The following is a 144,179-nucleotide window of genomic DNA, read 5'->3' as shown; positions in this document are numbered from 1 at the left end:
CATCCGTCAGCCAATCAAATCGCTTCGCCGGGTTCTTCCCGCTTCTTCCTGCTTGTTGCGAGGCAAGATGACCCGCTTTCCCGCTTTCCAGTATCGTCAGAGCCCGAGTCGCGTCACAGTGCTTAAATTTGCATACGCGATCTGATTGGATGACGGAACCGTCGCTGCCGAAAAAGTTGAACATTTTTCAACTTTCTGACGCTCCGTGCCCACTACCTCCGTCAGTTGACCGTTGCCCATTGACTTTGAATGGGGACGGACGCGCAATGCATTGTGGATCAGTCCGTTCAGTTGGAGCGTTCGCCACCGTCAGAAAGTTTAAAAATTTTCAACTTTTTCGGCAGCGACGGTTCCGTCATCCAATCAGATCGCGTATGCAAATTTAAGCACTGTGACGCGACTCAGGCTCTGACGATACTGGAAAGCGGGAAAGCGGGTCATCTTGCCTCGCAACAAGCAGGAAGAAGCGGGAAGAACCCGGCGAAGCGATTTGATTGGCTGACGGATGCCTCTGCAAAGACTACTCCCCCATCCGTCAGCCACGCCTTCCCACGTCCGTTGACTGACGGTGCAGTGGGCACGAGGCGTGACGGTGGCGAACGCTCCAACTGAACGGACGGATCCACAATGCATTGCGCGTCCGTCCCCATTCAAAGTCAATGGGCAACGGTCAACTGACGGAGGTAGTGGGCACGGGGCGTTAGAGGCGTCCCCGTGTAGACCGTATAAAGTGTTCTCTTTCATCTCGAGCCTGCATTCTGAACACAGATGCAGGTAATTAAGGAGCAGCCAGGGGTGAGAAATCTTGGTCAAGGATGTTTACAGGATGCTTATTCCATCTTTTGAATGGCTATGAAAAGATCTCCTACGCACTACGCACCACACAGTGGTGTAGGAATATGGGCTATTTTAATGGCAATGAAAATATTTTCTGCAAGTTGTGAACTATTAAGACAATTATGTATTTGCACCGTATATTTTGTACTGGTAAAGTAATGGAGTTGTTATTATTTATTTATTCATCACATGACCGTATGTTAATTTCCATGTTATCTTAAGGTCAGGATGTTCCCTTGTAACTTCATTTTGGATCTTGCTAGCCTTTCAGTGGGGCGAGACTTCTCACACCTTTCAATGGGAATGAATTCTTTGTTCAGGTTTATTCATGTCTTATGTATGCTCACCGTTGGAGCATGTTTAACAGTGTACTCTTTCTGCTCTACTATGCTAGGAGTCTATTTGCTACAGTGGATAATATTAATAACATAGTTTTTTAACAACTGCATATCTTTCATGGAACATTGCCATTACTTTGCAATGACATATCGATCTCACTCTCCAGAAGGCTTTTGATTGACTGATAACCCTGCTGAAGATATCATTAATTTCCCTTAGGAGACTGAGCTGATTGATAATGACATATGGATAATCCAGCTAAAGATATCGATCATATTCATCTACTAGGGGAGATAATGCCGCAGTATGTTGCATATTTAATATTCAACATTGGCTTGATAAGTAAGGGATAATGTATACAGGGATTATCAGTCTACGTCACTCTTCGTCACTCCCCGCTCTACCCGCATGTCGCTAGCAGAAAGAGACGAGAGCGACAAAAGCAGCAATCATGTCTTGTTTTGCGGTTGGTTGCACAAACCCTTTTAATAAGACTGATTATCCCATTTATTCTACTTCTTGCTTGCCAACATAATAAAACAATTCAAATACCTTAATAATTATGCTTTTTCTTATTCGTATTGCATGCTTATTAAATGTATGCTCTGTTTGATTTCATCTCCCTCAAAAAGTAGTCCCCTTTAATTACGATTGATCAAACATGCTTTTGACACCTCGAAGGGCATTAACCCGCTTATACCATGATCACTTGCCAAGGAAAATATGCGTTTTACAATCCAAATATAACGTTTTTCACATTAATAGGACGGACCGTAGCTACGACTTGGCAACGGGAGGTATTCTAGCAACATGATCTCACAGGAATCCGTGAAATGACTACGGTCGGACGCTTAACTCGAAATCCGTGGCCACATCACGGAAACACGCCGATATCCGTGTGTGAGCCACGGAATAACAGTGTCATTTACTTGCATTGGAGCAAATTCCGTGGCCACATCATGGACAATTGAAGTGATTCCGTCAGACCACCACGGATTTTGAGTTAAAGTGTAATTCCGGCGCAAATTGAACCCAGGATCTTTGTTTTGGCATTAAAACCCATCAAATAAGCCTCCCAGATACCTTTTTCATTGAAAATCGAGTATTATAGTTTGCCGGGCGCAATGTTTGGCGTCCATGTTGTTGACTTGGGGCATAGTGTTTCGCTTCTAAATCCGCATTTTTGAACCACTAAATAGCACCAAACCTCTGCAGTAGCATGACTAGGGTCCCTACACATAAAACGAAGCACAAACAACTTAGTTTGCAAACCCGGAGTTTATTTAAAAAGACAGTTTAACAAGCATTACCGGGAGGTCCGTGTTTACAGGAAGTCCACACAAGTCGATTGCGGAATGCGCCGGAGTTCAGTTCAAGGAGGAACGTTTTGGAATTTATAATTTATATAATATATATTTATAAATAATATATAGCAAGTGTTGACACGTAAATTAAAGGAATTGCATATGTAAGTTACAGTTACAAAATAATTGTTCGCTACAATCAAGCATGGCACGTTGTTGACGGAAGACGCACTGCACACGTGATTGACGCATAGAGTGAAGAGGACAGCTCAAGCACCGGAGAAGACGACCCATCCACAGCTTGAAGTCAAGAGAGAGATATGGTTCGTGTTTGCGTCAAGAAACAAAGTTATAAGCCCTAACTTCATTCGAGGAAGTGAAAGATGATCTTGTGAGTTGTCCAGGTAGGTTAACCTCGATTTATTGTGTATAAGGATTTGTGGTGGGAATTTACGAACCACGTCAATCGTTTTCTGCGTCAACCGGGTAGAACGTTTAACAATTGCGGTCATATTTGTGTAAAAAAGGTACAAGACCATACAACAAACAATTAAACAAACGTTGCAAGGAGAACTCCATTGCATTGGCTAAAGCCAGGAATGCACATTGCCAAGACAGCATTGCCCCCCAATACTACCTTACCATTTGGTTAATAAAATGGTAATCTATCAGTGGAAGCTGATAATGGACTTCTCCTTGCAACGTTTGTTTTATTGTTTGTTGTATGGTCTTGTACCGTTTTTACACAAATATGACCGCAATTGTTAAACGTTCTGATGACTTTATTCTACCCGGTTGACGCAGAAAACAATTGACGTGGTCCGTAAATTCCCACCACAAATCCTTACACACAATAAATCGAGGTTAACCTACCTGGACAACTCACAAGATCATCTTTCACTTCCTCGAATGAAGTAAGGGCTTATAACTTTGTTTCTTGACGCAAACACGAACCATCTCTCTCTTGAATTTTAGACACACACACACACACAAGTGTTGGAGCCTCATCCTGGGGCAAGACACACACACACACACAAGTGTTGGAGCCTCATCCTGGGGCATATCCTGGGGCAACACACACACACACACACTCACACCCAAGATGGAGCCTTATCCTGGGGCAACACACACACCCAAGTGTTGGAGCCTTTACCGTGTGGAGCCTCATCCTGGGGCACACCCAAGGGGGAGCCTCGTCCTGGGGCTCTGTGTGTTTCCAGACCCACACACACCCACCCAACCCACACACACACCCACCCAAGGGGGAGCCTCAACTCGGGGATGTGTCCATGGCCATCCTGGTTGATCCTGCCAGTAGCATATGCTTGTCTTGTAGGAGATCGCAATGAAATGGAGACGGAGACTTGATTGCCGGTGAAAAACACGAGAAGGATTTATTTCCCAAAACACAGAACCCGCACAGCCAGAGGTGCGTTCCTTAAGACCTGCGTTGTAACACCAGGTGGGTGCCACGCCCCCTTCCCTTAAAGGGGGCACGCACCATACAACATACACAGTGAATACGATACCGCTACAGACGCCCCCCAAGAATTCACACTCCCGAACAGTCAAGGCCAACGGGAAGGAGCCCTGAGCACCCGCCCGAAACGACTCAGCGGAACCGGTGCGGGGGCCGAGGGGGCCACAGCAGGCAGTGCAGGAGTCATGAGGCGGTGTGGCTTGGAAACCGGAGGACGACCCCGCCGCGGGGGCAGAGCCAACCCCACGGGCTGGTCCAGATCCAGGTGGGCTGGCTTGAGGCGATCGACCGAAATGTAGTCAGGCCTGCCCCCGATGTCTACCAAGAAGGCCTTGTCACCGGCCTCCAGGACGCGAAACGGACCGTCGTAGGGAGGACGGAAAGGGCCCCGATGGGCATCATGGCGGATGAACACATACCCCGCCGTCCGCAGGCTGGGCGGCACGCAAGCCTTCGGGAGGCCGTGCTGCGAGGTGGGCACCGGCGTGAAACCCCGGACCCTGTCCTGGAGCGAGGTCCGCTCCTGGGCTGCCGACCAGGGAGCTGTGGCGGTGGGGATGAAATCCCCAGGAACCCGTAGTGGCTGTCCGTAAACCAGCTCGGCCGACGAAGCCCGCAGGTCCTCCTTAGGGGCAGTCCGGAGGCCCAACATGACCCAGGGGAGCCTATCGACCCAACCGTCATCCGTAAGGCTGGCCCGGAGTGCAGCTTTCAAGGAGCGATGAAACCGCTCACACAACCCATTAGCCTGTGGGTGATAAGCGGTTGTTCGATGGAGCCGCACACCCAGGCCCCCGGCGACCGCATTCCACAGCTCGGAAGTGAACTGAGGTCCCCTGTCAGAGGAGACATCAGAAGGGGGGCCAAACCGGGCGACCCTGGTGCCTATGAACGCCCGGGCCACGTCAGAGGTCGTAGTGGATGCCAGCGGGACAGCCTCCGGCCAGCGGGTGGTCCTGTCCACCATCGTTAGGAGGTAGCTGAACCCTTGAGAGGGCGGCAGGGGCCCCACCAGGTCCACATGCACGTGGTCGAACCGCCGCTCCGGCACTGAAAAATGCGCCAGCGGAGCAGTCACATGCCGATGCACCTTGGCTCGCTGGCAAACCACGCAGGCCCGAGCCCAGTCCCGAATGTCCTTCTTAAGGCCATGCCAGACAAACTTCCCGGCCACCAGCTGCTGTGATGTCCTCCGCCCAGGATGGGCAAGGCCGTGCACGGCATCGAAAACCTGACGCCTCCAACTGCCGGGCACAACCGGCCTTGGCTGTCCAGTGGAGACGTCACACAGGAGCGTCGCACCGACGTTGTCGTACTTGATGTCCTCCAACCTGAGTCCCGTGACAGCTGTCCTCAGAGCCTGGACCTCCGGGTCGGAGGCCTGATCACCTGCCATGCCGGTGTAGTCGATTCCCAGGTGGACAGCTCCTGCGATGGCCCGGGAGAGGCAATCAGCCACGTGATTGTCCTTACCCGCCACATGGCGGATGTCCGTGGTAAACTCGGAGATGTAGGCCAGCTGGCGCTGCTGACGGGCAGACCACGGCTCCGAAACCTTCGCCATCGCGAACGTCAATGGCTTGTGGTCCACGAAAACTGAGAATGGCCGAGCCTCCAACAGGAAACGGAAATGCCTAATGGCGAGGTAAAGGCCGAGGAGCTCTCTATCGAAGGTGCTATATTTCCGTTCGCAGGGGCGGAGCTGCCGGCTGAAGAATGCCAGCGGCTGCCAGACGCCGTTCACCAACTGCTCATGCACGGCACCAACAGCATAGTCCGAAGCGTCGGTGGTCAGGGCAATCAGCGCCGCAGGCAAAGGATGCGCCAGCATAGTCGCCTCGGCCAATGCCCGTTTAGTGTCCCCAAAGGCCGCCTCTCTCTCAGCGGTCCAGTCAATAATATGCTTCGTGGTCTTACCCTTGAGTGCCTCATACAGGGGCCGCATGAGCCGGGCCGCACGGGGAACAAAACGGTGATAAAAGTTCACCATCCCCAAAAACTCCTGCAGGGCCCGAACTGTAAGAGGGCGCTGGAAGTCCGCCACTGCAGCCACCTTCGAGGGCAGGGGAACAGCTCCCTCCTTGGTGATGCGGTGGCCCAGGAAGTCAATGGCGATCCGGCCGAATTGGCACTTGGCTGGATTGACAATCAGGCCATGCTGGCTGAGCCGCTCGAAGAGTGTTCGCAGATGCTTCATGTGCTCGGCCGTGGAGGCGCTGGCGATCAGAATGTCATCCAGGTAAACGAACAGGAATGGCAGGTCCCGCAGCACGGTGTCCATCAGGCGCTGAAAGGCCTGGGCTGCGTTCTTCAGGCCGAACGGCATCCGTAAAAACTCAAATAGTCCAAACGGAGTGATCACCGCCGTCTTCGGGACGTCCTGCGGCTGGACGGGCACCTGGTGATAGCCCCGAACGAGGTCCACCTTGGAGAACACTACCGCACCGGCCAGGCGGGCAGAAAAGTCCTGGATGTGGGGAATCGGATAGCGGTCGGGCACCGTAATGTCATTGAGCCGGCGGTAATCCCCACATGGACGCCACCCACCGCCAGGCTTCGAGACGATGTGGAGCGGGGAAGCCCAGGGGCTGTCCGATCGCCGGACAATTCCAAGACGCTCCAGGGTGTCAAACTCAGACCTAGCAACGGCGAGCTTAGCAGAGTCGAGGCGCCGGGCCCTGGCGTAGACCGGCGGGCCAGTGGTCGCGATGTGATGCTCCACTCCGTGCTTGGTGGCGGCAGCTGAGAACGTGGGCTCCGTAAGCTCCGGGAATTCCGCGAGGAGGGGGGAAAACACATCGGAGGGTGAGAGTGCGCCCGACAGCTTTGTCGTGCCTGAGCCACTGAGCTCACATGCCAGGGAGCTAAAAGTCTCAGCACTTATCAAGCGCCGGTTCATCACATCCACCAAAAGGCCATTGGCGCAGAGGAAATCGGCACCTAGGAGGGGTGTGGACACCTCCGCGGTGACAAAATCCCAGCCGAAACGCTGACCCCCGAAACATAAATTAACAGTCCTAGTCCCAAAGGTGCGGATGGGGCTGCCGTTGGCGGCCTCCAGGGCGGGGCCGTGGCCGCCCCCTATTCTGTCAATGCGTGACGCGGGCAGAACGCTCACCTGGGCCCCCGTGTCACACAGGAACCGTCGCCCAGAGCCTGTATCTGTGATGAATAACAGACCCCCAGAACGGCCGACACACACGGCAGCTAGCGAGTGCCGGCCCGTGCATTTCCCGATGCCACGAAACTGCACGGGGGGCGGCACCTCCTAGCTTTGGGTCCATACAGGGCGTGGAAATAGCACAGGCCTGCAGACTGCTGTGGCTGTCGTCGTGTCGCCGCGGCCACAGCGATGGTGTCCGTCATCTCCAGGTCGCCAGTGGTGTGAGCCAATACGGCCGTGCAGCGCTCGCGCTCGGCGGCGAAAAAACGATCCGCCTCCCTAGCCAGAGCCCGAAAGTCCGTGGTGTCACTGTTGGCTAGAGCTGCCCTAACACGCACTGGCAGCTGCTGCACAAATAAAGCCCGAAACAAAAAACAAGGCCTATTACTCCCCAGGAGATTGAGCATGTGATCCATGAGCTCCGATGGTTTGGAGTCCCCGAGGCCATTCAATGCCAGAAGCTGCTCGCCCCGTTCAGCCTCCGACAAACAGAACGTCTCCATCAGGAACCCCTTTAGCAATGCATACTTCCCACGGGCCGGGGGGTCCTCGAGAATATACATCGCTCTGGCCGCCGTCGAGCCACCAAGCGCGGAGACTACATAATAAAACTTGGTTTCATCCGCAGTAATCCCCTTCAGCGCGAATTGCGCCTCCGCTTGCGCGAACCAGACCCGCGGCTGCCGTTCCCAAAACTCCGGGAGCTTCAGGGAGACTGCCATCACCGGAGCAGCAGCCACGGAACCTTCCGCCGAATCGAACTCCATAGCCCAATATCCGATCTGCGCGTCCTCGCTCTTCCAGCGCATAGAACAGTAATCCGGTAAAACGTCCGGAAACTGTCAGGGTCACCAATGTAGGAGATCGCAATGAAATGGAGACGGAGACTTGATTGCCGGTGAAAAACACGAGAAGGATTTATTTCCCAAAACACAGAACCCGCACAGCCAGAGGTGCGTTCCTTAAGACCTGCGTTGTAACACCAGGTGGGTGCCACGCCCCCTTCCCTTAAAGGGGGCACGCACCATACAACATACACAGTGAATACGATACCGCTACAGTCTCAAAGTTTAAGCCATGCATGTTTGAGCACTAATTTTCCGCCTTGCTGATCCACTCGCAAATGCCTTCAGATCCACGCGCAACTTTCAGATTTCCGTACTTGTAGACATTTATTTTTTACTTGAAGGATTTTTTTTTGTACTTGAAAGAGTTTAGTTTGTACTTTAAAGATTTTAGTTTGTACTTGGAGGATATTGTTTTGTAATTTAAGAAATATGTTGCTTTGTTGTTTCTGAAGCAAAATGCATTAGTTTGTGAATGATGTTTTGTATTTGCAAACCACACTGAGTGTGTGTGTGTGTGAATCGTTGTGCGTGAGTAAAACACGTTTTGTGTGTGGGTGAATCGTTGTGCGTGAGTAAAACACATTTTGTGTGGGTGTGGGGTTTTGGCCTGATTCTAACTCCATAAAAAGGTCCTTTGTTTTCCTTGACAGCGGTCAATTATACTTATACTATTATCAAATATAATTCACCGCCGGTATTCCGCCACGGAATATCAGTGTCATTTGCTTGCATTGGAGCAACTTCCGTGGACACATCAAGGACAATTTAAGTGTTTCAGTGAGATCACCACAGGTTTTGAGTTAAGCCCCCGTGGTCGACTCGCTCGTTGAAACGGGGATCCGTGCGTGAGCCACGGAACATCAATGTCATTAACTTGCATTGGAGCGAATTCCGTGGCCACATCACGGAAATCGGCGTGTTTCTGTGATGTGGCCACGGATTTCGAGTTAAGCGTCTGTAGTCATTTCACGGATTCCTGTGAGACCAGGTTGTGTGGAACGCTGTCGCACAGAGCCTCGGAGTGAAACACCACCAAACGACGGCTTATCACCCACAGGCTAACGGCCTCTGTAAGCGATTTCATAGGTCGATGAAGGCTGCTCTTCGTGCCAGCCTCAAAGCAGCAACTGGGTCGACAAGCATCCGTGGGTACTGCTTGGCATCAGGACTGCACCAAAGGCCTCCGCAGAGCTTGATCTTTGGCCAGCCACTGCGGGTTCCAGGGGATTTCGTCCCTGGCGCCACCGGTCCTTGGTCGGCCACTCTCCAGCGGTTCACGCTCCTGGACAATGCGAGGCTTTTTGCATCTGTCCCCACTTCCCGTCACGGCCTCCCTCCGTCGCACATCCCAGCTGGGCTACGGGCGGCCGACTACATTTTCATTTGCCACAACGCCCACAGGGGACCGCTACTCCCGCCCTACGAGAGCCCGTTCCGGGTTTTGGAGACGGGGGACAAACATTTTGTTGTGGACATGGGCGGCAAAACGGAGCGACTCTCCATTGACTGCCTCAAGCCAGCTCACTTGGACGTGGCCCGGCCTATTGATTTGGCCCAGCTCCCACAAAGCGGCCGACCTCCAGCTCTGCCCCTGCTCCCCTCCCTCCCGGAACTCCCATGCTCCACGCCCCTCATCCGTGTCATGGCGGGACACCTGCCGCAGTTGTGGTTCCTCGACCTCTTGTACGACACAGCCGTCGTGGCCGGTTAATACGCCCGCCTCCGCGGTGACTGTTTTGTTTTTGTTTTCTTCTGTTGGTGAATTATTGGGGGACCTGTGTAGTGAGTGTAACCTATCATAATTCAACTATGTTGCTAAGTGTTCTATACACTGTTGTAGGCATATCGTTTACTGTCTTGGTTGTTCAGGGATCGCTGTCCCTTTAAATGTTAGAAATGTCTCATGACGTAGAGCCCCATGCCGGATTTATTTTACTAACAGCGCGTTTTGACTTCCTGTTTTTGGCCTAACGAAATAAACAAGTATGGAGTATGGAGCACCGGGTCTAGTGGGGTGACAGGGTCGGATTGCGGACAGGTGTCTGCAATCTGACCCAATCAGGAAGTGTGTATTTATGTGCATGCTTGTCTTTCAGTGAGGGTTGGAGAGAGAGAGAAGGAAGACGCTCTCTGCGAGCCAGAGAGAGCGTCGTAAGAGCACGGGACGGACGGAATGAACATTTTGTTCGTGTGACATTGTGTTTGTTGGCTCATTTTCACTGGAGAACTGTGTCCTGACACTTCTGAGCCCGTTACAGTGGAGCCTAATGTGGGGCGGAGTCAAGTATGGAACAATCGCCATTGGCCAGTGTCCTCGGACACCTGGCACAAACAGCGGAGCGTCAGACCCAGCTACAGCAGGCCCAGAACGAGGTCCTGGTGGAGCCGGTCCGCTCCTTGGCCGCCGACCGGGAGGCCATGTGGGAGCTACTCGGCTCCGGAGAACGCGGCGGGGAAGCCCGACCGGGGCGACAAATATATGTCCCCAAAATGGGGGAGGCTGACGACCCAGAGGCCTTCCTGGAGACCTTCCGGGGGGTGGCCGAGGTCTCCGAGTGGCCGCCACAGGAGTGGGCCCACCGTCTTCTGTCTCTGCTGACGGGAGAGGCCCAGCTCGCGGCCGACAGCCTACCAGCGGCGGCCCAGAAGGACTTCGACATCGTCGCCAGGGCTATCCGGGACCGGTTGGGCCTAAACCCGGAGGAACATCGCCGCCGGTACCGGGCCCTGGCCTTCACCGATGTCGACCGGCCCTTCACCTACACCCAGCAGCTGCGGGACAAGGCGAGGAGGTGGCTGGGCCCGGAAAGAAACACACCGGAGGAGATAGTGGAGCAGGTGGCCCTGGAGAGGTTCAGAACATCAACCTGGGTCCGGTACCACCAGCCCGGGGGCCTCTCGGCGGCCGTCAACATCACGGAGGGCCACCTGGCTCCCACTCTGTCGGACCGACGACCGCCGGTCCCGAGCCCGCGGACCGGTGCAGCAGCCCTGCAGCGGGACAGGCCCACCCCGGGGCCGAGGGCGAGATGGAGGGGGGGTCCCCCCCGCTGTTGGATTCGGGGTGTATGCAGACCATGATCCATCCGCGCCTGGTGCGATCCGAGGCATTGATAGAGGCATCGAGCGTTTCGGTGAGATGTATACACGGGGATGTTCACACGTATCCCTTGGTCCCTATCGAAATTCGTTATTGGGGGAGTCAAGGCGGCGGTTAGTTCGAGCCTCAAGCACCTCCTGATTCTAGGGTTAGATTAGGCTGGGTTTCCAGGGGCGGTTCTCGAGACTACGGGGGTGCGGACACGACAGATAGGGACATGTAGGTCATGCGCTGTGTTCTGCGCCGATGCAAGGGTGTCCGACGCTGATCAGGGATCGGGGGAGGAGGTGGGAGGTTCTCAACGCGAGCGCCGAGATTCCCACCGGTGGACGATTTCCCCCTCGAGCCGACGTCTCGTGACGTTACTTTACGCTCAGGCTTTGACCAAGTGATTGCTATTGATGGTTCGAGGGTACAGCCAGACGCAGTGCTGACTTACCCACACTTTGTGGTCGTTAGGGATAGGCTTTATCGGGTGGGTCGTGACACCGAGAGTGAGGAGATTGTTACCCAGTTGCTGGTACCCAGGAGCCGCCGGGAAATGATTTTCCAGGCGGCGCATTACAACCCAATGGCGGGCCATTTGGGGTACGAGAAGACACCAAACCGGATAATGGCTCGATTCTATTGGCCGGGGATTCGGGCGGAAGTGCGTAGGTGGTGCGCCTCCTGCCCCGGGTGCCAGCTGGTGGAGGCCCCATTCGATCGCGTGGGCATGGACATTATCGGGCAATTAGAACGTTCCGCACCGGGGTATCGATTTGTGTTGGTCCTGATCGACTACGCAACCCGATACCCGGAAGCAATTCTGTTGCGCAGTATTTCTTCGAAAAGTGTTGCGCAGGCGTTGTTTCATGTCATATCACAGGTGGGAATCCCGAAAGAGATTCTCACTGACCAGGGCACCAATTTCATGTCACGCATGATGAAGGAACTTTACGGGTTGTTGAAGGTCAAGGCCATCCGCACGAGTGTCTATCACCCAGCCACTGACGGCTTAAGTGAGAGGTTTAACCTGCTCGGTCTGCTGGGGTGATGGGGTCTGATTGCGGACTGGTGTCTGCAATCTGACCAAATCAGGAAGTGTGTATTTATGTGCCTGCTTGTCTTTCAGTGAGGGTTGGAGAGAGAGAGAGAAGGAAGACGCTCTCTGTGAGCCAGAGAGAGCGTCATAAGAGCACGAGACGGACGGAATGAACAATTTGTTCGTGTGACATTGTGTTTGTTTGCTCAGAAGGGGAAATAAACAGGAGTTCATTCCATTTTCACTGGAGAACTGTGTCCTGACACTTCTGAACCTGTTACAGTGAGAAAATTGTCTCTTTCCATTTAATTCAATTGCCACAGTATGTCCTCATCTCCCGGGTTCCAACATGATTCAGAGTCAAACAGCAAGCGCTCAATGCATAGATTCATGGCCAACAGAAGGCAATCGAGTCACATTCACATTTAGTTGCATCTAGATTGTGTTCACTTCTTCTCTAAAGAAAAAAGAAACTACAAACTCTCCAAGCTAATGTTACAAAATGTCAAATCAGAACACCAATGCGAATGTAACAGTAGTAAAGTAAGGGTGAAGTTTTAAATATTTGAAATTAGGCCAAGCAAAGATAACAGTAATGGTTCGTTGTGTGGCTTGGCTGTTTCAAAGTCCGGCCCGCTTTCAGCCCCATTCTGATCCTGATGCCGTATTAAAAGCATTGTGATATAAGGGCATTAAACATGGCAATAACCTTTATTTTTTAATTCTTAAGTACATTTAACACCAAGTACTTACATATGATTGCTTCAACACAAAAGTCAATGCGGTACTCGAGTATTTGTGTGTGTCAGGGTGCTTGTACTTTCACCTTAGTGAAAGCTCAGACTACTGCTTCAACCTGCTTCAACCAATCATCCATGTGCGTACATGCAGACACACTAAACCGTTCACGCGTACACAAGAGACGCGGCTGCGCGACCACGGCCTCTTCCATCACCCACAGTGGAATCTGTGTCTCGTCTAGACAGTGCTGGAATTTCGTTGTACTAGAAAGTGGGTCACGCCTGTGTGCGAGCTATTAAGGAGCGAAAGGTGGTGGAAGGTGCACACGGAGCCGCCTAACATCCTACCACTCATTTGGAACAGTAGACACAATGATGAGCACATGGACGTCCAAGGGATGTGCAAATGTTAGTGATTAGCGGATGGGGAGTAGGAGAAGGGAGCCAAAGGGAAAGAGAGAGAGAGAGAGAGAGAGAGAGAGAGAGAGAGAGAGAGAGAGAGAGAGAGAGAGAGAAATAAATCTGCTTGGAAATAGTTGGGAGTTACTTGTTCTAACATACTTTCTATTTACTAACCTTTATTTTACCATTGCTGGAAAAAGAGCTCAAAATACCTATTTTTAGAGCACGGTTTCTATAACTTTATGATTATAATGTTTTAAAATCTGTCTAATTTGAGAAACTGGTAATGTGGTTATACGTTCATATTTTTGTGCTCACATTTAATCAATGATCGATGGTGATCGATAGTGAGTCACTGACAAAAGACTACTCTGTCTTTCTCTCTCACACACACACACACACACACACACACATACATTCAAAGACCTGCAGTACAACCCTCATTAGCTCTCTCTCTCAAACACACACCATCATTCTTTCTTTCTCTCAAACACACACACACACACACACACACACAGCTCTATCTCTCTCTCTCTTACACACACAGACACGCATCTCAGGGCTTTCTCAGCTCCACACCAGGCGCCCGGGCTGGAGGGAGGGGTTGCCGCTCTTCCTCCATGCGATGGAGCGACTGAGCAGATGGTGTGTGTTTTTGCGAGCGGCTCGCTAGGAGTGAGCCAATGCTAGCACTGACATCTAGCTCTGTCGACGGGGGCACCGATCGCTAATGCTGATGCTAACTAATGCTATGCTGGAGCTAGCAAGCGCTTTAGCAGTGTGTGTGATGTGCATTTATTAATCCATCCATATGTGTGTGTGTGTGTGTGTGTGTGTGTGTGTGTGTGTGTGTGTGTGTGTGTGTGTGTGTGTGTGTGTGCACAACATTTGTGTGTGTGTGTGTGTGTGTGTGTGTGTGTGTGTGCACAACATTTGTGTGTGTGTGTGTGTGTGTGTGTGTGTGTGTGTGTGTGTGTGTGTGTGTGTGTGTGTGTGTGTGAGATTGATTGAATGTGTACTTAGGAGTGTGTATGTGTCCGGCTAGTTCATCACTGTGTGTGTACGTGTAAAGGTCATTACAGTGCTGTCTGTTGGGAGAAGAAAATATAGACAGACATACCGACAAATTGACAGGCAGGCAAAAGACTATAAAAAAGCACTAGGGTGATATTTACAACAAAAATAATCAAGGTTTTGAATTAACATTTAGAACTAAAGTGTTATATACAAACTATTTAAAATGAAAGCATACAAACCTAAAATAAACAATCACACATATACAAATGGACACACACAAGGTTGAGTGATTGTCAATGGCGTGTTCTGGTTATTCAACTCATGTTCTGATTTAAATAAAAAAGAACACAAGGATTTTAAACAAGAAAAAAAGACATTTGAAAACGTCCATTAAATAATGTCTCTGTTCCCCGCGCGCTCCGGCCGTCTGATGCTGAGCTCCATGAGTGCTGTGGCTGTTCCAGGAAATGCCGGGGCAGCTGGGAAATGAGAGATCCTGCAGAGATAGCTGGCGCCACAGAACCCCAGAGGAACTCTCTCTGTCTCTGTGCACCAGCGCGCCGACTCCACACTATAGCAAATAGACTGCTAGCGTAGTGGAGTAGAACTAGTGCGGTGTTGAACGTGCTCCAACAGTGAGCTTAGATAAGACATGAATAAACCTAGCCAAGAATTCATTCCCATTAAAAGGTGTGAGAAGTCTCGCCCCTTAGAAAGGCTAGCAAGATACAGCATGAAGATACAGGGGAACAACCTGGCCTTAGGCAACATGGAAGTTAGCATACGGTAATGTGATAAAATAAATACTAATTATTGCTTGTTGCTCAGTGTGCAATAATTTAGCAACAATTATTGCTCACCTTGGAAGCCCCTTTTATGTTACTCAAGGACACTACAGGGAAGGTTGAAGCAGACACTGACACAATAAAGGGACAACGGCAATGCCACCCACTGCATTAGCACTCTGAAGCCCCTATACACTATTAAGTTACTAAGGTCTTGCAGTTGCTTTTATCAAAAACGGCTTACAGTGAATTCAGATTTGTATGATGAGGAATTGGTGAGGGGTAAGGTAATGTCCTTTTGCCTGGGAGGAACACATTGGCCAATAAAATCCTCATCCAAGCCTAATAAATGTATACAAAACAAAAACAATGCAGAACTTACCTGTGAAGAAGTTTGCTAAATGATAGACTGACAACACTAAAGAGAGGCCACGTACCACCAGTAACCAAAAAGCTGATCACTTAGACTGTGAAGTGTCTCAGCAGACAGATGATGATTACAAACTCTCTCTATCCATCAAAGACATCTCATTCATATATAATGGAACAAGGTCTAATGAGACAGCATCAGTCGGGTAGCTCCCCTGCAGTTGAAGACATAAAGGTGACGCCTGCCTGACAACCTCCCCTCAAAGAAGAGGAAGAACAATGGTACTTATCTACCTCCAGCGTATAACACCCTAAGTAACCTGGTAATATTGGCATGGTGTTCGACTCCAGTGCCATAAGCAATGGAGTGTCACTCAACAACGTTCTGTTACCTAGACTAGACCTAAATAAGAATATGATTCCGCAAAGAAGCATTGGTAATAACAGCAGACATCCAACTGATGTTCAACTGTTTCCTGGTAAGGGATGAGGACGGCAGCTTCACAAGATTCCTGCGGTTTTCAGGACAATGACCAATCCAAACACAGCATTGAGTACCATATAAAGGTCCATGTATTTGGTAAAAGTCACTCCCAGGCAATGGCCATCTAATGCCTTAGGCATTCAGTAAAGGGTTGAGTATTTTGATAACCACAACTTCTATGCTGACAATGGTTTAAAGTCCAGCCGAATAGTCAAGGCTGCAGTAGCTCAGCTCCTGAGGAACACACAACATCCTCTCAGACTGAAACTTGGCTACATAAATCGACACAAACAAGAGATGTCATGGAGACTTTGAAGATATAAATCTTGAGCCTGACACGCTGCCAATTCAGCATAGCCTGTGTCTCAACTAGGACCTCAAGTCTGACACTTTCACTCCCAAGGTAACCTATGAAGGGAACCCCTTTCACAAATTGAGGTGTCGTTGCTGGAGTAAACAGCATTTATGACGTTTTTGGCTTCATCACTCCAGTCACTTTGTAGTAGTACCATAGCTCAGTAACAGAAGATGGATGATCTTCTGGCAGATAGCCTCTCAGCTGAACACCTTTTGACAAACCTTGGGTTGGATGCCTGATCAAGTGTCCTTACGCTGGACACAACTGGTGGCCTTGTTCACAGTACACTATGGACTGTGTTAGTACTTGTATGAGTGTGAGAGCTGTTCACATTAGCTTGAGATACAGATCAAGTTATATTAATGCTGTCAGGCATTTCCTCGCCATCAGGGGCCAAATTAAACTAATTTGTTTTGTTTGGGGAACCCATTTCACCTGTGACTGCCAGGATCTCAGGATTCCTTCCAACATTGACAACACTTCTGTAGTGAAGCCCCTCTTAGACCAGGGCACCAATAGGGTCCATGATCCCCTTGCTTCTCACATGGGTGTCTCATTGGAGAGGAAGATTGGTTAAGCAAGAATGATTCTGGACTCTGTTCCTTCAGCGTTGGTCTTCAAAGCTGACACGAGGCACCTACCACACTAATGGCAGAGGTGGCTGCAATTATCAATGCCATACCTCTTGCTCCAGTGCTTATGGATCCAGACCATCTCCTCATACTGACATCTGCTACACAGCCTTTCTTCTGTCTCAGTTGGTGACTGAGCCAAGGACTGCAATAACTGCCAGTAGCGCCAGTTCAACCACCAAGCCCTGACCTTCTGGGACTGATACCTCCAGGAAACAGTACCGCTCTCTACTCCAGCCACGGAGGATGCGGTAATCCTGGCCCCCAGACCCAGAGCCTGGAAAATGCTCATCAAGAATGACTATCGTAGAATATTTGAATGGTCTTTGTGGCTTGTAATTTAAATTACCCAATTCCCCAGCAAAGATAGTGAAGGATGCAAGGTGGAGATTATGTTCTCCATTGGAGAAGGGACTAAAGTATTGTTACTGAACGTCACTGAAAAGGCCCCTCTCATGCTCCTAAAATGAAGACATTGTGACTATTCAACTGACCGTTTGGTTAATGGTGTTTAAACACGCCAGACCAGGATACATCTGTTATAGTTGTTGAATCTGTTATTACTATATTCTTGCTTCAGTTTCAGCATCACCTACTGGTGATGAATTAAAGTCACCGTGCATAACCTATGCCCTCAGTAATTGTCATGACTTAAGACTAAAAGGAAGTACTCTAATGAAAGAAAATGGAGATTATTCAGTTCATCCAAATCATTATGCCCTTGGTGATATCATATGAATGTAGTGATTGAATTTAATCTAAATGTCCAAATATTTATATTCGTGAAACTTTCATCTGTGAATTTACGATAATTGCGTCGTTCATGTTGGCTACATTGTGAATTAATTAGTGCTGTCAGTTGAACACGTTATTAACAGCGTCAACGCAAACCAATTTTAACAGCGTTAATTTTTTTATCGCACGATTAACGCTCCTTTGGCTTGGCAAACGTTGTAGTTCTTTCACCTGCTGTATAGCAGTGATTAGTCACGTTAGAAAAACTACCACCCCATACCGGATCTAGCTACACCGGAAACAAAACAACAAGCACGCCGCACAAACTTGTTGGGACAAGCAAGGATACGGAGCGGGTGAAAAACTCCTTAAAAGTGTGTGTGTGTTTGCGTGTCACTCTGTTATTAGCTGTTACGTCTTTCTGACCAATCACAGTTCAAGACTTCGGGAGGGGCCGCTCATTTACTCCCCTCTAGACATAATCGACTTGGTTGCGACGTTGACAGTTTGTTGCGGCTGTTGAGTGAGTGAGAGGTTGCGGGCGAACAGCTCAGGCTGCCGGACGGCGCTGCAAGGAACTTTTATAAACACAATATTGTTATCCTGCATTAATCAGCCCGATAGCCCCGAAACGTTGACGGCCCACCGGGAACCACTCCGCCACCATGTGTGTGTGTGTGTGTGTGTGTGTGTGTGTGTGTGTGTGTAGGTGATATTTGATAGCCTGGTAATGTGTATAGGCCTACGTACGGTAGGAATATTCATGGAGTTAACTATGACATTAATGCGATTAATCACGATAAAATATTTTAATCGCTAAAGCACAAAAATTAACGATTCTTCATCTGGAGATTTGATTACAATAAAATATCAGAGCAGTTCATTTAATGTAGAACTACATCTTTGTTTTTCAGCCTGTGTCGAGGACATAACAACAGAGCCCGTCCACGAAGAGCCTGTGCACTTCCTATACGCTCCATTGTACCGATCTTGGTTGTAGTTTCATTAGTCATCCACTGGGGGTGATCGCGGGCGAGTCCAGATTGATTGGAGATTCCGCAAGTTCAATATAGATTATAGTTCAAAAGTCAAATGAATGAGTACTTATGTCCTTTCGATTTCTTACAGTTTGGGCCGTTGTTGGCCGTACACGCTAGCATTCTGCTAATGAATGCTGATTGGTCAGGGACGGACTTGCGACTAGGGTTGGGTATCGTTTGGGTTCTATCCGATACCGGTGCCTACTCTGTACTTTTCAAACGGTTCCGGTGCTAAAACGGTTCTCGAACCGGTACTTAAAAAAAAGAAACCGCACTTGCATACATGCACGACTTGTTATGAGTTTCACATTAAGCAGAAAGTCAGCGGACACTGAGTTGAATGGCAACGGTGTTTGCTAGCCTACTTGATATGCAAGATTTACGGTTGGTATTAAATGACTCGACTTACACGAAGAGGCTGCTGTGAGTGCTGTGACTGATAAATATCTTTTTAAAAAATAATTACAAATAATATTAATTACTCGCTGAAAGCAGGCAGGCACGCATCATGGCGCAACATTACTGCCAAAGTCATATTAAGTAGTATAACTCATGTGCGCAAGGCAGCCACAGGAGACGCCAACATTGTTTTCAACCGCTCGGTACCGCGCTGTATTAATTCCCAAGTTTTGAAAAGAAAAAGTATTTGAAGCGAATAACGACTCTGTTTTTGATTTGTTTATTTGGTTTTGAACAGAACATTTTGGATGCATGCATAGGCTTTGAGTTTGTTTGTTTGTTACTTTAAAATTACATTCGCTCGCAACACACACACACACACGTTCATTCACGTTCACCCACTACAACCTACCGATCTTCAATCAAAACAACATCAAGTAAGCGATGCCGCAGCGCGTTGACAAGTCCGTCCCGAGTCTCGAGGCGCCCATAGGCTTTATGGTTTTTATGTTTGAAAGCCGTGACACTCCAATTGGCCTGAAATACCACGCCTTGCAGTCATGGTCCTGGACCTATAAAGAAAGTCGTAGTCGTACCATGCGTGTTTAGCGCAACATTGAAAAGGGTCCCGTCTGAAACAGTGTCGCGCAGCGCTGCGTTCCGAACGTTGTGTAATCAAATACACCGGTTTGGCGGTCTATAAAAAAATCATATCCTAACGAAAATACACACCATTATTCAGTGTGAACCGGTATAGCGCCCAGCACTAACGCAAGTTGACGCCGCAACACCATGGGGGCGGGGCAGACGGCGTTAAAAAACGCCAGGCACCGTTATGAGGAACCGAAATGTGCGTTCTTATTCGATCTCGTTAGAACCGTTTACGTTGGAACCGGTTCCCTACTGGAACCGAGGCTGCATCCGAATACTCATACTTGCATACTATATAGTATGCATTTTGTAGTACGCAAAAAATATAGCGCGTCCGAATACTCAGTATGCATTCTGTAGTACGGAAGACGTTTCCGAATGCATACTACCGCCAAAGTAAACCACAGACTTCACTACGCTATCCCACAATGCAACAGGAGTCTAGTAACGAACGAAGAAGAGATGGCTGACTCGTCACCATAGACATCAATAGTTGATATTATGTGCCCTTTGGGTCCATTCCTATCAGAACTCACTTCCGGTTGGGGAGGGGGTGGGGGTGGAGGGGGGGGGATCCCTATTCACAGAGGCACTTCCTGTTGGGGAGGGGGGGTGTAGTGGGGGATCCCTATTCACAGAGGCACTTCCTGTTGGGGAGGGGGGGTGTAGTGGGGTATCCCTATTCACAGAGGCACTTCCTGTTGGGGAGGGGGGGTGTAATGGGGTATCCCTATTCACAGAGGCACTTCCTGTTTATGTTTTATGACGGGTCATAAACATAGTTTAAAAAGGGGGCGACGGTTGCTGTAGGGTCCCCGCATTCATCAAGTTGTCTGCAGTGTTCTTTTCATTCAACATGGACTGCTCATCAGAAGAAACCCACCGATCAGATAGTGCTATTTGGTTGTATAGGGACCCTCGTACCCAGTCACCACTGTCTTCTCCCGCCATGGACGACTCAGTGTCGAGCAATGAGGACATTGAAAACCAGATGCCTGATGGTATGTCCGACTTTAGTACGCCTGTGTCTAACTATGTCAATAGTTGTGGAGATGCGGTACTGCTTAATGCTCCACTCAATAGAACGAGGCCTGTATTAGGCTTGAGAGACCGGAGTGTCGGGGATTCATTCACCCACGTTGGCGAATACGGCTTGGAGTATGTAATATCATGGGTCGATGGCTATGTTATCTTGAATGTTAAAGATTGTGCTACAGAGTGGCGGTTGAACGTTCACGAGTGGAATTTTTTCTTGGAGAATTTATGCCCCATGCTAGACGGTGACGAGGGTACATGGCATGGGGGAGCCCATGTATTCCATTGGACCTTTCAGTATGAAACGAGGATTCATCGCATGGAATGGACCTTTCAGTATGAATCGAGGATTCATCGCATGGATGCAAACTATCATTCGAAGAAGAGACCACAGGATTTCATTTTTTTCAGACGCGGTGTTGATACAGACGAGCTACCACCGTGCTATGATATGCATTGCATCGGTAGCTCTCCTCTACGCACCAGTGTTTTAGAAGCTGCTGATTATTTTGATAATGTCTTTTTCATGCAGTGGGCTGATCTGTCTGCACTACGTGGAATTTTTGCAGAGATTGATTCTCTGGCTAAGACGAATGAAGCACCATGGAGCACAACTGATGATGAATGCCGAATGTGCCTGTTTGAGTCGTCTGTGTTTGATGAGGGGGTACATGGTGTGTTTGAGTATGTTTAGGGTTATGCTAGCATTAGAAAATGTCAGCAATGTATAAGAAGGTGGGGGTACATGCTAGTAGTATTAAGTGTGTTTTATTTTCCTTTTTAAATATGTTTTTGATAGGCTATACCTTATATTAATATGTGTGTGTGGTGTGTGTTTTTATTTTCATATTCTAATGGTATATTTTTGATACGCTATGCAGCACAGGTCAATGGTGAACATGTGCAAAGTGGGGGTGTGGCTATGGAGACTGCTGATTTAAAGGCTGTACAACCCGGACCCCACTGGCTTCAAGAGTATGCCATATACCTGACCGGATTGAATCTGACCTTCCTACACATCGGAGAGGACAGTGAGCTGGAGGTGGACACTTCTATGGGAGATGACGGATGGCCTGTATCAATACAGAACCGTTTAAACCCTGCATCGTTGGCTGTTCTGCGATTTACCACGGGGCTCTGTGTGGTCGCCATCATCAGCCATCAGAAGCAAGCGGCCTGCTGGGGATGCCAATGTGATTGCCCAAGTCAACGACGCCATTCATGCATGCAGGGAGCGACACATCATCACTACGAATCCCACTACCATGACATTTGTGTTATCCTGGACAGACGCCCCTTCCTGTTACTTTTAGAAACTGTTTTAAAGAAGACTACAGGGTTGACCGTGTCCCCAGGAAAAATCTATGGTGTGGTCGAATCTTTTCTGTGTGATTTAATATGCAATACCTATGATACCGAAAAACTGGATTTAATGACCACCGAAGGTGTGTCGGATGAACATCTGCTTCTGATATATGAGGCCATACAAATGTGGCGTCCTACATTGTCACTAGGCAAACCAAAACCTGCTGACGGGTGGCGTTTATAATGGGGATTTTGTTTTCTTATGCGTATGATGCGGATAGCAAGTCTGTATCAGATAGACTAGCTGTTTTGATGCATGCTGCCATAGAAAATGATACGTATGTCCAACATAATGCTTATATCAAATGCACGTATAAGGGTTGGAATGATCTGGTCATGAAATTCTTGTGTGATAAACCTACTGATCAAATGTTAGCTGAAATATTTCCCCATTTCCCCGATGGTGACTGTTTTAACGTCGGACATGTCATGTGTATATGTGCATTTGTATCGGATGTCTTGAAGTTGAATAATGTCTCAAACGCCGAGGGTATTAGAACTGCTAGAATGATGGCTTGTAAAATGGTGCAGAAAAATAAAACTGTCTGTAAGCTTTATTTGAGAATTGTTTTGAGCGGACAGACATTTTAAATAAAAGGATGGATAACTCTGAGCATTGTTTCAGTATTCGTTTTTGTCACAGGCATACGACATGGATAAACAGCTGCATAAGACTTATTATGATCCCTCCGGACCAGGGGGTTACGGCGGCATCAATAAACTAAGAACGGCCCTCGAGCATAGTGAGGGTGCAGCGCCTCCACTAAAATATATCAAGAAATGGCTGCTGAAGCAGGATCCCTACACCCTGCATGTACCTGCACCGATACATTTCCGCAGAAATAGAGTATTGGTTAGTGGGATAGATAGACAGTTCCAGGCTGATTTAGTGGATATGTCAGAGTATGCATCCGAAAATGATGGTGTGCATTTTCTGTTGACATGCATCGATGTATTCTCAAAACATGCATGGGTTCGTCCGTTACCAACCAAGAGGGCTATCGACGTCGCTAAAGCTTTTGATGATATTCTTGGTGAAGGGCGTACCCCCGATAAACTGCAGACTGACGCTGGCAAAGAATTTTATAACAAGATCTTTCAGCGTTTGATGGAGCGGTACAATGTCAAACATTTCTCTACATCTAATGAGACCAAGGCCAGTATAGTGGAACGCTTCAACAGGACTCTGAAAACCCGCATGTGGAGATATTTAACAGCTGCCAACTCCAAACGATATGTGGATAATCTACAGGATATGGTCCATGCTTATAACCATTCATACCATAGATCGATAAAAATGACCCCGGTCAGCGTTGATAAAGATAATGAGAAAACAGTGTTTAACACGCTATACAAAACCACTCACGAGCCGATGGTGGTGTTTAGATACGATGTTGGTGACACGGTTAGAATTTCAAAAGTCAGAGCTACATTTCGAAAGGGGTATGAGCAGACATTTACAGATGAATATTTTGTAATATCGCAGCGCATAGCAAGGTGTCCTCCAGTCTATAAGCTGCAAGACTATGCAGGTGTCCCTGTCCATGGAACATTTTATGAGAAAGAGCTACAAAAAGTTATAGTGTCTAAAAACAAGGTGTATAAAATAGAAAAGATTATAGATAGAAAAAGGGAGGGGTCTAAGAATCTGATATATGTCAAATGGCTGGGGTGGCCGGAGGCATTCAATTCATGGAAAGACACTAGTCGATGCATAAAGAGACATACAATCCATTATAACCAGAGTGTACGATGGATAAGGAGGTGTCTGGGGGTTTCTATGTGACTCTGGCGAGTAATGCATCGGCAGGGATCTACCCACAAAATAAGATATGGAATTTTAGAACTAAATTAGCAAAAGCTATACACACCAAGCAGCCCTATGAAGTAGGCCTAATTGAAGCTCAGTACCCATGCAGCTGGCATAGTTTTCCTACCGAGGACGCTACGATGACCGTTCACGATAGTAAAACGGGTCATAGGACATCATGTCTATTAGTTGGTGGGCTTTATGAGAGTATCGGATCGTTGTTACTACAAATCAACAAGACTTGGGCCAAACATGATCCTGGCGGTAGAGCCATACTACATCATGAAGGTATTAGAAACCGTGTTTATGTAGAAGGAGACGACCACATATCTATCGTCTTTAGAGGAAAACTGGCTGCTATGCTGGGTTTCGATGCTGGGGTCAAGCATGCAGCTCATAAAACGTATGCAGCATACGCCCCCCATCCCACCGATATTCATGGTGGGTGTTACAACATGTATATATATAGCGACATTGTCGACCATCAGCTGGTCGGAGATAGTTATGTCCCCCTGCTAAGGAGTATTAATATAACCGACACCCGCAGGAGACACTGCATTCACATGTTCGACAAGTCGCATTACGTACACGTAGCCCGAGACCCTCTTGGAGATATTGAAATCGATCTAAAGTCTGACCAGAATACAAATATAAAATTCACATATGGTAAAGTGATACTCAAGCTGCATTTTAGACCTGTAAAACAGTAGAATTCATAGCACCATCTATAGGGATGAGGGGGTATAGACCGCCTTACGACGAGAACAAATATGTTCAGTATTATTTAAACCAAGCAGGGAGTGGGCTACCTGGCTATGAGGGCAGCAGCACACAATATGGACCTGGTATCGGAGGGATGTTCCGTAGTCTCTTTAGAATGGCTATACCGCTATTTAGGCGTGGGGTTAGCATAGCAAAGCCTCATCTGAAGACTGCTGCTAAACATATTATAGGCGACGTTATGACCAACATAGCCCATGCTGCATCTACGCCCAAACAGCAGGGGTCAGGCATGAGGGTATATGCCAGAAGAGCAACAAAGTATCCTCCTATAGGTTGTGGGCGTACCCGTGCACCGGCACGACGCCGTAAACAGAATAAAAGATTGGCATCTATCAAAAAGAGACCCAAACCTAAAAGGGTCAGGAAGGCGGCAACCCGTCGTTTTAGAGGGGCAGCTAACGATATATTCATCTAGTATAACAATGGCGCTGCTACATAACATGTCAGACGAATGCATTAAGAGTGAACTGGACCTCTTCTCCCTGCCGATGACGCAGACTTCGATAGAAAAAAGTACATATATTGAAATACCCCCACTATCGGCGCTAACAGATGGTGGACCCATAGAGTTCTTTGTATCGGCCAGTAGCGAAGACTATATTGATCTAAACAATACGTATTTACACCTGAGGATCAAGATTACTAATGCTGATGGAACAGACTTGGCTCTGGCAGCACCCGTGGGACTGATTAACTATCCAGGATGCACATTATTCTCCCAAGTAGATATTACACTGGGTGATAGGCTTATCACCCAGTCGTCAAACACCTATCCGTACAGAGGCATAATAGAATGTCTGCTAAACTATGGAAACGGAACATTAGACACCCAATTTGGCTGTGGTCTATTCCAGAAAGACACACACATATGGACGAGATTCTTCCCGGAGGCCTCAATCTAGGCTTAACGACAAGGAGTGAATATACGGGGCAAAGTCGTATAGTGGAGCTGATATCCCCTATACACGTCGATATGTTTTTTCAGGAGAAATATGGTATCCATTTAAAATGGTATCCACTCGGCCATATGCATTCCAGGGGAAGTAATAGATGACAATGGCTGCTTGCGCTTCCTCCTTTTAACAGACGAGACAGGCATAGATGCCGTCGCATTGTCGTCCGTAGTGACGGGGCTATGCTTATACATGTCTACAGTTTGTCTGAGCTGTTTATTAGGGATAGCCGATAGTGGTATATTATTACTGGCTAAAGATTTCAGAAATACATTCCATCCCTGAATGCATATGGCCGAGTGGATACCATTTTAAATTATGTATCTAAATGTATGTGTTATCCGTAAAAATAAAAGAAAACAGTACGACTAAACTGTGATCAAATTATTGTATTTTTATTATCAATACCGAAAACAACCATAACAACAACAACAACACATGCTACATGTTACATCCGCATACACATGACTGCACACACATCATATCATGTTCATTACAGACATTAGGTTGTACACGGTTAACAAAGTCATAAACCTTTTCATCATTACGGAGTAAATTATCTCCATACATTTTCAAAAACTTTTGATAGGATACCCCTTTTTGCATATTAAACAAGAAAAAAACACAATGTTGCCCGCATGCTGTACTTGACGGATCCTGGACCTGTTGTGTAGAATGAACAACGTCTATACAGTGCTGATCGAGAAAACGCTGTATGGTCTCAGGAAACTCAGAGTATGAGGGAGGGTTGCCGTAGGAGTCGAAAAAGAAGCCCTGGCTCTCAGCCGTAATATATACAGCCAGCCAATGTGCCCCGGACATGTGTGAAGGTTCGGTGTTGACCACCACCATTGCAGGCCTCTGATGAATTTCCCGGGGTAGGTGATTACACGGTAACGCACCAAGAAAATATGCCTGGTGTGCCATTTTCTGACACACAGCTGTTAGCTCTATAGTATTCATATCGCACCACCTTTTTCAGTAATAGTCCAATAGCACCTGCCGTCTATTTGATATTTCTATAACAGAATCATAAACTGCATAGCATATCAAATTGACCGTTGTAGCCAATGCTGCTCTGAATCGTGCCTCTAGCCTCACATTCCCTGTTCTGACTAGCGATACATGTTGTCCACAGCCCTCATCTGCCTCAAGGTTGAAACAAAATAATGCATACCCGTCCCCGAATTCCTTATGATTAATGGCTATTTCTCTATCTTTGAGCTGTCGACCTGTAGCCTGAATGAGCTGGAAATATTCTCGTGTATAGAGGCCATTTCTAAAGTCAGGCTGAAAGGGTTTAGAGGGGTATGCTTGACCGTCGCAATATAGGGATAAGAACTCCATGCCGAAATGCTGGAAGCTGAAAGGATTCCTGGCATAGCTCCCTGTGAATGCTTCGTTATTCACAAAACCTATAATAACCATCTTGGGTATTTGTCCTAGAAATAGATTATCCTGTGTGCATATACGGCTGCCCGCAACGATGGATACATTCTTTAGACATACCCTATCAACAGGGTATTTAACGTTGGCTTGGTTTAACGCACGGGCATGTGCCAGCTTGACGCCTGGTGCTACCGATACCTTTTTAATGAAAACATTTGCAGACACTATAGAGACACGGTATTCCACAGCACCATCGGACATAAGACAGAAATTATTTTTTGCTCTAATGAATCTCATGCGGAGATCAACTCCGTTAATCAACAGTTTCTCCTGAAAAAACATATCGACGTGTATAGGGGATATCAGCTCCACTATACGACTTTGCCCCGTATATTCACTCCTTGTCGTTAAGCCTAGATTGAGGCCTCCGGGAAGAATCTCGTCCATATGTGTGTGTCTTTCTGGAATAGACCACAGCCAAATTGGGTGTCTAATGTTCCGTTTCCATAGTTTAGCAGACATTCTATTATGCCTCTGTACGGATAGGTGTTTGACGACTGGGTGATAAGCCTATCACCCAGTGTAATATCTACTTGGGAGAATAATGTGCATCCTGGATAGTTAATCAGTCCCACGGGTGCTGCCAGAGCCAAGTCTGTTCCATCAGCATTAGTAATCTTGATCCTCAGGTGTAAATACGTATTGTTTAGATCAATATAGTCTTCGCTACTGGCCGATACAAAGAACTCTATGGGTCCACCATCTGTTAGCGCCGATAGTGGGGGTATTTCAATATATGTACTTTTTTCTATCGAAGTCTGCGTCATCGGCAGGGAGAAGAGGTCCAGTTCACTCTTAATGCATTCGTCTGACATGTTATGTAGCAGCGCCATTGTTATACTAGATGAATATATCGTTAGCTGCCCCTCTAAAACGACGGGTTGCCGCCTTCCTGACCCTTTTAGGTTTGGGTCTCTTTTTGATAGATGCCAATCTTTTATTCTGTTTACGGCGTCGTGCCGGTGCACGGGTACGCCCACAACCTATAGGAGGATACTTTGTTGCTCTTCTGGCATATACCCTCATGCCTGACCCCTGCTGTTTGGGCGTAGATGCAGCATGGGCTATGTTGGTCATAACGTCGCCTATAATATGTTTAGCAGCAGTCTTCAGATGAGGCTTTGCTATGCTAACCCCACGCCTAAATAGCGGTATAGCCATTCTAAAGAGACTACGGAACATCCCTCCGATACCAGGTCCATATTGTGTGCTGCTGCCCTCATAGCCAGGTAGCCCACTCCCTGCTTGGTTTAAATAATACTGAACATATTTGTTCTCGTCGTAAGGCGGTCTATACCCCCTCATCCCTATAGATGGTGCTATGAATTCTACTGTTTTACAGGTCTAAAATGCAGCTTGAGTATCACTTTACCATATGTGAATTTTATATTTGTATTCTGGTCAGACTTTAGATCGATTTCAATATCTCCAAGAGGGTCTCGGGCTACGTGTACGTAATGCGACTTGTCGAACATGTGAATGCAGTGTCTCCTGCGGGTGTCGGTTATATTAATACTCCTTAGCAGGGGGACATAACTATCTCCGACCAGCTGATGGTCGACAATGTCGCTATATATATACATGTTGTAACACCCACCATGAATATCGGTGGGATGGGGGGCGTATGCTGCATACGTTTTATGAGCTGCATGCTTGACCCCAGCATCGAAACCCAGCATAGCAGCCAGTTTTCCTCTAAAGACGATAGATATGTGGTCGTCTCCTTCTACATAAACACGGTTTCTAATACCTTCATGATGTAGTATGGCTCTACCGCCAGGATCATGTTTGGCCCAAGTCTTGTTGATTTGTAGTAACAACGATCCGATACTCTCATAAAGCCCACCAACTAATAGACATGATGTCCTATGACCCGTTTTACTATCGTGAACGGTCATCGTAGCGTCCTCGGTAGGAAAACTATGCCAGCTGCATGGGTACTGAGCTTCAATTAGGCCTACTTCATAGGGCTGCTTGGTGTGTATAGCTTTTGCTAATTTAGTTCTAAAATTCCATATCTTATTTTGTGGGTAGATCCCTGCCGATGCATTACTCGCCAGAGTCACATAGAAACCCCCAGACACCTCCTTATCCATCGTACACTCTGGTTATAATGGATTGTATGTCTCTTTATGCATCGACTAGTGTCTTTCCATGAATTGAATGCCTCCGGCCACCCCAGCCATTTGACATATATCAGATTCTTAGACCCCTCCCTTTTTCTATCTATAATCTTTTCTATTTTATACACCTTGTTTTTAGACACTATAACTTTTTGTAGCTCTTTCTCATAAAATGTTCCATGGACAGGGACACCTGCATAGTCTTGCAGCTTATAGACTGGAGGACACCTTGCTATGCGCTGCGATATTACAAAATATTCATCTGTAAATGTCTGCTCATACCCCTTTCGAAATGTAGCTCTGACTTTTGAAATTCTAACCGTGTCACCAACATCGTATCTAAACACCACCATCGGCTCGTGAGTGGTTTTGTATAGCGTGTTAAACACTGTTTTCTCATTATCTTTATCAACGCTGACCGGGGTCATTTTTATCGATCTATGGTATGAATGGTTATAAGCATGGACCATATCCTGTAGATTATCCACATATCGTTTGGAGTTGGCAGCTGTTAAATATCTCCACATGCGGGTTTTCAGAGTCCTGTTGAAGCGTTCCACTATACTGGCCTTGGTCTCATTAGATGTAGAGAAATGTTTGACATTGTACCGCTCCATCAAACGCTGAAAGATCTTGTTATAAAATTCTTTGCCAGCGTCAGTCTGCAGTTTATCGGGGGTACGCCCTTCACCAAGAATATCATCAAAAGCTTTAGCGACGTCGATAGCCCTCTTGGTTGGTAACGGACGAACCCATGCATGTTTTGAGAATACATCGATGCATGTCAACAGAAAATGCACACCATCATTTTCGGATGCATACTCTGACATATCCACTAAATCAGCCTGGAACTGTCTATCTATCCCACTAACCAATACTCTATTTCTGCGGAAATGTATCGGTGCAGGTACATGCAGGGTGTAGGGATCCTGCTTCAGCAGCCATTTCTTGATATATTTTAGTGGAGGCGCTGCACCCTCACTATGCTCGAGGGCCGTTCTTAGTTTATTGATGCCGCCGTAACCCCCTGGTCCGGAGGGATCATAATAAGTCTTATGCAGCTGTTTATCCATGTCGTATGCCTGTGACAAAAACGAATACTGAAACAATGCTCAGAGTTATCCATCCTTTTATTTAAAATGTCTGTCCGCTCAAAACAATTCTCAAATAAAGCTTACAGACAGTTTTATTTTTCTGCACCATTTTACAAGCCATCATTCTAGCAGTTCTAATACCCTCGGCGTTTGAGACATTATTCAACTTCAAGACATCCGATACAAATGCACATATACACATGACATGTCCGACGTTAAAACAGTCACCATCGGGGAAATGGGGAAATATTTCAGCTAACATTTGATCAGTAGGTTTATCACACAAGAATTTCATGACCAGATCATTCCAACCCTTATACGTGCATTTGATATAAGCATTATGTTGGACATACGTATCATTTTCTATGGCAGCATGCATCAAAACAGCTAGTCTATCTGATACAGACTTGCTATCCGCATCATACGCATAAGAAAACAAAATCCCCATTATAAACGCCACCCGTCAGCAGGTTTTGGTTTGCCTAGTGACAATGTAGGACGCCACATTTGTATGGCCTCATATATCAGAAGCAGATGTTCATCCGACACACCTTCGGTGGTCATTAAATCCAGTTTTTCGGTATCATAGGTATTGCATATTAAATCACACAGAAAAGATTCGACCACACCATAGATTTTTCCTGGGGACACGGTCAACCCTGTAGTCTTCTTTAAAACAGTTTCTAAAAGTAACAGGAAGGGGCGTCTGTCCAGGATAACACAAATGTCATGGTAGTGGGATTCGTAGTGATGATGTGTCGCTCCCTGCATGCATGAATGGCGTCGTTGACTTGGGCAATCACATTGGCATCCCCAGCAGGCCGCTTGCTTCTGATGGCTGATGATGGCGACCACACAGAGCCCCGTGGTAAATCGCAGAACAGCCAACGATGCAGGGTTTAAACGGTTCTGTATTGATACAGGCCATCCGTCATCTCCCATAGAAGTGTCCACCTCCAGCTCACTGTCCTCTCCGATGTGTAGGAAGGTCAGATTCAATCCGGTCAGGTATATGGCATACTCTTGAAGCCAGTGGGGTCCGGGTTGTACAGCCTTTAAATCAGCAGTCTCCATAGCCACACCCCCACTTTGCACATGTTCACCATTGACCTGTGCTGCATAGCGTATCAAAAATATACCATTAGAATATGAAAATAAAAACACACACCACACACACATATTAATATAAGGTATAGCCTATCAAAAACACATTTAAAAAGGAAAATAAAACACACTTAATACTACTAGCATGTACCCCCACCTTCTTATACATTGCTGACATTTTCTAATGCTAGCATAACCCTAAACATACTCAAACACACCATGTACCCCCTCATCAAACACAGACGACTCAAACAGGCACATTCGGCATTCATCATCAGTTGTGCTCCATAGTGCTTCATTAGCCAGAGAATTAATCTCTGCAAAAATTCCACGTAGTGCAGACAGATCAGCCCACTGCATGAAAAAGACATTATCAAAATAATCAGCAGCTTCTAAAACACTGGTGCGTAGAGGAGAGCTACCGATGCAATGCATATCATAGCACGGTGGTAGCTCGTCTGTATCAACACCGCGTCTGAAAAAAATGAAATCCTGTGGTCTCTTCTTCGAATGATAGTTTGCATCCATGCGATGAATCCTCGATTCATACTGAAAGGTCCAATGGAATACATGGGCTCCCCCATGCCATGTACCCTCGTCACCGTCTAGCATGGGGCATAAATTCTCCAAGAAAAAATTCCACTCGTGAACGTTCAACCGCCACTCTGTAGCACAATCTTTAACATTCAAGATAACATAGCCATCGACCCATGATATTACATACTCCAAGCCGTATTCGCCAACGTGGGTGAATGAATCCCCGACACTCCGGTCTCTCAAGCCTAAAACAGGCCTCGTTCTTTTGAGTGGAGCATTAAGCAGTACCGCATCTCCACAACTATTGACATAGTTAGACACAGGCGTACTAAAGTCGGACATACCATCAGGCATCTGGTTTTCAATGTCCTCATTGCTCGACACAGAGTCGTCCATGGCGGGAGAAGACAGTGGTGACTGGGTACGAGGGTCCCTATACAACCAAATAGCACTATCTGATCGGTGGGTTTCTTCTGATGAGCAGACCATGTTGAATGAAAAGAACACTGCAGACAACTTGATGAATGCGGGGACCCTACAGCAACCGTCGCCCCCTTTTTAAACTATGTTTATGACCCGTCATAAAACATAAACAGGAAGTGCCTCTGTGAATAGGGATACCCCACTACACCCCCCCTCCCCAACAGGAAGTGCCTCTGTGAATAGGGATCCCCCACTACACCCCCCCTCCCCAACAGGAAGTGCCTCTGTGAATAGGGATCCCCCCCCTCCACCCCCACCCCCTCCCCAACCGGAAGTGAGTTCTGATAGGAATGGACCCAAAGGGCACATAATATCAACTACTGACATCTTATAGATAGACGGAGCATCGAATGCTACCGCCTACTGGCGCTGACGAGACGCGGGGCCGCCATCTTGGAGTGGTCATCCGCTCCACTCAGTGTAATCCGTTTGGCTGGAGCAATGAACTGTCAGCGCATTTAATTAATCATACCTCACTGAATACCACTGATTTTCATGCGGTTTTTTGTCATACGTGTAGCTATGATAAAGGCCACATGGTTTGGCGTGTTTTATTATTCGATACTAATTATACCAATAGTACGGTAATGTTAAATCTTGCTTGTGAAAAGTAATCCCCCGATTCCTATTATGGATTGTCCGCCGATTTGAGCAGGAATACGCTGAACAACACCCGGCATCCTGTTTCTGCTGCTGTTTCTGCTCCCGGTTGACCACTCGAAGATGGCGGCCGTATTTCTCGCGTCCCAGCAGCCAATGCTCCGTCTATCTATAAGATGTCTATGCTCGTCACCACCAGAAAGACGTCGTAGAAAGCGGCGAAAAAAAGAGACATTAAAAAGAGTAAAATAGTAAAGTAAGTAATTAAGTAAAAAGAGACATTTTTAATTTAATAGCAACGATGACAAGACGGAAAACAGGTAACTTATCAAGGTAATTTTGCCGGCATCTGAGGGGAGATACGTCATCTCCAAACTTCCGGTGGAGTTTCGGCGATGTTCGGAAGCGTTCAGAGGCGTTCTACGCATAGCTGTAGACCGTACTACACAGTCAAGTGTAGTATGGTCAAGTAGTAGACACTGGACAGAAATAGTATGTACTAAGTATTCGGATGCAGCCCGAGTTTCGGTGCTCAACCCTACTTGCGACTGATTACGACCAGAGACCCCTCTTGATGGCATCTGAAGCTGAAGCACAATCGGAGGACTTTCCGTCGAAGTTAATTTTGCGTAGGCCTACTGTATTTATATTTTCATGCAAGCACTTTTATTTTTTATAGTTATGTATGGTGAAAGTACATGGGTATAAATGGAATTTCTTCAATTTCTTGTGTTCAATGTTCAATGTGTTACGGTACGATATGACAACCTTAAATAATACAGTCAATGTCCCACTCAATATCATTTCATCTGTCATTGTCTATTTTTCGAAAATAAATTTCTCTGCCCTGCAACACATAGGCTAGTTTACACATGTTTGTTAAATGAGAAATATGGTCTAGGTCACATTGAAACAGTAATTATACAAACATTATACCAACATAGCAACAGGCAAGTTTATTCAAACATCACACTAACAAGAACACAATAAGAACAGTAACTAATAGTAAATAAACAAAAAAATGAGAAGTGATTTAACAACACTGAACATACTGAACAGAGGCAGGGAAAAAAACAGGAAGAAGACTTGTCCGTTGTCACAGCATCAAGGTCCAACTAGAGATCAAGAAAGGAAGAGGCATGAGGAGGAGTACAACAGAACACTGTGCTCTCTAGGAGATTGTTTATGCCCCGTTTACACCATCCCGCTAATGGCAGCTAATGGCCGATGGACCACCGATGTGGAAGTCAGGGTGATTCGGGTGACATCGGGCAAAAAATGTATGATCGGGTCAATTTATCGGGGTAGCATTTACACATACCCGATGTTATAACGATAACATAACAATTTATGCCAGGGAAGACACCCGAAGTGCGTTTGGCGTCATTTGACGTCATTTCGAATGACGCCAAACACGTCAAATGACACGTTTGGCGTCATTTGACGCGTCATTTGTGGCGTCATTTGGCGTCATTTCGGGAGAAGGCCAAGGGGAGACTGGTTTAGACTGATATTTATTTATATATTTATTTATATTACAATAGCGATTTTATAATAATAGAACGCCGGTTCTAAATGTACCCCTTTAATTATAAAAGTAGGACATCCATCCATCACCCCCGATTTATACCCCCTATTTATACCCTATATATATATATATATATATATATATATATATTTATACCCTATATATATATTTATACCCAAGTGACAGATTGAGGGTCTACAATTCACAATCTGGTCACAATCGTTATTTGTCGTTGGACTATCGGTATAATTCGGCCTGTAATCTGTATGTTTCGGGTTACATTGGCTTACATCGGGTCTAATTCGGGTAAAAAATAAATAGCATGACTCTATCGGGTGTAATTCGTGTGCATTCGTGTAATAAACGTGCTATTCCGTATGTCTTCCCTAGAGACGTCGGGTGTCCCTCGGGGTCTTTCGTGTGTTGAGGTTGCCAATATAAAGACGATAAAACACGATAAAGCGCGGAAGATTAACGAATGTAGCCGAAAATTCCCGAACGACTTGCGATGTCTTACGTTATACTCCTGTTCTATTCCCGATTATAGCCGATTAGCCCATAGCAACACCTGGTAACCGATTCTACCCCGATAGACCCAAAATTAACAAACATGTTCGTTCTTTGCCGATGTTGCCCGATCATTGAGCTTTTCTTCCCGTTGTCTAACGATGTTCCCGGGAAGAGTAACGGTGTTTCCCGATGCAACCACGCTATTTGCCGATGTTATAACGATAGCTGCTGATTTAGCCATCGGGGCCCACTATCGGATAGGTGTAAACAGGGCATTACTGATGTAAACTAAGCTTATGCAGTCTTACAATTATGATTCAAATCCAGGTTTCTATTTCAGGAGAAAGATAGATAATCAGCCGACAGCCAGCCAGCTGATAGCAGCTAGCAGTAGATAGAAATCAATAGTGATGTCGTTACAAAAAAAAAAAGCTTTATCATCGGCACTAGTGAAGATTAAAAAAAAACACTCTGTAAGTAACATACATGTAAAACATTCGCGCATTTCTTTTTTTTACATCAGCTCACTAAAACTCTCTGTAACTCGTGTATTAAGCCAAAAAAAAGCCTTACCTCCAACAGCTGTGCCGTGTTCCAATACCCGTACTTCCATGAGTATACTTAAAGGAAGTTTACTATACTACTCACTGAGTACGTTAATTTTTCAGATGTGAGTGCTGTTCCAAATCGAGTACTCCGTGGTGCAACAACCGGAAATTACGATCACGACTGCCGCCGCGGCTCCTCCCCCCGCAATAAACATCCCGCTTTGAACGGTGAACTCTTTACTTCTAGCAGCTATAAAAAGCTACAAAATGACTCTATTAATCCAGGCTATGTGGAAAATGTGCAGACTTTGGCTCAGCCTGGCTCCACCTCTTCCGCTACGTAGCTAAGATGGCTGCCGTTGAGTACGGAAAGTGTCCTTCGATCCAGACTTCACGATTAGCCCGTTTTGAGTACGACATCCGGGTCCTTGAAGTATACTTCTTTTCGCCGGATCTGAATTGGAACGTACTACGTACTCAAAATTTGGCTAGTAAGTACGGATAGTACGAGTATTGGAACACGGCACTGGTGTTATCGTGAGAAAAGGGAATGATGTGCAAGTGCCGAAGTGCTTCAGAAACTGCCGTAAAGCAGTACCTCTGACAGTATGACAATGTGTGACGTCATCGCATTTTTTAACGCCTTTTTAGAACAGATACGTGACCTTAAAAAATGCGATATTCAGCTGAGTTTATTATCTTAGCCCCACCTTTTGAACGCAACTTTCAAATTACTTGACAAAAAATTACATTGTGAGAAAAGTGGATTCTGAGGGTAAAACCCCATAGGCTCTCATTCATTCTGGACTCGCCTGCGAGCACCCCGCGTGGACCGAGATTATTACTGCAACCAGTCCAGAGTACCGGAACTAACTAGCGAGTGCCCATTCTCCTCATATTAGACATTCTCTATGGCGACACATTAGTGCCATAATTCACTAATGTGATAAAAGATGCATTTGGGCGTATTATATTATTCCACACGAGTAGATATTAACTGCGAGCGCGCAAATGATCTCTGCGCGCGCGCAAATTACCTCTGCACGTGCAAAACAGCCTCTCGCACGCGCAAATTACCTCTGCGTGCGCAAAACAGCCTCTCGCGCGTAACAGCCTCTCGCGAATGATGTTCTGCTCTCGCGCGCGAATTTAGTTTTGACACTATGGGGGAGAGAACCAAGGCAGGGCGGGCTTTCCTATGATTGGCCGTTTCTGAAGCGCGATATTTGATTGACAGCCCTCCTCAGCCCTCCTCTCATTCAATTCTGAATTGTACAGTAAATTGCTAAAACGATAGTTACGTATTGTAACTCCAGATTCTATGAGTATAGGTGCAGCCTTTTAAGTGTCGGCCTCATTGTCCTTTAAATAGCTGAAGAAAAGCTGTTTATTGGGAGCAGAACGTCCGCCGGCGCTCGACTATATCTGCGAAATGCGAACGTCGTTGAGGCACGCCGCACGCGGACATAATTGAGGCCCACGCTGTTGGTGGTCGGGGATTACAAATCTTTCAGTGCTACGGCTCACGCCTAGGGATAACCCAATAGCGATAGCCTTAAAAGGCTGCGCCTATACTCATAGAATCTAGAGTTACAATACGTAACTATCGTTTCAGCCATTTACAGGAAAGCCCGCCCGCAATTTTTTTTTTTGCAGGGTGGTAGCGGGAATCTCGTGAATATTCATGAGGGAACTGATCCCTGATTGGCTGGGACTTGTTGGCTGGGACTTGGCTCGCTGGGACTTTGTCAGAGGGCTTGTGTGAAAATCACGAACGCAAATGAATTAAACGTTGTTATAAATCAACACGAATAATGTGACACATGATACCCACCTACTACACGGCAACTCTATAGCTACCTTTCTGTAAGTACAAACGTTAGCTCACTCGTCTAAAAGCCCCTGTGAAACTGTTAGGCCTATGTGTCACAGCCTGGGCTACTGTAGTAAATAAAGTTATAACGTTATGTATAGCGCATCGCAGTGCTTTCGGCAGCTGGTGATTGTTTCCAAGTTGTTTTTTTCTAATTGTTGTCCATCCATGTCTTGATATTTCCATTAAGATTCCATTCTGTTCTGTTTCTAGAAGTAGTGAGCATAATGGCAGGATTTATTAAAGCTTGCAACATTTGCCAGACCCATGTCAACTTTGAGGAGATGGAGCTGCTGGAGGTTAGGTGTAGATGGATAAGAATAAACCGTATGATTTCTGATATTTGTTTATAGTGGTTCTGCCACACCCCACAACCAATACATTATAGAAAGAAGGGCCATAAAATCGGTAGGCCTATCCATAGAATATTTTCGCGTAGGGCTAAATGAATTTTAATATTGATTTTCACCTATCAATCCACCTCCTACACGGCAACTCTATAGCTACCTTTCTGTAAGTGCCAAAACAAACGTTAGCTCGTAATGCTAACTCGTCTAAAAACAACTACTGTATAACATGTGTCACACTATTGATACAATGATTTGTGTTGATTTATAACAACGTTTCATTTATTTGCGTTCGTGATTTTCACAAGCCCTCTGACAAAGTCCCAGCGAGCCAAGTCCCAGCCAATGAGGGATGAGTTCCCTCATGAATATTCACGAGCTTCCCGCTACCACCCTGCAAAAAATAAACTCGCAGCCCGCCCTGCCTTGGTTCCCTCCCCCATAGTGCCAAAACTAAATTCGCGCGCAGTAGAAGACGGACAAATTTGTTGGCCAGTTAGTCAGTAAATTACACTAATATATCCTCATTAAGTATGGTAAAATCACACGCAGTCCTACTCATTATCCAGCTCATGTTGGAAAAGACAAACATACCAGAAACGAAGTGGGCGCTGCACAGACTCTCGCCGCCTTTAGGACCTTCGGGACCCCAATCCGCCCTTTTAATGGCCTGGAGCCACAATCTTCTTCTTCTCTTGGCAAAAGGATGAGATCCTCTCGGGATATTAAACAGTTTCCATCCATCCTTTTGCCGATTCGTGCAGTTTACAGCACAACAGCTCCTTGTCATTTTCGTTCTCCGCTGACTCCGCTGGTAAACAAATGACAAATGTCCCGCTTTCTGCCCCCCTGGCTGCGCGCGCACATCTGCGATGACGTTGCACAGAAACCCGTCTTCTACTGAGTTTGTAAAGTTTAACGTTGGCTCGCGGTCGTAACCTATAAGTTTAGCTTTTGTTGTTACTGTAAGTACCAACATTAGCTGCATGGCTGGTGTAGGTTTCTTGGTTCAGGCTGAAAGTCATACAAGAAAGTGTCTTCACAGTTCACACAGCTAATGTTACAGTGTACGATTTTCTTTAACTCTGAACCCGTAACTTAAATGCTTGTGCTATTGGTGCTCATTATGACTGAGCTCGTAAATTAGCAAATAGGTTAAAAAAAGTGAAAATAAACAATAAACATAGCTAATCTCATTCTTTTTCTCAGGGTCACCGTCCATGGATTGTGATAGTCCAGATTTTGTTCCATCCGTTTTTTCACACAGCAGCAACAGAGACATCTCGGGAAAGGTGGCAAGGTCAGTGTCATGTATTTGAAATTTTCTAATTTCTTGGTAGCTTGTTAATTATCTGAGCAAATAAGATATTCTTGTGTGTCTTTCTTTATTATGTTATTGTATTATCTCTTAATGTGTTGATTATTTTGGGTTTTTAACTTAACTCTACTCTGTTTGTCCTAGATATGAAAGAAAGAGAATAAGAGATAAGGCCCCTGCTACCTGCCCCACAAGCCAGCCTGAAGCAGATACTGCAGATTCTTCTGAAGGTATGCACAAGTCATACTATTAAGTGTGTGTTTGTGTTGGTTGGTTGGTTGGTTGGTTGGTGGTCAGGTGAGTAGAGTGACAGAGAACCAGACAGATAGTCTGTGTGTTGTGTGTGTGTGTGTCTGTGTATGAAAGCTGATGTGTTGCACATGAGTTAATTTATCTCCTTTTTGTGTTGTAGATGAATGTAAGTTTGTGTCCAGAAAAGAGATGCACCAACTCAACCTGCAGTACAACCAGCTCCGTGATGATTATGAAGCTCTGAAAAGAGAACTGTATGCCACACAGGAAGAAAATAAACATCTGAAGGAGCAACTGAAGCAGTCCAAGTTTGGGTTTGATTCCATAAAAGACACAAATGCTAAAATATTTTTTTTTACTGGTTTACAATCATTACAAATGGTTATGTGGTTGCTGGATATTGTAAAAAGAAGCACACTTGTGCTTAAGGGTGGGTTAAGTTGGGAGAACCACCTCCTTTTGGTTCTAATGAAAGTAAGACTTGGACTCACCAACAGAGACCTTGCCTACAGATTTGGGCTTCCATTCTCAACTGTATCAAAAATACTAAGAGACTGGATACCCATGTTGTCCTCAATAGTGAAACCTTTGATAATGTGGCCTAGTAAGGATGCAGTGAGAGCAAACATGCCAAAGTGTTTTCAACCCAAATTTAGGAATTGTCGATGTATTATAGACTGTACTGAAATCTTTATAGAAAGAACACACAATCTTAAAGCAAGGGCTGAAACCTGGTCAAATTATAAGCACCAAAACACAATGAAATATCTAATAGGAATCACACCAGCAGGAGCTATATCTTTTTTGTCTAGTGGGTGGGGAGGTCGTGCCTCTGACAAGGTAATAACTTTAGATTCTGCCTTTTTGGGTAAACTTGAGCATGGTGACGAGATCCTTGCAGATAGAGGTTTCCTTGTTAGAGAGGATTTGGCCAGTGTAGGAGCAACATTAAGAATACCAAGTTTCACGAAGGGGAAATCTCAGTTGCCAGGTTCTTGTGTTGACACTTCACGCCAGTTGTCAAGAGTCTGCATACATGTGGAACGAGTTATTGGTCAGCTTAAAACCTTTAAGATACTGAACACTGTCATACCCATCAGCCAAGTCGATATGCTAGATGACATTTTGACCATATGTGCTGGTCTTACGAACCTTAGGGGGGCTGTGGTGGCCCGGCGATAACTGTGTTCAGAGTCAAGGAGGTGTACATTATTTTCCATGATTGTGTCAGGCTTTTAAGGGCTAATGAGGGCAATGGTGGTCACTTACTACTTGCTCTCACTGTCTCTCTCACTTACTCATCACTCTCTTTCTCTCTGACTATAAAATTAATAACAGTTATGAATAACTAAATTTGATCAGACAGGATCATTCAGAGTTCAAAAAGGTTGAGAACCACGCACGCAGAACTATTTCATTTATTTATGATAATGGAGAAACTGCGTTTAAAGCTGACATGGCAAATATTGAACATGAACTGAATGTTGTAAATGCAATATATTGAAGGCAATGCAATTAAAGTTAAATGTACATCTCAACAATGAATGAGTGTACATAATTAATACTATATGAACTCATTTAACATTTATACCTGGACATTTTTTTTTTTTCTAGCTTTCAACTAATTTTTGAGTATTATCATTGTCTGCCGAACTCAAACTGCACTTCTTTCTGGCAATGAACAATATATATCAGTGCTGTTTGTGATTTTACGTAAATGTACATTCCTAAAAAAATAAATGAACACTTAGTCAGATGTGTTGTTTGTTTGTTGTTGTGTTGACAGTAATGAAGTCAGTTAGATTTTGTCAGGTGACCTATCCATCTTTGCTCATTACATCAGTTTTTTCTTAAATGCTGTTGTCCAGCATCCAGTATTTACCATTGTTGGATGTATCTATTTGCATCCACATTTCCATTTTTTGGAGTATCTGGTAATGTTCACACATGGATAGTGAAAGTGTTGGCAGCAGTCTGTGCACTTGATCATTTTGCCAAAGCTTGGCTTTTTGCAGTAAAGACATTTGATCTCTTCTGCCAGGTCAGGGTCTTTGCAGCGGCAGACAAGTTCTGGGAGGAGGTGGTCCATGAAGAAAGATTCAGCCTTGGGAAGAGTTTCTTGTAGAAAGGGCTCATCTCTCCGTAGCCGGCAAATGATGCTGCTTGTCTTCGTCCACACCATGAAGTCACACATGTCCATTTGAGAAACATATATTTGTAACTGGATCTGTGAGTAATATGGGTGGGTGGGTCGCAAGTCATAGTTTCCATCAAGGCAAAAGGATGCATCAGTCTCTGACCCCTCTAGTCCCTCCCTGTACTTGTATGGACACTTTATCTCTAGCAGGCCTGTTCCACAGCAGTCACAGGAGAATACCCCATCAGGAGAAGCAGCCAGGTACGGCTCATCTGCTCTCACTGTTAGACCCACTGCTTTTACATCAAAGTTCATGTGTATTTTCTTCATTTCTGTTTCATAATTTTTACGTGCTGTGTCCTCCATTTGCTTTCCCCACATGACAGCGGGTACAGTAAGATCTGTGGCATCGTATTGCATGTAAAGTAGCCTCGCCGTAAAATTTTTTACTTTAACTTTGTTAGCGTTAACTAACATTACGATCGTGCTCCTGATATTGGAAACATCTAAAACAACCGTCAAAACCTGGTAAGTTGAGTGAAATTCACGGACATTTCAGTAAGTGTTTTTATGATTTGTGATGCAATGAAAAACAAAGCGATTTTTCAGTAAAATGACATTTTATTGCAACTGTGTCAGGGAGAACTTACAAGCAATACGGCATCTACATTGATATCAGTTCACTCCGAAGCAGGCTTTTGCCCCCTGGCTGCGCGCACACCTAGTATTGTTTGTACACAAGAAACCCGTCTATTGCCAGCACGGAAAGAATCAAGAATCAATTATTCATAGGACCATTTCTCAGTGTTTTTGTTCTTTTAAATAATGTTTTTTTCAGGAAAATTGCAATAATGGCACATCAGGAAAATCAAAACTTTTATTGCAACTTTCATCGCAAGTCTTTGGAAAAAGCTCAAGTTTCATCAAGCATTTTAGGCCACAACAATCTCAAAAAAGGCCCGCGAAATTATTGATTATTATTGATTCTTGATCAATTTAAAATAGACTGCTTGCCAGATAAAAGCTGTTTAAATTGAAATCATCAATTTGGACCTTTGATTGGGATTTTATATTAATTATAACCTTTTATAGACTATAGATCATTCATAGATTATCATTCAATTATATCAGACATATAATAATTTCATTAAACGACTTATCGGTGCAGAACTACTCTAGGCCTACTTTGTTTCCTTTCCTATATATTTAAAACCCTTTTTTTAACCATCCTTAATACAACAATGCATAGTACGCCATTCATTTAAGCATTTGCAAGCCTTTCTTCCCCAATCCATACCAACGATTTCCCATTGTTGTACTCTAGGCTGCCATAAACAGAGCACCTGAATGCAGGCTGCCAGTACAGCCGCCTCGCCTGACATGCATTCCTGAGCCTCGTCGGTCCCGATGCGTGATTACATAACCATCACGTCATCATTCGGGCGCAGGACGCCTACTCGTCTGCAGGCAGCTCGGTGTTATTTTCAAATTACCCCCGTCTGTCACGGCATCTCTTGGAGGCTGGATTTCAAGCTGTCAGCGGCATACAATGATGTCACATAAGTGATGCAATTCGACACTGGCTATACATTTGTTCAGCAAATAAATGGCAATTTAATTGGTTCTAATTAAATGCTCAAGCGGGTCGTTGCGTCATGTGTCCGCAAAACCACGTGCTCCACTTGTTGGCTGACCTCATCTCACAGCTATGACTGATTAGTGCACCTTGAAAAAAGGCATGATTCAAAGCGTTTATGTTGAGATTAATTGTTGTTGCATTAAGTATAATACACTTTTTATAAAATATAAACGATTAGAAGAAGTAAATAAGGAAGCAAAAAATATGTGAATGCTAGAGACAGTTCTTTTTAGAACTTAAGCTGCTTTCACACCGCCGCGCGGCAACTCGCCGCCTCCATTAATTTCAATGAGGGAAGGGCGGCAGAGGGGATGCGGTTAGAAAAGCGTCTGTAAACCAGAAAGCGGTTGCTGCCCACGTGAACGCGCACAGATTTTGCCCTACCGCTCAGCTTTCCCTGTGTTTACTTTCGGCGGTAGCCGCCCGGCGGCAGCAGCACGCGCTTTTGAAAACGCCTGGCCCTTCACACCGCTGCGCTGAAGGCCCAATCCCATTTCTACCCCTTACCCCTTCCCCTTACCCCTCCCCCTTGTTTTGAAGGGGTAAGGGGTAGAAATGGGATTGGGCCTTCATCCCATTTCTACCCCTTACGCCTTCCCCTTACCTCAGGGCTATTCAACCTCCTTAACAAGTGGGCCGAAAAGGAAAACCACTGGGGGTTCATTGGTCACACAGAGTAAAACTACGTGAAGGAATCGCTGCAAATAAATCGTACTTAAAGAAGTGTTAATTTAATATAGATAGTACTGCTACATGGAATAAACTTGTCAGACGCATTCCTTCCTTCTTCACTTTTAATCGTATCATTATAAAAGATTTTGTTCTCACATATTTTGGACACGTATTTAGAATTCAACAATGTTGTTTGAATCATCACAAAACAGAACTTCTGTACATATGAGACATTTTGAGCCAGTGAGTCAGTGAGAAAGATTGCACTGCCTTGTTTGCCTAGTTTGGCTCATCCTGAGACACTCATGCATCTTCTCATAGGTCATGGAGCAACGTGCCTTTGTTCTGATAGCATTCATATGAGAAAAGCTAGACTCACACGTATCGGTTGAGCCAAACATTGTCAGAATAAGTGATGCCAGTTCCTGATTGTGGGGTACTGATACTGGCTAGTATCACCGGCTACACACAGAAACCTGATTTGCATGCAACTATGTTTCTCCTTTATTTTATTTATTTTTTGCATGCAACCTCTTGCGGGCCAGAAAAAAATTAAGAGGGGCCGCATTTGGCCCACTAGGCCACTAGTTGAATAGGCCTGCCTTACCCCATCCCCTTACCCCTTCAAAACAAGGGGGAGGGGTAAGGGGAAGGGGTAAGGGATATAAATGGGATTGGGCCGAACCCTCCGGCAGCGAGGCGATTATAGGGGCGGTTGCCGCGTGGCGGTGTGCAAGCACCTTTAATGGTCAATAACTGACGATGTCAATGAGTGCTTGGTTTTCATGTTGTTTTGATTGTTGTTTTTTCCAGCTAAATCCAATTGAGGGATTTATTTCACACCTTAAAGGACAATACCGATCTGTGGAGATACCATCGTAAATGTCTCTCCTGGTTCTCCTTCAGCATCCGCTACCAATTAAATTAGTCAAAGTCACTTTTTTGTGCCGTTACTGATCCTAAGAGCATTTTGCATGAACGGGCCTTCCATGAAGGCAAACTATAGCAGCAGCACTTTAGTCTTTTCAGCAATTCAGTTTATTTTTACAGACACAACATACCATTATTTGTATGGGGATAACATTTCTTGGTTCGAAAAGATAACGATGCTATATTGCCATTTTTATAAATGCCCTGCAGTAGAATCGGAAGAACAAAGCAATTTTGACAAATGATATTGATAACGGATGTTTTAGTGAAGCCAGGAGAGATTATGACGACCACAGACTGGTATTGTCCTGTAAGCAAGGGATGTTAACCAATCCCATAGCTCACATGGTTCATCATGTTTAAATTTCTCTGTGAAAATCAAACCTACATTCTATATCGTTGGCACTGATTTATTGAAAGCAGTTTTGGTTCGATCAAAAACTGGATAAAGGTAAATATATATCAATACATATTTAAACATGTTTTTTCCTTTGTCCAGTTTCTGCGGCCCACGTTCATTAGCAGCAAGTGTGGCCGGTTCACGTTCAATGGTCCTTTGTGAGCATGCATAAGCCGGCACATTGCTTTAAAGAGAACACCCCCCCCCCCACCACAATGCACTTCTTGGCAGAAAATAGTCTCGCTTTCTATGGCTGATTTCCTGCATGTCTCAAAACGAGAACATTAGGAGTCTCAGATTACACTGGGCACGGTACGGGGATTAAAAAAGAAAAAAAAGCGAGCTCTGAGCCCAGGGGTATGACTCCCCCCACTGACTTGGGTTTCATGATGCAATTGCCCTTGAAATCAGTTTATTCCCCCACCGCTCTCCCCCCACAAACACACACACACACACACACACACACCTTCCCCCGGCCACTTGTATATACCCCCATGCCTTCCCATGTTGGAGAAAAAAATAAAAAGATGACACCAATAATAACATAGGCTCGTCTTCATGGCTTCCTCATCACTTCCTGCCTAAGAACATATCTGGAGAGATGGCCGACGCCACCGACTTGTATAGAACAACCCGAGGGGGCAGCTGCTTCTTTAACGTCAGTGGAGGTGATTATGGTCTTATCTTTGTGTTTGTATGTATTTATTTTATAAAACAGATCCAACTAATACCCCCCCCCTCACCTCACCTCATAGTCCTACAGGTTTGCAGTGAAGAAAACACATATAGTTTGAGTGCACACACATAGAGATGGTCCAAACATAGAGAAAATGAAACATTGATAAACTGAGATAAATTCACATGAATGTGTTGGCCCATTTTACTTACCAGTGACCGCAAAAAGCAGTTTGCGATGAATTAACCATGTCATGCCAGAGACGAGATCACGACACTTGAGTCTATTAAATGAGCATTGAGGATTCTGCGCACACCTGGGATAATACATTTGTACTTTAATACACAATAAGCAACCTTAATATTTATTCTGCCTCCTCATGTGATGATGAGCTAATGCTAAGGCTAGCACTTTTAATGCCATTAGAGCAGGAAATAAGTGCCATCTTAGAATCGGTTGATGGGATTATCATGGGTGGAGGGGGGTTTGCTGGTGGGGGGGATGGTGTCATCCACAGGACAGTTTATGTGCGCCGACCGCCCCTTCCATCAAACGCCCCCACTCTTGGTTCAGATACACCCAACTACTCTCATCCGACAGCAAGCTTATTCTTTAACATGGAATACACTGAATGAACACATTGTTAAATTGGTTTTCCCTGTGAGAGAAATCATTACCACTGGCTCAAACCAATCCGTTAGCCGCAGCGTAAGTAGCATATGCATTCTGTGACCTCAGCTGCTTACATAAAACAGTACAGTCACATTTCTCCTACACGCTAATTCCATTTGCAGGGGAAGGTGACTCATAGGCTGGCTGGCTGCTGGTGATAATGAGAATGCAATTATTGGCTACTGCTGCGGTGTGCTTTGATTTTCTGCACTTAAAATCAAGAGAGAGCGATGGCACGAGAGACTTAAGGATCTGTTACATTTTCAGGCTTTGGATTTGGTTGATTCATTTTCTCCCCCTCCCTCCTCTCTCTCTCTCTCCCCCTCATTCACTCTCTCTCAATCTCTCTCAGGTTCTCTAAGGTGAGGCCCTGCACAAGCGAGAGAACAATAACTATTAATCTTATCATATGGGCCCTGAAACGCTCTAACCATTCCTCATCCAGTGTCCATCAGCGGCAAAGAGGCCCCCTGATTGCGGTGCTAATGGAGAGAGTGCATTTACTTAGATGATCATGGAATTGGGCCACGTTTCAATCTCTGTTAAACTATTATGGGTTTGATACGTTTCATCATTGACAAGAGCAACACAATCTGAAGATTGGATTCAGTCAAAAATGAAGATGTGGGTAATTTGGAACATTTTAGGACAACTAAAAGAGTTTGTGTAAGAGCGCTGGATGGATGTATTGTAGAAGTACCTTGGATAAGGGGGGGGGGGGGTTACCCTTTTTGCAACAGCTTCAGATTCATCAGACCTATATAATACCTTAAAGTGAAAGCATTACACAAATATTACAACTGACACTTAGAATGTTTCTTTATTACTTGAGGCAACCATTTCCCCATAGCCTTTAAATGCTATGGATATGGCTATTTCAAAGGCATGCTCTTCTAGCCAGAGGTCATGAAACCCCCCCATAAAAACAGGTGGGTCTGTCTCCCCTCCAACACAGTGAAGGGGTTATGGGGAAAGTTAAACTAAATGCAATATAGACGATCAGAAGCCTATCCAAATAACTTATGTAAAGTCTCATCACATATTACATGAGTGATTAGGCTAGGTAATCAAATGCAGATACAATAAAACAATATCATATGCACTTAATACCAAATAGATCATTTGCATTTTACTATTTTACTAACTATTATTGCTGAGTAGAACTACTATAGTAACATAGTAGGCCTATCAACTTATGATTATTGGTGACCAATGTTAAATGCACTAGCACATATGTTAAGATTACATGATCATAACATAATAACCATAACGTCTCCCTGTATCCTGCTCAATTGCTTGGTGTTTACTTGCGGAACGCACCGCAACCCGAACCGAAGCGCCCTTTAAAAACAATCCCTCTGCCAGTAACGCCATCTTGAAATATCCCGACCTGCTCCCAGCTCCCACTCCCAGAGTCAGAGTCGAGCTGCTTTGCGCCAGGCATGGCGGGGAGCGAGTCACAACAACTCGACACAAATACAGGCGACCGCTCGGCTGTTTTCGCGACGCGAACTTCGCGGGCGTCCAGCTCCTCGTGCTCCAGGACATTCCAACCCCAAAGCACGAGCCGTAGGACCGTCGACGCCGTGACCACGTGAAAGCCGTCCACCTGGCTAGAGCCATCGGACCGTCGACGCCGTGACCACGTGAAAGCCGCCCTCCTCCGCCGCGCGCTCAGCTGCTTCCCTGCTCTGTGGCTCGTAGTGGTGGGTATACACACCACTCCGACCGTAAACAACCGCGCGAGTGGGGCGAGCTCAATCCCCCTGGAAGAATACAGAGTCCTCGCGGGACAGAACATGCGTTGGGCGGATTTCTTTTTACATTTAGGTGCTTTTTGCTGACGCTTTTATCAAAAGCGACTTACAACCATTCATTCAGACTTAACACACAGACGGCGGAGTCAACCACGCAGGGCGACAGCCAGCTCTTCGGGAGCAGTCAGGGTGAGGTGCCTTGCTCAGGGACTCCTCGGGACTCAGCTAGGACAAGCAGGGGATCGAACCAGCAACCTTCCGCTTACAAGTCTACCCGCTCTACCTTCTGGGCTGAAGTCTTCTTGCTTTATATCCACGTCGATCTTCCGGTCCGAAATCTTGAGCTGACCCATAAGTTATTGACTTGATTGATTGACAGGCGGGTTGGATGCTCTCTGGTCCACATAACGGAGCCTCTGGCAGTACACAGGTGTATAACAACGGCGTTACGGGACAGTGTGGGTCGGTGCAGACCCTGGCAGAGGCCGGCGGTGGGTTTGACATTGCATTGTAATTATGCATTGTACTAGAGTGTACAGGCTTGTTTGTTATCCGGTTAAAGACTCCCACTGGAATAATTGATTATGGACAACGGGACTACTGACGGGATACTTTGAGAAAAAGGCCACCCTCCATCACTGATTGGGCAAGAAAATGCCAAGACAATCACAATGCTTATTGTGCCAGACGGGTTTATGATCCAATAGGTCTTGTGCCACACCGCTCCTGTTTCTTTATTAGATGGTACACCTCGAATAGAAGATGGGAGAAGCAGCCAAGCTGGCGTTTGCCGTTTTCCTCATCTCGTGCTCCTCAGGTTGGTGTGGTTTGTTATTGGTTAAGCTTGCTTTGCAGTGGGATATATGTGTGTACAACTTCACTGTTTACGAGTTGGTATCTCTGAATAATCACGACACATGCCCTGTATCTGTAGTGGGTACCACATCGCCCCCGTGTGTGTGTGTGTGTGTGTGTGTGTGTGTGTGTGTGTGTGTGTGTGTGTGTGTGTGTGTGTGTGTGTGTGTGTGTGTGTGTGTGTGTGTGTGTGTGTGTGTGTGTGTGTGTGCAGGGCCGTTGCACCAAATCCTGGGCCCCTATACAAGAGGTATTGATGCCCCCCCCCCCCGAACGAATTCCCCCTACCAGCCCCCTAACACTATGGGCTGGTGGATAATTCAATATATCTATATATATATATATATATTTTTTTTTTATTGCCATGGGCCCCCCCTCTGCCTTGGCCCCCCCCACAACTGTCTCACTTTCCCCCGCTGTGTGTGTGTGTGTGTGTGTGTGTGTGTGTGTGTGTGTGTGTGTGTGTGTGTGTGTGTGTGTGTGTGTGTGTGTGTGTGTGTGTGTGTGTGTGTGTGTGTGTGTGTGTGTGTGTGAGAGTATTGGGAAGCGGCAACACAAGAAATGGGAGGGAGGCTGGCTGGGTCCGTCCAGGTACTTTACGAAGTGTATACATTTGTTTGCATCACGCACACTCCAACGTGAGGCATTTGCCAGCAGTGATAACGCTTCAATTCCCAGTGTATTGCACAATGAGTTGTTTGAGTCTATGATTCGTGCTCTGTCTGGATGACAGTTGTTAAGATGTCAACGGACGGCCCCGCCTGTGCAGCATCGGCGAGGGGCGTCACGTGGAGGTGGCTCAGTCTGTGTATCTGAAAGTGCTGCTCCTGTTTGGAGGATAGTCTGTATTTGCTGGCTGATACTTGTTGATATTAGTGGTCAATGAGCAGGTTCTGCCATATGAATGCATTGTTGATAGGGGGTTCTCATATGACCAGCGGATCTTAAAGAAAGGCCTTGTATCCATTATGGAAATCATTAATTAGCCCTCTGAAGGTTTGTTTAAGTGAATCTTCCAAATAAAAGGTGATGTAAAGGGATTAAAGTACGGGTGCTTTGTACATCAGAGGTGGCCTTAGTTGGATCCCAGGTTTCACACTGTTCCTCATCGCCATTAACGATGGAACGCACAGTTAACCAAATGTAAAGCAAGGATAACCACGACATGGAAAGACATTGTATTCTGGTGGAAACATCATAGTTCCATAAATCCCTAAAGCCTACATGCATCTGCTGTGCGTCTTCTCAGCTGGGACTTTGCCTCATGCATTGGAAGTTGCGTGTTCTTTGCCCCCAATACACACCACACACACTGTGTTACTGCGAGCTAGCCGAAATAGATGCCTTCTTCTACTGTCAGCTAATGGGAGTTCACCATAACCATGACCATTATCTCTTCTTGTTTGATGGGACTTTGTTGCCGTTACAACTTAATTTGGTGGTAATTCTTGGTTTGACAATTGAGCAGTCACAGTAGCAGTGAATGAGGCACACGCCTTGATCCAGGGCACAAAGCTGCTGTTTGTGGACGTATTTGCCACAAAAAAAACTTTAAACTTTCTGTAAAGTAAAATCTGTTAATCTCCGGCCTTACCGCCTCAATGCAAACACTGTTACGGCTAATGGTCAATTGGTTGGTCCCGGTTAACACTTTGCTGTGGAATAGCTTCGTCAAGTAATGTGCTACTCAATTATATGTAGCTATTATGAAACAAAGCACTCAACTGGTTCATTAACTGTCATTATTTTGAGGCTGGTAAGGGCTGATGAGTGTAATCATCACTTTGCTCTATGTGTTTTATGTAGGAGAGCTGCTAAAACGCTGGTTTGAGAACTGGCCTCAGGTCGACATTAACTGTAGCTCTTCAAACACAAGAAGATGTTAAGAATTCTTTCTATATACTGTATATGAATGAGCCAATTTGCCAATCAAAATAGAAATATGTACCCTTGCATCAATGTAGCACTTAATTGTCCCAATACAGTACAATTTTCATCAGCCTACTTAATTTTTAAAGAACAGGAAGTATATCATAGCTTGGTGTAGCATGAGGCCTAGTTCAGTCCTAGTAGGCCTAGTTTACTAAACCCTCCTCTCTGGGTCACAAAAATGGAGATGGAGCAACTTCTGTCCATACAATTTCCTTAAGTCATATTCTCCTGATACAACTGTAAAATGAATGGCATTTTATGTAGTTTATTTGAGTGTAAAGGAAGACTTGGCTTGTTCGAAAGCTTGCAACAATTCAACTTGTTTTGACAGTAGACTCAATAAAGTTTATATACAACGCTTTCTGAACAGAGCACACTTGTGAGAGTATAAGGCTAAGTGTTAGAACAAGAACAGGCTCAAAGTCACCCGAATGCTGCTGCCTGCCCAACTGAAAATGAAACCATTCTAGACGATGAGTGATGATGTAATGCAAAATCTAGTAAAATGGTACACTAGTGCAATGTAATGAATATTAAAGGTCCCATGGCATGAAAATCTCACTTTATGAGGTTTTCTTACGTAAATATGAGTTCCCCTAGCCTGCCTATGGTCCCCCAGTGGCTAAAACTTGCGTACGGTGTAAAACGAGCACTAGGTGTTCTGCTCGCCTTTGGAAAAAATGGAGGCTCAAGCACACTGATTTGGAATGTGGTCCCTTATGTCGTCATAAAGGATCTAAGCTCCTCCCCTTTCTCTGCCTTGCCCGCCCAGAGAATTTGGCCTGCCAATGAGACACGACCGTGCGAGTGCCACGTGTGTGTGTGTGTGTGTGTGATTACTGTAACGCAAGTGTTTGCTGTTGGTGTTATGGCACATAACACGTTGGTTCTTTGACGTCTCTTGAATTTCCACAACGAGACTGGAGTTGGGGTCTCAGCCATGGGTGAGAAGGAATTGGGGAGAAAAGAACTTTGGCTTTGACTCCCTGAGGTACATGAACTGCAACGTGCTTTCTGACGCCGGTTTCCGCGAGGCACCACCGCCGCGAAGCACCAGCACCGGGCAGCTGGCAGTGGGCAGCGGGCAGCCAGCAGCAGGCAGCGTACGGTTCCGTCTACTTCAGATTGATGTGGAAGTTGAAGAACCAGAGACGTTGGAGATCCCGACGAAATCGTTTCTGATTCATAATATCGTCTGGAGGCGCACACAGCTTTTGGCCGTGATCATATGTATTATGTGATATAGATATCTCTATGTATTATATGATATGATTTAGATATAGAGCTCCAGGACTGTAACGCAAGTGTTGTACGCTTCTTTGTTATTTGGATAACTGTTCTGTTGTTGGTGTTATGGCGCATAACACGTCGGACTCGCGTCTCTGGCATTTCCACAACGAGACTCGTAGTGGGGGTTATCTCAGTCATGGTTGAGAATGAATTGGGGGAAAGGAACTTTGGCTTTGACTCCCTGAAGTACATGAACCACGACCTGGAGGAGAAAGGGATGGTAAGCCCCGAATGTCTCCCGCTTGAGCCCCGCTTCTCGCTGCCGAGGGACCACCGCCTCGGCGATGCAGTAGGTGGTGGTGCCTAAGCGCTGACCGCTGCCGAGGCTCCGGCGGGGGACAACCGCGGTCAACATCGCGGGCAACAATCCCTTTCTCCTCCCATGTCGTGGTTCAGTCTACTTGAGATTGATGTGGACGTGGAAGAACCAGAGACGAGATTGAGATTCATAATATCATCTGGTGGCTCACACAGCTTTTGGCCGGGATAATATATATTATATGATATAGATATCTATGTATAATATGATATTATTTAGATATAGAGCTCCAGGACTCCCGTGTGTTATAGAATATTTACAGAACACAGCTAATGGCTGTGTGCGACTCGCCATTGCGATACATCCACTGTAAACAAAGCGAATGGTACCGTGGCTGCAAGCTGCCCAGGGCCACACCCCCACCCTCCTCCTTGACCCGCCTCTCTCCTCCTCATTTGCATTAAAGCTACAGACACCGAAACGGCGCATTTGGGGAAAGCTCAATGTGCAACAGGCTCGTAGTGGCTGTAATTCTGCACCACGGCTCTATTTTGGGAACGTCTTCAAATACTGTGTTTGGGGCCTACTAATATCTATATTAAAGCATCCATAAATGAGCATGCCATGGGACCTTTAACAAACGTAGAAATAACCTAACCTACAGTGATATTAACATACCTCAGAAGTGTAACTGGCTAATAACCCCTAAATATATATATTTGAGGCACTGTAGCTTCAGTTCAAACATACACTATTATATGCTTTTTAATTCATCCTTGTTTAAAAAATTCTGCATCAATTAAATCCGGATTTGTCCTCTTGTACCTGAAGCACTTTTCAAACAGCTACTGATGGTGTTACAATGGTCTATTCAACACACCTTGAGCGCCTATAAAGTCCCATTTCAAGGTCAAGATGCTTTTACACACACCAAATCAACCACTTCACCTATTTCTTTCGAAGTAGCTCAATTGTGGATCATCGATTATTTTTAAGGGCCAAGACGGAAGAAATTAATATCCGCTAAGTCCGCCGGCCAGCGATGGGCCAGTGATTTGCAGAAGTCCCCAAGGAGTGGATGGCTCTCTGCGCTATCCCGGTTCTTAACTTCCAATGTGTTTCCTCTGCATTATGCATCAGGCTTCAAAAGCAAAGGTGCATATGTTAATTCCAGATGTAGCCCAGCGGTGCCGTTGGAAATACCCAACATGTCAATGCTGATGGCTCCTTCTCATGACCGAGACGGCAGGCACAGTGATACCCCTTCAAAAAGTGTGGATGCAACCCTCAAAGCAGATAGAGATTCCTCCACAGGTCATCTGGCATCTTATCCTAGCTAGCTTTGTTGTATACAGGGAGTGGGTTAACCTAGCGGTTATTGGTGCTTGGCACTTAGTTCTACGAACATCCTTACTGTACAAACAGTGATACATTGTTTCTCCTTTTTCTAACAGATGTTCTTATTGTAAGTCGCTCTGGATAAAAGCGTCTGCTAAATGCCCATAATGTAAATGTCACTGGCCTTGTTTTCCAAAGGCAGCTAATGGTGGTCAGGTTGGCCTGAGGCTGATGAGTTGACAACCTGTGTTGGGGAATAGTTGCTCAGCATTTTGCTCGACACCAAAGGGTGTTTCTATGAAGGATCGGGGTCACACTGGTCGGGGTGAACAGGGGGGCATCACAGCCCTTCTCATTTCTTACGACACACTCAGCTCGACGGTAGCCGTCAGCGTCGTGTCCAATTTGGTCTCTTGTCAACTTTATAATTTGGCTTGAAAAATGTGCCACAGTAACCATTGGGAGGTGCTTCACCGGAGATGTGCACCTGATGGATCTATCCAAATAAAAATTATACGCCTACATTTTCAATGTTATGTAAAGTTACGTCTCCACTCAAATCTTTTCTCACACATAAATGATGATGCCATTCTTTATAGATGCGTTTTTTTCAAATTAAATATTACGGTTAGTTGATGTGACGCTGATGGTAATACAACTCAGTATTTTCATGGGAGGCTCTGTGTTACCAGGATTGTAATCATGACTCCCTTCTATGCCTTTTAATGTTACCCCAATGTCCTGAGTCTATGTCATGTAGCTGGTTCATTTTTGTGTATTTCTTTAGAGAGGCACTGATAGATCGGATAGAAAAAAACAATGTAAATAACAAGTATGGAGAGGAAGCTTTGACAGCAACTTGCAACGAGGGTGTTGTTTTCAACCTATTATTATGGGCTGCCTATGCCAGAACTTTGAATTTAGAACGACTCTTTGTGAAATCCATGCCCATGAAAGGTGCACTGTCCACAGCTTCCCTCACTGCTTCAGCCCAGGGGTCCAGCTAGAGTGGACAGCGCTGTCTAGGTTTTACGTAACCCTTCAGTGATGCCGTTTATGCCGCTTATTTTGGAAATTGCTCTAGCTCGTCTTCATGTTAGTGTCTTATGAAGCAGAAGTAAATATACTTGTTTAACTAATAGCAAATGAACATGAACAATAAACTAAAATGACCATGTCAAAATTCCTGGTTTTATTGAGATGTTTGAGTCCTGTAAGAAAGAAGTTGCAAAAATATTTCTCTATGCTGGAAGTGGTTACATAACATATCAATATACTGAATAGTTCGTAGAAAGAAAGACAATTTTTATTGGTCAAAACAAGTAATTGACTGCTCAACTTTCAAAGGGATGCAAATCGTAATTGGACAGGAATATTGTAAGCCTTCCGCATTTGCCCTGGAGCCTTATTACAAGCGTAATACAAAAGGAAGAGATATTTTCCCAAAAATAAAGGGATCCCTGTTTCTGAAATGCCTAATTTTAGGGGAGAGGCAACATTTGATATCGTCTTGTCTCTGAATGAACAGAATTGTATGAATGTCTATTCATAGAAAATTTGAGCCTTCCCATTCCCCCATGGGTGTCCTGACTGACTGCTTGAGAGCCAGATTTCTTAGTGTAGGACTCCACAGAGCTGACCAGAAGAGGCCTTTTACTGCAATTAATGCCTTCTGCAGATGTTGCATTATGTGCATGGGACAGTTGCAGTCTAGACTGCCTGGCTGCTTAGAGAGGGAGCATACCCCTTTGCTTTGATCTCTTGATTAAAATCCATTTGCTGTGTATCCATCATGCTCTCGTTTCACATTATCTCGATTGTCCTCCAAGCCCCCTCTCCCCCCTTCTCTCACAACTATCCCCACACTCACCTGTTGCCTATCAACAAGTCTATTAAGGTTTGCACCTGTACAGACTTTACTGTACTTTTTATGGCAATTTAAAAAGTCAGAAAAAGTCTGCCACCGGTCCGAAGATCATCAGCACACAACTTCTACAATACAGCCCATGCTTAAATCCTTTTAGGTATGGTCTGTATTGCAGAAGTTTTGTGCTTTTGAGCTTTGTGATTCAATGTTGCCTACATAAATGGTCATTGGAGCAAAGCTGTAAAGGAGGAGGAAGAAAACTCCTGTCCATCACTTTGCTGATTTCACTGGGCTAGAAAATCTCCACACAGTAGTACTTTTGACGTCAATTCAATCCACTGGTTTCCCCCCTTGCCCTGCAGCTTAATACCGTAGTGTAATAAACAAGGCCTTCCATCTAACTCGCCTTAATCCATCCCCAGCACTTCAGGCCTGAGGGGATGGATGGGGAGGGGGGGCAAGGAGGGGGGTGTAGGACAACAAACCAGTGGATTGAATTTATGTCGGTATTTAAATTCCCCCTTCCCCTCCTCGCTGGAGAATGCAACGGTGTGTGCCCGACGGACCGCAGGCCTGTAGCTGTGAGAGCTCTCAGGCCCCGGTATGCGGCCTGTGTAAACTTTTCAGGGGTCGGTATAAGCAGAGACCAAACAACTTATAATGTCCACAGCACTGCCAGCAACTGCTCACGCCAGCTCTAATTGAGGTGGAGAGAAACAGCCATTTGTTGCGGCGCATACCAGCGAGGATTCACAGGGATTTGGATTCTGTGGTTTGAGTTTAGGGGTATATGCACAGTAAGGAAAAAAAATCATACATTTCTTACAGTTCATTACAGGCTTGTTGCATCAGGGCGTATGGTAATTTAAGGGTGATGAGCTGAGGTATGGTAGGTATGAGAGGGATTCAGGCTACAACATCCCAACCCAAGTATCACTGAAGTGTTCATGACTATCCAATTCTGTAGTGTATATACTTCACTGAGGGATTCTGGGGAATATATTGTACTATATTGTGGGTACAGTATACCACAGTGAACCCACAGTATTTACTTCAACGTGTTTTAAGGCTGAAAATGTAGAGTATATGTACAAAGTTGAGTTAAAGATGGAACATTTTTGAATGAGCAATACATTTCAGGGCATATTGTGGCCAGCTCTAGCTGCATGAATCAGTCTATGAAACCTGCACGTCATCGCTCTCTTTATCAGTAGGCTTATCCATCTCCAGCTCAATTTGCTCTCGTCACAGAGAAAAAGAAAGCCGCATGTTAGGGGTTTAGAATCAAAATGAGGTGTCTGCACTTTCAACGTAAGCGATACCCACACGTATTTCTGGTGTCAAAGCTGAACTGATGATGCAGCAGAATTTGAGTTGGTGGCTAATATTTTCTAAATAACAACAACGTGACAAATGTTGTTTGACATATAAATAATTGGCTCATACTCCTCAACCTAATCTACCTGCCTAACTACTACTACCTACCTACTCTAACCTTCTTCAATTCTTCACGGAAAAGTAATTGCATCAACTCCCTACCGACATCGATATGATTTCAGAGAGCTTCGTTTTAATTTTTTTGGTTTTCAGCTTGCATTCTCCCGTGCAAAGTTCTGATTGTGATTGCTTTTGAAGCCCAAACTGCTCTAACGAGCCAAAGCATACGGAGGGCGAATATAGCATGGCTGTATTTTTCCAAAAAAATAAAATACAAATATATTTTTGAATACTATATTTTGAATACTATATTATTCTTATTGACCTTGATTCCTGCATGACGTCTATTTCATTGTACCTGCCCTCTTGTTATCTATCTACTCGTGGTGCATATTAATTCCATAACGCTGTCTATCCTGTTCTGTGTCTATCTCCCCGGTTCCACAACTAATGTTGCCAGAAATACGAGTGTGAATGGACCAGGGGATAATCTGGTGGGTCTTTTTTGGTCCATGACCGATCCCACTTAGCCGAAAGGCCAATAGGTAAAAGTAAGCGGCACAGGCTCCAAGAGAACATTGCTCAACCCGGCACACGTCAAGTTAATTATATTTCCAGTTAAAAAAAACGGTTGCAGTCTATTGGTCATTTACCAGTAATGTTTCCATCCTTTTGGGAAATATAGATTATTCGCCAAGATAAACGTTGTTTTCATGCTATCCATGAGCTTAACGTTAGCCTGGGCACACGCCATCCATGCTACCGTCTCGTTGAATGCTAACCTTGTCTCCGGGCAATGCCTTTAGCAATGGCTTCCCAGCAGACTGCTAACTGGCAAGCGGGCTAAAGGTGCTTCTTGAAAGGTAATTGGCCCCACGATAGCCCGCAAGGCAGACACTGGGTTGCACTTCTAAATAGATATGTCCACATGTGTTTGTGTGTTTCGAGGTGAGATGTTTGGAATTGGGATATGCCGTTATCAAATTAGGCAAATTGTTGATAAAAATGCACATGGAACATATTAGCTGCCCTTGAAGCACATAGTTTAGTTTCTTCATGCTAAGGTGCCGGACAATTCAAGAGCACAAACATAATACATACATCCAACACGCATTAACAACAACATAGATGGCAGCATGAAAAGGCGATCCCTAAGAAGCAAGAAATGCTTGTAGCGGGGACCCGTGACCCCCCCCCCAACACACACACACACACACACACACACACACACACAAACTCACATCCATAGCTTCATCCCAGGCACAAACTTCCACAGAGAACACGACACATACATCTCGCAGACACACTGACAACACTAGGTTGTAACAATACATTCCACCACCGTCATATGTAGGTGGATAACAGCTTCTGTATTCGATTTTTTTTATAAAGCCAAGAAGGACTGGGACATTTTTATGAAGCCTTCAAGCTTATTCCATATCTGTCGTCCCCTGGAAACAATACTCAGGCTAGTGCTCTTCAGTTTTCTTACTTTGCCAGTTATCAAATGTTTTTTCCTGGTATAGTGTGTGTGCAGTGGACGAGAGATAGGTACAAGCTCACATAGGCGGGTGTTCATATTATTTACCACCTGGTACATTGTGCATGCGTTGTGATAGGTGTTGATTTCAGGAAGCTTGAGGAGACCATATGAGTGGAACAGTGAGGCAGTTGGAGCATTGAATTTTGACCAGGATATTGCACGTATAATCTTTTTCTGAAGGGACTGTAACTTTAAAAGATGACTAGGATATGTATTGCACCAGATGATATTGCAGTAGGTGATGTGGGGTTCAAACAGAGACTTATACAGTGTAAGGAGCGTTGAAAGTGGGAGGAAATGTCTTATTTGGAAAAAAAGTCCAACATATTTGGAAAGTTTATTTAATAATTGATGAATGTGTCTTTTAAAATTGATAAATTCATCGAGTTCTACACCCAAAAACCTAGTTGATATTACTCTTTCAATGACATGGCCATTGATAGAGAGACAGGTATTTTCCACCTTACTTGTATTTTTTGTGGAACGGAATATATTGTAGTTTGTTTTATTGATATTTGATAACATCCATTACCGTTAATGATGCCTTATACTTGAATTCAAAAGTTTACAAAGAGGAAGTTGGAGGTGGAATAGATGCAGAATAGATTGCATGTTCATCAATGAATATGAACAACTGATATATGGATGATATTCTAAAACTGGAAATAATCTAGTATACTCCCATTTATGGCCAATACGTGTCGTGACTTCAAATATAATGTATGATTTATGTTTAACTCAAAAAGTTGACACTGTACAAAGATCTTGTTGCTGTGGTACTACAGACAGGGTCCAAAATAAACACCTGCCCCCCCGGGGCAACGGAGGATATATTTGACCAGTTGGCAGGTATAAGAGCATTCTCAAAGTTACTTTGGGCCCCATGAGTACAGACGAGGCGAGGCATATTTGACAGCTCACAGCTTGATGATGTGGTTTAGAGGTTTCCTAGTATGAAGTTGCATTACTAATCAAAACAGAGGATTTCATCAGCTCGTCTGGGTCAGTGTACTCTTGGCACTGACGGCTGCTAACGCCACTCTCAGTGGGCCACAACAAAAGGGGTTTGCCCTCTTTGTTCTTTGAAAAATTTGCTCCTCTCATGCTTCTGCTGCCTTCTTATGAGGGCACTTTGTTGAAATAAATGGCTGTTGCGTTGTTCTGTTTTGTGTAAACCACATTTGGCTGGAAATTACTGCATCACTTGAGGCTTGACCTGTTTGTGCTGTGCTGTTCAAATATCATCAGTTTAAAAGAGTTTCTCCGCGATATTTGTGGATATTCCCACACAAAAAATGTAAACAGGGGGCGGCCAAAGAAAATTACACTTTGCCACCAACCCTTTTGATCTCTGGTTTCGGATATTGGAGATGATAATTCAATCCTTAAAACAAGCTGTCACACGCCAATCTGTGCTTCTGGCGGAAACACAATGATCACAGCGCTGTGACAAACGAGCTGTTTACTCTCTCCGTGTGTTCCGAGCCCTGGAAAAGGCCACTTCATTAGGAGCTACAGGTCGGCCCTTGTTGCACGGTTCCGTCTGCGCTGGGAAAGGCAGCGCATTGTTTCCAGTCTTTAGCCGGTGGATCACGGTGAATCATGTCCAGTGCGAGTAATCGTGACTTGATGTTCGTGTGGCAAAATTGTGTCGATAGAGTATTAATCACTATCTGATAAGAATTCACTCGTGATTCATATGGAGATCACTGAATGCTTGCGAATAGACTAATCGTTTATTTGTTTGTGTTTTCAGGCCTTGTCTATGCCTTGTCTATAAATTGGTCATTTCAAATATAAAGAATATAATTGAATCTCAAAACTCAATGTAGAAGGGCTCATTTTTTTAATGTTATGTTCTTCTTGTTTAATCCAGAGTGACACCTATTTTTCTTTTGTTATGTACCGCTTTGGCTTGTGTCTCGTCGTTCTTCCATATACGTTTAAAGGTACGTTTAAAGGTACAGCCCCCCTTTCCGTTTCCGGTCAACAAGCAGCGAGTCTTCCAACAGAAATCCATGGGATTTACAAAATGCCAAATAAAACATGACACACACTTTATTTCGCTACAGTACTTGATTTGGAACATCAACGAACACCACTAACCACTCGGTGAGTTGCACATTTCTGAAAATTAAAGTTTAGGGTGGTTTTAAGGACAGGTTTGTGAATGCGTGTAGCCAGCCATTCTGAAGCAGGAAGGGGCAATTATAAATGAGCCAAATACCCGAGACAGGACCAATAGTCTAAATTTGCTCTACTTCATACTAGACAACCCAGAAAAAGGGGGCTCAATGTCCAACATACCAGAATTCTCCTTTAATGACCTATGTGAATTCCCTTGAAGTTAATTTTGTGTAAACTGTGGATAAAAGCATCTGATTTAATAAGTAAGTAGTGGAATGTGTCTGGCTTAACTCTCAATCGATAACACAACTCGCCTTTATGTTGAAATCTAAAAGCCGGTCTGATATTTGTCACCTCTCCTTGAAACATCTGTGGTCCTGCTTATGCAAGGCTCTTTCTAAAGCTGAGGTCCATCCCTGGGCATACAGAAATGCAGCAGCAGAGTGCGGGCTGCAGCCTGCACTTGCTGGGGGCCAGTGATTGATTTGTGTCTTTGGCAGCTCTGCTTGCAGTGGCTGGTCTCTATTTGCACACCTGCAAAGGCACACAGTTACTCTCTTACCCACAATAGTACACCTAAAGTGTGAGTGTGTCGGAGGGAGGGGGAGGTTGTTTGCCGGGCTGTGATTCTATGCAGAAACTTGTGGGATTATATTCATATTTGGTGATCTATAGCCACCATCCCGATCCATCTCTTACACCTGATAACAGTATGGCCGCATGACATCATTGTGCGCTGTTCACAATCATTGCAATCTTTGTTAAGACTGTTTGGGCACTGGTGCTCACTTAACCTTGCACGTAGAACGTACACGTCATGTACATATTGCAGATGATAATGGGGATCTTAACGAGGATAATCGTCTGCTGTTCAGGGTTGAAGGGAAATATCATATCTTTGCCCGGGGTGTGAATTACACTGCAAAAAGTCGGCTTTAAAAAATAAGAAAAAAAAGTAATAAAATGAGGAATATATTACTTAAAATAAGCAAAATTATCTGCCAACAGAACAGGAAGATTTGACTTAACAAGATTTTTAAAAACAAGTGAATATATCTAGCCTTAAAAACCCCAGGGATATCTTAAAACTAGTGTGTTTAGACTAATAACAAGTAGATTTGTATTGGTTCAAGGAAAATATTTAAGAATTATTTTCTCAATATGTAGGACAATGTGCTTAAAATCAGCATATGCTAGTGCCATCATCTTCAAATAAGGTTTCATGCAAGTAAATATATCTTAAAGTCAGTACAGCCAAACTTCAAACAAGTACATTTGTCTAGATAAGCAAACCAAATTTAAGAATAGTTTTCTTGATATATAGGAAAATATACCTTTTATTCAACATATGCTAGTATTATCAGCTCCAAACAAGAACTTATGTTAGGCAAGATACACTGCAATCAAGTATATTCGTCTAGATAATGAGAACAATTTAAGAATTATTTATTCTAGTATGTAGAACAAAATCACTTAAATTTAGTATCCAATGCTACTGTAAAATTCTTTAAATAAGAGTAAATTCCCTAACACTTAAGGGAGAAAAAACATTTATCAGGCTTGGTACTTAGTTAAACAAATACATGAATCTAAATTTTTTTTCAAAGTCTTTATTGCCTTTCAAGTACAACTTTTCCTTTACAGTAGAAACAGTAAAAGCCTGAACTTACTATTACAGGAAAAATCAGACGATTTTTCATATAGTTCACCGTTTTGAGGTCAAGGAGTACTGTCGGTACGAAAGCCCCCCAAAAACAATCGGTTTTACCTAGCAAGAGTTGCATCAGCCAGCAGCTAACACAGACAGGCAGCTACAGCTCTTCACTCTGGGGGCATGGCAGCCTCCATGTACATGCAACTCTTGCTAGGTAAAACCGATTGTTTTTGGGGGGCTTTCGTACCGACAGTACTCCTTGACCTCAAAACGGAGAACTATATGAAAACTCGTCTGATTTTTCCTGTAATAATACGTTTGAAGATCATGTGCCGAGCTGGAGTGTTTTATTGGAGAAATCCGACGAGTTTTTACATAGATCTCCATTTCAAGTCACAGAGTACTGTCAATACAAAAAAAACAAAAAACTGTTTGGTCTTACCTAGCTCGAGTTGCATCAGCCAGCAGCTAACACAGACAGGCAGCTACAGCTCCTCACTCTGGGGGCATGGCAGCCTCCATGTACATGCCCCCAGAGTTTAGCACTGTAGCTGCCTGTCTGCGTTAGCTGCTGGCTGAGCTAGGTAAAACCAAAGTTTTTTTCCGTACTGACAGTACTCTTTGACTTGAAATGGAGATATGTAAAAACTCATCGGATTTTTCCAAATAAACACTCCAGCTCGGCGCATGATCTTCAATGAAGATTTTTTAAAGAGCAAACTAAAAAGTGAAAAACATGCATCTATCTACATGAGGAAGTCATGTCCTGGCTGTGGATAGTATCCAAGAGAACTTGCGCAGACAGAAGTGTGCACACTTAGGATATCTAAGGTGAAAGATAATGCATGCCATTTTACATTGTGCGAACATCAATATCCTCTTTTGGGAAGGTCATGCAGCTGAACTTAACAGCAAACTAAAAAGTAAAAAACACGTAAGGCAAAAAAAAAAAAAAGCCACAGCCTCAAAACAAACCAAAACAAGATTATCCACTCTCATTTCCACTTTAAGCTAAGAATTGCTTCCACTCGCCTATAGCCTTCCTATATGAGGAAGTCATGTCCTGGTCGTGGATGGCATCCAGGAGAACCTCTGTCTGCAGCACAGACATGAGTGTGGCAACGCACTTGGGATATGTAAGGTGAAAGATGTAATAGCATGCCATGAGATACATTACGCTAGCATCGATATCCTCTTTTGGGAAAGTCAACACAGGCGTGGTTCCAATAGATAGTATGCAGTTAGTTTCACTGACAACAACGACCGGGCTGGAGAGTGGTCTTGCTCGTAGAAAGGTGTTGGGGTCTTCTGTAGGCTGACAAACACAAAAAGAAAAATAAATACCACAATGCACTTTTTGTATTGTATGGTCAAGTAAATGTGAAAATTCTTATGCATATACATTTTCTTACCTTAAGGATGTGAAGCAAAACCTCACTTGCATGTCCCAACTTCTTGGGTGGAGCCACAGGTGATGGAAATAAGTCTGGCAATGCCTTCATCAGGGCGATTGACTGTTGTGCTGTTAAAAGACAAGACAAAAAAGTAATTTTTAAAAAAGTAGTTTTTCTGCAGCCAGTTATTAAACAAACATTAATACTTCTGTGGGATTCTCAATTGTTATGTTCTGTAATAACCTTTGTCCAACAGTGGAGGCCTCATGACCTTCTTGAAAACGCCATAAAACTGTGCCCTCTCAAAAAAGGTCGCCCGCCGGGTATTTAGTTCAGGTAGGAAGTGGGGGTTCCCTTGATCGAGGATCCGCAGGAGTTCATCCATTAGCTAACACACAGGGAGACAAAAGATAGAGAAGAGATGTAAAAATTTACATTACAATTCAAATCTAACAGAGTTAAACTTTAACCTTCGGATGAGACATTAAACCGAGGTCACGACTCACTGTGGTCATTAAAGATCCCATGGCACTTATTGCAAAGAGTAGGGGGTTCCCCAGTGTCCTGGCTAAATTCCCAACCTGGCCCCCTAATCATCCCCTCACTCTAATTGACTCATTCAGATCCTCACTCTCCACCTCAAGCTGGTGTGTGGTGAGTGTTTTGGAACATAATGGTTGCCGCATCACCCAGGTGGGTGCTACACATTGGTGGTGGTTAGCGAGTGTTGTAATTCCTAGGCTTAGGAAGCAGAGGGCTGCATAAAATGAATACATATGCTTACATGGTCCAATTCTCCAAAGCAGGGATACGCCTCAAGGATCTTGACAGGCCTGTCCTGCTCCTTAGTCACATCGGAGTCAATGAAGGCGCGTCTTGACTGGAATTCAAGGTCTAGGAGCTGGGCAACATCCTTCTTGTTTGGCCTGGCCTTGGTTTTATACATGTCCTGCAGAGTTTTATAATGTCTTGCCTGATACTGCAGGCTGTCCGAAGTGTCTGATGCTAGAAAAACAAACTTCATCAATTAACATTTAAACATAGCCATAACAAACATTAAAGCTGCCGTCGGCAGGCCTTCAAAATTTCACACACGGAGAACTTTCGTGCGCATGAATGGGGGGCAGGCTCGATAGCAGCGTGTGCACAAGCTGTGATTGACGGGTAGCAATTCCTCCCCCCTGGTTGGTTAAACAAAACCAGGAGCTCTCGATTTTTGCAAGCACGATTACAGGCTGATTACAGGCTTTAGAGGGAGCTAGAGCATTCAGGATTTTTTCTAAACAGCCTATTTAATATTCTACTTCCAGAATCCCATGACAGTTCAAGCTAATATGACTCAAAACATGCTGCCGATGGCAGCATGTTAAGATTGTTAAGACCATAATTTCCATTTCAGACATTACAGGTTAACTGGGCCATTAACACGCAAATACACACGTCACCATTTTATAAAATTGGATTATTCGCCATCTCCCCTAGAGTTAGATAAGTGAACAAAAACATTTTTGTCTCCGTGCATGCATTGTTGTAGTGCGGCAGCGCCCCCGCTAGGTTAGCTTATGCAAATTTAGACGAGGCGAAGTCAATACGTGCCTAGGAGATCACCTCGTCTTAATCTACATTGCCATTTGTACTGGTTGTGAAGACAGAGGCTCACTTTTACTCATGACATACTATCTGGCTACAAAGGATTCCATTCACTATGCTAAGCTAAGCTAACCTAGCAGGTGCGCTGCCAGACTATGACATTGCATGCACTGAGACAAATGCGTTTGCCCACTTATTTACCTCTAGGGGAGACGGTGAATATCCCAATTTTATAAAACGGTGGCGTGTTCCTTTAAAAAAGGACACTAATAGATGAATAAGCCAGAACAAAAAAGGTTTGAAATTGCATGATAACATTGCTGAATTTACTTAGACATGGAATTGTCCTTGTTCAAAGTAATAATAGAAGCTCCATTAATACTGAAAAAAATATCCACCATTTCAATTTGTGCACTTACCATACGATTGTTCAATCTGTGGAGTGCTACAGCGTGGTGGTGATCTCTCCAAGATCACAGTAGAGGTGGTGGAGTCATCAGTCTCATCAGTGGACGTCTCCTGTCTGGACTGAAAGCTAAGTCTCCGTGCCTTCTTTCGCAAAGGAGTTGCTCCCTGCTGCTTTTTAGGAGTTGAAACATTTTGGACTCTTTTTAGGAGCTGTTTCTTCAGATATTCCTGACAAGACAGACACAGAACAGGTTGTGTAATAAATAACATTAAATAAAATCGTATACAGTAATGAAGGCGTACAAGCAGACACGACTGATGAATAGTGTCTTACCCACTCAGCCCCACTCTTGGCAGATTGGTCCCGAAGCATTGGGTAGTAGTCCACGAGGCGCTTTGCCATAAATATGAGCTCCCGGTTGCATGGATATTTAAAATCATCCTCTGTTGCTCTTTTGATTGCAATCATGCTCGTGATGGTATTTCTTATTAATCTGCAACGAAGATCTTTGGACAGGCTAAAGTCTCCCTCTTTTCCAGCACGCTGTTGGTCAAAGAAGGCACTCCTTGCAAGCTCTAATTCTGTGTCTGTGTATATGACATACGTTGGGCTGACAAGTTGTACCGTTCTGCCATGTTGGGGTCTTGGGCTTGGAGAGGGGAGGGAGGATGGAGAAGAAATGGGGGATGGAGAGGGGAGAGGGTTGGAGGAAGACAAAGAGGAAGGAAATGGATGTTGGGGAAGAGGAGGTGGGTGGGTGGGGCTGAATTCACTGCTTCCTGGTCTATGCAGCTCTGATTCTTGACCCTGTATAAAAGATACACGTATTTATTGGTAATTATAAAAACAAGGAGCTGACTGACAGCCTGACAGCCACCAAACAAGAAATCTGAAATCTGCTGAAATCTATCATTACCTCATTTTCATCATGACTGAGTCTCCAAATGGTTCTCCTTCTCAGGAAGTGTTCTAGACCAGGAAAAAGGTCACGCAAGTCCTCCTTTGTGAGGCTTGGCAGCATATCTTTGCTTATATTAGCAGCTGAAAAACAAATATTGCCACACATTAAATATTTGTCAATGAATTTGCTAATACGTTGTCCATTGAGAAAATATGTCATATGAATATTGTTAAACTGTTTTTAAAACGCCTTGCGTGTTGCGTGAAAAGTAGGCAAACTGTCCCATTTCTAGCATGCACATGTTTTTGTTGCGCGTATCACGCAGGCAGCGTGCAAACACTCAAACCTGCTAACATGGGAGCCGGTGTCGTGCCAAAAAGTGATCGTCGGCCAGAATCTGATTTGTGACCGCGGGAGCGCGCACAGCAGCCCGTTGTGCGCGCTCCCGCGGCCACAAATCAGATTCTGGCAAATTATCACTTTTTGGCACGACACCGGAAAAAAACTGACACGCCACGCAGCTGACACGCTCATGCCATGCACTCAGTCTGAATTAGCCCTAAAGATTCTTTATTTTGACCAACTGAAAATAAGAACCTGGCAAACTGCATGTAATATGTATTATATAACTATAATAGCTACCGGAGAAATCAACAAACAAATACATCTTACTTTATTCTTACTTTACTTTAAATCATTAAATATTAGTAGGGGGGAGGAAAGTCTGCGTCTTTACAAAGACAGGTTACCTTAATTTCAGAACAGCCACTGAACCTTGAAAACTTAAAACACAGATATCCCAATCATACTAACGTTAGAAAATGTCACCGAAATTAGTTTCACTAGTTCACAGTAACGTTAACAGTATATTTTTAAAAGTGATAACGTCAACGTTAGAGGTTGATAATAGAAAGGGCGCCAGAGAGTGCTAACGTTACCTCTAAGCTAAACAGAGATGTCCATTATCGAAGGCTAATTGAAAATAATTTGCACCATAACACTGTTTCTGGCATTAAAACACAATTAATTACGTCAACTAGTATCGTTTGTGCTATTATTAGCAGTTTACAGTGGACATTTAGGGGCATACGTTCTAGCTAGCTAGTTAGTTTGTTCGTTTAAATTAGCATGTTGACGTGAATGTGTTGACCAATGTTCCAATTCAAATAAATGTTAACTTCCAGAGGACAAGTTTGGATATAAACGAACATACAATACCTTTTAGTATTTCAGCTGCTACTTTATCCATGCCCGCTTCGTCCATAGTGTAGGCTAAAACGAATTGAATTGCTGAGTCTCCTTCCAAATCCACGATGCAATCTGCTGAAAGTTCCGTCGTGCACCCGACCTTCTACGTAACGGACCTTTTTCGCGCTTTGATATGGAAGCTACCATTTCATAATGAGGGGTGACTGAAATATGTCAAATGTTATAAATATTGATAGTATGCTTAAATGATGCAGTCATGGGTCAAATATCATACAATTATTCCAAAAATATAACGTTACATTTCATTCCACATGTTAATTGCAGATGTTATTGTATACATGAAACTCTTGATCACAGTCCTTCCCATCGGTAATATCCTGAACCCACATGAAATTCATGTTACCATCATGTTACGTTCTTTCCCCCGCAGTCACAATTCAATGAGGATACGTTCTTTCCCCCGCCGTTTTCGTGATCTTCATTTGCAACCTTACCTCATTGTTTGCTCTCAGTAAATTTCAAGATGCTTTGGAGATGCGTTATCTTTTTTTTTGACTATGATTGAAAAGGGACCCCAAAGGTGCAGGGAAGGTTTTTTTCATGACATTGTTGATGGTGCTCTTCTAAAATCACATCCCTTATTTTCAAACAAACCAAATGCACTGCAGATTGTTCTGTACACAGATGAAATAGAGATCTGTAACCCACTGGGATCCTTTGCATCAAAAAACAAGTTGTTAATGGTATACTACACTCTGGGAAATATAGATCCAAAGTACAGGTCTAAGATGGCTTCTATCAGACTACTTGCAATGGCTAGATCAGCAGACCTCCGCAAATCTGGTGTAGATGTAATACTGAATAGAATTAAAGAAGACATGGTTGCATTGTACAATGGTGTTACAATGGAAACTGTTAATGGAGAGAAAACAATATATGGTGCTATGGTCACTCTCTGTGGCGATACCCTGGCACAGCATGAATTAGCAGGGTTCAAAGAGGGTGTGGGCTTTGCATTCAGTAAATGCAGACACTGTGAGTGTTCTTTTGAGGACATGCAGTCACAATTCAATGAGGATACATACACTAAAAGGACATTGGAGAAGCATGTCAGACAGTGTGATGAAATAGAAATGGCAACCACAGACCTGCTTCGCAACAGCCTGAGAACAACATACGGTATCAATCGAAGGAGTAAGTTAGTTGAATTCCCATCCTTTGATATTGTACAGCAAACCCCACAAGACATTATGCATGTGATTCTAGAAGGGATAGCTCCACTGGAAATCAAAAATGTTTTGAATCATCTTATTCAGTCAGGACAGATAACTCTGGACTCAGTAAATTCTGCTATTCTTGGTTTCCCTTATTCCCCGCTAGATGTTAGAGATAGGCCATCCCCAATTTCCCTTAGCACACTTATGTCAAATGATGGTAAACTAAAACAGTCATCTGGGCAAATGCTTGTCCTGCTAAGGATATTGCCATTTGTTTTAGAGAGTTTGGAAGACAATGCATATGTGCAACTGATAATTCAGTTATTAGAGATTGTGCAAATAGTGTTTGCCCCTGTTCTTTCCATTGCAACTGTGTCTACATTGAAGTTGCTAATTGAAAATCATTTGAAGCATTGGAAGGAGCTTTTCCCAGACCACAATGTTACACCTAAACAGCATTATATGATACATTTGCCATCGCAGATACAATTATTGGGTCCAATGGTCAGACATATGTGTATGCGGTTCGAATCCAAACACTGTTTATTTAAACAATGGGCTTCCAACCTAAATCTAAAAAATGTATGCAAATCTTTGATTAATCAGAACCAAATATATGAAAGCTGCCAAAATGTTGAGCCTTCCATGCACCCACTTTTCTCAAGTGAAAAGGAGATGGGACCTGTATCTGAGGTTAAAGATCTACAATATTTAACAGGAAAATTGAGAGACTTCCTAGGTGTCATTGAAGTGAAAAATGCTGTATCAGTTAAGTGGCTTGTGATAAATGGTAATAAATACATAACTGAGAAGTCCATGATCCTTGCTAAAGTATTGAATGGTAATATGCCAGAATTTGGACTGGTCAAAAACATATATCTTGTTGATTCTAGGCTTTATTGTTTGGAATATCAACCATTTCAAACTACATGCTTTGATAGAAATGTCATGGCTTATCAAGTTGAAGTCCCACACCTTGCACAGGCCACTGAATTAGCTGATGCTGAAAGGCTGGTTGATTCTACCTCTTATTACACAATCAGCAGCCAGAGCCAAACTTATGTACAAATAAAATACTATGTTGAGGATGTAATTGAATTGCACAGTAGTTCAAATTACTAACTTGTTCCTAGATTGTTGAAAGCTTTTAATGCTGTCTTGCAATTTTACATAAATTATGGTGTTTGACGCATAATATTTCAATAGCAGATGAAAATGTGATTTGCTTTGGTGTTTGCACTGAATCTTTGTGCAATATGGGTTCTTTCCTTGAGGTTATTTTACATATTTAGTAAACATGCCATGTCATGTAATGTTTATTGCTAAATGGTCTTGGATGAATATAGTTCTAACCTTTATTTGTTAAATGAGATTTAAGCACAGTGCCCACTCACTTTAACATGATAATGGATGAGCAGATAGTATGTTTTTAAAGCATCGGTTTGACTAAGTACTTTTTTTTCATCTGGGCATATGTAATTGCTGTGTGTTGACAATAAAAAATGAATTCCATTCAATTGTTATCTGTTATTTAAAAATGTTAAGCGATTAAAAGGATAAAACGCTTGAAATAAGAAATACTGACTTTGACCAAGCAGTTTTATACTTCTAAGCATTGATGTGACACCTTTAGTATAATGGTAATTCTCATTATAAGCATAAACCTGCTCATAACCAGTAATACAATCTCAATAACAAGTTTTAATACCTTATTAAGATTATTAAGAGAAATACTTCTTAAAACAAGTGAAATGCTCCTACACAAAACTTGCTTGGTAGGAAGAAATATCTTGGCAGACAAAAAACTAGAAATTTTGCCTATATTTAAGATTTCTAACCTTAGTTAGATTTTAATTTTTGCAGTGTAGTTGCTATAAAGTCAGCTGAAACTAAATTACTGCTACAACCATGTCTGAAGATGATTGATTGATGATTGCATGTGGGAGAATGAAATAAAAAATAAAATAAAACGTCATGCAAACATTCTCATGATTGAAATTGAATATATGAATATGCAATGAATCACAACATTGAAAAGCGTATAATACATGAGATATTAAAAGGATGATACTGAACATTTGTAAAACCTACCTCCCAAAATCCTCCTCTGCTCCGTCCTCCCCCTCCCCCCCTCGCCAGGCGCCATCCTGGGCCGCTCGGAGACTCAGCAGTGCGCCTACTACAACACCGGCTGGGAGAAGGAGCGCACCAACCGCAGCGGCGTGGAGCCCTGCTACGGCGACCAGGACAAGCGGCTGCACTGCTTCGCCACCTGGAAGAACACGTCGGGCGTGGTGACGGTGGTGAAGAAGGGCTGCTGGCTGGACGACGTCAACTGCTACGACAGGTAGTGACCAAAGGGAGTGGACGAAAACGCTAGTTGTGTCGGCGCCCGTGAAGGATTAAAATGCGTCCTTTTTTTCTTTATTTTCGCCTTCTGATTTTGCCGTTTTTTTTTTTTTTTTCTTACATTCACATCTTCAGTGTTCCCAGCCTGTTTACACATAGCGGTTAATGAGCGATCCCCACTGGACCCTGGTTTATTAGTTTCCTTATATTATTCATAGTGTATTTACTTTACCTTCCTATATCGATCTTTGAGGTCTTTAATTTTTGGCCCGCATTGCTTCCGAGATTGGCTGTAATTGAGTTTCCCCATCAACCCCAGCTAGATGCTTATGTAGCTATTGTTTTTACCAGTGCAGCTGTGAACTTGGCCTGAATGGCCGACTCATCCCAGAGCGAAATCAGGCAGGTGTTTGGACCGTTGACCAATATCTGCCGGTGTCGTGAAAGGACAAGGCTAGGGAGGCACGGCACAGCGCTGGATAGAGTTTAGTGCAGGGGGAAATGCTGCCAGCAAGAGGCAAACTATAGCGTGGAGCTGTACCCTAAACTTTGAGCAGTCGAATCATCGTTCTGAGTCTACTTAAATTGAAGAAAGTTGTGAGAATTATAATAATCAAATCAAACTCGTTATAGAGGCTAGTGTAGGCAAGATTTGAGAGTCAGAAAGAGAGCAGAGAAAAAGGAAGGTTTTGAAAATAAAGTAGCCCTCCCTCCCCAAAGTTTCCATGCCAAAATGTGCCATTCACACACTAATCTTATCTATATGTGATTGACAGGCAAGATGGATTCCCGAAACTAAGTCTCATAGCAAAATGGTCTCATACAGCTCATTCAGTTAATTGACATGCAATAACATTAACATATATTCTTACATTTCACGCACAAATATCTAAGAGATGACTATGCCCTATTTAACAAATTACACTCAAATAAAAGCCCATGATCCTCGATCATGCTTCAGATCTTGCCTACAGCACATTCTAATAGCCACGTGGGATTGTAAAAGGCCTAACATAAGCTATTATCCATGGGTACAAGAAAACAATAATAATTGTTACATTATATATCGGATCGAACAAAAGATTTACAACTACCAGATTTTTGTGGGAAATGCTCCCTCCAATATCCCTCCATATTCCCTCTCAGTAATTAAGTGATGTGAAGCGGGGGAATTAATGGAACGATCTGCGTCTGCGGCGCGAGTCCAGTGGTGTGAACTGAAAGCGGAAACAAGGAAACAATGGCTTTGAAGTGGGGTAATGCGAGAGGTTCTTTCACTCACTATTAGTTGCAAAGCACTTATTGTGGACTTTGTGTGCTTTACGGACATTAGTGAACAAAAAAATAACACGGATCAAAACAGGCAGGGGTTACGCACACATGCACTCGCACCTCTGTCGGTATCCAGTAGTGCATTATCGCTGTTCTGCTAAATTGAATTATGCCACAGTTTTGATTTGCAGAAACACATCATTCACATGTATTTAACATTTGTAATCAGTCAATCGCTCCTTTCTCTTTCTTGTTTCGTCTCTCCAGAGCTCTCCCTCTCCACAGAGACCGGCCAATGGCACTGTTTGATTTCGTAGACCTTTTACATTGATTAGGATTTATTATAGATTAGCATATATTATAGTGTAGCAACGTAATAGTAACCCGCATTTTCTGTCAAGGTCAATGCAGATGCTGACTTCAACGGCCGTTCGCTCACATAGTAGTCCTGTGTGAAGTTAATTAGTTTGTAGAGGGGGTTGGTCATGTAGCGGAGACGTTGCTCCTAGCCTTATAGACAGCTGTTGGGAACACACACACACACACACACACACACACACACACACACACACACACACACACACACACACACACACACACACACACACACACACACACACACACACACACACACAGCCTCCTGGGACATAAAAGCCCATAAGATTGTGCTTGGGCGTGTGTGTTGATGCACTTTCACGCTTAACGTACCCAAAAAGCCTAACACTCGCTCCTCGTCCCGGTGCGGCCCGTAGCAGCCAGTGTGTGGAGAGGAAGGAGACCCCCGACGTCTTCTTCTGCTGCTGCGAGGGCAACATGTGCAACGAGCGGTTCCTGTACACCCCCGACAACCTGCAGCCCCAGAGCGAGTCCCACCGCCAGTTCACCGCCTACAGTAGGTCCACACACACACACGTACAGACACATACAAACACACACGCACGCACACACGTACAAACCCACGCACGCACGCACGCACACACGTACACGAACAAAAACGCACGCACGCACGCACGCACACAGGTTCCAGATATTCTTCGTATTCGTGTTTTCGGTGTACTGACACCGATATATTGTTTTTTATCTTTTCTTTTTTACCTATTTTGAGTCGCTTTGGAAAAAAGCGTCTGCTATATACCCTAAATGTAACAATGTTAAGTAATCGCAGATTTATTTTACATTCGTTTAATATTCCTGTCAGTTTATAAATCGTGTTTTCATTGTATTTCGTGGAAGGTGTATATTTTTCTACATGCATACTGACCGTCGAACGGAGTGACGGACAGACGGATAGTTAAAGATAGAAACCGGTAAAAGCAAACCAGGCAAGCCCTCCGTAAAGGGAAGGTCTCACGGAGTCTACCAGGCCTCGGCTTTCCTCCAGCACCAGATTGGGGTTAAATATAGTTCACCCGCTGCCATTACACTAGTTTGACGGATTATGTTGTGTCAAGAGATGAGTTTGCCCCCCCCCCCCCCTTTCCCCTTCCAGGACGGCGAGGAGTGAGACACAGCGCTAAGCTGTGTGCTGAGCTGTGTTTAGAGATTTGGTCACACTTCGCTGCCGCTGCAATTATCGGTCGTCCCCGCTGGATGTTATTTCTCCCTCTTTGTCGTTGTTAAAACTTTAGCTTTTCTACCTTTCTAGATTTGTCTTTGTGTGTTTTTTGTTTTTTTTTGCTGCTTTCATTCCAATTTCCGTCGTTCAATTGTGGTGCTTGGAGTCCTTGAACTATACCATTTGCATAATGTTGAGATAATAAAACGTTAAATAAAACTCTCTCTCTCTCTCTCTCTCTCTCTCTCTCTCTCTCTCTCTCTCTCTCTCTCTCTCTCTCTCTCTCTCTCTCTCTCTCTCTCTCTCTCTCTCTCTCTCTTCCCCCCCACCCTGCTGCAGCGACCTCCAACACCTTCTCCCAGAAGCCCCATCTCTTTAGCACCCTGCTGTACACGCTGGTGCCCATCCCGGGGCTGACAGCTGTGGTCCTCTTCTGCTTCTGGATGTGGCGGCAGCACAAGCTGGCATACCCCGCCGCCCTCGTCCCCACACACGTAAGTCCTGCCCGGTGGGGGGGGGGGGGGGGGGGGGGGGGGGGTCATGACCGCGGACCCCCTGCTCACGGTGTCTCCCGCTAGATATAGTGCCGCGCTTACTAACGTGAAAAAAACAATTTGAGGAGAGTTACTAACACGCGTTTGTTATTTAGGTATGGTTCTTTTTGTGGGTTTGTCTTTACAGTGACTTGAGGGATGTGACCAAACATCTGGTCCATTCATTTACACATGCTCACGTCTTTCTGTGGGTTCAGAGCTCTGTAGATGTAGGAGCCCTGCGCCCCTTCAGCGTAGGGGTGTAATGTCCTTTGCGCAACATTAGGTCTCATGCAAGATCTTCGTCTTGGATCTTGTACAGGTGTGCTTCAGATTCAAAGTGTAGGAAAGTGTCCTATATGATTTGCACACATGAGGGATTCCACCTTTTGGTATATGAGTGTGTGCATTCATGTGAGCATAAGCAACGCCCAAAACAAGTCCTCCATCCGAAATCGCTCAAACTAAACTTGACATACATATCATATTTAGCATTGTCAAAAGTGGCATCAGAGTACCTGTTGTGGTGGAGGAGAGGGAAACAAAGGCAGCTAATGCTATGTCTGCTAAAGCCTGCGCTGACATCGATGCCAAAATACTTATTGTTGTTGATATTACTACTGCAAACTAAAAATATTAATCATGGCATGTTTAATATTATTGACGTTGTTCTGAAGAGTACGCTTTAATGCAGAGCGGTTTTGGGCATACAGCTTCGCTTTATGCGCTGTGGTAGTTGGTAGTTTGAATGCATTAACTTTCAGGTTCAGTAGATAGGCGGTGATGATGTGGACATTTAGCACTGAGATTCATTACACATTGGGTGTTTTGTGTGAGTGTGTGTCCAAAACCCAGCCCTAACACACAAACCTAGGTGTGCACACATAGCTCAGATAAACCTGATGCAAATATCTCCAACATAGTATCATTGAAGTATCAGTCCATCAGCAAAGAGCTGCACGGCCAAAGATTTGTTCTAATTAACACTATTAGACCCAATACAATTTAAAACGTATTCATCAGTCCAAGCCATTCGGCCAAATAACGTTGTTTGTTTGCTTTTTCCTACCGTACGTGATTAGTTTAAGCCTAGACTACTCCTCGATGTGATGCGTGCCTCAGAGAGAGTTCTGAATGCAATGGTTTTGTTGAATGCCAGAATTGCTCTAAAAATGCACGTACAAACGAGTTAAGCACGCATCTGTGCTGACATGTGCTTCTAGCTGGACGGCCATTTTTAGTCATGGTTTATGGTTTGTTATATTGAATATGATTATGGGGATTATTGAAAAGGACAGGGCCCATGTTTTAAAAGACAGTTGGTTGTTTTTACCAAAGACAAGCAAGCAACATGCTGAGGTCCTCAGCTGGTATAGGGGGCCACTCACACTAGGGCCGTTTGCCTGATTCAGCACGATCCCCCCCCCCACTCCCGTCGCTCCCGTCGCTGGCCTGTGGTCACACTGATTGCTCCTTCATACATACGTCATTACTTCGTAATACGATAAATACGTCATCACCAAGCGTCCTTGCCGCCATAACAACAATGGAGAACAAAAACGTGAATGCTGTCGTCCGCCCAAATTTCAAGTAAACACTTGACTTCACTATCGCACCAATGTAAACCCACTCGTGAACCGCTTGCCGCTGTCGCGCCAAATTTGTACCGGCTGCCAAATTTGTACCGGCTGCCAAATTTGTACCGGCTGCCAAATTTGTACCGGGCACGTCATCAGTTGTCTGTTGCCGGGCAGGTTTCAAAAAACATTCGCGCTCATATTGCCAAAGACGAAATACCATAATACAGATAAAGGATCGCTAGATAACACTTGTTTTTACTTTATATTTGTATTGTATTTAATTGTTTAATCAAATTTAGCTAGTAAACTGAGTGTTTAAAGTGGGTTTCAAAAAACATTCGCGCTCATGTTGTCAAAGACGAAATAACATATACAGAAAACGGATCGCTAGATAACACTTGTTTTTACTTTATATTTGTATTGTATTTAATTGTTTAATCCAATTTAGCAAGTAAACTGAGTGTTTAAAGCAGGTCAAGGACGAAATAGCACAATACAGATAACGGACAAGTGCGAATGAACAAGCTTGAAGGTTTGCGAGTGTTCGTGAACCTTTCACGTCTTTCGACGCGATCGTCCGTTGCCAGGCAACGGACGACACGATCATCTGTTGCCAGGCAGGTTTGGAAGGGATTACGTATGGATGACGTGCCCGGTACAAATTTGGCAGCCGGTACAAATTTGGCGTGACACCGCCATTGTTTAAAATGATTGTTGTGGGGAAGAAGGGCATGGATCTATAAAGAAAGAAGGGCAATGACTACGTCATCCAGCTCACGTTGCGTGTCCGCGCGTGTGCGCGTGACATCTCATTAGCATCTGTACTTTGGCCACGGCACACCTCTCCCAAGTGTGCCGTGGCCAAGGGGCTGTTCCGTGCTGGAATACGGATGGCGTGGTCACATTAGCCAAACATTCTAGACTTTAGTATGCAAATTAGCTCGGGCACCGGGCCGTGCCCCTAGTGTGAGTGGCCCCTTTAAACACTGTCCTCCATAGCAGCCTAAAGACTGAAAGGTGACTCCTTCTCTGGATAATTTTGTCCTTTGCGGCTGAAAGAAAATATGAAAAAGGAGGCGAAAAATCAAAGACAACAAACCAGCGCCGCAAATAATTAAGGCGTGCCGGGTTTTCCTGTGTGTGTGAATTGAAACAGTTGAACAAAGAAAACAACCTTCTGGCAGAACGTAATTCTCATCAGTTGGAAAAGCATGGAAGTAAATCTGTGCCATCGGATTTTGAAAATAAAAATAATTAATTTTTATGCATTGAAATGAGGTATCTGGACTTTTTGGCTCTGAATTAAACTCAATAATCATTCATCTTTATTTTTCAATGTTAAAAAATGTAAAATCAAATATTCAATGTTCAAAAATTCCACGTAAATATTTTCAACGTCCTCAAATTCAACATGCCAAATTCAGCTGCAAAATTTAACGTCAGAAAATTCAGTGTTAACATCCGGGGACCCATGGAAGAGCAATCGATCCTAGATGCTAGATCGCGGTCAAGCAAGGAGAGCGGGAATAAGAGCGTCACTCGATTCTTCTTTCTCGATATAAACGTTAATTCTAAACAGCATTTTACACAGTAGCCTATAATAGGAAATGCTCAAAGGTAAATCAACGTCATTAAACACTGACTAGCTTTTTATGGGGAGAGATGCAACGGTGGTGGACCTTACTTAAAGGGACACTGTGTAACAATTACTCCCATCTAGTGGTACAATTGTATATTGCATTCAAACTAATAGTGCTCGCTTGTTCAAATACTACGGTGGGCAGTATGTGCCAAGAAGCTGTCATGACATCCAATACTACCTCATCGAGTGATGATGAGGTTCGTTATTTCAAACAAATTTCAAACTGCATTAAATCATTAGTGTAAGCCAGTGATTTTCAACCTTTTTTGAGCCATGGCACACTTTTTACATTTACAAAATCCTGGGGCACACCACCAACCAAAATGACACAAAATGATACTCTAACACAGTACATATAATACATATTGTAGTGGCGATTTGTCCTCAATAAAACAATAACTTGAAAATTAAGAAATCAAACAAAGCAATGTAATCAAAATAGCCAATGAGGCACCAGGGGGGACGAAATTTACGCAGTGCAGGGGAAAGAGTCAACTGTCCAGTCGTGAATTTAGATTTCTGCAGGTTTATTTTCCGATCTTCCAAGCAAACAAAACAAATGTGCAACAGTGTGAACCAGCAGCCTCACTCCTTTGTCTCTCTCGTAAAGCTGGTAAAAAAACATGACCCTTCCCAGTGCCTGTCTTACCTATGCCCGCCACTTCTATATATAGGCTAGTAATAACTTCAAAACAAAAGCATAAACAAACTCAAATTAACTAATTTATAATACAAACGAGAAAATAAACATAAAAGTCATGTTATTTTATATTAAGCAAACAAACTAAATAAATGTTTTACAATATAATCTAAGAACTGCATAGCTCCGACACATATAGTTAATAATATAGTTTCTAAATTTATTTAAACTCACTTAGTGTGAAACCTGGGCCTGTTTCGAACACAAAATTGATATCCTGGCAGGAATGGTAGAAAGTCACACACGAAGCTCTTCCTCAACAGTTCTCAGTCTCTCTCTGTTTTAATGTTTAATTACCATTAGGGCTGGCCCGAATGCCATTTTTCAGGCTTCGAATAGTCGTTGGTTTTTCCGAGCGAATATTCGAATACTCGTTCCAGAAAAAAACACCATAAAAAACAACATTAATAATCCCTATATACTCCCTGGAACCGATTTTGACAGTATCTGCATATTTTGTTGAATATTTAATAGCTTTTGAACGTTAAATAGTAGGCCTAAGTAGGTTGAAGTTCTTTAGTTATTCCCCGTGAAAGCGAACAGCTGTTGTTCCGTTCCAAATCAGCTGTCCTCTGCCATCTCAGCCCTTACGGGAGCTTTTCAATTCATCCTGGAACGTGGATCTTTTCAGGGAATTTGTACAATAAATCCATAACAAATACCGAATATTGATTGTCTTATGTGTCCATATTATATCCATTACATTGACCGGGTATTCCCAAGACGCTCACGCTCTGCAGCAAGCCAGTCACAGTTGATTGGCGCGGCGCTGTACAGCGAACGTAAACAAACAACTAAGGTTAGCATTTCGTCAAGTATTACTTTTCCTCCCGAGATCCCGCTAATGTTGTGTTATAAAGTAAAGGGAAACAAGATATCTATTCTTCCTCCACCTCTCTCGCTTCTCTGCTTGGTGTCGCTGACGCTTATAGTTTGCCTCCCTCGCTCTTGTAACGTCACGTAGGCCTACGTGGAAAAAAACAACAAAGCTCCGAATACTGATTTAAGCTTTGAATACTAATTTTCCGAGCAGCCGTTAGCTGTAAAAATCCATAGATTAGCCGCACTGTTATATAAGCCGCAGAATCGAAAAATGCGAAATAAGGCGGGGCTTATAGTCCGAAAATTCCGGTACATTATCTGCGACACTTTATTACAGCACAGACACCCGACAATGGTTAGAAAATTTCCCACGGCACACCTGACGATCTTTCGCGGCACACTGGTTGAAAATCACTGGTGTAAGCTAATGATGTATGAGTTATTATTCCTTGAGCAAGATAGTGAAGTATTTCAGTCATCATTCACGCTGGCTCAGAGTGAAAACCCGTTTGCATTTCCTGTACCACGTAGTGCTTTTTGTCCCTCTCGGGAGTTCATAGACCGGAAGAACATGGAAGCCTCCATGAAGCTTACCCGTCCTATGTAACTACATATTAATTATTCTTCGCTCAGGAGGATAAGTGAGATTTTTGGCAGAGATAATTTTACACCAATGAGGACTTATTTATGAATGAATACGTTGATTTGAGGTAATAAATGACCGAAAATATTACAGTGTCCCTTTAACGCCCTATCGGTCTGTAAAATGGCAATCAAATCAAATGAAATGTATTTATTAAGCACATTTAATAACAAGGTGGGGGGGATCTTATGTTTTTATTATAATGCACACCGTTTTTTTGTTTTTTTTACTGCAGTATGAAGTAAACGATGAACTAATTCCTGTATGTGAAGTGTGTGTGTGTGATTGCAGTGACTTGGCTGGATTTACATACAACGTAAGTGTAATTGTAGTGGGTGAAGGAGCCCAATTAATTAAGTCACCAATTTGGGGCAATTCGCCGAGGTCACTTTGCCTACGTTTGGTGTGATGCTGGGGCGATCTGTGATGTGATGCTGAACCTCGCTGCCCACTGTGGAACGATGTAGATGTTCATAAAGTGTAGACAAGGTTATAAATTTTTTAAATGGTGTATTTGTATTGCAATAAACATAAATCCATCCTTTTTTATAGTTGACGGGGAGAATTTATATCCTAGATTATAATTGTTTTATCTTTGGTTGAACAGAACAATCAGTGTAAGAGTGTTGGCCAACATAATAATCTAAATAGACAAGAACCTAGATTCGGGGATTCAGCCTGTGTCTGGGGGACGAGACAGACGAACAGCAAAACACCCATGGAAACAAAGGTGTTTCCATGGTTGCAAGCTAGAAACATACAGGGCTCACAACAAAACGGTCGAGAAAACACATTTTTACAGGGCTCACAACAATATGGTTGAGCAAACACATTTTTACAGAGACTATCAACATCAAGAATACCACAAAGACAAAGTTAACCCAATTTCAAAAGTAACACTGCCAAGTCGGTGTCTGATTTGCAGTCTTCTATTTCTTTCAGTTCACGCTATTCCTGAAAAGCTCGTCCAACGTTTACTTGTGTCTGGCCTCTCTGTCGGTCAGTCTCCCTTTTCTCTTCTTCTGTTCCTCCGACATTGGGTTTCTCTGTCTCTTTTTAGTCGGCTGATCTATGATGACTGTAACAATCCCTTACTTGTGTTTATATCGAGCCGGTTCCGTGTTTCGGGGTCTGTGCCGTAAAGCAATACGCTACTTCGCGAGACCCGAGACTCCCGCGAGAGTGGGCGGCGGGTCGCCGGCAGAAACTTGCATATTCCCTTTCTCCGCCAAGATGCGCTAGGGGGAGTCGAAACAACGACCAATCAAACAAAAATGTATAATAGAACCATCGCAATGACTCTTAACCAATGACTCTTAGCCGGTGCCATGTTTGGGGGTATGTCTGTGCCGTAAAGCATTTTCAAAACTAAAATCTGACTACATCTTCGAGGCGCGATTGGATACTTCCGCTGCGTCACATCCGGATTGTGTTGGTCCGAACAGAGCAAGTTGCATATTCGCTTTTTCCTTGGAGAAGCGACTTGGGGCAATGAAACACCCGCCAAACAACCCAGAAATGGTTGTAGAACGATCAGAACGACTCTCAACCTGCATTAATAAGGTTATTTTGGCTAAAATTCAAAGCTGCAAACTTGTCGCTTTTCGGCGACAATCGCCGTTTTCTTGGTCAATTTGGTCATTCACGTGAATCGTGTAGAACCGGAGAGTTTTGTTTTTTTGAGGGGGGGGGGGGTGGTCCAGAATTGCGAAAAAATATTGGATCATTCTTATAATTGACATTTCTCTGGGCCAATCGGAATCTCAGCACTTGCTTCAGAATCTTTCTTAAAGCACACAGCGCCAACTGAGCTCGCAATTGGCTGAGACGGTCGCCTGGCTACCGCGCATGCGCGCCAAACAATGCAATGCGGAGGTTTAACAAACACTGAGTTAACGCTGAACTCTAGGTTGATTTACCCTGTGCCGACTAACCCAGAGTTTTCGGTTCCACAGCAGCGGTTATGCATTAATTCAATCAACTCGGGGTTGGTTAACACAGGGTTGTGCGCGTCCACGCCAAACCTAAAAGACGTGATGTATGGATCATGGAAACCCTGATCGAAATGGCGAAACGGGCCGCTTATTTCAATAAAATGGAACTTCAGGTTCTCCTGGAGAGCTATGACGAGGAGAAGGACATTATCACAAGAAAAGGGAACGCTAAAGCCTCTGCAACCCGGAGAACCAAAGCCTGGCAGCGGATCGCTGACCGCGTAAATGCGTTAGTTACACGTCAAAAGCATGATCCTTAATATTTGAGCCATGAATATATAAATATCCCAGTTAAGCATTCTTAAAGATCCTACCACATAACCCCTTTCTTCTAAAAAAATACGTACTCCGATGGCTTCCAAGCGGTCAGCGGATCAAGTATAAAAATTATACAAACTGGTAAGCTTTTCCCACCATCGTATTGGCATAAATTTAAATAAGCCATTTTTTTAAGCCAATCGTGAAAAGGCAGACAGTCGGCAGACTCGATCTTGCCCTCAAATTGTCTTGACCCCAGTTGAGGAGTTGTTAATAAACATAAATTCAGGGCGCCCTGGCATGAAGGGGGTACCAGGAGGTACCTACCTCCTCAGAGAGTCAGGGGCCATACCCCACTGGTTGAATGTAGGTTTTTGTGTTTTCTTGTATTTTATATATTTTTTGCCTTCGAAGTAACGCATGCAAACCATGTGCTTGCCACGGCGCATACTATTTCAAATGTTTATTTTTTTGGTCACTGGGTAGAAAACCTAAAAGTGACAATTCATCAACTTCACAGATCAAGATGGATTAGTGCGTGTAACAATCAAACATTCTCCAGTGGATGCAAGTCTGTTAGGACTATTTTATACTTTGTGTTGCAAGTGCCTCTCGGCATAGTACTCAGACAATATTGGTCTTTGTATGATAGGAGGCCGATACAAATCTTGGATGGGTCATCTGAAAGGACTGAGATGTGCTCAGCATCTCCAACATTATAGCCTAGATAAAACTACCATTTGCAAAAAATGGAGGGCTACGCAAATAGTCTGGAGTGAACTGAGGCCAAGTCCTCGATTGGTAGTGTTGGCTATGTAAGGCTATTTAAATATATTAAAGATTTGCGCGAGAATCTATAGGCCTGTCTCTCCACTCCAGCAAAAAGTCATTTGATATGCCAAGATGTCGAGCCGTGGTCTTATCAATCGCTCCCGGTGGATTGCACGTATAATTTGCCCTCCGATATCAGCAGTTCTCTCATCAAAAGGGCATGCCATTGTGAACACATGAAATCTGCGGTGAACGCGGGTTAAAAAAATCCCCCGTGACACTGTCACCTTTTTTCCTCTGAGGAGTTTGCAGGTCTGAAAATTGTTGCATAGTGGGCCTTTAAGTTTTAAGCTTGGGGATGTTTCGGCGCGTGAACGACTTCATGCCTGTCTACTAGGGCTGTAACGATACGCGTATCGAAACCGAAATCGCGACACTCAAAGCCACGACCCTGTCTCGCGGTGTGAGAAGGCAGAAGCGCGATATGCCCTTTCTAACTCTCCGGTCAAATTGTCAGATTGAAATTTGCTAATAATTTGTCTAAATAATAGTCTGCTGACAGCGCCCCCTCCTATCGATGCCGTAAGTATGCGACGAGATGCCCTCTATGTGATGACAGCTCTCCGTGGCTACGGAGGATTGCCTTTCTCCACAGCCGTCGAAGTCCCCATATGCGATATGAACGACATTTATCCAGAGAAAAAAAATTGCCTGTGTGATCCTGTCTCTATTGTTTTGTGTGATTTGACTGGCAGTTTGTCTCCTTATAGGTCGGAATGAAGCGGCCACCGATTATTGACAGGATGGGTACTTTATTCTACCGGACTCGTTCACTTCCTCACTAGACACACGCGCTACCGCTCGCTCTCCCTGCTCGTCCACTCACTCGCTGACGTCACTCACACACGCATACGCAAACTGCCATTCTCGCGCACACACATATGCTACTCGTAACACTATGCCTCGTTATTGCGACGTTCATGTTAGACGTTCATGTTTTTCCCCATCTATTGAAAGTTAGGCTATTAAACATGTTGCATTCTATACGGCCTGATTATGTCATTATTTAAGCTACATAGCCTAATAAGAAGCGCTAATAAGGATATTTGACTAAACCAACCAAACAGTTGAGGGTTTTTGCCTACCAGCAAAAAGCATCCTCCAACTGCAATCTTTGGTTATTTCTTTATTAATTTAGCGATACTTTAATAGTATTCTTTCTGTTCAAATCTGTTCAGTGTTCCAAATTATTTGTTATTAAATGTTACATTAAGTTAATTGGTATATAAGTGTTGTTTAAATAAAATGCTTTTTAAATTTAAAAAAATCGTGGGATGTATCGAACCGTGGGTCAAAAATCGTGATACAAACCAAATCGTGAGTTTGTGTATCGTGACAGCCCTACTGTCTACGCTTCAAACTCGTGTATGTTGCAGAAAATGGGCAACAGCGCCCACTAGGGTCACACTTCGGTGGCTTCTCTCCCCATCAAAAGCAGACAGAGAGACAGTGTTTAATGACGTTGATTAACCTTTGAGCATTTCCTATTATAGGCTACTGTGTAAAATGCTGTTTAGAATTAACGTTTGTGTCAAGAAAGAAAGAACCAGCGAGGGACGCTCTTATTCCCACTCTCCTTGCTTGGCGATCTAGCATTTAGGATCGATTGCTCTTCCATGGGTCCTCGGATGTTAACACTGAATTTTCTGACGTTGAATTTTGCAGCTGAATTTGGCATGTTGAATTTGGGGACGTTGAAAATATTTACGTTGAATTTTTTAACATTGAATATTTGATTTTGAATTTTTTAACATTGAAAAATAAAGCTGAATATGCTTTATTGAGTTAAATTCAGAGGCAAAAAAGTCCAGATACTTAATTTCAATGCATAACTATTCAGTGCTTAGAATTCAATGGCTTTTTATTTTCAAAATCCAATGGCACAGATTTATAGAAAAGCCAACTAGTAGCAAGAGGAGAAGAGGGTGGCTTTGTGTCGCTGGCAGCCATTTTGGTCCCATCCTAGAATACGGAAGATGAATCACTACAGCCGTTGCATTATTGATGAGGCCTTCATGGCGGCAAATGGTGATAATCGGAGGGGCCTCGGAGCTCTGCGTGCAAGAACGAGTGCGGGCCGAGTGGCTGTTAAGACAAGAGAGGGAGGGAAACCATTTTGTACTTCAGCTCTCGTCGAGTATGCGCATGCGTCGTTTCTGTTTAGCGTCTTCCACAAAGCGGGATAACGGAAGGGGAAAGACACCAGATCGCAGAAGTACCTCGCTCCCTTGAAACAAGGTTTTTATTATTCTGCCCTACTTGTGGAAATAGTTGTGACTTTAATGGTGACGCTCAATCTTTTTGGACTCAGAAACCTGGGAGCAATTATTTTAGAAGAAACTTGAATTAGTATGAATACATATGTTCCCTACTAGGTAGGATGTGTACGAATGTGTTTCAATGATATCAATATATTGTTGGACGTTTTTATTGTGGTTTATTTATGTGAATTGAACATAATTGTACCTCATATTAGCCGTGTGGCGATGCGGTATGAAACCCTCATACCACATCATTAACGTGTTTGTCATGCCAATGATTGACACAGTAAAAGTTCCTTTGCCCGTTTTTATTGTGGTTTATTTACGTGAATTGAACATAATTGTACCTCATATTAGCCGTGTGGCGATGCGGTATGAAACCCTCATACCACATCATTAACGTGTTTGTCATGCCAATGATTGACACAGTAAAAGTTCCTTTGCCCGTTTTTATTGTGGTTTATTTATGTGAATTGAACATAATTGTACCTCATATTAGCCGTGTGGCGATGCGGTATGAAACCCTCATACCACATCATTAACGTGTTTGTCATGCCAATGATTGACACAGTAAAAGTTCCTTTGCCCGTTTTTATTGTGGTTTATTTATGTGAATTGAACATAATTGTACCTCATATTAGCCGTGTGGCGATGCGGTATGAAACCCTCATACCACATCATTAACGTGTTTGTCATGCCAATGATTGACACAGTAAAAGTTCCTTTGCCCCAGCACACAACCTCACATTCACTCCAGGTCTCATTGTCTCCCAAACACAACGGTACAGAAATCCCCAATAATGTCCCTGTTTGCCTCTTCTTCTTCCCTCCTCCTCCTCTTCAAATAGCACGCCTTTCACATAATGGTCGAGGTAAGAGCAGCTTGATTCCAGTCTCACCCCTCTCCCCCTCCCTTCCCCTCTTTATTGAGTGGACCAGTTTTATAATAAGTCACTGTTTTGCTTAGATCTGTGTTGAAGACTCCGTTGTTGTAGATCCTGAAGTGCTCCCCTCGTCCCCTCCTCTTCCTCACCAGCCGCTCCTCTTAATTTGTTCTCCTTTTTGAGTCTAAAAAAATACTTTCCTGTTCTCCCCCCCCCCCCGTGTGTGTCTAGACATGTCAAGTGTGCGTGTGTGTGTCTGTGTGTGTGTGTTGACATGTCTGGTATGTGTGTCTAGATAAGTCTAGTGTCAAACTTACACCCAAACAGGTGTGTGTGTGTGTGTGTGTGTGTGTGTGTGTGTGTGTGTGTGTGTGTGTGTGTGTGTGTGTGTGTGTGTGTGTGTGTGTGTGTGTGTGTGTGTGTGTGTGTGTGTGTGTGTGTGTGTGTGTGTGTGGATAAGTCTAGTGTCACACCACACACTCACACCCAAACAGATGTCTGGTGTGTGTATGTGTGTGTGATTGTGTGTGTCTGCCCCGGCTTTATCGCATGGACGTTCTTGTGTGGCGAACATATTTTGTGCATGATGAAATACGCACCCCTCCCTCCCCACACACCCCCCCCCCCCCCAGATCCAGCGCTTGGTAGGCTGCCCATTGGAGGAGTTTTAAAACATACGGGTCGGACAGCCCAGCTCTTCACTGGGGGCGCTAGCTCCGTCCGGAGGACTGGGGGCCCTGGATTATGAATTGTGCATAATATTATGTACATAACAGAAGTGAGAGGGTGAAGCGGGGGGGGGGGCGGGGGGTGAAAGGGGGTGGGGGCGTATGTGGAGCACGTTTGTCAAGTTCAAAACGGAAACTCCTCAACCCGCCCTGGTTCACTTCTACGGGAATAACCAAAAGTGAGGCGTGGAAGTGAATCTCCTCTTTGGAGTTCTGGTTAGTTTCTCAACACCAGTTTTATGTTTTAAGCTCAGCCATACGATGTGAGCGAAGAGCAACATTTCCTTGAGAAGGCCACGTACCGGCAAACATTGACATATCATGTTGTTGTTATCACAGGAACGCTTTGTTAGAGTAACACCGGCGATGACAATAGAACAGGTGGGATGTGAACTCATGGGTCTGAACATAAAGACACCACTGGAATCGGGGTGTGTGTCTGGCCTGTGTGTTGAGCCCAGGCTCTGATGCGGCCGATGCAGCAGTAACCCGATGAGGATGATGACGCCGCGAAAAGGAGGGCGAGTTGGGGAGGTTTGGATGACAGAGTTCGACTACCCAAACCCCCCCCCACCCCCCATACCTCACACCCCCTCTACCCTCCACACCTACCCAATGCCCCGTTTCCTGTGGTCTGCTGACTCAATGCAACCCGGCGTGGAACCTGCAACCGGACCCCCGGATCCGGTGGCCCCCCAGGGGAGAAGCCCAGAAGGGCTCGGGGGCGTTTGAAACCCGGCCCCGAGGCGCATATACTAGACGACGCTCGCATATGTCCCACCGTCCGGAAGGTGAAGGAGGAGGAGGAGGAAGTGGAAGATGGAGGGGGGTGGGGGTAGTGTATGTTTTCAGATCAAGGCTTGAGAGTTCAAGGGAGTCGATCACTTCTGACGGGATGCACAGGGATTCGTTCCCCCCCGCCCCCCCCCTCCCAGGGTACTGACTATGAAGACATTGTGGGGCAGCGATTCGGAGCGGGTCGGGTTTCCGCAAACGTGACGTTATTCGCCGCCAACGAAGACAGGATGCCGGAATGAAACGCAAGGAGAGGAAGAACGGGAATGTGATCCATTTGAATTATATCTGATCAGGGAAAAGTGACGAAACAGTGCACTCGGGGGGGGGGGGGGGGGGGTCCAGTGTGTTTGGTTTTTGCGATTACGGGATGGAGGCAGGAGGGTGGACTTTAATGGGTGGCAACGTTGACAGCGTCGATGACACAGTCATGCCATTCTTGAATTTACATTTGTTCGATATAGACCCGCAACGGCAATTCAATGTTTGGATGTGTCAAATACGTATGTTAGATGTTGCAACGTATGATGATGATCACAATGATGTCATAAGGTGTAAAATCTAGGTTTTGATTTGAAAGCATCAAAAAACAAAATCAAACTTTTATTGTATGTTTTCAAAGTTCAGCAGACAAAAGCAGTGTTTTATCTATCTGCGACCCAAGCATCAGGGTTTTGCTTCCGCCAGCTTCTGAATGCACTTCAGTGTTTTGCTAGGTGCTACCACGAACTCGACTCACTTGACATTTTGATATTGTTCAACATTGTGCACTAAAGCCAGCCTTGCGAGACATCCTGATCCTATGAGCTCCTCTCTGTTTCCCTCAGCAGATTGGTCCGGCCTTGATCACGGTGAAAGCGCGCACAATTTAAGAGTGGACCAATCGACGTAGCAATCCAAAAAGTTTTCTTTATCAGAAATAGACTGAATAACAACGTCGAAACAGGAACGGAACGCACGCAATTCTTTGATCACTGGATTCGGTGAGAGCAAAGAGAGACAAGCCTCACTCTGATTGGCTGGAGGTTTTAGAACCAAGCCTTAAGATTAGGCCGGGGCCATATTTGGAAACAGTTGATACCCAATCAAGGCCAAACTCCTATTCACTGGGAAGCAAAGGTGGTCATCAGGATGGTTTCACGAGGCTAAGCTGAAGCACACAGTCAGAGAATCAAACCTGCGGTCCATAGCTTGCAAAAGCAAGGCCTGCTAGTCACACCATGCAAAGGGGACAAGATTGTGAATAACTTTCACCCCCCCCCCATGTTGCAGCCCTGTTTTGTCCCACACTGGACGCCTATGTTGGGGAACACACAATCTGCTAACCATCAAACCTCTCTCTCTTTCTCTCTCTCTCTCTGTCTCTGTCTCTCTCCATCTTTGCATCTCTCTCACTCTCTCTCTGTCCCTGTCTCTCTTTTTCTCTGTCCCTCCATCATTGTCTCTCGATGTGCTTCCGTATCTCTCCTTCCATCTCTCTCTGTCTCTCTCTCTTGCCAAGGACCCCGGGCCCTCTCCACCGTCCCCCATCATGGCCCAGAGGCCCCTGCAGCTGGTGGAGGTGAAGGCCAGGGGCCGTTTCGGCTGCGTTTGGAAAGCGCGGCTCCTCAGCGAATACGTGGCCGTCAAGATCTTCCCAATTCAGGTACCGGACAGCCCCGCCCAAATATTACACTATAACAACACTATAACAACCAAATGTTTTCCACCATAGCAGAGGAAAGTTGCAGAGAATATTATAATCAATTTGCTAACATTACAGAGGACATTTTTTGAGAACTGCTTCAAAATCAAGCATGTTAGGTGGCTATAATCACAAAAGGTAGAGAAAAAAATAAAAAAATATTCATTCAAATACTCTTGAATTCATTTCATTGATCTAAGAGAAGCAAATATACTTTTTTTTTGACGTTTTATTCTCTCTCTCACTATCTCTTTCTCTCCTCATCTCTTGCCCCCTTTCTCTCTCACCTCCCCTCTTTTTTCCTCTCTCCCACCCCCCTTTATGTCTCCTCCCTGTCTCCCAACCTCAACCCGTCTCTCTTTTCCCCCTTCTTTCTCTCCCCTCCCTTATTACTCTCCCCCCTTTCTATCTTTTTCTCTATTTCTGTCTGCGTCACCCTCATCACCTCTCCCCCCCACTCCTCCCTTTCCCAGGACAAGCTGTCATGGCAGAACGAGTATGACATCTACAGCGTGAGCGGCATGAAGCACGACAACATCCTGCACTTCATGGGCATGGAGAAGAGGAACAACAACCTGGCGATGGAGCTTTGGCTCATCACCGACTACCACGAGAGGGTACACACACACACACACACACACACACACACACACACACACACACACACACACACACACACACACACACACACACACACACACTATAGTTCCCAACCAGAGCGGTGGTTCAAGTTCAAGATCCTAAGACAGCCAGCACCTGGAGTGGTTGTTGGGTCGATTCTCCCTACACGTTTTTTTTGGCAATACAAACAAAAGGATGTGGGGTCCTTGAGCAAAGCACTTGATGCTCACTCATCGCTGTTTGCTGGGCAGTGTTTCCATGTTCATGGGTGCCTCTGTTTGAAAGACGGGGCCCTTCGCACCACACTGTCTGTTTTCCCTATTAGACATCAGGGCACAGTGATCGGATCCCCAGCAGGAGGAATTTCAAAGACTGAATGCGGCCTGCAGTATTTGTGATTCATTCATTATACAACACATAGCATTTGTATCCTTTGATATATTGATAAAACAAAAATTGAGTGTGTGTGTTACCCTTTTTTTTTTTATCTAATAAAATTATGATTAATCATGTTAGACTCTGATGTACCGTGGAATAATCTAACTTTGTAAGATATTCTAAACAGTATTTGTCATTTAAACATAACGTAAAGTTTCAGGGACAGGGATCAGTGTGTTTGAGGGCCCTCTAGTGGCTGAATGTTGCCACTAGAATAGTGAAATTAGAACATCATAACCTTATTGTCCACAGTCAATATTATAATTACCAAAGTTCTCCAGGAGGTTGAAAAAAGAATTTTACTCAAGTTATTATTCTCTATTGAAGTCGCTATTGAGCATTCTTACAACCGGGGCATTGCAAACGTTTCACATCTCAAGATTCCTGTCAGTTTGCCTGGAGTGGCCCTCTGGAGTGCCTCACGTTTTTGAAGCCTCTGATATCGGCCCCTGCTCGCCACCCTTGAACCCTGAGAAACGAAGAGATGGTCCGATATCACTGTCCTCCTCTAGGAAAAGAGATTTGTTTCACAAACTAAATGTCCTACATTCTAGCGGATCCTTGTTAATCACACTATCAGATGTAGACAGAAATAAGTTTTAGCAGCCACGTTAACCAGCCTTGTAGGTACGAGCGGCAGATTCCAATTCTTTATGAAAAAATTATGTCTTTAGCGAGAACTGAAGGGGAATGATGCTTCAGGTTGACTTACCCGGAAAGGACAGGGAAAACCGGGACTCTACAAAGAAAATCAGGAGGGTTGACAACTATGGACTTCAACGTGCTTTCTGCGTGATTTGTCCAAATCCTTTGTGCACAGGCAACAGTTTAACATAAATGTCCACAACCTACGTAACAAGGTGTCATTACACCAAGTGTACACTACAACCCAACCTAAGTCACCCTGTCACAACTTGAAACAGTCACCATGTCACAACCTAAAACAGTTACCACGTCACAACCTTAAACAGTCACCACGTCACAACCTAAAACAGTCACCACGTCACAACCTTAAACATTCACGCAGTCACAACCTAAAACAGTCACGCAGTCACAACCTAAAACAGTCGCAACATAAATCAATCACCCTGTCACAACATAAAACAGCCAATAAGTCACAACGCAAGACACCATGTCAAAACCTAAGACGGTCACCATGTCAGCATAAAACAGGCACCCTGTCACAACCTAAAACGTCCTCGCTCTCCTCCCCTCCTCCCTCCCCCCAGGGCTCACTGACGGACTACCTGAAGGCCCACCTGCTGTCGTGGGGCGAGCTGTGTCTGGTGGCCCAGACACTGGCACGTGGCCTGGCCTACCTCCACGAGGACATCCCCGGGCATCGCGAAGGCCACAAGCCCTCCATCGCACACAGGTACCGGGGCCACAAGCCCTCCATCGCACACAGGTACCGGGGCCACAAGCCCTCCATCACACACAGGTGGTGGGGCCACAAGCCCTCCATCGCACACAGGTACCGGGGCCACAAGCCCCCCATCACACAGGTACTGGGGCCCCAAGCCCTCCATCACACAGGTTCTACCCAAGCTCTGCACTCATGCTTCAAGATCTCGTGGGTGGGACAGCTGATGTGTGTGTGTGTGTGTGTGTGTGTGTGTGTGTGTGTGTGTGTGTGTGTGTGTGTGTGTGTGTGTGTGTGTGTGTGTGTGTGACCCCCCAGGGACATGAAGAGCAAGAATGTGCTGCTGAAGAAGGACCTGACCGCCTGCATCGCAGACTTCGGCCTCGCACTCAAGTTCGAGGCCGGGAAGTCGGCAGGGGACACGCACGGACAGGTTGGGGATGGCAGCGCACGCACACAGGCATTGACGCACGTGCTCTCTCACACACGCACGGACAACCTTACACAATCACACTGACGCACCCAAACGCTGTCTCGCAGACATCTGTTAATGCCGCCACGCGCACGCACGCACTTAGACGCAGACACATTTCGATGATCCTGTGAGCAGCAGAACTGTACACATTAATTATCATATTAATAATAATAATAATATATTATTATAATATCTATATTCTTAAATAACAAACAATATATTAAACCAAACCAAAAGATTGCGGAAAATAGTGGATTTAATTCGGTGTTTGTAAATGTAACTTTAGTAAGGGTAAAAATGAATGCTCGCAATCATATTTCAGGTCACACATTACATTTTGGGAGCATATGCCACCAAAAGGGTTGCAATTTGGAACCTTGCCTAGAAAACAGTAACCTGCCAAGAAGTCCAGTATTTAGGCTCTGGTCATACAACAGACATGACCACTCATCTGCGCTTACATCGCTCCTGTGTGTCTTCCGGAAGAACTAGGCGAATAACTAAAACCTGCAGCAAATGTAGAATATACAATAAGCAAGTATGTGCAAACTCAGCGATAGCAATGTTGTTTTTTTGGATTTGTAACCAATAACGGTTTTATTGCTCTGTTTACATTCTCTCAGGTCTTTATCTTTTTGTTACGTTCGAAGTTACTTATGTTTATGATTATTTCTAAACCTGTATTTACTATTGTAATACATTTTTACTGCGTATCACATTCTCAGGCAATCATTCAAATGTTGAAGGTACTATTGCATAATGGTTATATACATTCTAATAAATGTGAGGAGAGAGTGAGCGAGAGAGACGGAGGCGAAAGCCTTTTAAGGGTTTGATTACCCGACTCAAACACAAACGATAAATTCTTGAACCAGCAGGGCTCATGAACCAACCTACACTGAATAATAAATAAGAATCTCGTAAATGCTCAGAGACGATAATCGAACAGTAAAAGCACTCTTCACTAAAGAGTGACACTCCTTCCTGGAGCCGGGGGCGGGACCGGGAACAACCAATGGATGTGGCTTCATCCCCCACTGGGACACAGCCCCTGTGTTGTTTGGTTTAATGTTAACTAACATTGTAGATTTAGAGGTTTATTCTATGCCGGACGGTACATGTTGCCGTTCAAGATCATGTAAATTCTACTGACATTCCTTTGGATATTTATTATTTCCATGTTAAGGGAGAGGCCTACTACTGTTTGATGGTTAGTTATAAACGGGTAAATAAATACATTCATTTGAATAAAATGTAGGTTGTCAGGCATTTTCTGTTGATGTATTAAACAGTATCACAATGTATCGTTTTTTTAGGATTCATTAGACACACACACAGACTCAGATACAGACACACACACACACACACACACACACACACACACACACACACACACACACACACACACACACAGACTTGACCCTGTCCCCTGGCCCTCCCAGGTGGGTACCAGGAGGTACATGGCCCCCGAGGTGCTGGAGGGGGCCATCAACTTCCAGCGGGACTCGTTCCTGCGCATTGACATGTATGCCCTGGGCCTGGTCCTCTGGGAGCTGGCCTCACGCTGCACCGCCGCCGACGGTGAGACACACGCACACACACACACACAGGTTTATATGTGATAGTTGGACCTTTTCCCCAGACCAGCCCGGTGTTGGTTTAGATAAACTCCCCTTTCTTGAATTTCCCCCGGGATTAATAAAGTATATATATCTATCTATCTATCTTTCCTGAGGTCCTAGAGCTATGGGGGTTGGATTGAAACATTGCAAAAAATCTAGGTCACTTTAGATCTCAAACACACCCTACACAACTCCCTACAACCTCTTACACACCACCCTGAAACTTTTGTTCTTTATCTCTCCGACATATATGTGGTTTAAAGGTACAAGAAAACACTATTGGGTCTTTAAGGGTGCACTCACACTAGGCCATCTGGCCGTGGCCGTTGGCCGTTTTCACACCTAACCGTGCTCAAATGGCCCCATTGTTCTCTGGCCTGCACTCACACTAGGCCATCTGGCCGTGGCCGTTGGCCGTCGCAACTGTGGCCTGGCCACGGTAGGCTCTTGTACATACGTCATCACGTCGTAAGTAACACGTCATCACCAAGCGTCCGCTGCATGGACCATAATAAAGTCTGCCGCCAGTCAGAGTTTTAACAACAATGGACAACAACACAGAAAACACAGTTCGCACTTTGCTGAGTCTGTTGCTTATTTGGATACATGTTTACCGTTTAATTGGAAAGAAGGCTCGTCGCCTTTATTATGTCCGTGGTCGTCGCATTGACTATACGTCATCCAGCTCAGGTTGCGTAGCCGTGCTTGTGCGCGTGTCGGCTCATTAGCATCTGTACCGTAGCGGCCCGTACCGTAGCAGCACACCTCTCCCAAGTGGCCAAATTGGCCTGGCCTGGCCACACTCACACTGGCAGATTTGAGCACGGTTAGGTGCGAAAACGGCCACGGCCACGGCCAGATGGCCTAGTGTGAGTGCACCCTTAGGGTGCACTCACTAATGATGTCACTACTCATTAACATAGAATACACATACATGACAGCACACAGCATTACTGGAACAGTTACTTTATTTCCAGAAAGTGCTCTTTAAGTACTTTAAATACTAAAGTAAAAACTAAAAGTATGAAAATATTTTGGTGTGGATGACACACTCCCAGTTACCATTCTTTTAGGCAGTGACACTAGCCAACAACCCGTCACAAATAAAGCACCATGACTTTGAATAACTTAAATTAAGTCTCATTATCTTACTTAAAGACAAATGAATATATGGTTGCGGGTTAAAACATTAAAAGTTATTCCACAACAGCATAATTAACCACAAAACAAATATAGCAGGTAGGCAGGGCAAGGCAACTTTATTTATATAGCACTTTTCATACACAAGGCAGACTCAAAGTGCTTCACATATAAACATTGTCATGCAATAAAATAAAATAATAGATTAAGTAAAAGAAAACATATGCAAAGAAATGAGTAGAATAGAAAGTGCAATGTATTTAAGATCAGATCAACAGTCTCTCTGGTAACCCCCGTCGGGACTCCAACCCGACCTAAAGGAATTTGGTACCCACGTCGGGACTCCAACCAGACCGAAAGCCCAGTTCAGACCAAAGATTCACCTTGCAGCGGCTTGCAACTCGCAACTCCTTGCGACGAGACGGGCTGCGACGTTCTAAAACTGGGCCGTTCACACTGGCTGCAACGCGATGCAACGGGCTGCGACGCTAGGTGGTTTCCATAGCAACTGTGAACCCTCTGGCACAGCTGAGAGCCGCAACATCATCATTTGCGTAGGTTAGGTTAGATTAGTTAGGTTTGCGATTAGTTAGGTTTGCAATTAGTTTTATTTTTATTTTACTTGAGAGTAGGCTAGAGTTACTGTGGTTTGTCATTCTCCACTACATCTGCATTAGAGTAAATAGCTGGAGCTTACCGTTAGTTTTGATTACCCGTTGTTGGATACATTGCATTTTCCGTTAGTTGAATTTCAGTTTGATCTGTATTTGTTCACCATCGGCTCAACTACTACTTGGAGATGGATAACTTAATTATAAATAGGCCTAATTATGTTAGTGAGAGTGAAATGGTCGCAGTTTTTGCTGTGGCTTTAATCATGAAAAGGAGAGACGGCGAGTTATAAAGCCAAGAATACGGAGCCGCAGTAGGGTACTTCAGCGGCAGAAACAGGGTGCCTACGCCAATCTGTGTAGAGAGCTGGAAATCGGGGATATGTCAGCTTTCACCAATTTTACACGCCTGTCCCCGGTCCTATTCCATCATCTGGAGGATCTGGTGAGGCCTTTAATTCAGAAGACGAACACAAATTAACGGGACTGCATTTCAACCGAATTTAATTACCGAATTAAGTTCTCCTCCCTCTCCTCGGACCAGAAGTCTGCCATCTTCTGATCTTTTTATGCTGGAGTGGACAGTACGGTACCGGGACGGAGTAAGGCTGTGACGTACAAGTTGTTCTGTGCTGTGATTGGCTGAAGAGGAATAGTTAAATCGCCGCGTTCTAAAACTGGACCTTGCGATTTTACATGTTCAATCTCTGGCGACTCCTTGCAACTCCTTACGACGCCTTGCAACTCCTTGCAACGGCTTGCAACGACCCGTTCACACCGCCCCGGCGACGTTCTAAAACCGTCTCGTTGCAAGCCGTTGCAAGGTGAATCTTTGGTCTGAACTGGGCTTAAAGGAACTTGTACTTTCTCTGGGACTCCAACCTGGATTCTAGTCAATTTCTATTCTAGGCTAGGACTCTATTCTAAGACTCTAACCCAGATTCTAGGACTCTAACCCAGACACACGTCGGAACTCTAACCACGAACCAAAGGCCTTATTCTGGGAATCCAACCCAGACAGACGTCGGGAACTCAGGTCTTTCTCTGGGACTCCAACCTGACCTAAGGAACTTGGTCCTTTCTCTGGGACTCCAACCCAGATTCTAGGACTCTAACCCAGACAGATCTTGGGTCTCAAACCCTTATCCTTTCTCTCTGGTATCAGATCATGTATCTTTCTGGTAAAAATAGAAAATAAAGGGAAAGTTAAAAAGGCATTTTAGAAAGTAAAAGAAAACATATTCAAAGAAATTAGGAAAAATAGAAAGTGCAATGTATTTAAGATCAGATCAACAGTCTCTCTGGTACCCACGTCGGTTCTCCAACCCGACCTAAAGGAACTTGGTACTTTCCCCAGGGCTCCAACCCGGACTCTATTCTAGGTCTCTAACCCAGATTTGAGGACTCTAACCCAGACACACGTCGGGACTCTAACCACAAACCAAAGGCCTTATTCTGGGACTCCAGCCCAGACAGACCTTGGGACTCTAACCCCGACAGAACTCGGGTCTTCCTCTGGGACTCCAACCCGACCTAAAGGAACTTGGTCCTTTCTCTGGGACTCCAACCCAGATTCTAGGACTCTAACCCAGACAGAACTTGGGTCTCAAACCCTTATCCTTTCTCTCTGGTATCAGATCATGTATCTTTCTGGTAAAAATAGAAAATAAAGGGAAAGTTAAAAAGGCATTTTAGCAATAAAATAGAAAATAAAGGCAAAGTTAAAAAAAAGCTTTTGAGAAAGTGCAATGTATTTAAAATTTAGCAGAAAGCTAAAGCAAACATAAAAGTCTTCAGTCTTGTTATAAAGGTGCTCAGAGTTGGGGCAGGTCTTAAATCCTCAGGGAGTTTATTCCAGCTATTTGTTGCATAGTAACTAAATCCTGCTTTCCCATGTTTCGTGTTTACTCTGGGGATAATTAACAGATTGGTCTCAGAAGATCTTAGTGTTCTAGAAGGCTTATGTAGTGGAAGCATATCAGTATATATATATTTATATATAAATATTTTGGGCCTAAACCATGTAGGGGTTTATAGGTTAGCGACATGATTTTAAAATCAATTATCCCTCCTAGGAAGCCAATGTAACGATTTAAGAATTGGTGTAATATGTTCAAATTTTTTGGTCTTTGTTAGAACTCTAGCAGCAGCATTCTGAACAAGCTGAAGCTTCCTTAGAGTTTGTTTTGGGAGACCTGTAAGGAGACCATTGCAGTAATCAAGCTTACTAGTGATAAAGGCATGTACAAGTTTTTGTAAGTCTTCGGTGGACATGAGCCCTCTAAAGTCCGATTCATACCTCCGGATCCGGACGAAATTCGTCCGTCGTCCCAAACGTCGCCTCCGGAACTACCCTTCATACCTCCGTCTGGTTTCAGCATTGTTATGGATGTTAGGCAATAAATCCTCTAGAGGGCAGTGACTGTCGTTTCACAAATTAACGGCATCGACAATCGCAAACATGACATCTGTAGAGATGATTTTGCTTTGTGTCATCCGTAATCGGCAAAAAAAAGTGCAAAACGTGTAGCCCTAGGCGGCAGTGGCATGTGACACCCCTCACCAACCCGCAGATTATCTCCTCAAAATGTTGTTAAATGACCAGTCACTCATTGCCAAAGCAGGGGAAAAATAAAATAAAAAGGTCAGGTATATAGTATAATCTAAATATAAAACGTTAAATACAATATATATATACATATCAGATATTATACTACTCTTGTCTATTTTCGCGAATGGTCTGACTTTTGACTCTATACTGCCACCTCGATTTCCGGTGGTATTGCCCCGTTTCTCCCGGAGCACTCCGGATTCGTAAGCTCAGAGGCGACGGACCCATTGACGGACGAAACACCTCCGGGACCAGACAAAACCATCCGTATCCGTATTTACCGTAGGGTGTGAATGGGCCTTAAGTCTTACTACATTTTTAGGGTGGAAATATGCAGATTTTGTAACTGATTTGATGTGACTGTCGAAATGTAAATCTGAATCCATGATAACCCCTAGATTCCTGGCTTTGATTGAGGTTTTCAGGGACAGAGAGTGAAGGTGTTGGGTTGCTTTAAGCCTTTCTGTTTTAGCACCAAATACAATTATCTGTTTTGTCCTCATTTAGTTGAAGGAAATTTCGGCACATCCAGTCTTTCACTTGCTCAATGCACTGGCACAGCATATCTTTGGGCCGATAGTCATTTGGTGATAGCGATACATAGATTTGCGTGTCATCAGCATAGCAATGATGGTCAATATTGTTATTTTACATGATTTGCCCTAGTGGGAGCATGTAGATGTTGAATAAAGAGGGTCCTAAGATCGAACCTTGTGGGACTCCACATGTCACATTGGTTGACATGTGTAATAAAATAGACTACTGGTGTAGTCTATTTTATTGTAATGGGTATACTGTGATGATTCCCTCCCAGCCTCGTACAAACCTGTCCCACCGGTACGTGTACGTGTGTGGCGCTTATGAGGTATCGCACCACACTCTATAACCCGCTGATTTAAGAGCATAACGATTATCAACAATCATGGAAAGCTGAATAGGTTTATCAGTTTTAATAACCGTATGACCAAATAGAACACAAAAATGACAAATTGTCCTTTGTATATCTGTTGTAGCGATAGCACATGCTAAACAAGGACAAAATCTACTCAAAATAATTTATTGAACTGTTTACAACCATGGCTAACCAGTGCATGAGAAGGAGATGACAGGAGACTAATGTTTCACTCTTTCAATTGCTCTAATTTTAGCTCTTACTGTTGTTATCTAACATACCATACAGTAATTGAATTGTGTAAAAGTGTGAAATTACTGCACCTTAAAAATGACCATGAATTAGCTATACTCTCATTTGCATAGTGATTAACATTATGAATTTCAATTGTGTATGCCAACTGCATGTTGGCTGACATTTACCTAACTTTTTTTCCCTCCACTCTAACCAAGAATGCCTGTTTTTAAATTCCCTAGCCTGACACCCAGTCCGAAAGGCTAGCCAGGGGTTTTCCTCTAAAAGTAACAAGGAGATATACAGTGGGATTAAAACATTGTCTTCTGTTGACTACTTGTTAAGTGGTTTACACATTAATATGGGAGGACTGGACACGCACGCACGCACGCACGCACGCACACGCACACACACTTTTTTGTTGTGTCTTTGCTAGTCTCCGTAGCTCTGGTAGTGGCATCTGCTGCTGCAGGGTCAACTTGCAGTAGCAAGTTGACCCGGTGTGTGTAGTTTGTTTTTCATATTGTAATGTTGAATGTTATTGTAGCATGTAGCCTGGGACTCTTTAAGTGTTTGTGTTGTGTTTTTATCGTTTTATCCAGTTGTTTTAACTGTTATGCCAATTGTTCCCGCGTTTAACTTTCAATCTGTGTGGGTTGCTGATCACAGCGCGAGAAGGAGGGGCTCGGCCCGCCAACTAACATGCAGAGATGCAGGGGCAGCTTTGCGCTTCGTAACAGAGACAGGGCAGAGCGCGAGCGCGCAGGGGGGATTTTATGAATGGTGAATGTAGGAGATAACTTCCCCTGCTAAAAGTATTTTGTTGCAGTTATACCCAACCGGCATTTGCGAAAAATAAACACAGAAGTGAAAGATATGTCACAAGACAATTGATGCATATCGGTGCACATTTTTAAGTGGGTATACGCTAGGGATGGGCACGAGTAGTAAATTCCAAACTCGAGTGATCGAACGAGTACTCGTTTAATCAAATCTATTTTTAGAATGCAACGCATCTGCAGCAGGAATAGGCCTGATGATGAACGGCAATATTACCAACCAAACATGTAATGCTTATTCTCCATCAAAACAGTCAGAGTTATCAGAGTATTCATTATTTATTTTTGCAAATGTCCAAAACACTTTTTCCTTACAAATATAAATATGCGTCTCACAATTTAAATCACGTCGAACCAAGGCCTGTAACAGTTAAAAAAACTGTTACAGAAAAAACGAAACAAGTAGCCTAACCATTGCAAATAATTTAAAGCTGCAAATAAAACGGCAGCAAATGGACTATGGAAATACTCAGCGTTGTGATCTTCTCTACACAGCCGGGACACAGGCGGTGAAAATAGCCGACACACTTGGTTGCTGTGGGTCTGCTTTCCCAAACTTACCGTTGTGTTTCAGGAGCATATGTTGCCGCATAGAACTTTCTTGTAGCTCGATTTCGCTTGGCATATTTTACATTTCACCTTATGATCTCCTATTTCTTTAAAATATTTCAATTCTTCGCTGCGCTTTGCTTTAACCGCCATCTCTTAACTTTTTGAATTCTGGCGTGCCTGCACACGGCACGGAACGCGCCACACAGAAATGGATACATTTAATTTGCTTTGTGCCCACGGCATGCATTAGTGGCGCCGACAGAAAATTGATACATTTGCTTCAGAAAACTTTGTTTGTGTGTGCATATGCAAACTCGAGTTTGCCTGTCCACCAACCGAGTTCATTTGTAACGAGGAGTACTCGAGTAATCGATTCCTCACGCCCATCCCTAGTATACGCAAATCCTGGTGCGTTCCTAGTGGGTATACGGCGTATACCTGCGTATCACGTAGACTACACCACTGGTTGATTCTGATAGAAAGTCGCCAATGGAAACAAAGTAGTTACTATGTTGTAGGTAGGATCTGAACCAATTTAAGACTGTGCCTGAAAGCCCCACCCAGTTTTCTAACATGTCCAAAAGTATTGTATGGTCTACAGTGTCGAATGCAGCACTGAGGTCTAGTAGCATTAGTATTGAGGTTTTGCCAGAGTCTGTGTTAAGACGGATGTCGTTTACAACTTTAATAATGGCGGTCTCAGTGCTGTGCAGGGGTCGAAATTCTGATTGGAAGGTGTCATAGCAACCAGTTGATACCAGGAAGTGATTAAGTTGCTGGAGGACAACTTTCTCAATGATTTTACTTATGAAGGGTAGATTTGATATTGGTCTGTAGTTGTTAATAATAGAGGTACCTAGGCTATCAAGGCTTTTGGGAAGTCGACTGACTTGAGAGAGTTGTTAACTATCTGCGATATGTCTATTGCTAGGCAGTCAAAAACATTCTTAAAGAGGTTGGTAGGTAAAGTATCAAGGCAACAGGTGGTTGGCTTTAGTTGTGTCACAGTTTCCACAAGATTTTTAGAGTCTATAACATTAAAGCATGCCATCCCTGCCACGTCACTTTTGCCTGAACAGGGAGGTAGTCCAACATTTTTGTTTGAAGGGGAGATATTGATGGCTCGTCTGATGCCTTCAATTTTATCAGTATAACAATCTGCAAACTCATTGCATTTCTGCGTGGAATGGAGATCAGGTAGAATTTGTGTTGGAGGGTAGTCTGTCCACAGTTGCAAATAGGGTTTTTGCATTATTAGTATTGGTTTTAATGATATTGGAGAAAAATGTTTCTCTCGCACTTTTTAAGTCTAAATTGTAGGCACGGAGGCTCTCTTTATAGATATCATGGTGAATATGAAGTTTTGTTTTACGCCAGATGCGTTCAACCTTCCTGCATTCTTTTTTCTGTGCTGTTACAGAAGCAGCTTTTCTCCAGGGTGTCTTTTGCTTTCCAGAAATCGTTATAACCTTCTAAGGTGCAATGACATCTATGACTTTCAAAATGTTCAAATTAAAGTTCTCTACAAGATCATCAGCAGAACATGGGTTGAGAGGTGGTAGCAAGGAGATGACATTTTTTAAAAGTACATTCGATTCTTCATTGATATACCGTTTTTTGAGAGTATTTGATTTTGTCTGTATGTCGGGAATGAAAGATAGATTAAAGAAAACACAAAAGTGATCAGACAAGGAAGGATCAGTAACAGAGAGATCAGAAACATTGAGGCCCTTTGGTTTACCAGGTCTAGAGTGTGCCCCTTACAATGAGTAGCCTCTTTCACATGTTGAGACAGTTCAAATGTGTCCAAAATGGTAAAAAGTTTTTTTGCACATTTGTCATTTAAATCAGCAGTATGAAAATTGAAGTCACCAGTTATAACTAGACAGTCAAAGTCTGTGGAGATGCTAGACAATAATTCTGTGAGGTTGTCTAAATAATTTGCAGAGTATGTGGGTGGCCTGTAAATAATTAATAGGAGAACTCTGGGCGAGCATTTCGATACAGCACAAAGTTTTTCGAATGATGATTCGAACCAAATAACATCTGTTTCCCCTGAAAAACATTTTTTTTAATACAGCAGCAACCCCTCCACCTCTTTTTCCAGATCTACATGCATCAAAAAAGTTATGGTTGGGAGGAGCTGTCTCTATCAGAACGGTTGCACTGTTATTTTGTTCTAGCCATGTTTCAGTTCCTGGCATCAACGGGTTGCTATGACACCTTCCAATCAGGATTTCGACCCCTGCACAGCACTGAGACCGCCCTTATTAAAGTTGTAAACGACATCCGTCTTAACACAGATTCTGGCAAAACCTCAATACTAATGCTACTTGACCTCAGTGCTGCATTCGACACTGTAGACCATACATTACTTCTGGAAAGGTTAGAAAACTGGGTGGGGCTTTCAGGCACCGTCTTAAATTGGTTCAGGTCCTACCTACAAAATAGGAACTACTTTGTTTCCATTGGCGACTTTGTATCATAATCAACCAACGTGACATGTGGAGTCCCACAAGGTTCGATCTTTGGACCCTCTTTATTCAACATCTACATGCTCCCACTAGGGCAAATCATGCAAAATAACAATATTGACCATCATTGCTATGCTGATGACACGCAAATCTATGTATCGCTATCACCAAATGACTATCGGCCCATAGATCTGCTGTGCCAGTGCATTGAGCAAGTGAAGGAATGGATGTGCCGAAATTTCCTTCAACTAAATGAGGACAAAACAGAGATAATTGTATTTGGTTCTAAAATGGAAAGGCTTAAAGTAACCCAACGCCTTCACTCTCTGTCCCTGAAAACCTCAATCAAAGCCAGAAATCTAGGGGTTATCATGGATTCAGATTTACATTTTGACAGTCACATCAAATCAGTTACAAAATCGTCATATTATCACCTTAAAAATGTAGCAAGACTTAGAGGGCTCATGTCCACCGAAGTCTTACAAAAACTTGTACATGCCTTTATCACTAGTAAGCTTGATTACTGCAATGGTCTCCTTACAGGTCTCCCAAAACAAACTGTGAGGAAGCTTCAGCTTGTTCAGAATGCTGCTGCTAGAGTTCTAACAAAGACCAAAAAATTTGATCATATTACACCAATTCTGAAATCGTGACATTGGCTTCCTGTAGGTCAGAGAATTGATTTTAAAATCATGTTGCTTACCTATAAATCCCTACATGGTTTAGGCCCAAAATATTTAACTGATATGCTTCCACTACATCAGCCTTCTAGACCACTAAGAAGCTCTGAGACCAATCTGTTAATTATCCCCAGAGTAAACACAAAACATGGGAAAGCAGGATTTTGTTACTATGCAACAAATAACTGGAATAAACTCCCAGAGGATTTAAGACTTGCCCCAACTCTGAGCACCTTTAAAACAAGACTGAATACTTTTATGTTTGCTATAGCTTTCTGCTAAATCTTAAATACATTGCACTTTCTAAAAAGCTTTTTTAACTTTGCCTTTATTTTCTATTTTAATACTAAAATGCCTTTTTAACTTTCTATTTTACCCATTTCTTTGCATATGTTTTTCTTTTACTTATCTATTATTTAATTTAATTGTATGACAATGTTTATATGTGAAGCACTTTGAGTCTGCCTTGTGTATGAAAAGTGCTATATAAATAAAGTTGCCTTGCCTTGCCTTAAAAACACAAAATCCAGTTTAGAGGTGGTAATAAAATCATTAACTAAAAATTATTTGTTATTAAGAGACCTAACATTAAGTAGACCCATCCTGATGGTGTTGTTGATAGGCTTTAAAGGCACCCAGTGCAACTTTATGTAAACATTCAATGAAAAATAAACATTCAATTTCTAGTCTTTTTTACACGTAGTAAGTTTCAATAACTCCATACCATTACATATCGACATTCAAGGAGCAAAGATGAGACGTCGTTGTGTGGTGAGAACTGATAGAAAATCGTAAACAACAACAATCGCTGGTGGGGAGAAGCCATTTTTCCATTGACTGGAAGCCTGCTTTATTTATTGTAGGTTACAAAAAATAAAGAAAATGGCGGCATTGTTGTTGTTATCGATTTTGTATCAGTTCTCACCACACAACGATGTCTCATCTTTGCTGCTTAAATGTCGGTATGTAATGGTATGGAGTTATTGAAACTTATTACGTGTAAAAAAGACTAGAAATTGAATGTTTATTTTTAAGCCTCGAAAGTTGCACTGGGTGCCTTTAAGGTTGTTTTTGGTTTGGAGGCAATAGGTATGAGATTTGTGAGGTTAGCATTGTGTATAAGTTTCCCTTTGTTTTCTCTCTTAGTGGTTACAGCAGGAATGCAAAAGTTGCCATGTTTCACGTTGGAAACCTTGAGTTCAGCAGATTATGCGAAGCTTCCTTTATACTGTGTCTACGGCTGAACCCTTTTTTGTCTCAGTAATACTCAGGACTACTATCAGTACAGGGGGGGGGGGGCTGGGGCTCCCTCCGCTTGGGTGTTATCAGCCTGTGGCCATGACGCGGCGATGCCATCATTGACACAGATGCAAGTTTGATGCCAACATATTCCAGTTTCTTAAATTCAGCTGGAAAATCTCAAAGGGAGGAGACAGTGGAGCTGGAGTTGTTGTTGTGGCTATGGGAGAGATGAGGCTGGAGGTCATCGTTGATGGGGGAATGCAGTGGAGGGGGGTGGCCGTTCCTCGCCAAGCCAGCATCAGCGATGGGGGAAGGCACAGTGTCCATGGTGTCGGGCAGGCTGTTGTCTCTCTTCAAGGTCTGTGGTCTGTCTGCTATCTGTATGTCAGATAGTGGCAGAGTAGATGTGTCGGGAAGGTTGTAGTCTAGCTTCTTTTCAACCTGTGCTCTGACTGTGGCCTGTGCGCCAGACCTTGGAGATTTGTGGGAGAGCGAGAAGAGAAGTTTGTCCCTTAACAGTTTTGAGCCTAACCTGTTTGGGTGTAGGCCATCTGCTCTGAAAACATATTTGCGCCCCCAGAACAAGTTGAAATTATCAATAAAGCCCCTTCCTCTTTCATTGCAGACTCTGGAAAGCCATGTATTCAGTGCAAGTAGACGACTGAATCTGTTTATTCCCCTGTCAACTGCTGGTATGGGTCCACTGATGAATGACTGAATGTGTATTTTGTCCAGTGTATCCAATAGATCAGCGTAATCCCTCTTCAGAAATTCTGACTGTTCTCTTCGAATATCATTAAGTCCTGCATGCACAATAATCTGTGAGATTTTGGGGTTTTCCAATATGTAGGCTAGTTTCCGGTTGATATCACTAACCATCACATCTGGGAAGTAGCATGTTTTGATCTTCTCACCGGTTATATCCTTGATGGTTGAGTCTCCTATTATCAGTGTGTCTGGTTCATCTGCTTTCTGTGAGATGGGCCCTTGTTGGCTTGAGGTGGCGGTGGCAGACGCATGCGCAGCTCGCCTCCGTGGCGACTGGTTCTTGTTCCATCTCTGTCCGCACTGTCCGTCCGGACACATTTCGGGGCTTAGGGGTGCACGGGTGGCCGACGCATGCGCAGCTCGCCTCCATGGCAACTGGTTCTTGTTCCGTCTCTGTCCGCACCGTCCGTCCGGACACATTTCGGGGCTCAGGGGTGCACGGGTGGCCGACGTATGCACAGCTCGCCTCTCTGGCGACGGGTTCTTGTTCCGTCTCTGTCCGCACCGTCCGTCCGGACACATCTCGGGGCTCAAGGGTGCATGGGTGGCAGGCGCGTTCGTGGACTCTTGAAGTGGCAGGAACCGGTTCTTCAGCGGCAGGGTTAACTTCAGTGACGGGCTAATCCGGCTGATACATGCAACTTTAGCTTTGGGTAGCTTAGCATTTTGGCGTTGAGTGAACTTGTTGATTCACTTTGGTATGTTGTTTTGGCTTGGCTCCGAATCTGTGCCAGTGAGACGCAGCTGGAACTGTCTCTCTCTTGTCCAGCTTCGGGAAGGATACAGTGTATCTTTGATCATCTTGCTTTGGATTTGTCTGAGTTAGCTCAGCAAACTCACCCATCGGTACTGTATCCTGGAGGAATGCTTTGCATTTTTCTAATGCTGCTTGTCTCGTTTCAAATAAAGCCACTGCCTGTCGCAGTTTGGTGCAGTCTGTGCATTTCCCAGTCTCCGTGCCTGAGATATCCGAGTACAGAGGCATGTTGGCGATAGAAAAGTCCATGACTTTTTCTGTGGTCTGATCCGGGAGTCATAAAATGTGTCAAAATGTATTGTTGAATCGAGCGATGGAGGACGACGGAAACAAACTATATATTTTTAGGTATTATTATCTCATCTCATCTCATTTTCGTCCGCTTATCCGGGGTCGGGTCGCGGGGGGAGCAGCTCAAGCAGGGGGCCCCAGACTTCCCTTTCCCGGGCCACATTGACCAACTCTGACGGGGGGATCCCGAGGCGTTCCCAGGCCAGTGTTGAGATATAATCTCTCCACCTCGTCCTGGGTCTTCCCCGAGGTCTCCTCCCCACTGGACGTGCCTGAAACACCTCCCAAGGAAGGCGCCCAGTGGGCATCCTTACCAGATGCCCGAACCACCTCAGCTGACTCCTTTCTAAGTAAAGGAGCAGCGGCTCTAATCCGAGTTCCTCACGGATGGCTGAGCTTCTCACCCTATCCCTAAGGGAGACGCCAGACACCCTTCTGAGAAAACTCATCTCGGCCACTTGTACCCGCGATCTCGTCCTTTCGGTCATCACCCAGCCCTCATGACCATAGGTGAGGATAGGAACGAAGATCGACCGGTAGATCGAGAGCTTTGCCTTGCGGCTCAGCTCTCTTTTCGTTACAATGGTGCGGTAAAGCGAACGCAATACCGGCCCCGCTGCTCCGATTCTCCGGCCAATCTCACGCTCCATAGTACCCTCACTCGCGAAGAAGACCCCGAGGTACTTGAACTCCTTCACTTGGGCTAAGGACTCATTTCCTACCCGGAGTAAGCAATCCATCGGTTTCCTGCTAAGAGTCATGGCCTCAGATTTAGCGGTGCTGATCCTCATCCCAGCCGCTTCACACTCGGCCGCCAGCCGATCCAGTGAGTGCTGAAGGTCACAGGCCGATGATCCAATGAGGACCACATCATCTGCAAAAAGCAGTGACGAGATCCTCAGACCACCGAACTGCAACCCCTCCCAACCATATGGAAAGCCAAGAAGGCCACAATCCGGCCCTAGAATGGCGCGGTAAAAGTGCAAAACCGCACGGAATCCGTACGGCTTGGCAAGAATTCCGTACGGAATTCCTACGGAATCCGTACGGTTTCCGTACGGTTTTGAATGACTAATAGCCGCGGCTATTAGTCATTCACTCCGGCTATTAGTCATTCACTCCGGCTATTAGTTATTCACTCCGGCTATTAGGTATGCAGAACGAGCCCCTCCCTCTTCTTTGCTTGACCACTAAGTTTGAAGGCTGTCTAACCAATCAGAGCTGCAGTGCCTCCATGTTTCGCTGTAACATAAAGCTGTGTTGTCTTTACTAGTTTCACTACAATGTAATGACCACCATTAGCTAGTGGAAAATACATTTGTGTCTAGTACAGTGATATATTTGTATATGTTAGGCTATATATTGAGATGGCAGTGTGCGAAATACCCGACAATATTCGGGGATGTCCTCATCCCCAGATTGTTCTCGATATGCAGTAGCCAGCTAGGCCATAACATTACATAACATGAACATGAACTGAATAAATGCCAGGTATATCGGAGACGGGCACACAATCAGTGCATTTGCAAATGACAGCATGCAGTATGACCGATCTTGTGACATGTGGCCGGAGAGAGTCGTGTCTGTGTGTGTGTGTGTGTGTGTGTGTGTGTGTGTGTGTGTAGAGCAAGTTGTTGAAGGAAGTGTTTCTACTTGACGTTACAATATTTCATGGATTCAAGCAAGCCAAGACAATCAATCTATATCTATAGCCTACATGACAACACACACACGCACACACTTTAAACACACTGGTAAAGCAATAGGAGCCTGCATTGGCTAAAGTTGTTGCGATGCACGTTATTTCATAACAGGGAGGGGCAAAGTTGTGCAATACAATGCAAACACGACAATAATTGGCACCGTTCTTGCACTCAGAAGAACATGAACTGAATAAATGCCAGGTATATAGCATATCGGAGACGGGCACACAATCAGTGCATTTGCAAATGAGAGCCTGCAGTATGACCGATCTTGTGACATTATTTAACCATCCATCTACAGCTAATACGATCAGACAGATACATCATTGATCACATATAAGCCCATTACAAGCCCAACATCACCACGGCAGGTGCGCTCTCTCTCGCACATTCACACACAATCACTCCAACTTCTCCAACTCCAAGGCAAGACTGTTTCACTAAGACCACAAACAACCACAACTAAACAGCCTACATATCCACAACAATGCACAACAATCAGTTCATTGCGTCTATCTTCTGTTTGGCGCACAATGGCTAATTTGCATACTTGCACATGACTGTCGGCTCTGCTTGTCAAAAAAATAGAACGTATTTGTGAATAAATGCTCTTCATTCTGAATACTGGAGACGGTGAGCTGAAATAGGCTACATTTAAGTGACCTTTAGTGAGATGGCCTAAAACGGAATACAAATGAATTATTCTAGGACATAGGCTTTCAGGATCAATTCAGAGGTTCTACTTTTCGGGATTCATTTTGCTTAGCCAGTGAAAGTGATCAGCTTTAGATTCCACACACTGTTAAAATACTTCACTACAAGTAGGCTATAAGTCCTCCAAATAATTCAGCAGAATTGCATTAGGCCTACTGCCATAAGCATAATAGGCAGCCGTCATTATGTGCTAAAATGGTCCCGGCCAGTGTTCTAAAATGGTCCCGGCCAGTGTTCTAAAATGGTCGCCAGTGTTCTATAAATTATGGGAATAGCCCCCCTGGATCGGCTGGGAAAGTCATAGTCACGCTGATTACAGGTGTTTTTAAAATGCGTGTACGCGGGCTCTCACATGACAGCCACGCAACGGACACATCATCTTACATCATTTGATGTATTGCCGTATAGTTAAACTAGCAAACCATCGCAAGGAAATGTAACAAAGCTGTAGCTGAAAGATTCATCCACAAACATCAGAATAGAAAAACACTGGCAGGGACCATTTTAGCGCATAATGACTGCTGCCTATGCTTGTGGCAGTAATGCAATTCTGCTGAATTATTTGGAGGACTTATAGCCTTGTAGTGAAGTATTTTTAACAGTGTGTGGAATCTACAGCTGATCACTTTCACTGGCTAAGCAAAATGAATCCTGAACAGTTGAACCTCTGAATTGATCCTGAAAGCCGTCCTAGAATAATTCATTTGTATTCCGTTTTAGTCCATCTCACTAAATGTCACTTAAATGTAGCCTATTTAAGCTCACCAAGTCCAGTATTCAGAATTCAAAGCATTTATTCACAAATACGTTCTATTTTTTTGACAAGCAGAGCCGACAGTCATGTGCAAGATAGCTATGCAAATTAGCCATGCGCGCCAAACAGAAGATAGACGCAATGAACTGATTGTTGTGCATTGTTGTGGATATGTAGGCTGGTTAGTTGTGGTTGTTTGTGGTCTTAGTGAAACAGTCTTGCCTTGGAGTTGGAGAAGTTGGAGTGATTGTGTGAATGTCCGAGAGAGCGCACCTGCCGTGGTGATGTTGGGCTTGTTGTGGGCTTATATGTGATCAATGATGTATCTGTCTGATCGTATTAGCTGTAGATGGATGGTTAAATAATGTCACAAGATCGGTCATACTGCAGGCTCTCATTTGCAAATGCACTGATTGTGTGCCCGTCTCCGATATGCTATATACCTGGCATTTATTCAGTTCATGTTCTTCTGAGTGCAAGAACGGTGCCAATTATTGTCGTGTTTGCATTGTATAGCACAACTTTGCCCCTCCCTGTTATGAAATAACGTGCATCGCAACAACTTTAGCCAATGCAGGCTCCTATTGCTTTACCAGTGTGTTTAAAGTGTGTGCGTGTGTGTGTTGTCATGTAGGCTATAGATATAGATTGATTGTCTTGGCTTGCTTGCATCCATGAAATATTGTAACGTCAAGTAGAAACACTTCCTTCAACAACTTGCTCTACACACACACACACACACGACTCTCTCCGACCACATGTCACAAGATCGGTCATACTGCATGCTCTCATTTGCAAATGCACTGATTGTGTGCCCGTCTGCGATATACCTGGCATTTATTCAGTTCATGTTCATGTTATGTAATGTTATAATAATAATAATAATAATAATAATAATAATGGATTGAATTTATATAGCGCTTTTCTAGACACTCAAAGACGCTGTTTACAGGGAAGGGGGAACCTCACTAACCACCACCAGTGTGTAGCACCAACACGTGTGAAGCACGGCAGCCAATCTGCGCCAGAACGCTCACCACACACCAGCTTGAGGTGGAGAGTGAGGGAATTAATGAGTCAGCCAATTATACAGGAGGATGATTAGGGGGCCAGATTTGAATGAGCCTGGTTGGGCCAGGACACCGGGGAAACCCCTACTCTTTACGATCAGTGCCATGGCATCTTTTATGACCAAAGTGAGTCAGAACCTCGGTTTTACGTCTCCTCCGAAGGACGGCACCTTCCACAGCACAGTGTCCCCGTCACTGCACTGGGGCATCGGGATTGATGAGTAAGGGGGCCAGAGGGAAGAGTGCCACCTATAGGCCACCACCCGACACCACAATCAGTTATGGCCTAGCTGGCTACTGCATATCGAGAACAATCTGGGGATGAGGACATCCCCGAATATTGTCGGGTATTTCGCACACTGCCATCTCAATATATAGCCTAACATTTACAAACATATCACTGTACTAGACACAAATGTATTTTCCACTAGCTAATGGTGGTCATTACATTGTAGTGAAACTAGTAAAGACAACACAGCTTTATGTTACAGCGAAACATGGAGGCACTGCAGCTCTGATTGGTTAGACAGCCTTCAAACTTAGTGGTCAAGCAAAGAAGAGGGAGGGGCTCGTTCTGCATACCTAATAGCCGGAGTGAATAACTAATAGCCGGAGTGAATGACTAATAGCCGGAGTGAATGACTAATAACCGCGGCTATTAGTCATTCAAAACCGTACGTAATCCGTACGGAAACTGTACGGAAACCGTACGGAAACCGTACGGATTCCGAACGGATTCCGTACGGAATTCTTGCCAAACCGTACGGTTTCCGTACGGATTCCGTACGGATTCCGTGCGGTTTTGCACTTTTACCGCGCCATTCTAGGGCCGGATTGTGGCCTTCTTGGCTTTCCATACCACCACGACTACGCCTCGACATCCTGTCCATGTATATCACAAACAGGATTGGTGACAAGGCGCAGCCCTGGCGGAGACCAGCACCCACTGAGAACGAAACTGACTGGCTGCCGAGGACGCGAACACAGCTCTCGCTTTGGGAGTACAGGGATTGGATGGCCCTGAGGATAGACCCCCTTACCCCATACTCCCGCAGCACCTCCCACAGTTTCTCCCGGGGGACCCGGTCATACGCCTTCTCCAGATCCACAAAACACATGTAGACCGGATGGGCATACTCCCAGGCCCCCTCCAGGATCCTTGCGAGTGTGAAGAGCTGGTCCATAGTTCCACGTCCGGGGCGAAAACCGCATTGTTCCTCTTCAATCTGAGGTTCGACGATCGGCCGAACCCTCCTTTCCAGCACCTTGGCGTAGACTTTACCAGGGAGGCTGAGAAGTGTGATACCCCGGTAATTGGCACACACTCTCTGGTCCCCCTTTTTGAACAGGGGAACCACCACCCCGGTTTGCCACTCCTTTGGCACTGTACCCGACTCCCAAGCGATGTTGAATAGGCGTGTCAACCATGACAGCCCCTCAACACCCAGAGCCTTTAGCATTTCTGGCTGGATCTCATCAATCCCTGGGGCTTTGCCACTGCGGAGATGTTTGACTACCTCAGTGACCTCCACCAGGGAAATTGACGACGAAACACCATCAACCTTGAGCTCTGCCTCCAACATAGAGGGCGTGTTATTCGGATTCAGGAGTTCCTCAAAGTGTTCCTTCCAACGTCCGACGACCTCCTCAGTTGAGGTCAACAGAATCCCATCCTTACTGTACACAGCTTGGATGGTTCCCCGTTTCCCCCTCCTGAGGTGCCGGATAGTCTTCCAGAAACACTTTGGTGCCGACCGAAAGTCCTTCTCCATGGCCTCTCCGAACTTCTCCCACACCCGCTGCTTAGCCTCCGACACGGCAGCAGCTGAAGCCCTTCGGGCCTGTCGGTACCCTGCAACCGAGTCAGGAGTCCTCCAGGATATCATATCCCGGAAGGCCTCCTTCTTCAATCGGACGGCTTCCCTGACCACCGGTGTCCACCACGGTGTCCGAGGGTTACCGCCCCTTGAGGAGCCTAAGACCCTGAGGCCACAGCTAGCCACCACAGCTTCAGCAATGGTGGCTTTGAACACCGTCCACTCCGGCTCAATGCCCCCAACCTCCACAGGAATGCCAGAAAAACTCAGCCGGAGGTGTGAGTTGAAGATACCTAGGACGGGGGCCTCCTCCAGACGTTCCCAGTTCACCCGCACTACTCGTTTGGGCTTACCAGGTCTATCCGGAAATTTCCCCCATTCCCTGATCCAACTCACAACCAGATGGTGGTCGGTTGACAGTTCCGCCCCTCTCTTTACCCGAGTGTCCAAAACATGCGGCCTCAGATCAGATGACACGATCACAAAATCGATCATTGATCTTCGGCCTAGGGTACTCTGGTACCAGGTACACTTATGAGCACCCTTATGTTCGAACATGGTGTTTGTTATGGATAATCCATGACTAGCACAGAAGTCCAATAACAAACGACCGCTCGGGTTTAGATCAGGGAGGCCGTTCTTCCCCACCACGCCTCTCCAGGTGTCTCCATCTTTGCCCACGTGGGCGTTGAAGTCACCCAGCAGAACTACGGAGTCCCCTACTGGAGCCCCATACAGGACTCCATTCATGGTCTCCAAGAAGGCCGACTACTCTGAGCTGCTGTTTGGTGCATACGCACAAACAACAGTCAGAGTTTTCCCCCCTACAACCCTTAGGCGCAGGGAGGCGACCCTCTCGTCTACCGGGGTAAACTCCAACACCGCGGCGCTCAGCCGGGGATTTATGAGTATCCCCACACCCGCCCGGCGCCTCACACCCTTGGCAACTCCGGAGAAGAATAGAGTCCAACCCTTATCCAGGAGTACGGTACCAGAGCTGAGACTGTGCGTGGAGGTAAGCCCCACCAGATCTAACTGATAGCGCTCCACCTCCCTCACAAGCTCCGGTTCCTTTCCCCACAGCGAGGTGACGTTCCACGTCCCCAGAGCCAGCTTCTGCCGCCCGGGTCTGGTCCGTCGAGACCCCTGACCTTCGCTGCCACCCATGTGGCTGCGCACCCGACCCCAACGGGTCTTCCCACAGGTGGTGGGCCCATGGGATGAGGAGAGGGGGGGTGCCACGTAGTTTGTTCGGGCTGTGCCCGACTGGGCTCCGTGGCAAACCCGGCCACCAGGCGCTCGCCATCGAGCCCTCCGTCTGGGCCTGGCTCCAGACGGGGGCCCCGGGCTTCCTCCGGGCCGGGTCACATCTCCTCTTCTTACGTTATTCATTGAGGATTTTCTTAGTCTGGCCCCTCACCTGAGACCACTCTGCCATGAGAGACCCTACCAGGAGCACAAGGCTCCAGACAACACAGCCCTCAGGTTCACTGGGACACGCAAACCTCTCCACCACGATAAAGTGACGGTTCCAGGAGAACCGTGAAATAAAATAAAATGAAGTAGATCTGAACGATGAATTAAGTAGTTTTTTCCAATGCCTGGCGGAGCTTTTTTAGCTTTCCTGCTAGAATAACATTTTTATCAAACATCAATAAAAGATCACTGATCGTTTTCTGTTGGTTTAGGAGCCTGCCTCTTTGCAGCTATTCCGCGGTTCTCACAAAGTCCCTTATATTCTGGACTGTTCTGTGTGTCAATGCAGGACCTTCTACCTGCTTACAGTGACTGCACTCATTTTTTGAAGCCGGTTTTCCTTTACGTATCGGATCTTTGAAATGCTGCATTACTGCAGCCACCTCAACCTTGGACCACACTTTCTTTTTAGCTCTTCTGGACCCATGTTCTTTGCCAGAATCTTTTCCTGGAAAATATGCAAAGTAGAAAATAGATCACACAAACTGGCCAACATATTTAGTTTTCGTTTTGAGTTCAACCATTGCCACAGAATGACAAGAAGAAATTGTTTACCAGTTTCTGTGATGAAAATTATTTGTAACATAATATTATATAAATAATATTACATATTTTATATAAGGTTTTCAGTTGATTGCTCACTTGAATTACACACTTTTACAAAATGGTTGACAACCTCTTTGCTGTTCGGTCAGTTTAAATGTACCGTTTTTTCCCCACTATAAGGCGCACAGGAATATAAGCCGCAGCAGCTAAATTGAATGATGTGTACATATATAAGCCGCACTGGACGATAAGCCACAGGTGTTTTAATGTTTAATAACCATTAGGACTGGCCCGAATGCCATTTTTCAGGCTTTGAATACTCGTTGGTTTTTCCGAGCGAATGTTCTTCGAATACTCGTTCCATAAAAAAACACCATCAAAAACAACATTAATAATTCCTATATACTCCCTGGAACCGATTTTGACAGTATCTGCATATTTTGTTGAAGATTGAATAGCTTTTGAACGTTAATTAGTAGGCCTAAGTAGGTTGAAGTTCCCTAGTTTTTCCCCGTGAAAGCGAACAGCTGTTCCAAATCAGCTGTCCTCTGCCATCTCAGCCCTTACGGGAGCTTTTCAATTCATCCTGGAACGTGCATCTTTTCAGGGAATTAATCCATAACAAATACTGAATATTGATTGTCTTATGTGTCCATATTATATCCATTATATTGTCCGGGTATTCCCAAGACGCTCACGCTCTGCAGCAAGCCAGTCACAGTTGATTGGCGCGGCGCTGTACAGCGAACCTAAACAAACAACTAAGCTAAGGTTAGCATTTCGTCGAGTATTACTTTTCCTCCCGAGTTCCCGCTAATGTTGTGTTATAAAGTAAAGGGAAACAAGATATCTATTCTTCCTCCACCTCTCTCGCTTCTCTGCTCCGGTCGCTGACGCTTATAGTTTGTATCCCTCGCTCTGGTAACGTCACTTACATGAAAAAAAACAACGAAGCTCTGAATACTGATTTAAGCTTCGAATACAAATTTTCCGAGTCGCCGTTAGCTGTAAAAATGCATAGATAAGCCGCACCGTTATATATGCCGCAGAATCGAAAAATTTGCTTGCTTGCTGAACAATCTAACATCATAAGCTGATAATCAACACTGCTTGAAAAGGGATTAATTCACTGAGGATCATGTTTTAGACCCGGCAACCCAACCTCTCCCTCCATCCTGGAGACCGGAGGCTTTGGGATGCTGCCTTGACTGGCCGAGGTGTCAGTGGACATGGCACTTTTAAAGCACTAATGGTGCTTTGTATTCAAACTTGGCATACCTTCAGAGAGAGGGGCAGGCTCACTCACTGTGGAGGACTATAATGGCACTACTTCTGCTAAACACATAAAAAAAGAAAAAAACATAAACATTTTTATCAACAGAAACAACCAGTAGTGAGGTGACTCAGAGGTGAAGTTACCTACCAATATATCCAATTTCAGATTCTGGATCGTTGTCCTGGTCTGAAAGCAGTTCATCTCCAAAAAAATGCTCCTGAAATGGGGAGAAAGCAAATTATATTATGTGCTGGAGACTAAGAGACAGTTTAAGAGTTCAACAAACCTTAAGTGGATACTCACCTGTGATGGGTCTTTTGTATTTTGTCTGAGGAAGAATTTATGCCAGACCCCTAAACAAACTTAACACACACACAATTAGAATCATACATTTTAACATTGCAGGTTTATTTAAGTAGTTCTCCATTCGTAGCACTGAAGTGATCTAGGATACACAAAAGGCATGCCAGAGATTGAGCAACTAGATATTTCACATTGACATGTTTGTATCTACTAAGTCTGAAGAGGGAATCCATAAAATCCAATATCAACATGAGATCCGATTGACTTTTTCACTGTAAAAAGGATCCATTTCACTTGGATGGTTGAACTGATTCTGGGTATTCTCAGTAGTAATTTATAATACATTATAAGAGCAAACGGGTTCAAAATGATCAGAGTGTTATGCGTCTATTTGTTGGTTTTGTTTAAACCAGAAAGTTACAAATCTGGCAAGTCAAGTCAGCTTTCCAAGAATGAATGTTGTCATTTCACTAATAAGAAAAGTCCTAAAAACAGAAGACAGGATTAAACATACTATGCTGTACTTGTTTATGTATGATATTTGACAAAATGCTGCAATCATGAACTGTATAAAAAGAATTAACACACACAAACCACATGCATATCTAAGCTTTGTCCACCAGGTCAAGATAACAAAAATACAAAAAGATCTAAACATGATTGAAACGTCTTCAATATAAAGAGCCTATGCATGTAGAGCAGGAATGTTAGAAGACCTGAGATGGAATAAGTTGCCATTGTGGTGTGTATTTAAAAAAATATATGGCTTATCACATACATATAATGGTAATGTCAATGCCAGACCCACCACAGAAAATACTCAGAAAGCAAGTCTTCTTGTGGCAGACACCTATATGTTTGCCACAAGATAGCCAGTGAACTAGCCAAAAAGGACCCCCATTATTCTGTTTACCTAAATTAAGCTTAAATAAAAATATTCTTTAAAACTAGAAAGTAGTCAAAACCTCACCACAAAGTCCAATACATTTTTTAACCTAATATACCTTTTCAACCTTGTGAAGTGGAAGCACTGGACTTCCCTTAATCGCGTCGTTCACAACATCAAGGGTCTGGTTATTTTCAGTCACCATCTGTAGCAGCTAAACCAAAGAAACAATAAATACAAAGATACTGGGAATGTACCACTAGAGGATATTTGGCCCTTTAATAAGAATTAAAAATAAACTATGGTAGACGAAGACAAAGGGGAAACGTTGATTTGAACCTCACTGTATACTTTTGTAAGATATTAAGTCAATGCAAAATGTTAAAGAAAAGCATTCTTTCATGAAGACTTACCTCTTCAATATCTTCATTTAGGGATGAGGAATATGTGGTCTCAGAACCCTTCTGAGGCACTTCCTCATCAAGACCCTATAAAAGAGGAAAAACGACCATCTTGAGGACACGATGTTCCCTCTGTAACATCATGTGAAAGGCATCATGGCTGTGTTTCCATGAATGTTTTGTGAGAAACAAATCCCCTCTGGAACTGCTCTACAGTCACTTTACAGGTCAAACGACTACAGTCTGTAGACAAAAACTATAGTCTTCTAACTTATGGTTGACTTATGAGTTCAGTATTGATTATCCCATTGTTTATCTACTGCCAACCCACCTGCTAGAATGTACACTCCACCTCAAGGCTTTTTCTCTAAGTGACGTCATGTCTTTATAGTTCTTAGATTTGCTGTGCTTCCTTTTAAATGAGATCATGTCTTGTAATCCACTTTGTAGAGACTTGGTCCCCATTTTCATGTGTAACTGAGAAACGTACCATATACATTAAACTAACGTACAGATCAAATGTGAAGGTGATCCAAGTATTGATTGTGTTGTCATTCTGCACTCCACCTAACGGCAGGACCCTGTAAACACTAAGGTCCTCCCAAGTCACATCTCGGTGGGCTACACTGCTCAACACACATACACTCATAATATACTGAGCTGGATGCAGGACCCTGTCAACTATTTTGTCCTCCCAAGTCACATCTGGGTGGGGTGCACTGCTGGACACACACACACACTCATATTATACAGACTTATGGTTTGAAAAGCATCTGATGCAAATTGTTCTTACATACCACTGTCCATATAAACCATAAAAAAGTCAGCTGACTATACACAAACACAGCATCCATGTTGCACGTTGATAAAGAACTCAAACATTAACTTGTGCACAAGAAACATTAAAAGGTGACATGGACTATTTAGATTTCAGAAGGAAGTTCAATACAGCAACACTTACAATCCATATGTTGCTTCAAACTTATTCATACAAATGATGAAACACATTAACTCACTTTATCAAAGGTTTTGGGCAGAACAGTTTTTAGGATTATTTAAAAAAATAAATGACATGAAGTATTAAAAAATATTCTAATACTCAGTAGAAGCTGTTTAGTCGTTTTTCGACTATCAACAAAAAATGTGTAACTTTTTTAGTGAATCCGTTTTAATGCTATAAAATCATGTTTAACCGTAGGCTAGATGGGCAATATTTGGCATTTATTTGCAGTAGTTTTGGGAGTGGAACATTAGGTTTAGGATTATCGCGTGAATCTTGATCTCGCGTGAATACGGCTGGCTCGCAAGGCACCGCTACGCTGCCGTTAGGCGCCCGGTGGGGATTGACGCAGGGCAGTTCGCAGCCATTCCGCAGGGCATACGCCCCCGGTGGAAATCAGGCGTTAGGTCCGGGGAGCCCAGGTGAGAAGTCAGGTCAATTGTCCGTCTACACCATATTAACCAACACACACACACACACACACACACACACACACACACACACACACACACACACACACACACACACACACACACACACACACACACAGAGGGAAAGCTTGAGAACGTAGCTGCTACTCACAAATAATACAACAAATCAGCCATCTTACCCTCATTATAGGTTAATGATATTCATGTTATCCAGGTGGATAACATAAGGCCAGGTAGCTAATACTTCTGATGAGGGTACTGATGGCATTTATTCATGTTTTTATGTTTAATTGATTACATTGCTTGAGGTGAGTCTAGAATAGATGGTACTTGTAAATATTGTCTAAGGAAGGCAGCAGTGCGATAGGCTTACACCCATGTTTACCTTTTAGTGTGTGTGTGTGTGTGTGTGTGCGTGTGGGCGCTGCAGGTCCGGTGGACCAGTACATGCTGCCCTTTGAGGAGGAGGTGGGCCAGCAGCCGTCACTGGAGGACATCCAGGAGGTGGTGGTGCACAAGAAGCTCCGCCCCCTTCTGCTGGACTGCTGGCACAAGCACCCGGTGAGGCCCCCCCTGCACCTCAGCGACCCATGCTGGGATCCACATACTGGGTCTGAGGGGCCGGTCAGCGACACACGCTGGGGTCCACGCACCGGGGTCCACACACTGGGGCCTCTGAGGGATCCACATGCTTGGGTCCACACACTGGGGCCACACACTGGGGCTTCTGAGGGGTCCACACGCTTGGGTACACACGCTGGGGTCCACACACTTGGGCCTCTGAGGGGCCGGTCAGTACCCACTCTGGGGTCCACACACCTGGGTCTGAGGGGCCGGTCAGCGACACACACTGGGGTCCATACTCCGGGGTCTGTAGAGAGACCAGTGTGTGCTGGTCTCTCTACAGTTATTATAACCAGTGTATGCCGGTCACTCTACAGTATTATAACCAGTGTGTGCTGGTTCCTCTACAGTACTATAACCAATGTGTGCTGGTCTCTCTACAGTATCATAACCAATGTGTGCTGGTCTCTACAGTATTATAACCAGTGTGTGCTGGTCTCTCTACAGTATCATAACCAGTGTGTGCTGGTCTCTCCAGGGCCTGGCCTTGCTGTGTGAGACTATCGAGGACTGCTGGGACCACGAGTCGGAGGCGCGTCTCTCGGCAGGCTGCGTGGAGGAGCGCGTGGGCCAGATGCGGCGCGTGGCCGCGTCCGGTGGCCTGGAGGACATCCTGCCTGTGGTCGCCATGGTGACCAACCTGGACACCGTTCCCAAAGAGTCCAGCATTTGACTCAGACACGACCCAGAGGTGCTGCTTGTGAGGCCGACCCTGCTGGGTTTGCGGCGGTCACTAACGCCTTGTTTCAGGTAACACCTCCGGGGCTCCGTCCCCAGTGCCCAGCCCTAAGGCTCCACCCCCGACTCCTCCCTCACACCCCGATAGCCGGTCTTCCGATCCGTCCCGTTTGGATCGGAGCGCCCCGAGGAGCTGGACCATTGAGGTGCTAGACCATTGAGGAGCGTTCCCTCGATGGCGTACGTCTGGATTATCAGCGTTTCTTTTTTCCTGGACGACCGTCACTATTCTCTTATGTTTGACCGAACGAGTGTTCATTTTTATACACACACACACACACACACACACACACACACACAGGGAGTTCTTTAACCAAGTCTTCCGGGAGTCCTGCGATAGATTCCTAGTGACGACCCCTGCATACTTTGGCGGTAGGGATGAATGAAAAACAATAATGTTTGACAATAAGTGAACAAAACAACCAAAAAACAATCATGAGCGACCTCCGTGAGAGGTGGGGTGGATGTACTCTGGAGAAACCGTAGACACCAACGCTACTGATCTGCCAACAGACGATGGCTCTTGAATGTTTTCTAGTGTTTAATGCTGCTGTACATAATGTATTATGGACCCAGTTGTCATGGTAATCAAGCTTATCTCAAGGGGGGGGTGAGCGCGGTGGGGGGTTGTTATGTGTGTCTGTCTGTGTTTCGGGAGCGGGTGGGTAAAACGGGGGGGTAGTGGTCCATTGTTTTCAAGCATAAAGACCATTCAAACCATAAACCTCCTTCAACCAAGGTATACCTCAGTTCAAACGGACACATTCAAGGAAAAGGTAAACAGACAAACGCTCCCGTGGCAACCAGTTTTAAACTGCTCGACAGTGCTCGAAGGCACATGGGTACGAAGGCTTTATCGGTTCCTTTTATTCCTTTCAGTATGAACCAAATGCAACACCAGCTGAATGGTCAAAAAATAATTGCCTTTCTCTCGTGGAACGGAGACGCCCGCTTGTTGAAGGTCAAAGTCTGCGTTGTATTTCGGAAAGCCTGCGTGTTCCGAGGCCTGACGACGCCTAAGTTCGGAACCCGGTACCGCCCCCTCGCCGTTTCTGGTTTCTCATTGGTCAATCCTGGACTGGCATACCCCCTGGCCCTGCCCTCTCCCTGTTAGCCGCGCCCTTCCATGGAGAAAAGACTGGAAGGATCCGTCACATAGAACTAACGGTTTTATTTTTAACCAACGTTTTGCTGGACTTCCCTTTTTCTTCCATTGTTTGTTCTGGAAAAAAAACAACACACATTACTTTCTTCTCTCCTTTCGGGATTTCAAGACTTACACAGCGACTTTTTTTTCCTTTAGATGCTGCTGAATCAAGAACAAAGGACAACTCGACACACTTTGCTCATTAGTTTGTGTCATCTAAGTGGACTTCCTGCCTCTCCCCCCCCCCCTTGCCAGGTATTATTAGACAAATCAACTAACAAGTTGTGTGATGGTGATATATTTCCAAAGTACCACTTTAGCAGTGACACGCGGTGGTGTGATTTAAGATGGATATTAATATATTCTATGTGTTCTGATTTGAGGCTGTAAAGAGGTGCCAATTTGCCGAAAAAACTAATAAATGCACTTTTCTACTCAAAATCGTAAACAGAAATGATATTGAGTTCCACTTACAGAGTCGCCATTCATTTAAGCTGTGGTTATGCGTTTTCTTTCAGTGTCATTGTAAGGTCATATTCAGTGTTGTGTTCAGTGTTGTGTTGTGTCAAATCTCTCAGATTGACTGTCCACCTCAGCATCTTGTCTACGCTCTTTGCCTTTTGACAAGTGGGAACAAACTTCCAACCCCCTCTCGACCCTGATCTCTGAGACTCAGTATTTAATTTGCAGTTGTTAGTTTGAGTAGGTGGTATTAAGAAGTTTTTTTTAATGGTTATTTTTTTTACAGAGAACTGCTCATTTGAGGATTAACATGGTCCATTACACTTGTAATGAGGAATCCCTGCTTTTATTGAACTTAATCAGTCGCCCATCAAAGACAAATTAAACCATGCTAATAAAAAATTGAACGCCAGTTCGTAGATGTTTTCCACTGAAAGTAACATGAGAATACAAAAAACACATTTGTTGCAGTTAATGGAATAATATTAATATTATCGTTTGTTCTTATTGAACGACTTAAGTCCTATTTAGTATTGCGGTTTGACTGTGGTTGTGAATTAGATTATGTGTGGTGGCAGGTGACATTGTATTATTTGTTAGGGCTGCGTGTTCGATACCACTGTGACCCCCACTCTTGCAGATCCATGCTTACGACATCAGGAGGATACGGCCGTTCCTAACCCAGAAGGTGACACAGGATCTGGTCCAGACTCATCTCATCCCGCATCTCCAGTACTGCCGATCCCTTCTGGCTGGTTTGCATCAATAAGGTATTTTCCTCAGCAGCTCATCCAGTTGCTGTTCAACCTACCAAAGATCTCCCACAATACACCACTCCTCCGCCCCCTGCACTGAGTACCGGTGTTCACTTGGATCTGGGGCAAGTCACTGGTACTCGCCTATCGTGCCGCGGAAGGCTCTGGCCAATCTTACATCCAGGACAAGGTCAAACCATATGCCCCACCCCGTCCACTATGCTGAACGAAAACTCAATGGTTTACTGTCCCGGCTCCACAACGGTGGAACGAGCTTCCCGCTGACATCAGAGATCGAAAACGCATTGGTTCACTCTGCCTCTTGGCACATGAAAATATTAAGAAACCCTGTTTCTGTATTGTAGCACTTGAGGTTTCCTTACTTAAGGTTTCCGTACTCAATGATTCTTGCACTCTTTGAATCACATCCTAAATAAAAAGGAAGAGACTTTGCAGAAATGGAATATAATATACATCAGTCTTTTTTAATGTTATTGTAAAAGAACCCTAGTGTGCTAACCCTAACCCTCATTAGCTGCCTTGAGGAATTGTGGGACGGCATTATCTCCTTTCTTTTCGTAAAGGATGAGGCCCCTTGGTTCTGTGAGCCAAAGGTTGAGCCTGACCTCACTTCTTTGAGGAGGAGAGGTCTGAGTTCTGCAGTCTTACCCTTTTTGCTGTGATGGTAGAATCGTTAAATGTGTCTTCATCCCTCATCAAGTGTTTTTCTCCTGTCTCAATTTGAATTACCGTTGAGGCCAGCTGGAACATACTTGAGCTGTCAGTAACAGGGACATTTCCTTACAGCCCCATGGGGGGTGTCGGGGTCCTCCCCATACTTTATATCGAACGATAGTTTGATCTAACCCCTACAGTTACCCTCTAGTTGAGGCTTTAGTTCTTCTGCCAATGCCGGGATAGTTCAGACATCCTCTAAGACAGGGGTGTCAAACGTACGGCCCGCGGGCCGAATCAGGCCCTCGAACGGGTTTAATCCGGCCCGCGAGATGATTTTGTGAAGTACAGTATTGTAAAAATATATATATATATAAAAATCCTTCCTATCATTACATGGATTGCATTGACTGGCACTGATTTATTTGTTGTACATTGAACTACTGGACAATTGTGTGTAACTGGAAGTCGCTTTGGAATGTAACTTAAAATGATCTGATATTTTTCAATGAAAGAAACTGCTGTTCTTAATGTGTCCACTAGAAGTCGCAATAGCAATTATGTTAAGCAAGCAAACTTTATACCGGGGCTGAGCAGGGAGCAAGTATAAACAGGTAGTGCAGCTAGCCCGGAGCTACCTTGTCGTTCTGCCTTATACTTCCAACATTATGCGCTTTGGCACTCTCATTGCCCCAAAATGTCTCTGTCAAAAAGACGAAAAGTGGACACAGAGTGCAGAGTTTTCCAAGAAAAATGGTCATCGTCCTTTTTATTCACGGAAGTAAATGGGAAACCTGTGTTTGGTGTGCTCACAGCATGTTTAATTTTACATAATTATGCCATATTTTTACCGGTCCGGCCCACTTGGGAATAGATTATCCTCCATGTGGCCCCTGAGCTAAAATGAGTTTGACACCCCTGCTCTAAGAGGAGGGGTGCGAGATGATGAATAACTGTAAACATCATGCATGCATCAGAGTAAAATAAGAAATCAAAACAAAGGAAATAATAGGTTTTCAGGATATTGCAGTGATGACGACCCCTTGGCTGCAAAGTCGGGGTCCACACACCGTCACCAAAAATATGAATGAATGACTTTCACTTAAATAATTATATTAACTATTTATATTAACTTAATTATATTAACTATATTAATTATTGCATTAGCGCTATGTTAGGTAGACCTATGTGGATTAAATTTTGTGAATGATCCACCTCACCTCAAGTATTTCCTCCATTGCGCTGGTCAGAAACAGCAGAGCCCCCACCTGCAAGGCCACAAACTGCCCATGTCATCTGCTGGTAAGGTTATTTTATTCATTATGTGTAATGAAGAAAGGTTGACAGAATAAATCTGCGTTAAATGTGCGTGTGTTAACGGAGATTAATCGAGATTTAAAACACTTAGACTAATTAAAGAGAGAGAGTGCAAAAGAAATCGAGGGGTCCGGAGCAAGAATTGACAAAAGACTTTATCGTGCAGAAAAACAACAACGACAACAGCCTGAGTAGGTTTGCAAAGTCACTGCTTGAACTTCGGTCCCAGCCTTACTTTATGCACATACAGGAATTTCTCCACTACAATGGAGGCTCTCCTTGACCCAATGGGGTTTCCGCCTAGTCAATCCTCGTCTCAGCGTGTTATCAACCGCGCCCTGGTATGAGGTCCGCAGGGATTAGCCTTGTTAGCCAAAATTACCCAAGCCTGAAAGGTGGAGGTCAACATGACTTGACCCCGCAGTTCCCAGGACATTTCTGTGCACCTACCATCTGCTCTGAACCCAGACTCAGGCGTCATGTGCTTTCCACTATTTAAAATATAAAGCCTATTAATAATCATGGTTTACTATAGAATATACTCACTAATTTCTACCACACATCCCCCCTTTATGATCTAATAAGATCATAACAAAAACATAACAAAAACATAACAGTCGTAGTAGTTTGGGTCATATTCTACACTACATTTGATCATCGTTAAAAAACCTTTAAACATGTTCAGGAGTCTCAACCTGGTTTAAGGCAAAAAAGATCTATCAAATGTTTAACATGTCTAACTAGAATTCACACATAACACAGTATTTTCAGCATGCATTGAAAATAAGCATTTCAAAATATATGACATAAAAATATGAAACACAAAAAATGACATTTCAAAAAATAAGTAAATAATAGAAATTAAAAGCTAAAAGAAATTAAAAACTGAAAACTGTCAACAAGCTTCCATGGATTCGGATAGTTCTGATTATCGTCATGTACCGGTATACTATATAACGTGGGGGGTTTGGGCACCGTAATTGCTGCTGTTCGCAGCCACCATGCCCTGGAACCCATTAGTCCAATGTCCATTTGTTCACACAGTCTGAAATGGTTGTGGTTCACATGAAGAGGTCACCAGTTAAGAGAATAGGACCTCCTTCTAATGTCCGATTCTCACATTCCGGTCTCCTTTCTAGTGTCACTCCAATCTATCTCCCCTAATAGAGCATCCTCCCCCAGTCACCCGACTCCTCTATGACAGACACCATTTCATTGAATTAAATTGGATATGTAATTCACACCGATCTTCCCTATGCGCATGTTCATGATTCTGGCGGAGGGTTAATGCACATAGGTGTTCGTCATCCGACATAACAGTATAGACAAAGTCATTGATTTGGTCTTGCGGTGGTATCTGAGCATACAAGACTATTTTCCCTTTGTTGTCAACCAGTCCTGAATGATTTTGGGCCGTGTTCCTCTCGGGCTTTCTTCAGTAGGCCTACCACCCCCTAATTCCTGGCCCTTCCAGGTTTGTGTTGCCCCCGTGGTTTCATCCTTCCTCGGGGTCTGTGCTTGTGCCAGCGGAATCTGGCACAACCCGTAAAGGATCAGAAACAGGCTCCCCGTTTTCAGCATCACCATGCTGCTGTATCTCTTGGCTCGACTGGATCTGGTCCTGGGGCAGCTGGTCAGCCCCACGTGTGTCTGCGTCTGGCTCCTCCTCACGGTCGTCTCTGGTTTTGGGTTGAGCAGCTTTTGTGCAGTGGTTGAGATGATACCACGTGGCACTTCCTTCCACTTGGATGGCTGTTGGTGTTGCGTTGGTGACTTTGTATGGTCCTTCTCTCCTGGGTTTGTTTGTTCCACTTTCTCCTGAAGACTCTGAGATACACGTGGTCACCTGGCTCCACCCCCCTTGGTGGCTCCTTCTCCAACTCTGGAACTCTATCTTTCTCCTGTTAAAAATAAGCCTGTGTATGCCAGTTAGTTGTCCCATATAGCGTCTTAATTCAGTTTCCAATTGTTCCAATGGAGGTCCTTTGTGAGGCCCTCGAATGACAGGCGAAGGCATGGGTCGACCCGTAAGCATTTCATGCGGGGTTAGATGCGTCGTTCTGTTAGTTTTCATGCGATAACTCATTAGTGTCAGTCGTAGTGCATTAGTCCTTTAAGTTAGTACTCTAATTTAATTTTGTTAATCTTTGTCTTAAGCGTCCGATTCCTCTCTCCACCATACCTTGTGGTTTGAGGAATGTAGACACAGCCTAATCTTTGTTTGACATGCAGATGTTAAATCACTTGTTTGAGTGTTTTCTGAATAAACGCCGCCCTATTGCCTGAGCTAATTTGTGACGGAATTCCAAACCTTGGCATGACTTCTCTAGTCAGAACCTTGATTACCGTAACCGCACTTTGGTCTTCTGATGGGACTGCTTCTACCCATCTGATGAACACTGTTTTTTCAAATATTTCACACTCATTTAGCTGGATGTCAATCATTGTTTGCAAGTATGGTGAAGAAAAACCTTGTTTTCAAAAATGTTCCTAATTCTCCTCAATACCTCCCCCCTTGCGCAATGGTCAAAGCCATGCGCAGTAAATGATAAACAAATCTAATAACGTCATTGGTGCAACCAACGTCGAAACGTGTAACCTTAAGCATCAGCAAACTGAAACCAATCTTTTGGGAAGGGAAATCGAAACCTGTATGTTCAAATCCAAAGCCCAATATGGGTGGGTTTACCATCAGCCGCCTGAAACCACGCTGTTCCAAAGCCATGCACTAAACCGAAAAAACGTACATGCAGTAGTGGCCTTCTATACCACAAAGGAAAAATAAAATAAAATAAAAACGCGACATGCCCCGTTCCAAGACCACTTCTGCTGCCATAGCTGACATATCTGACTCCTGTTCCCCCTCCACCTTTCATCAGCCGGCTTTTCCCATGATGGTTGCAGTCCGTCACTCCATGATCAAGTGAGCCAGTGCTCACAGTGACTCTGCCAAGTAATCGTGACTGTGCCTGATTTAGGTTGTCCCGGGCTTCAAGGTGGGATCTTACCCGTCGTTGGCTAACCAGCCTTCCATACTGGCTTATTGCAGGATGCCGTACCTGGGATACGATCAATCCCCACCTATATGGTGGTATAGATCGCAAAGTGGAGGGATGGAGACAGAGTCATCAGCCGCATCTGCCTTATGCAGCCATATGTGTGCGTAATGAATACAAATCAGGGTGACTATAAAACAAAAAATAATTTATCAGAGTTAAAATTATTAAAGTGTTGCAGCAGTATTAGTGGCATTTGAAGGTAAACCCACTACTTCCGAATCCAATTTGACAACATAGCACGTATGACTCCTTCCCAGCAGATGTGGCGTCAACCCACCTACTGTCCTTTACTAGGGAGATGTGAAAGAAAACAAAAATCACAATATTAAAACTTGCATTTTCAATATTGCGCGACTCACTTTTGTCTTAACCATTACTCAAAATCATAATTCTCTTCATAATCCTACCCGATTGCCCTTCACTATCTATTTAAATTGGACGACCTAATTAAACCTTTTATTCTACCTATTGCTTGCATTTAATGTTTTCCATATTTTGATTCACTACTATACCAAACCCAAATCCTCTATGTTGATCTTAACTAGTTTATTCAACACTGAATTGATACATTGTTTCTATTTAGTAATTAATCATTTTGTTTTATCTGAAGTGTGCTTGTGTATCCCCTTGTGTACTCCATCACTCGGAGTAGGAGAGGATTCTCCCCTACCTCGGCAGCCCTGACACACACACGAGAACAGACTCACATACGCATCCTTTCTTATTTTATTTTACTCATTTATTTTGAATGACATGTCATTGTGGATAACCTAAATTAGAAATTTGGATAACGTTTTATCATACTTATTCGGTCTAATTTTTAAGTATTGCCGATTGTTTTTTCTAAATTATAAGATCACTTTTAATAAATTGTCTATTACTTATCATAATCTCGAGGGAAATATTTTATTTGTGTTGTTATCTTGGCACCTAGACCTCGTCAGGTCCAAGCACCAAAATAACATCCACCTATCCACGCAGAGTCCATGGGTTGGGTCTGCTCCTCTTTTGATGAGTCACTTTACCCTGGCGCCATTGAACCCATTGACTCCTGTGGAGTGTGGTGTGCAGACTATTTTTTAACGCTAATTGCTCATGTTTTTGGAGTCTAAATAATTATTCCTAAATCCTGTAATCACCATGTAACTTGCTCAGGGACACAGCAACACTCAGCTAGGAGAGATGAGGATCGAACCAGCAACCCTTTGGTTACTAGACAACTGCTCTACCTCCTGAGCTAAACGACCCCAGCCACCTCTCCGCTGATTTATTACCTCCGGGTCGGTCCGCATCCGCCCTTTTTGCTTTCTATACATTCCTCTCCCTTCTCCAAACACCTTCTCTCTCTGATCCAACCCGTTGTCTCACCAGTGCTTTGTGTACCAAGATGTAATGATATATACCACATGATATTCCGACGCGATGGAGAGTCTCCAAGAGCCACAGAATCACCAATCCCAGCGGTGGTTCTAGGTTTTTTCTAAAACAGTGGACATGGGTTACATACAGGTACCAATTACAGAGTACATCCAAACGCACAAATAATCTATTAGGCACAATGCAAATTCAATCTCTTTCTCTCTGTTGTCTCTCTGTCCAGCCCCCACCTGCGGGTTTTTTCATTACTTACGTTCCTTCTCTCTAACTTTCTTTACCTCTCTTTATCTACTTCCTTTGCTTTCACAAATCTCCATAACCATTTTCACTTTCAGTAATCCTTTCCTTTCCTTTCTGGTTTATTCGTTTTTTGGACACTCTCCAAAACTAGATTTATTAATCTTAAAAAGGCCATCGAAAGATATGAATCTCTCCAAAGAAAATTCTAACCGGAAAGCCTTCCCCAATCTCATCGCCACTTCTCGTTGCCAATCTACACACTCTTCCTCTTCTCTGTCTCACTCTTCACAATTCACTTCATCTGTCCCCTCTAACTCAACTCAATGCTAACTCTCACTCACTCACTCACTCACTCACTCACTCACTCACTCACTCACTCACTCACTCACTCACTCACTCACTCACTCACTTATTCGCTCACATATACAACTTAAAATAAGAATTCACAGACTGTCATCCTTGGAGCTGTCATAGGCATTAACTGCGTGTGCTCCGAGAATCCCAAAGTTTTGGTGAATTTTCCTGCCAGGGTGAGGTGAGAGGCATAATTTGGACCTACGCAAGTGAAAGTGGCTCCAGTGTGGGCCATCATTGGCGTGCCTCTATAATTTATCAGAACCTGCAGTATTGGTTCCTCATCAGCTTGTTTTGTGATTGCTACAAGCTGACCCTCCCCCTGTGGATTCTCTGGGCACCCCTAGTATCCCTGACCTACAAAGGGACCTGCCTGTCCCTGGTCGCTGTTACCCTGTCCTTGCTGGGATGGAAGAGGGTTAGTCAAACAATTTCTCTTCATATGTCCTTCCTGGTTGCACCCATAACATATTAAAGGACCTCTGCGTTGTCCTTGGGATCCTGGTTGTTGATTGTTTCTAAACTGTCCTCGGGCCCCCTGATTCTGTCTATTTTTATTTGTGGGGTTCCCATAATTATGGATGTGTACATGTGTAACAGGTGGAGTAGGTGACAGTTGGCTCTGAGGCTGTTGTACTGGGAGAGAAAATGCCAATCGTGGATATTGGTTTTGAAGTGCGCCCTGCTGGGCGGCTTGCGAAATTACAGCAGCTGGTTCTAAAACACCTGCCTGTCTCTCCTTATCTCTTTCCTTCCTTGTGAGATCTTCCAGCTGAAGCTGATATAGCTTCCTTTGGACCTCTTTGCTTTGTTCCTGTATTCTTTGTTTATTCTGACGATATTCATCCACTGCATGAACTAAATGGCCATTAAAATTTCTATGAGATCCTGATGTAGACAGTCCAACCACATCCTCTAGCTTGGCTTTGATTTGGCTGGGAAGTGTCTCTATCACAGAGTTTCTAATCACGACAGAGAACACCGGATGGATCTCAGGATCCTCATTCGTCTCCAAGCGCCATCTGTCTACTTGGGCCTGCAGGTAGGATGCAGGGTTCTCTGTGTCACCAATGAGGAGACCTCTCATGTCTTTAGGATCCATGTGGACCGGGAACTCCCTCCTGAGTGTGGCCCACAACGCCCCTCTGTAATGATCAAGTGTAGACTCATCATACTTTCCATCCAGTATATTCAACCCTCCATTCCTCAGTACAAACTCCATCTTGGATAACCCCAATACTCTTCCCAACAGAGCTTTCAGGTCACCCACTGCAATTAGCTTTCCCACTGTGAGCTCCTCAAATGTTCTAATCCATTTAGACGCCCCGTTAATTATGTTAGGGAGTTTAGAAATGACTCCCTCTAAGTCCTGTGAACCCCACGGTTGAAAATGGACCTGTTGTCCGTTGACTAGAGTAGGATAATTTCCCGGAAAAGTTTCGGGTGCTTTTCTTTCTCTCTGTGATCTCCTTAGTTTCTCATCTAACTCGAGTGGTGTGGGGCTTACTGATGTACTGCAGCCAGGCTCCTCTGTCGCTGGGCTCTCACTATACCCCTCCCCCTTGGGGTCATTACTCTTTTTTAGCTTCCTCTGAGTCTTTGTCCTCTTTACTGATCTCTTTCCTCTCTTTTTCTTTCCCGGAGAAGGCCCCTCGCAAACCTGCTCATTGCCATCTTTCACATCTTCATTACTGTGCTCAACACCACTTGCCCCATCTTCGTCCTCATCTTTACTCCCACTAGAATTAATGTCAGCATTGTTACACTCTTCCCTTGCTTTCCTGATCCCCTCATAACAGTCCATGTGTATGGGTGCGCCCCTCCTCCCCTGTGTGTTACATTTAATATCTCCTTCATCTAGTGTGACTTCCCCTTTAGATTCTACGTTGTCTTTTAGCAATGGGTACAATGATACTAGTTTGTGCAGCGGTGACTCAACCGTCAGAGGCAATGGTTGAGCCTTGTTGTTATTAGCTATTATTTCTCCCGCCACTCTCTGTAATGTTCGCCATCTCTCTCCTTCCTCTAGGAACAAAGCTAAAACTAACTTTTCCCTGTCCCTCTTTGCTAAGGCCGTTTTTCCACTTCTGTTATCTATGTAATTCCTTATCACTACCTCCATGTCCCGATACATTATTGGATCAAAAGTCCCTCCTATGGGCCATATAGTACCTGCTGCTTCTGTCCTTTCTTCCCAATTCTCAGATCTTTTTCATCTCACCTCACTCAAAATCTCTACCGCTGTTGGAGCCATTTTTAATTATTACTTTATTACTTTATTTATCTATTCTGAAGTACACTATTTATTAATAAAATTTATTTGAGTTTATTCTACTAGTTATTTTCTATACTTTACTATCTCTAAGCTACAAATGTGAACTCTTCCCAAGCGCTCGTCTCCCTCCCGAAGGTTGGAATGTGGCCCCCACCCTTTACTGCTATCAATTCTCAACCCTGCCTTGCAGGCTCCTGCTCGTCCCCTGTGTGTTTGCTCGTGCACGTGCAGTTAGGGTCAGCTTAATGTTTAAGTTTAAATCAAAAAAGATTTACACATTTATTCAGTACTTCAACAAATGAACTATTCTCTATCCGTCTAATTTATTTATGATTATCAACTACTTCAAAACAAATTAACTATTCTCTGTCCGCCTAATTTATTTATGACAGAATCAACAACAAATGAACCGGGTCGTAAAAACCTCCGAGGACTTAATCCTAACACGACTTAAATACAGACAATAAGCCGATTCATACAATTTTAATATTATATTGAAAAATGTCCGAATTGTTTGTAATTAATTACAAAATAAAAGGTTGACCGAGTGTAGAAACTGGCCTTTTGGTTAACACATGAACGGTCGGATGTATAATCAACCAACCAGAATTTCAAACAAGTACTTATCGCTTCGCAGCGCCAAGGTCAGAATTATAAATGAACTATTTCAGTTTATCCAAGAGCTGCATCTCAATCGGTCCACGATCAGCACATTCAACTCATTCACATGGTATTCCAAACAACAAGCCTATTCTTCCAAAACAATGGCTGAATACATAGACACTCGACCAGATCAAAAACAGACAAGAAACTTCTCAAAATACCAACTCAAACGGTACCCCAACCAAGAACCTTATCTATTCAAAAGTGCGAGAAGTCTGCTTTCTCAAAAAAAATGCCAAAATCGGAACTAAAAATTCACCATCAATTGTTGCATGATTTACAGTTCAAACGCTGCAAGATTAGAATTGAAAATTCACCAGTCGACATTCCAAGGAAACCTCTCTAAAATAAAAATGAATTCATAGACGGCAATGAATTCCAACCCAGCTCTTTTGGGATATTTTTAAACATCCAATAGGCACTTTTATCGACCTGCGGACCTGTACTGTCCTATTGGATCTTTCCCACTAATTCGATTCTCTAGAATACAGCCACAGGACTTTATAATAGGTCTATTTGACCAAAATACCAAAACACCAAATAACAACAACTCGTTTACTCGTTTACTCGTTTCAAAATAGGGAACCACAATGCGTCTCGGTCATTTAGAACCACAGCGCCTAGGGCATATGTGCGCGCGCACGTCAATCTCTTCCGGAGCTCCCGTCTCTCTCACTCGCTCGTTTATCTATAATTTTAGTTCGTTTGATCAAAGAGACACTTTACCTGCTGCTCGGCGTTCAGACGGGGCAAGAACAGATCAAACGACTCTATCCTATATATGGCAAGACAACTTACCCTTGAGCTCTGGTCGTATGATCCGTTCGCGTCCCGTCCTCTGGCCCGGCAGCTGACGAGTCCCTATTTCCTCCTGGTCGTGACGCCAATATAACAGAGATTAATCGAGATTTAAAACACTTAGACTAATTTAAGAGAGAGAGTGCAAAAGAAATCGAGGGGTCCGGAGCAAGAATTGACAAAAGACTTTATCGTGCAGAAAAACAACAACGACAACAGCCTGAGTAGGTTTGCAAAGTCACTGCTTGAACTTCGGTCCCAGCCTTACTTTATGCACATACAGGAATTTCTCCACTACAATGGAGGCTCTCCTTGACCCAATGGGGTTTCCGCCTAGTCAATCCTCGTCTCAGCGTGTTATCAACCGCGCCCTGGTATGAGGTCCGCAGGGATTAGCCTTGTTAGCCAAAATGACCCAAGCCTGAAAGGTGGAGGTCAACATGACTTGACCCCGCAGTTCCCAGGACATTTCTGTGCACCTACCATCTGCTCTGAACCCAGACTCAGGCGTCATGTGCTTTCCACTATTTAAAATATAAAGCCTATTAATAATCATGGTTTACTATAGAATATACTCACTAATTTCTACCACAGTGTGTGTGTGTGTGTGTGTGTGTGTGTGTGTGTGTGTGTGTGTGTGTGTGTGTGTCTAGTGTCTACCTTGCTCCCCATACCAGGTTATGGCGAGCCACATGATTAGTGTGCTATTGTTTCTATTGTTTGTTCCCATCGGAGTGACCAACCAATTCTGAACGCAGACAAATTACTTTTTGTAGATGGCTCCACCTCTCGGGGCGGGAACACAGGTTGGAATTGCGTTGGCTATGCTGTAGTAACGTTACATCAAATCATAGGTAGAGGCAGTGCTTCAACCCGTCTGCGTACCGTTACTTCTTACTGCGAACCGCCGCCTCATGACGCATCCATGTACGCATATTGTAGTTATTTTATCATGTTGTGGATACCTATAAAGAGAGCTAGTGCAATTCGAGCTAATTATATTATATCATAATGTAGCGACCCTGGGACATTTAAAGAGTTTGTGTATTACGTGTTGCATTGTATTTCGTTGTCCGTTATGCCAGTTGTTCTATGTCAGGGATGGGCAACTTTCATGATAAAGAGGGCCACATTTTTCATCATAACCATCGGAGGGCCACATGACTGCACACTTCAACTAAACGTGAGCTGAGAGAAGCTACACAATTTTGAATTTGGTAGATATGATTTCCTGTATTCTGGTGCATTTTGGGGATGGCCACTACCTAAAAAATCATCCAGAATCATAACCTATGTACGGTATGTTAATTGAACCAACATACATTCATTTCATGTTTTCCATGCTCAAACAGCCGCATGAATGGTCAGTATTTTTATCAGTGCAAAGGGCTCACATACATCATCATTCAATGAAGTCAAAAAACTGAAAAACAGTGGCCCATCATTAAGTGCAACAACTCAATGAACTCAAACCCAACAAGCAGTTGTAGTAGTTGTAGTGCCGACTTAAGTGGATATCTTTAATGACTGATATCGCTTCTAAGCAAACTAGACGCATGGGTTTGCCTTACCGTGTTTTCTGTAACTCGATCGATTATTATTATTCTTTTCTTTTTTTTTATTATGTGGGGGCCTGACTGAGTGAGGATGCGGGCCGCCAGTTGCCCATCCCTGTTCTATGTGCATGCATTGGAATGTTCTTCTTATCAATCAGTATGGGGGGCGAATCATCAGGTCAGCTGGGGAAGGGCCTTGGGAGAACAGGAGGGTGGGGGCTTCCACGTTGAAGGGACCGGGTAACCGGTTTGTAATATTAAAGTTCCTTCAATTACTCATGACTGGACATCGTTATGTCACCTGCGAGGTCATTACAATATAAAGACAACATATTACCGCGTGACTTGACGTGCATAGAGCGCTCCAAATGTGCTTTTGTCACTGAAAACAGAAAAGGTAGCTAGCTAGCTACCATAACGTTACCATTTTAAAAAATGTTAGCGTGGATTAATAGTGCGAAAAGAAAGCGGTTGTCGCCGGACAATGAGCCGAAAGAAACTGCAAATACAGAAAATGGTGTGTTAGAAATTTTGTTTGACGGGGAGCCTTCTCTGGTCGATCCTCCTGCTCCAAGTTCAGTAGCTCCCACAGAGCCTTCTCTCCTGCCAACGTTAGCTGCTGCTGGCGCAACTGTCACCACCAACACCGGGCAAAGCAATGCACCTGACTGCCGGACAAGGGACCAGGTGGAATATTTTTGCAAGACCAATGAATGGCTCGTTGTTAAAGACAAAAAGCTGGGATGTCGGATATGTAAAGAGGTAAAATCTTTGGGAATACACACTGGACAAGGACTGAAACTCTCGATTGAATGGGGTGAGTGTGCAGTGTCTCATTTCGGTAGTCACAAGTGCAAACAACAAACTAGCCTGAGAAAAAAAATCAAAGAACACAAAGAATCACAAGCCCATGTAAAAGCTGCTGACATACTTAAATGTGCTTCACATGAAGCAATTCAAAATCAAGTGCAGTCTATGCATAGATCAGATTATGAAACCACTTGCAGAGTTTTTCAAACGGTATATAAAATTGGCAAGCATAGCCGGCCATTCACGGACATGCCAATTGATTTGAACTTGCAACAACGGGCTGAACGTGGGCAGGGTTTTGCATTCTAATAAAACCTGTGGCGAAATAATCGACCACATAGCAGATTAGCTGAAGAAAAAAATGGCAAAAGACATTATAGAAAACAAAATAAAACTGTTTTGGTCGATGAATTTACCACTATTAGTGGTAAATCTTTGCTTGTTGTGTGTCTACGCTCAGCATTAGCTGATGCTGAGCCTGAAACGTTTTTTTGGGATCGGATCGAGTTGGATGGAACAACTGTTGATGACATTAGAAAGGCTTTAATCTAGTTACTTGTAAGACATTTAACGAGGACTTTTTAAGTCAGTGTTTAGTTTATTTTGCATGTGATGGGGCTTCAGTAATGCTAGGGAAGAGAACAGGCGTTGCTACCCAGTTGTGTAGTGAATTCCCAGGCCTGTTTGCATAGGCGTCGATTACGCCGGGGACACCGGGGACGCGTCCCCACCAGATTTCGTCATGAATCAATTTGTACCCACCACTTAAAAAAAATAAAATAAAAAAAATAAAAAGTGCTGTGTGTAGCCACACCTTTGGCCCTTCTGAACTTAAACACGCAGTTAAATTCCTTTCCTAGCTCCTCTTGTTTATGTTGTTAGCTTAGCCATATCATGTCACGTTCTCAACATTGGATACATGGAGCAGAACATAGTGGGTCATATGTCCGATGCTTTTTGAAAATGTTTTCTTCATAAAACGTGCCAGACAGATTTTGTATACATTTTATTCCTTAATAATTAGCTATATGGTTATGCCGTCTTTCAGAACCTTTCATTACCGGCACTAAAGAGAGAAAAAGGAGTGCATCCTCATTGTACCCAGCACTTCTAAAAATGCACTTCCGAATGCGTCTCTGTCCCCAGCACATTTCAAACCAAACTGACGCCAATGCCTGTTTGCGTGGCACTGCTCGGATCATCAACTAGAGCTGGCAGTTGGGGATGTGGTCAAGGAGGTCTCAGGGCTCAATCATTTTCAAATCTTTTTTGATAAACTCTACTCATTGTTTCATGCCTTCCCCAAAAATCTGAGGCAGTTAGCGCAGTGTGCACGAGAAGTCGGACAGAGTCTCCTGGTGATCGGGCGTGTTTTGTCCATCACCTGGGTAGCTTCAAGTGAAAGGAGCGTCAGAGCAGTCTGGGAAAACTACAGAGTGCTTCACGATCACTTTTCAAATGCTGCAAACGACCCGAGCAGGGATTCCAGAGACAGAGCAAAGTACAAGGGCCTTGATGATGTGCTCACATCTGCACCTTTGTCAGCAATCTGGGACTGATGTATGATGCGCTCACAGAGCTCAGCGACCTCTCTCGGCAACTCCAAAAAAGAGAGATGACACTGCCTGAAGCAGATAGGCTGCTAACTCGAGAAATACGAGTTTTTGAATCCATGGTCTCTATGCCTGGCCCACATATGACTACAGTTCATAGAGCTCTAGCTGAGAAATCTTTCAAGGGTGTTGCCCTACGTGAGAATCGCAGGCTTGTACAGATTCATGCAGGTCAGTTTTTCCGCAGTATGGTAGAGAATATGAGACAAAGAATGACTTCCACAACCTCCTCTCATGTCAGTACAGGAGAAAACTCATTACATGACCAGGACAATCAGCTAATACATGACATGAAAGTTCTCCATCCTGCTACATTTGTGCGAAGTGCTGAAAGTGGGCAGAAGAGAGACTGTTCAGGGCTTTCGTGAATACAAGGCAGTGTTTCCCCTAGGATGGAGTTGCAGCAGCGGAGGTGAAATGTTATGTTTTTCGCGCGCAATTTCTTTTGTGTGCTCGCAAAGCGCAACCTGCCGGGAGTTTTTTGTATGTGTCTGCTGGCAACATACATACAATACATTTGTGCACAGTAATGAGCAGGGGAAATAAGGAGAGATTGAACATATTACAAGTATAATCTTTAAAACCATTATTTACATTTTATATATAAAATATTTTATATCAACAACCACCCTATACATTAAAATCCCATAACCCAAATACTACAACAATCGAAAAAGGTCTGACTCAAACCAATGCATCTTCCCACTCCCTCCCCTCTCCCCATCACAAAGGTTGTAGTAGGAGCATAAATAGGCCATGCCTCTATTGAACACGTTTTTGGGCTCTAGAGTCAATAATGGTGACGGTACTGAAAATTTAGCTAAAAGAAATGTATATTGACATTTTTGCTAAAAATACATTTCTTAAAAATAAGTAGAGATATATTTTTCAAAACATAAGGTTGCAGTAAGACCATAAAGAGCGCATGCATATGGAAAACATTTTAGGGATCTACAGTCAATAATGGCAACGCTCTTGAAATTGTTCCTAAATAAAAATCTTAAAAAATAAGAGATATATTTTTCAAAACTAAAGGTTGTAGTAGGACGATGAAGAGGCCATGCCTCTATGGAACAAGTTTTGGGGCTCGAGAGTCAATAATGAATTTGAATATTGAAATTTTACCATTGTGGTCGTTTTCAGTTCTGCACTTTGCAGACGGTCCCTAAACTCGCGGCTGAAAGCCGACTGCTCGTAGAAGCCAATACAATTCAGTTTTGCACTTTGCAGACGGTTCCTAAGCTCGCGGCTGAAAGCCGACTGCTCGTTGCAACACATTCTCAGGCCCCGTGCCCACTACCTCCGTCTGTTGACTGATCCCCATTGACTTTGAATGGGGACGGACGCGCAATGCATTGTGGATCCGTCCGTTTCGTTGGAGCCTTCGGCTCCGTCAGAAATGTGAAAAATTTTCAACTTTTCGGCAGCGACGGATCCGTCATCCAATCAGATCGCTGTACGGTTGCGGATTGACGCCCCGCCCTCATGGGTAAAATCTGCAGTTTGTCGATACTCATGCTAATGATCATGTGTTTTTCCCCGCGTGTGATTTGTTGACCATTATGTTAATTTTGATGTGCCTGTCCCCGGACGTGATTGGCTGCTGCATCGGAGGGCCGAGGATCCGGGAGGATAAAGCACGGGCGAGCTCAACATCCACGGCAGCTGGCCTTGGATATGCAGCTTGCCATATTGGGTTTTCGAATGGTTATTTGTTGGTTGATCGAGGTTCTTGTTAATTGCTAAACGGGAACTGGGCCTGAGTTTTGTTAGAGGTTATCGAACACCGACTCGCAGCTATACTTTTGTTAAAGACACTAGACGCAGGGGTGCTGTTCCACTCATGTATTTTGGGAGCTTCTTCTTGGTTATATTCATTTCTTTGATTTGGACAGCACCCAATGGTCCTTTTGTAGTTTTGCCTCCTCTGTTTGTGTTAAATTGATTATCCCATGCACTGGGCTAAATAAACAACTTCCAGTTAACCAAAGACATCTGGTTTTATGTTTTATTTGTTGCGTATGCAAATTTAAGCACTGTGACGCGACTCGGGCTCTGACGATACTGGAAAGCGGGAAAGCTGGTCATCTTGCATCGCAACAAGCAGGAAGAAGCGGGAAGAACCCGGCGAAGCGATTTGATTGGCTGACGGATGCCTCTGCAAAGACTACTCCCCCATCAGTCAGCAACGCCTTCCCACGTCCGTTGACTGACGGTGCAGTGGGCATGTAGGGTCACTCCGAGCGCGTCGATTTTTGACGAACGGTCAGTGACTTTGGCTTCAGTTTCTGACGCAAAAGGGTACCCTTGTGCTTCTATTTTCGACGCATGGGGTTTTCAAATCGTTGCAATGTAACCCCTTCACGGGGGACCCGATGGCTGCACATAGAGACAGTCAGAAACACAGTTTCTGACGCAAAAGGGTACCCTTGCGCTTCTTTTTTCGACGCAGGGGGTTTTCCCCTCATTACAATGTAATCCCTCCACGGCAATATATGAAGCTATGAGCATTCATCCCATTGGCTAACGGAAGAGCCGATGGCTGCACATAGAGACGCTATGAGCATTCATCCCATTGGCTAACGGAGGACCATGTGCTTTTTTTTTTTCGACGCAGGGGGTTTTCCACTCATTGCAATGTAACCCTACATGCCCACTACCTCCGTCAGTCAACGGACGTGGGAAGGCGTGGCTGACTGATGGGGGAGTAGTCTTTGCAGAGGCATCCGTCAGCCAATCAAATCGCTTCGCCGGGTTCTTCCCGCTACTTCCTGCTTGTTGCGATGCAAGATGACCCGCTTTCCTGCTTTCCAGTATCGTCAGAGCCCGAGTCGCGTCACAGTGCTTAAATTTGCATACGCGATCTGATTGGATGACGGATCCGTCGCTGCCGAAAAAGTTGAACATTTTTCAACTTCTTGACTGAGCCGAAGACTCCAACGGAACGGACGGATCCACAATGCATTGCGCGTCTGTCCCCATTCAAAGTCAATGGGGATCAGTCAACGGACGGAGGTAGTGGGCACGGGGCGTAATCCCTCCACAGCAATATATGAAGCTTGTCACGTCGCGTCCTGCTACGCGGTCCAATACCGCCATCTAGTGGCTATGGGACGCAAGTGGGTCTCCTTCTCCCGTAACCTGGACGTAATTATCCGTAATGATCGTCCCTACTTCAGCCGGGGATTTCCTATCAGCCGGCGCCAGTTCGTCGTTACGTCTACCTAGGTAGTATCGGTCCAACCAGCATTCTCGAGCATTAGCAGTAGCCTGTCCTTGTAGTAACCCTCTCCTTCCCTCTCTAGTATTCGCCGGTCGCCGAACCCCTGCCTGCCTGACTAGTGACTACCCACCTGCCGTCGTCCCCTTGCCTCCCTGTTACCGAACCCCTGTCTCCCTGTCCATCGTCGAACCCCGCCTGTCTGACTCTCCTGCCGGTTCCCGATCCCCGCCGTTCTGACTACCCTGCTGGTTCCTGATCCCCGCCTGTCTGACTATTCCGCCGGTTCCTGATCCCTGCTTGTCTGACTACCTGTTGTTACCGGACCCTTGCCTGCCCGACTACTCGCCTGTCTACGTAATAAAACCCCTTTCCTTTATTCCGTCTCCGTCTCCCTGTGTCCAGCATTTGGGTCCCCACGTCTGTTCCTTAACAAAGCTATGAGCATTCATCCCATTGGCTAACGGAAGACCCGATGGCTGCACATTAACGGCGATTTTACAATGAAATCTGTGACATTTCTCAACACAACTACACCAACGTGTCCTTGTTAATTACACAACATGTATGGGTCAAGGCTATGGGCATCAGTTGTCCGGTTTTGTGCTTTGATTGAGAGAAACAATCTTTTTTTTGATCAGTGTTGGGTAGCTGAGGTCGTTGCTATAGAGACCACGTCCGTCCGCTTTTTTTGACAACTGACAGAGCAACCCTTTCTCATCAAAATTACGTTCCCAGAGAACTATTCGGCATTCTCAATTACGTTTGTTGTGATTACGTTTTATTGAACACATAATAAAATACATATTAATATGCCATTTATTTACCGTGTTACTATGGCAGAATAAAGAACAAATTCATGCATTATCAACTTGAACATGTGTTTTTACAGTATAGAGTGGTGGAGGGATGACGTCGGTTGGCCAACCCGGAAGTGAGTGTTGCCCTGGGTTCCCTTGACAAAACGCCAACGGGTTTTTCCATTGGATTTTGGATTATTGCAGAAAAATTAGCATCTTTGAAGCATCTCCTCAAAAACTGAAAATAAATAAATGAATAAAAATAACCGTGCTCCAAAGAACGAAATGTAAACCAATGCATTCTGAATGGGAGTGTTTCTCCGATTTTTCCATGCTACACAGAACGAAATGTAAACCCATGCAAATAAAGACTTCATGGTCACAATAATTTAAATATCATTAATCTCCTGAGTCTGTAGGGTGGTATTCTATTTTTTTCAACGGGGCTGCATCCAGTCACTTGACCGTCATGGTTGCTATGGTGGTTGCTATCGACCGCCCCCTCTAATACTTACATGGCTCTAAAAACCACGCGGCAAAGGAGCTGCCGTCAATTGTGTTGTTTTTTGGTCCGATGGTTAAACAATAGACAGATATTCCAAGGTATCCTTAAAAAGCAGCTTGGATGTTTTTATTTTCTGCAGTTTAGACTTCTTCTATAACCTATTTTTGAAAGCAAAACACCAAGCTCATTGATTTAACGAGGCAGGGTTATTTGAAACAATTTCTTAAATAAATATTTGTGAGAGGTCATTCCTTCTCCTGAGTTTGCTTCCTATTTATGTCTAGTGTACACCCCTACTGTCCAAAAGCATCCCCCCCCCTCCCCATATGGATTTGGAGAATTGTTGCCACGTCCCAGTGGTGGAGGTATCATATACCTATATGAAAGAGGGCATTCAATTATAGCCTACTACAATGATCAATTATGAGGCCGAAGCCCTAAAGGAAGTGATGCAATAGGTGACTGAGTCGACAACATTTAAGTAAGCTGTACCTTGGGGTCTCTTATATATCAAAGGGGGTCTCTTATATATCAAAGGGGGTCTCAAAGGACGCAAACAGTTTTTGAGATAGGAAGGTCCTACCGCCAAGTTTCTGTGCGGGGGTCTCAGTTAGGCCCTAGAATATGGTATTCAAATTTCAGGGTGGTAGGACCTTCCAATCTCAAAAATTGTTTTTCCACCACATTCTGAACCATTAGGTCTTGCAGGCAACACTTCTGAGGGGCTTTGTCCAGATGACAGTCCATTTGGGAAAACTTTTTTTCTCTAAGGGCTAGAACTCCAAATCTCGTATATGTCGTTCTCGGGGCCCCGGGAAATGTGTGTAAACATTTTAGTATCCCTAGCTATCTCGAAAAGGCCGGAAAAGGGGCGTGACCTCCAACAGTACAGTAAATGTACATAAGACAGAGGTTAGTTTCTAGTCCCCATTTTTTGTGGGATGGAGGTAGGGCTGTACGGTATGGACTAAAATGTATATCACGGTATGATTTGAGGAATAGACAGTAACGGTATTATATCACGGTATGTTAATTTTATCTTCTAATTTCGATATAAATGCCTCTGAAGGGGTAAAATACTGGAAAGGCAGCAAAACAGCATACAATTTTTTTAAATCTTTTCTCAAGTTACTTCCATCTCTGAAAAACACAAATGTTTAATAGTATGGATTTTTTTCTCCACTTGCTTGCGGACCTTGCCGTATAGTTTTGGCATCTCAATTTGGCTGAAGTGTGTGCAGGCATGTAACGCGTACCTGGGATCGAGTGTTTTGACCATCTCTTTAAAGCCCTTTCTATCGACATTTTGAAAGGGAACCATGTCCTTAGACAGGTAAACAGTGACAACG

The 144,179-nt window shown here is 44.4% G+C and overlaps 3 protein-coding genes and 1 long non-coding RNA gene across 5 annotated transcripts; 3 read left to right on the top strand and 1 right to left on the bottom strand.

Moving 5' to 3' along the window:
• Positions 1 to 39,349: 39,349 nt before the first annotated feature.
• LOC132456401 (uncharacterized) lies at positions 39,350 to 41,020 on the top strand. Its single transcript, XM_060050753.1, has 2 exons — positions 39,350 to 39,397; positions 39,580 to 41,020. Exon 2 carries the CDS (start codon positions 39,609 to 39,611, stop codon positions 40,599 to 40,601), a length of 993 nt encoding a protein of 330 aa, XP_059906736.1. The 5' UTR covers positions 39,350 to 39,397; positions 39,580 to 39,608; the 3' UTR covers positions 40,602 to 41,020.
• A 6,853-nt stretch (positions 41,021 to 47,873) lies between these two features.
• Positions 47,874 to 122,792, top strand: LOC132456396 (activin receptor type-2A-like). 2 transcript variants are annotated; one of them, XM_060050747.1, is made up of 12 exons: positions 47,874 to 49,119; positions 71,464 to 71,671; positions 73,698 to 73,837; positions 74,840 to 74,994; positions 86,613 to 86,636; positions 89,673 to 89,816; positions 90,329 to 90,472; positions 92,144 to 92,289; positions 92,596 to 92,710; positions 94,195 to 94,333; positions 120,273 to 120,403; positions 120,945 to 122,792. In XM_060050747.1, exons 1-12 carry the CDS (start codon positions 49,065 to 49,067, stop codon positions 121,137 to 121,139), a joined length of 1,596 nt encoding a protein of 531 aa, XP_059906730.1. In that variant the 5' UTR covers positions 47,874 to 49,064; the 3' UTR covers positions 121,140 to 122,792. The 2 variants fall into 2 exon arrangements, with proteins under 2 accessions (XP_059906730.1, XP_059906731.1); XM_060050748.1 differs by lacking the exon at positions 86,613 to 86,636 and having other exon boundaries at positions 47,875 to 49,119.
• Positions 61,348 to 66,816, bottom strand: LOC132456604 (uncharacterized). Its single transcript, XM_060051017.1, has 7 exons — positions 66,331 to 66,816; positions 66,008 to 66,224; positions 64,783 to 65,003; positions 64,242 to 64,386; positions 64,017 to 64,126; positions 63,637 to 63,700; positions 61,348 to 61,484 (listed from the first exon to the last, which is right to left on the bottom strand). Exons 1-7 carry the CDS (start codon positions 66,463 to 66,465, stop codon positions 61,348 to 61,350), a joined length of 1,029 nt encoding a protein of 342 aa, XP_059907000.1. The 5' UTR covers positions 66,466 to 66,816.
• LOC132456399 (uncharacterized) lies at positions 80,886 to 84,574 on the top strand. The gene is made up of 2 exons (XR_009525460.1): positions 80,886 to 81,983; positions 83,756 to 84,574. It is a non-coding gene; the product is annotated as an uncharacterized LOC132456399 (long non-coding RNA).
• Positions 122,793 to 144,179: the final 21,387 nt, after the last annotated feature.

The sequence above is a fragment of the Gadus macrocephalus genome, chromosome 4, assembly GCF_031168955.1.
Source record: "Gadus macrocephalus chromosome 4, ASM3116895v1".
Lineage (NCBI taxonomy): Eukaryota > Metazoa > Chordata > Actinopteri > Gadiformes > Gadidae > Gadus > Gadus macrocephalus.
Note: the sequence above shows the minus strand (reverse complement) of the source record. Positions and strands in the feature narration are given on the sequence as shown.

Coding starts and splice junctions, on each gene's coding strand:
- LOC132456401 (XM_060050753.1), top strand. CDS start 39,609: ATGCACCAACTCAACCTGCAGTACAACCAGCTCCGTGATGATTATGAA.
- LOC132456396 (XM_060050747.1), top strand. CDS start 49,065: ATGGGAGAAGCAGCCAAGCTGGCGTTTGCCGTTTTCCTCATCTCGTGC. Junction 73,838..74,839: donor CCGCCAGTTCACCGCCTACA/GTAGGTCCACAC, acceptor ACCCTGCTGCAG/CGACCTCCAACACCTTCTCC. Junction 92,290..92,595: donor AAGCCCTCCATCGCACACAG/GTACCGGGGCCA, acceptor GTGACCCCCCAG/GGACATGAAGAGCAAGAATG.
- LOC132456604 (XM_060051017.1), bottom strand. CDS start 66,465: ATGATTGCAATCAAAAGAGCAACAGAGGATGATTTTAAATATCCATGC. Junction 64,127..64,241: donor GCCTCCACTGTTGGACAAAG/GTTATTACAGAA, acceptor GTCTTTTAACAG/CACAACAGTCAATCGCCCTG. Junction 61,485..63,636: donor CTCATATAGGAAGGCTATAG/GCGAGTGGAAGC, acceptor GTGCCTTTGCAG/GTGTGCAAATAGAGACCAGC.